The following is a 142,960-nucleotide window of genomic DNA, read 5'->3' on the forward strand; positions in this document are numbered from 1 at the left end:
AATATTATTGACATAATTAAAGCTAATATCCCACCAAATGAGGAGCTTGGAGAAGACATTTAGAGATAGAATCTTACATCGGATGGAGTATTTACTGTGGCAAGTGCATATAAATCTATAGCTAATTGCGAGGAGGACGAGGATCAAATATGGAAACTTTTGTGGGAATGGAGAGGTCCGCAACGAATCAAGTGTTTCTTTTGAATGGTTATTCACTAGAAATTAATGATGGCGTAGCGAAGAAGAAGAATCTTTGGACCAAATGATGATTGCCATATGTGTAAAGGGACACCCAAACTCTGATACATATTCTTAGACATTGTCCACTTGCTTCAAGAATTTAGGCAAGACTAATTCATCCTGCTCACCTAGATTCTTTCTTTAGAGATCCTTTTAACATCTGGATTAGATATCTAACATCTGATTTGAGAACCTAAACTTTAAATTGGACTTCCTTGTTCATAATCATATGTTGGTGGTTATGGTATTGGCGTAACAATGAGATATTTACACCCCTTTCAAGAGAACAAATTTGATGGTACTATTCATTATGGAATATGTGAGGAAAATTTACAATGATTTTCAAAAAGTGTGGAAAAAGCACCATAAGACGGAAGAAATAAATTCACATAGTTTGGCAAAAACCTCCAAAAAAATAGGTAAAACTAAATTCTGATGGGCAATTAGTGGCAATTCGGGCAATGCGGGATGCAGTGGACTACTTAGGGACGATTATGGAAGATGGATTGCAGAGTATAATACAAATGTTGGTTTTTGCAGCACGTTTACTGCATAATTATAGGGCGTTTATTATGGCTTAAAAATAACATAAGATTTAAGGTTGAGGAAGATTACTGTTGAGGTTGATTCAAAGTCAGTTTTTGAAACACTTAGTGAATCATCCAGAAACTTTGGTCAGAGAAATTGATAAACTCATAAAGAGGAGTTGGAAGATAAGATTCAAGCATATATATATATATATATATATATAGGAAAATAAATAGGAAAATAAATAGCGGAGATGATTTTTTGGTGAAACAGAGTATTAACAACCAACCTGATTTTCATTTTGCACACCAACCTAATAGTAGGCTAAGATTAATCTTAGATGATGATATTAGAGAGTACAATTATTTCGTAGGATCTCCATGATGTAAGGATTTTTGTTTTAGGCGTCAAACTCCGATGAAATACTAAAAAAAAAAGACTATTACCAAATTCCTTAAAAGATGACCTTCATGCACTCATCCTTATAAAAGAATTATGATTTCTATTTTTTTTCGATTTCTCTCTTCTTCTGATTCTTTACTTGATTGCACTATCATTAATTTTGATATTTTTTATTAAAGTTCTTTTTGTATAAATATTCTACCACAAACTTTTTCATCACTACATTGTAAATTGAGTTGAGACTCTAATTTTTAATTTTTTTTTGTTTTTGCTTTTGAGTCATTTAAATCTTGTAAGCTTTTTTTCCTTTTTTTTGTTTGGAGATTTTTTTAATTTCTTTGTTAGGCTTATCCTTTTTATTGGGTGAGTACATGCGCTCCTAATGTTTGTGTGTGCTTCTATTTTTCTTAACTTAATTTTACTTCTTTCCTTTTTTAAATTGTATTTTTTTCACTTTTATCAAATTTGGTTGTTTTTTCCTATCTTTGAAATGTAACACCCTAACCTTTAGCACGTCATGATCGTACCAAAAGTAAGGAGTTACTAACCTGTTCTCCTTATTTACTATTTAATATTGAGCCTTTAGGTCGATATCGCGTTTCAATTTATAAGAAAATACCAGAAAATTATTTGTAGTAATTCAAATCACACAATTATTAATAATAATAAATGCTATACAAATGAATTCAATATAAAACTCAAATACAATACCTATCCCTCTGGATAAAATAAAACTTAAAGCAACAAGGACGAGGGAACTCTATAAAAACAACAGGAATCACAAGTAAATCTACGAATTATCTGCAGCTTCTTACTGAATCTCCGAACCTGTGTCACTGAAAGGGTGGAAGTTTTGGGGTGAGAACAAATCACTCGTTCTCAGTAGGGAATGAGAATGCCGTAAAAGTAATGAATTTAATGCAAATAATTAACTTACTTAGTAAAACTAATTTGTTAAACCTTTGAAGATACTTTTATTTCTACTTTAGATAATTAATTACTTCCTTTTAAAATCTCTTAACTCAAAACAAAACTTAAATATAAAAATTAGTCACATTTTCTGTCTTTTAGCCACATAGTTAATCTTCCGTCAAATGTCAACTCGTAATCACTTTAATACACTCACAAACAAGTAGTGCAAGCAAAAGATTCAATTCAATGTACAAGCAAGTCACAACAAGACAAACAATACAATCACAAAGTAATAAGACAAGCAAGCGCAATCAAATACAAATGTGCAAACAACATGATGCATGTCTATCCCTAACAGGCCATGAGCTCATGTATCGGTTGCCTACCCGCTCCCGACATTACCCGGGCACAAGTCCCAGATATGGCTTTCCAGATGCATCAGTGTGCTTATAAGTCGTACGGCTAGGCCGCATCAATGTGACTTTCCAAATCAATAAGCGTACATCTGGAAAGCAGTTCTCAGTGTGTGGGCGTCTCCACTTTACATTTGGCACTAAAGCCCAAACAATATCACATTTGCTCTCCTGTGGCAGACACTTCATTAATTAATATATTCTTTAAAACCTTGTTCTCTGCTCTCATGTGGCAGACACTTCATTAATTAATATATTCTTTAAAACCTTATTCTTTGCTCTCTTGTGGCAGAGATTCCTTTTCTTAATAAACCGAGCTCAAATCTTTACCTAAAATAAAATCTCTCCTTAAAAGATTGGGTTTAACATTATATTTTCCTTAATAAATCAAACTTTAAAATAGAGTAAATCTTTTCTTAACTAAATATATTTTAAATAATTTAATTTTCCAAAACCAAATCTTTTGAAATAACTTTTCAAATAAAACCTCAGATTTTATAAAATTTCGGGGTATTTTCTCTAAAATTCGGTCTAAACCACCCTATTCCTCAACAATTCACCAGCCTTTTTCTCAACAATTCTCAAATCAGCAAAATTCTTAATAATCAGAAAACAGTCACATTCACAGCAATAATCTGTAACACCCTCACTATTAGAAGTCACGCTCCCGGCTGCGCCACTCTGATTGCAAGAAGTATTACGACTACTTTACATACTAAATATTAAAATAGGAGCCTGTGACTCGACACTGTATCGCTGATTTCTTCGAAAACCGGAAATAAATACTTTATCTTAAGAAAAATACAAGCAGGCATAGATTCATATACAAAACTCCTTACATAATAACTCATAATATAATATACATATAAAACATACAACTCCTATCCCTCTTACAAATTTGTATTAACAAAGACGAGGGAAGAAAATAATCTAATTAATACAAAAATATATAAACCAAACACAGTATAACACTCCTTAATGTCTCTTCATCTGGTTCCTAAAAAGGTAAAGCTGTAGGGGGGTGAGAACCTAACCACACGGTCTCACCACGGAGTTTCAAAGTTGTCATAAGAAGATATTTTATAAGAAAACCATTTTCAAGCTCAGTGATTATCATTGCCTTATGAATCTTTTAAAAACCAATAGGTAATTGTTCAAAACCTTTTCAAAGAAATAATGTTTAATCTTTCAGAAATCCGAAACCTTTCCTTTCATATAAGAAACTTTCACTCAGAAACCAACCACGCAATCAAACAACACAATCGTTAATATAGCACCAAAGTTCAATCTCAAATGTAGCACGCCAGGACAAACACAGGCAAGGCAGACAAGGAAAGCACAAGTAGGCAGCAGTTACAGCAAATCGTCTAAGTAGCAGTTACGAACAGTTTAGCAATTAGGCAAACCAAAACAAGTTCAAACTCAAGCAAAGCATACAAATGCATATGATGCATGCCTGTCCTATGGCTGATGAGACTCATCTGTCGGTTATCCAGCCAACCCGACAAGTCTGAATTGTACTTAGACTGTCCCCCGACGTGCATCCCCAAGAGTCTATGCATAGCTTTTTCTCAAATAATCAATATTACCCAATGGGGGTAACATTCCCGGGAATTTATATAGTGCTCGGTCACACACTTACATCGTAGGGTCAACAGAGTATCGAGTTTTCAACCTGGTACACGTGGTGGCAAGCCACGGCACTTAATCCAGGGAACCTCGTATCTCAGATATTTCAAATTCTTAAGCCATATAAATAATTCGAAGATCATATCTCAACATTCTTAACATCATAATCATTCATCAATCCAAATCTCATTTCCAACTTCATTCAAAAATCATATTTCAAGGAAAATCCTCATCAATCCTCATCATCCTTCTTTCCATCCCATTCATTAACAGTCCTAATTCAAAACATAATTCTTTCTTTGATAAATAAATCAATCTTGAAACATAGAACGTTTAAAAACAAATCTTTTTAATTAATTGCTTCAAATAAAGCTTCCAATTTTATAAAATTTCAGCAGCATTTCCTTTAAAACTCGGATACTGCCACCCTTTTCGGGTCCCATCCAAACATTTCTCAAATCCTTTCTCAACCATTTCCAAATCTCAATCACTTTCCAAAATTCACCCAATTCCAGTATCAAAGTATTTTCAAATCAGACCAATTCCAATAATAAAACTCTTTTTAAAGTCAAACCAGCCCAAGTATTAAATTATTTATAAAATTAGACCGACTCAAAATCAAACCGGTTTAACTTCAAACCAAGAAAAACCACGTTTCATAATAATCAAGTAAATAACTTTCCAAATCCATTTTTTTTATCAACAACCGTACTTCACTCAAGCAATCAAGCACCCAATAATCTAGTCCAACAATCCATTACATCCACAAGACAAATATAATCACAAAAATATATCTTTTTGCATCAATATCTATTTATCACAACTCTGTAATGTAAATTAGATTTTAAGAAAAACCCTACCTCAATCATTCGTAATTCGCATAATTAAACGCATTGAATTTCTTTTTCCCTCGGCTTATCACAGCGGCAGCATTAACCGGGGTGACAGCGATACCAATTCCAACGATACTCCAGTAGCAACAACATCAGTAATTCTCGCAGCAGTAATCAAGGTTGCGACAAAATAGAGAGTTCAAATTCAATAAAATCGAAAGTGGAAACGAGTTCAATGGAACTAGAAATAGAGATAACTTACAATAAAATAATGAAGCAGCAACAACAGGGTTTTCGAGCAGCTCCAGTGGCCACTTTCAGTGACGACGGCAGCTGAGTAACTCAAAGAAACAACTTTATTCAATATAGACACTTTAATGCCGACCCTCACAACAGCAACAGAATAACTGAAGTGAACAAAGAGAAATCAGAAATGGGGATGAAGCCCACCAGAACAGCGGTGGCGACAGCAAGAGTTCTAGCGGTGGTAGCTCTGACAACGACAACAAGGTACGGCGGTGACTGTATAACCTGACACAGACAACCTCAGCAACAACTCACGGTAGAATCAACTTAATAGAAAAGAAGATCTGAGACAAGATTAGTGATTACCAAACAGATCTAGGCTTCATTGGTGGTTTTCGGCGGCAGCAGCGGCGGCGAGGAGCTCCGACGACAAGCTCAACAATGCGGCGGTTCCCTCGCACGCGTCCTCTGTTCGCGACTCCAACGGCGGCATCTGGCAGCGGAGAGGACGAACGGCAACGGCGCAAGCAGCAGGACGCAGTGGCTCCCTCACAAGTTCTTTCTCTCTCTCACTCTCTCGTCGGCGTTGGTAGCAGCGGCTGGACGGCGGCGACGCCAAGGACCCCGCGACGATGACAGGTACGCGGCAATGGCAGCTTCTTCTCCTCTTCTCCTTCCTCGGCTCTCTCTCTCTTCCCTCCTGGTGGCTACACGACGGCACGGCGGCAGTGAGGTCCGCCGGCACCGTCCTTCTCCTCTTCCCCTCTTCTGTGAATCCCTCGAGCTCCCTTTCCTGATTCCCCCTTTCTTTCTTTCTTTTTTTTTTTTTTTTTGGTTTGAGGTTGCTGAGTAGTGGTAATTGGAAAAGGAGGGTTAATGGCGGTGGGTAGTATTAGGAAGGGTAGAAAAATTAGGGTTTTATTTTAATTTTAATCAAATTAGGATATAGAGTATTAATTTGAAACCTAATTTAATCCTTAAAATTACTTTTAAAAATATTATTTGTTATATTAATTTACTAATTGACTTTTAATCAAGTACTCTAATTTAAAATATTTGATAATATAATTAATTTTCTTCATTTATGAAACTTAAAATATTAATTACAAGAATATCTATTTAAATAAAATCATATAGAAATCTTATTATTTTACAACTACTAATTTTATAATTTAAATATAAAAAATAATTTGATAATTGCAAATTAGATAAAATTCTAATATAAATAGCCAAACATCATTATTTATGAATTTCTAAAACTTTAAATTGTAAGTAGGAAAATAACTCATGATTATGGAGTTTAGATAAAATCTTAATTTATTTCATATCTAATTAATCAGGTCTGCCTTTAATTACTTTTAACAAAATGATTTCTAAAATTAAAAATGTAAATAAATATATATTGATTTGAAATTAAATCAAAATAGGACTTTTCAAAAGTTTTAGGACTTACATAATCCATACTCAACAACATTACTATTATTAATATATATATATATATTTACAATTATTCAATTAATTTTGTAGGCATTCTAAATTAAAAACGTTTATCTTTAAAAAATAAATCTCCTACCTCCGTATAAAATTAAAATTCACAAAAGTTCTGGAGAAACTTTTGACCGAACTGGTGAAAAGGAAAGCGTCAGAAATCATCTATCTCCTAGAACTCCAGTTGGCCGAACTCAAGGGAAAGAAGAGTTACGTCACCGTCAGCCTTCATCGAACAAAAGTGACGCCAACGTGTAGAAGAAGAAGACAAAAACACTTTTACCGGATTAGATTTTTGATTGAAATTACGGATCACAAGAAATTGAACTCGAAAGATTTTTAGTACCGTGGTTTCTCGTTCTTCTCGCTCACGGCATTCTCCCTCTTTTTTTTTTCTTTAGTTCATGTTGATGAATGAAAGGAAATTAAATAAGGGTGATTAAAGGCTAAGGGTGTTGAATGAGAAATTTTGTGGTATTAAATATCATTAGGTGTCAAGCTTATATACATATTTATTCATGCACCTAAGCCACGTCTCCATTTTCTTTCTTTTATTTTCTTCATTTTCGGTGGGAAAGGAATGAATGATTAAAGGAAATTGGTAATAAGTTATAATGTGGTGTTTAATGTTATTAGGTGTCATGGCTAATAAATAAAATGAAACATGTGTCATAGTTATATATGCATATATGCTAATAAGTGATATTTCTATTTCTTTCTTTTATTCCCTTAATATGTCCGTTGGTGATGATGATTCATATGATGAAAAATGATGATTATAATTAGGTGACATAGGTTATATGTATATATATACACATAATAGGCTCATATCTAATAATAATAATAATAATAATAATAATAATAATAATAATAATAATAATAATAATAATAATAATAAAAACTTAAAATATAATAAATTTAATTTTAAAAACTCGAGTGTTATACGAAGGTTCATCAAAAGTATATACATTATTTTGTCATTTAATTACGAGTAATTATCTAAATTAGTCTCTAAAAATTTTAAAAAACGTACATTTTAGTTCTTTAGAAAAATTAATACACAGATCAATCTTTAAGGTTTTACCTCAGCATACAAATTAGTCTCCAATTTATTTTTCGGCAGAATAATTATCCAAATTAGTCTTAAAGAATTTTAAAAGCGGACATTTTATTCCCCAAAAAAATAATAAACAAATCAATCTCCAACATTTTCTCCGTCAGACATAACAGTCCTTCATAAAAAAAAATATTATTATTATTATTATTATTATTATTATTATTATTATTATTATTATTATTATTAATTACATAATAATATTGTACCTTAATTTTTTGTATTTTTTGAATACAAATAACAATAAATTTATTTATTAGATTCTTACGTATATATTTATAATATAAAAAAAGTATGTATATAGTCGCTCATAATAATAATAATAATAATAATAATAATAATAATAATAATAATAATAATAATAATAATAATTAATAAAATTATTAAAAATTATTCTATAAAAAATTTAAGATTGAAATTATTTGATATTTTTGTATTTAATATATTCAAAAGATGTCATATTTTAAAAAATATGTTTATATTAAAAGAAAATGTTTTAATTTGGATTTTAAAGCATCATTATTCATCTTACTTTTGTTTCTAACGAAAAGAGTGTATTAATATACTAGTGTCATCGGCCACATGCACAAAGCTAAGTTAATAATAATAAAGGTCGACATATAATAAAAGTAAAATGGACGGAGGACTGTTATGTATGACAGAAAAAACATTGAAGATTGATCTGTGTATTAATTTTTTTGCGGGACGAAAATGTCTGCTTTTAAAATCTTTAGAGATTGATTTGGGTAATTGCTTTGCCGAAAAATAAATTGGGAACTGATTTATCTGCCAAAATAAAATCTTGATATTTTTTTTTTTTTAAAGTAAAATGTCTGGTTTTAAAATTTTTTTTACGACTGATTTAGTTAATTATTCTTTAATTAATAAGAGCCAATTATAAATAATAAAAAATCTTTTAGTGAATTATTATTATATTATAGTTTTTACTCCATTGAAAACGATTGAAACCCTTTTCAGTCTTTTCCCAGTGAATAATTTGATGCTTCATGAATGATGTATGGGCGTGAGAACATGAATTGCCAACCCTTACCCCCCTTCAAGTTCCAAGGATGCTTTTTTAGATCTCTAACATGGAAAGAATTGATGCTTGGTGATTAAACGTTTCTGCCCTTAGATTCTTTTTTTGGAACAGCATTAAAAAATTCAATGGTGTTAGTAACTTCAGTCATTGTACTATGCTTATAATTAATTTTTTACTTATAATAATAATAATAATAATAATAATCTATCAAGATAAACAAAACACAAAAGAGATCGAGAATTGAATTTGATGCAACATATTAAAAATAAGATTATGATAATAAGATTATTTGATGGTGTATGTATGTTAATCAATAAGAATTATACTTGGTTATTTGGTATAAACGAATTTCTCCTTTTATATATATACTGTGTTGGTATATTTTCTTAGAAATTGGAGGATGAATTATTAATTTACCTTTTTCATGCATTATTAATTATTATATAATAAGTCCAATTATACACATAATTAACATATGAAAAAATTTTGTTGTGTATTTTATATATTCAAATATAAATATCATGATGTTTGAATTATTAAACTCTAAATAAATAAATTATAATATATCTTTCTTCTCATATTGAGTATAAAATTTAAGAAATATTTGTATAATTTTAGAATATATTTAATGTGAGTTTCAAAAATTTATTTTTATCTGAAATTAATCTATAATTTGAGTTGCCTAAAAGTGTGTTTATTATTTTATGTGTACTAATAAAAATACATAAAATAGTCACACAAAAAAGATACATAAAATAGGCTTATAATAATATAATAATGTAATACAAAGAACATGTTATTCTATATAATTTCAAGAGGATAGTGGAAGAGTAGTATAAATGGTCATGATATATATGAAAAAAAAAAGCTGCTAATTTAAAGTAAAAAATGAGTAGGAAAAGGATGTGCTTGTATATTCATCTCCCAAAATGGTGATATATATATATATATATATATATATATATATATATATATATATATATATATATATATATATAGAGTTAGTTTGAGTTCACTGTTCCTTTATTCCCTATTCATCTCAACTATTGATGATATGATCTCTTTAGCTGTTTCTTTCTGTCTTTCTTCACTCTCTTCATCACATACTCACACTCACAATATTAATATAATGCAACACACAACCATTAAAAGATGTAATGAACAAAACAACAAACTCTACTAAGTACTAACAATATAATGTTAAATTAAATGAATTGATGACACCTATATATACAAGCAAGAAGAGAAGCAACATTTATTAATTTGATCCTCAATAATTATTATAAAGGGTTTAATAATTTGGATGATTATTCACGCGCACGATCAATATAAAAGGTAAAATCTTTGTGGGGAAGTAATATTATATAATTAAATATATGTGTAAATTTATTTTATACTAAAAGTATATTAAAATTAAATTATTTTATTAATTTTTATAGTTTTACTAAAATTTATAATTAAATTCGATCTCTCTACACTAATTTTAAATTTATAAATAGTTTTTTTTAACAGTAAATTTTATGAAATTTTTTTTATTTATCTCACATCATTAGTAAATATATCTCAACATATTTTATTAAGTTAAATATTTTCAGAATAAAAAAAATATAATTATAAATTTAAAATTCATATAAAAATTTTTAAAATATAAAAAACTTATTAAAAAATAAAATAAAATTATAAACACTAAGAGAGTAATTATTTAATCTAAAAAATTGAATGGCATCCCACCATAGCATTACTCTAATTAAATAGGCCGTACTGATGCCTGGTCTTAGTAGTAACATTACCTTGCAACTTATTGTACTATTAGCCACACTACTGTTGTGTTCATTTGTTTGTTAATTAGGTTCAGTTAGTGTCACTGTTTTACTTTATGTACCTACCTGCCTACATGAGAAATAATGAACTCTTTTTTTTGGTCACTTTACATGCTAGTTATTATGCTCAATGATAGTGTCTTCTTTATGTATATACGTCCTTCTTAGCTTGATTATACGTGAAAAAATTCAGTTTGATACTACTATATATATATATATATATATAATAACTCCCTTTACAAGGTAAGGGAAAAACAATGCAATATAACTAAATATCAATTTGTTTGGGTTCAACTAGAGGACTATATAGTTTACTACTTCATGTGCATATATAAATATGGTAATATATATAATATAGTAGGATGTGTATGTTTTAATATGATATAGTTACTACCTAATTAACACCTGTTATCTATATCTATATTTCTGTAGTATAAATAATGAAAGATTTAATTATTCTATTAGTCTTTATAGTTTTATTAATTTTATAATTAATTTTTTATATATATTTTTTAATTGGATTAGTTTTTACGTTAGTTTTAATTTTGTAATTAAGTTATTTCTGTGTCAAAAAAAATTAAAATTAACATAATATTTTTTTTAAAAAATATATATTCAAAAATTTAATTAGGTTTTTAATTGTGAGTATATTCAATTTATAAAAAATATTTTATTAATTCTAATATTTTTTTTACGAATAATAATTTAATTACAAAATTAAAAATAATGTCGGGATTCAATTGAAAAAAAATAGTATAAGAACCTAATTATAGATTTAGTAAAATTATAAGGACTAACAAAATAATTAAACCAAAATAAAAATACTAGAAAGAGTTGATGTATAAATTTTTTAAAAAATATCTTTTATTATATATATATAATTATAAAAAAAGGTATTTTGTTAACTCTAATAATTAAACTTACGATTTTTTTCTTACCAAAGATAGGAAGATTTAAATCCGTAATTTCTTAAATGAGTATGAAAAGATTATACCATTTGAATTATATATTGGCGTGATCTTTTGATTTTAGCATAACTACGTTAGTGTTTATTAATGCAGTGGTATGTAATAAGAGTTTGAAAGATTTTAAATAAACCATATATATTTGATTCTTCTGCGGGTTTACATATGAGAAAATCCGGAAAAAGATATTCTCCAGTTTTTTTAACAATTGATAGAATCCAGTGTGATTTATCATCTTTGATTCTATGAGTGGGACCAAAAATAAATAAGAGAGAGAGTGCAATGAATGATTAGATTGAACACTGAATACCATCTAGTTTTTTTCTCACTGGAGAGGATCCACTCCCGAGAAAATCCCCAAGACGTTCAGACTTTTTGTGACTTTATGCCATTTGAGGGTTTGTTATAACTTTATTTGAAGGCCATTTAATTATGACATAAAATTTATAATTAATTTCCAAAAGATAAAAATATTGGTGACATTTGTTTTTTTCGTTGAACAAATCAATGGCTTCATAAACTGTTCAATAGCATAATGCATTTTTGTTTTTGGACATAGTAGCACAATGCATTGAGGCAAGGTAAAAAAAAATATTCTGTACACAAGGCCCAAATGATCGAAATATTACTCCTACTTATCTACCATCCTTATTGGACCAATCCCAACCCAAAGCTACTATGTTTTATTCTTTAACATAGGTTTTTGTTGCTACATAAACTAGATAAGTAGCTCTTGCCAAAAAAAAAAAGCTAATTAGCTCAAAACTAGGCATAAAATTTGAGTTAAACCCCTCCTGGCCTCGATCTATTCTCAATTTAGACAACTCTGGTACTGTAACTATTGAAACATGACAATTTACCATTTGTCCTATCTTTCATTAGACACATGAGTATTTTTTTGAGAATTTTTGAGAAACAAATCACAGAAAATACTTTCGTGTGATGTAACTTATATAACCCGATTTTTATTAATTCTACGTGAATGATAATCATTTTATTGAAAATGTTTAGTTCTGCATAATTATCAAAACGATGTTTCAATCAATTAAATAGTTATCATTTTTTTGTAATGTGGTTTTAATGACGGTATAAATTATAAATAGTCTAAATCAAATAATTATCATCCATATAGAATAGATAAATATCAGATTATGCATTTTGTGCTATTTTTTGCCGAATATTTTTGTAGAAGGATTTGAATGAATGATCATTTTTTTGAATTGTCTAAATTAAAAAAGAAATAAAAAAAGAATTTTACTCAAAAAAATTTGTTTTATTATGAATGAAGTTTTTGTGCAATTCAACGAGGTTGGCTTTGTATGTATTTTTTCTTGAGTATGAGAATAAGTAATCAGACTATCTATATTTTATATATAATTTTTAAAAGTTTTTTAATATAAAATTAGAGGATCCGATTTTTTAGTTGTAATTTTTTTTAAATTTTTGAAATTCACTGTTCACAAATTAGACTTTTTAATTTGTGTATTTTAAATATTTTTAACATTTTAAATATAAATTAAAAGATTTAGACATAAAAATTAAAGGGTTCGATTTTTGTACTAAAAAATTAAATAGTTTGATTTCTATACATTCTAAAAATCGGAGGGTTCAATTTTTACTTCTTAAATTTAATTATTTTATATTTTTTAAAAAAAAAACACCAGTATTAATCCAATACGAAAAGATCGTGTTCACTCCAACTAAATAGCGGTTAAGGACGAGCAGTTAAAAGATCGTGTTCACCGTTTTCTTCCACTCTTCCATTTCCAAAAACTTCCTCTCTTTCACAATTGCCTACTATATACTCTCTGCACTATTGCTTCTGTAATCATTAATCAACACTGAACTCTGATCAAGATACTAACCTCTTGTTCCCAAGGTTTCTGATCCTGTTCCACAAAGCAATTGATCTTCTCTTGAGAAAACCATTCCAGTAAGCAACCATAATTTCCCTTTATTCACTATGAAAATTGTATGTTATCTCTATCTGCATTGTATTCCCTTGAATTTTTAGCTATAACCTAGATGGGTATGTGAGAAACAGCAAAAAGATGAATTTTTTCACCCTTAGGGTTGCTCTTTCTGCATATAGAACCTTCAGCACAAAGGGTTTCTCAAAACAGAAAACCTACATTAATAATAAGTACAAAGCAGAGACAACAACAGTGACCAAAAGACAAATACGTAGGTCTAAGATTCAATGGACTGAGGAGCAAAAGAGTTTGTTGTCTGCTATAGAACAGGGCAAATCAGTGTTCATCACTGGTTCTGCTGGCACTGGCAAGACCATGCTTGTCATTGAGGTTATCAAGAGGCTGAAGAAGATGCACACCCCATCTAAGGTTTTTATCACAGCTTCAACTGGGGTTGCTGCAGTTGCTCTAAAGGGACAAACTTTGCATTCATTTGGTGGAATCCGCGGCCCCTTTTATCATGATCCTGAGAAGTTGTTTGAATCGATTTTGGCGGATAAAAGGGCCGTTAGGAGGTGGCAAAAGGCTAATGCTTTGGTTGTAGATGAGTGTAGCATGGTGGATGGTGAGCTATTTGATGGCCTCGAATATGTCGCGAGAATGGTGCGTGGCGTGGATGAAATGTGGGGTGGAATTCAGATGGTTGTGGTTGGGGACTTCTGCCAGTTGCCCCCTATTCCTAATGATTCTTCTAAGCCTGTTAAATATGCTTTCGAAGCGAGATGTTGGGATGAATCCTTTCATTTGCAGAAGGAGCTCACTAAGGTTTTCAGGCAGTCTGATCCGCAGTTCATCGAGTTGCTTCAGCGTATGAGGAAGGGGGAGATCATTAGCTTGGACTTGTCATTGCTGGAGAAGTGTTACTCAGAGAGAGTGTGTGATTCCTCTGTGGTGAAGCTCTTCCCATTAAAGAAAAAAGTGATGGAAGTGAATGATAATATGCTTAAAAGCTTGCAAAAGGATGTAACTGTTTACCCAGCTGTTGATAGTGGCAAGGATACTTGGAAGAAGCTTCTGAATCAGGGGATAGCACCCGATCAGCTCGAGCTTTGTGAAGGTTCCAGAGTGATGCTGATCAAGAATTTGGACGTTCGGAAAGGATTAGTGAATGGAGCAACTGGTACGGTTGTGGGATTTGATAATGGTCTCCCAATTGTTAAATTTGATTCAGGGAAGGTTTTGACAATCAAACCGGCAGAGTGGAGTATAAAGGAAGGAGACGAGGTTGTTGCTAAGAGGTGGCAGATACCACTTACACTAGCATGGTCTCAGACCATCCACAAGTGCCAAGGAATGACTCTTGAAAATGTTTCCATCAATTTTTCAGGATCATTTGGTGTTGGAATGGTTTATACCGCGCTTTCTCGTGTTAAAACCTTGGCAGGTCTTCACTTATCTGGTTTTAAATCTTCAATGATTAGAATGGACCCTAAGGTTTTAGAATTCTATAAAAAATTGTGCAACAAAAGTCTAGACACTAGTTGCATTGAAAGTAAAGATAATTCTAGAAGGCATAGCTTATCCTGTACTGCCGAAAATGCCGATGCTGCAGATAATGTTGGCACTGTAGAGAAAAAGTGCTATTTTGACCTTGATGGGTACCTATCTAGACGCCTGAAATGATGATGAAGATGGCCTCATGGTATATATGATCTTTATCAATTCAATGTCAAGCATGGCTGGTACTTCATTGAAGTTTTCATGTGGGTAATATCTCTTCAAATTCAATCCTTCATCAACTTGAATTTAGTCTCTTTGGGAAGCATGGTAATGCTGAACCTTCCTTTCTTTTTGGGTCAAATAATGTCCAGTACTCTAGTGTTTCAAGTATTTGATGCCTTCTTATGTAAATATTTGAATTGTTTTTCCTCTTGTTTAATTGATACATCATTCATGTTGTTACACTTCTCATGTTTTGTGCTTTCTAATGAGAAAAGAGGAAAGCAGAGGAATAAAAGTGAAATAGAACCGGTTATAAGTGGATCACAATTCACAACACAATTGAGAACTCAATTATCAATTTCTGATTATGAGTTTATGACTGGTTTTGCAGACATATTGGCTTGTGTTTAGTTGAAACTATAAATCTTAGACTCTTTGATTGGGTTAATAACTTATTCTACTGTAAATTTCATGCAATTTTGCTATCAACAACACAGCATTGTTACTCTATTTAAAATGGTCTTGTAAGTAATAATGGGGTCTTTCATAGATGAATTATGAGTAAGTACCAATCTACCCCTGTCCATTTTTACTCAGGACTAATTGATCTTTAACAATAAATAAATAAATAAATAAATAACAGCATTCCTAACCACTCACTTTTTGTGACATACCGGTCATTTTTTACCCAAAATGATGTCGTGTTGAGGGACCGAATAGTCTTTATCATTTATCAAATCGTTTTGGGTGAAAACTGACTTGTGTGTCTCAAAAAGTGAAGAATGGTCAAGTATCGGATTGTTAGTTATCTTTTGTTAAGAACTTTGTGGTCTTTTGTGTAGATGGACAGGAATCGAATAGAATATTTACTCATGAATTAGAATACTAATGATACACCATATATATATAATCTTTATTTCAACATTTGCATTTTAGTAACAAAGCTATAGACATGTCACTTGCTATTCACACAGGTTTATGGTGATAAAATTGAATGTGTTATTATGTTGCTGATATTTGTGAGAAAGATTTATCAGTTTACTAGAAGATATTTAAACTTGAATATCTTTTGTAATTGAACTGTATGCACCAAAATTTTGTATTGCAACAGGGATTTTGATTCTTTTTCTTGAAATGATAGGTCAATTATGAAAGCCACATTAATTATAAAATGACAGGAAACAAATGAAATGTTAGTGCTTACTTACCACCTATAATGACGATGAAAGCATTCTTTAATTCTTTTCTTCCTTATCAAGTGCCCCTTTCATGTAGCAAAACACTTCAATTTGATTATTTATGTTATAAAAGTAGCTTTGAAAAGTAAATGATAAAGGGTTTGTTAAGGATTCTTTATTGGAAAAAAAAATTACATTTAATAATGTTATTGTAAACTTAAAACTTGTTTTAGTAATAAAACTTTTTTTTATCTACTATGAGAACAACTACGATAACAATAAAATTTTATTCCATTATGTGGGATTTATCCAGATGAATCAAACTTCATTATATTCTACATGGTTTATGATTGAAGGTTAAAATTATATATATTTTTTTTATGAAAAATGCTAAAAAACCAATAATTTTACTAATATTTACTCAAATAAAAGATAAAATATGAAAATATTAATTACTTAATGTTTTCTGTTTAGCCCTTCTTAAATCTTATATATAATCATAATAATTAAAAAAAATCAATCATGTATACACAAAAATACATATTAAAAATAAAATAAATAATATATAAATGTTAATTTAGCGACTAATTTTTAGTATGGATAATTACGCATAATATTTTTTTAAAAAAATAGTTGAATTAAAAGAAGTGAAAATTGACAATTCCATTTTGATAACACCACCCTATTTGTATTTTTTACACAAACATGGTTAAAAACTTAAAATAGTTAATGATATTGACAATGTATTTTTTTGGATTTGAATCCTTTTAGCAAATTTATTTTAAAAGATAAAATGTAATTTTTTATCATTTATTTTATAAGTAAAAAATATGAGAGAAATTATTCAATAGTTAAAAATGGATCTAAATTTGTTTTTTTTTTATAAAAGTTCAGGTGCAGTCGACTTTACGTGAAGAATCGGATAAAAATTTAATCAAATCACTTAAATCATCTAACGACTCTCAACTATCAATTTCACGTGAAGTTTACGAATTTTCACCCCCTTTTTATCGAAAAAAGAGAAAAGTCAAATGAAAGAAAATGAGATCATGAAGTTTCAGAACCGGGTCGGGCCATGAAAACCGTGATGATTATTAGGGTGGACAGTGTGGAACAGAGTCTCTCTCTCTTTCTCTCTCGTTGGTCAGTGTTCTCTTTCCTCTCAGATTTCCTTTTCCGACTGCTCTGAACCCAACCCACACGCCGGTAACTATAAAACACTTTCACTGACTCTCTCTCTCTCTCTCCTTTCTTCTTCACGTGTGCTGCAATTGAAGCCATAACCAGGTCTCTTTTTCCACTACTTGATTGGAACCTTACCTTCCACACCTTCTATTAATCACTACTTTATTTATTTATTGAATTCTTACCCTTTTTTTTTTCTTGGTTTCACGTGTACCTCTTATTTCCTCAACGTGTGGATAATCTTAGTTTACATGTGATAGATAAGATAATATCATTGATAATGAACAAAAGGAAAAAAAAAAGGTGTTGGCTTTGTTTGTGTTGCAGCTATCTAAGGGTGCCTTTTAGCATTTCTTTATTCTGTTATTTATTTTCCTCCTAAGAAGTAAGAAGTAAGAACCTTATGTTAAAAAGGGATTTATTTTTATTATTATTATTTTTCTACATATAAGTTACTGTTGGAAAGTTTATTGTTTTGGTCCAGTAAACAGCAATGAAGAGGTAGCTTGAGAGGGTATTGTGTATGGGTGGGGAATGATAAAATGATATTAGTGTGAGGCTGGTGGAATTTTATCATGTTATGGAATTGAAAATTAATCATTGAGGTTGGGGGTAGTGGTGGTTGTCCCTTGTTTGGGAGATTGCTGCAAGTTTTAACTAAATTCAGAAAATGAAAGATATGCATAAATATTATTATTTGGCATACACTATTCCGCTCTTGTTTTCTCCATTATCATGCTATGAAGTGCTATAATTTTCTTGTGAACTCAAATAGCATCTGCTGGTTAGTATTGTTATATAGTTATTCATTTTCTCTGTTTTATTGAATCAGGTCAAGGGTTGCACAGAAATGAAGTGAAAATATTGATTCTTATGTTCCGAATTTGTTCGCCATATACATAAAATTTGTGCAATATGGAAACTGAAAAAACTGATATTTCAAAGGCTGAAGAATTCAAACAACTTGCCAATGAAGCATTCAACGGTAACTAATATGCAAACTATTTTTTGCGTGTGGTTTTGTTCAATTTCTCCAATCTTCATCAAGTCACTGAAGCTTATGTAAATTTCTGCTGAACCTTGAATCTGTGACTTAGGGTGCATTTGTTTCAGCTTTTGAAATATTGTTTTGCAACTAAAAAGCTTCTATATAACTGAAAAAGCTAAAATCAGATATTTATTATTATTATTTTTTAATTGGTGTTTGATTTCTTTACCACGGCTTGCTTATCCTCTGAGTTCCCTTTTCAGCACGGAAATATGCCCAAGCCATTGATTTATATACACAAGCAATTGAGCTAAATAGTCGCAATGCAGTTTACTGGGCTAATCGTGCCTTTGCTCATCTTCGGCTTGAAGAGTATGGTAGTGCTATACAAGATGCTACAATGGCTATTGAAGTTGATCCCAAATATTCGAAGGTGATTTGATATTTTGATTCCTAAAACTCTGGAGGTTTTCTGGCATTTAGTTTGTTGGAATTGTAATGTAAGCCTTGAATATGGTTTACTGTGATAGGGTTATTACAGAAGAGGTGCTGCTCATCTTGGGTTAGGGAAATTCAAGGACGCACTTAAGGATTTTCAGCAGGTAACATTAGCATCTTGCTGAAGTTGACAATTCTTTGTCCCTAAATGTTGTATTTTGTTCTTGTAACTCCAGGTTTGATGATATCTACATTTTTTTTGGCTTTTTCCTGTCTCTTGGAGTAACTTCGACTACATCTTTTTTGTTAGTCTGTAAAATGTACTGTGTGTTAATATGCAGACTACCTCCTTATTTTGGTATGAGAGATCTTTTAAGCCTTCTTTTATATGGTTGAAGAAGCCTACAGTTCTTTGGCCTTGAGCGTTATTTTTAGTTTCTATAACTCTTTTAATCGTACTCTATACTAGAGATCTTTTGAGCCATTCTATTGTTTTTGGTTTTTACTTTTCTTCAAAGTAACTTATTATCTTCTTTTTATTTGTCTTTAGCATGTACTTTGTGTCAATATCTAAATGTGTTTGATGTAATATGCTTATATTCAATAGGTCAAGAAAATGTGTCCAAATGATCCCGATGCAACAAAGAAATTGAAGGAATGTGAAAAGGCAGTTATGAAACTTAAATTTGAAGAAGCCATTGCTGCACCAGAGTCTCAAAGACGTTCAGTAGCTGAATCTATAGATTACCATTCAATAGGTACTATTTTGACTATGGTTTCTTATGACAGAATCTTTATATTATGAAATTCTATTCCCACTCCTCTTGTGCATACTTATTTTCCTGTGGACTTTTATTCTTTTGTTTTGTCATTTAATGCTGTCTTGATATTTTATGTGTTTTATTGCCTCTAGTCCACTCTATCTGACAATTTGAGTAAAAAAATTTTATCTATTCATTTCATTCTCACATATTAATTAACTATTTATTTTAATTTTCTAATTTTATCTTTCACACAGTTCTAGGACTATACTAATCAAGATATATAGTGTAAACTTAATAAGAGCATTTTGGTAAACATGCATTATAATTAGGTCTTGATTTTGTTTACATAATTCTGGTGCATGTAGCTAAAGTGATACTGTGATAGATAAAGTGGATTAGAAGTAGCATAACATTTACTTTTGTGATATGGCAGTTTTAATATGTTTGCACGTGAAATGACATCACATGCATTATGCATCAATGCCCTAAGAAGGGTTTCTGAGCTTGATTTTGATTAAGTTGATAGTTTGATTGCAGCATTCCCTGTTGTGGTCATTCTTGTTGCATGTATTTTGAGGATCTTGATATCCTTAATGAGGACTGTGGATCATTTCTGTTTTTTGAATTGCTGCCATTTCAAAATAAGTTTGTGATCCTTAGTTTCATCGAATTTAATTGTTGTTTGTTACTGGAATTTCCTAGTTAGAGAACTGGCTATTAACAGTACTATATTTCCTTTGTAGAAAATTTGAATTGCCTATGGGTAGGATTTCCTTTAGTAAGTAGTATTGTTAGCAGTATTAATAGCAATAAGAACAGCTTCATGGACCTGCTGCGAATTATAGTTGCCTAGGTTATTGAGTGCTTATGCAAGTCCACATATCTAAACTCCCCTCTTAATTGAACGGCATGTTAGAGTCGGGAATAGACTGACTCCGTATGATAAGCACATTTGCCAATTCTGCAACAGATTGGTGCTATTTTGCTGAACTGTGAAGCTTCTCTCTCAACGTAATAGTATCAAGGGTCAGTATGTAACTAAGTATGATATACTCATTTCTAACAAAAGAAAAAAAGAATGAATAATATCACTTGTTCTCTCCTAACTCTTTCTATCTTTCCCTCACTTAACTTTCCTCTCTTCTTCTTTTTCCCCCCTTAATCTGATACTAATAAAATTTGAAAATGGTAGATAGTCTAGGGGACAAGCCCTAGTTACATTGTTAAAAACAGAATATGAAAAGAAGCTGATACCAATATCCCAGGCAGTGCCAGGTGATGGAATAATCTTTTTACTGCCAACTTCCCTCTCCATATCCACATTTCCCCGCTGCAGTTGTTAACTATCTTTTTCCAGCTCATTCCTATTTCTGCTCTTTATCTTCCAGCTTGTGCTCATTATTCCTATTCCATCTCGTTGCCCTCATTCCTAAGACCCTGCTCCTTGCTTGAGGATCATCAAAAACCAATTTAACTGATAATCTACTTAGATTAACCAATGATCTATATGCATTTCAATACTCCGCTAAGTGTAAGCAGATTATGGGTTAAAGTAACTCTGGCATGTTGAAATAGACCATGTATTGCCATACGGAACAAATAGGCCAATTTACCATCCAGGTTTTAATTTGCTCCAAAATTCTGCCTTATTGTTCTTCATATATCTTATTGGTTGGTAAGTTAGACGGGGAAAAAGGGCAGAGTAAAGAAACTAGATTTATCAGAATTTGAGTCAGATGTTTGAAGTTCATGTCTTTTAAGTCGCAAAATACAAAATGTGTGAAAGATGATAAGGAGTTTAAACTTTGCACAGAGGACCATCCCTTTTTCACCCTAGTTTGATGCATGTGATTTTTTCTCTCCCCAAGTCAATTGGTAATTACTGCCATTCTTCCTCTATAATGACAATAATAATAAAAACCAGGTACTTCCGTCACATACCTTTCTCAACCTTTCTTAACTCCCAAGTCCCTTTTCATATTCTGTGGACATTTTATGCCTGTCTATATATGAATATTTTGATACACCAGTCATAATTTACTATAAATTGTCACTCTTATAGGAAAGGGCCACAATTATTCGGTGCCTACCGAAGTGGCCATAGCAGCAGTAACAGTAGCAGTTATGGCAGCGTTGGTGATGTTCAAGACATCAAAAGCCACAATAATAAGTGCAATTGTGATTGGTTTGCTGTTGCTCCTTGGGGCATATTGGTGGAGTGGCCGCAATACTGGTATATTTAGGAGTCATTTAATAGCCTAGGTCTTAGCTTAAGAATTAAGCAAGTTATAAAACTAATTAATCATTCGGTGAACTTCTGAAACCAACAATTTTGATTTGTTATTGATTATTGACAATGCATTATAAAATGTTCTATTTTGTTCTTTATAGTGCAACGTCACTTTTATTATTGGCTGTTTTCCAAACAAGTCAAAACCACCCTGCTCTTCCCTAGGAAGAAAAATCCATATTGTGTGTCAAAGAAACTGTATACAATGTGATTATTTTTTCCCTTCAGGAGCTTGCTATGACAAAAAATAAGTTTATCCCTTTCAGATCTGCTTCCATATCTTGTCCTAATTAATGTGATATTGCATGAATGAAGGGACAAAAATCATTATTCTAATCAACAAAGAAACATTGTTATGGTATTATCTATGTTTTGTACTTTCATCTGTTTGCAACCTTGTTTGAATTTTATTAATGGGTGTTGAACTGCTACATGGATTGCCATTTGCAAACTATAATTCCGTAATTGCACAAATTGTTTATGATGTTTTTATAGATGATTTTGGATTTGGCATAGATGATCTAATTTTTCTGCTTTTGTGGATTATTAATTTCAAGGACCAATGCATAAAACTAATTAAAGTGGATGACTAGAACAGAAATGATCATTTGTAACAGTCATTAATTAGTCCTTCCTGTCAACTTTGTATTGTTGTTAGTCCTTAACATACATACTCCATTCTTTTTCCCCCTTAATTTGTTTTTGTATATACTATATCATTAACTAATTTCAAGTTCTTGTACTCATGGGCGTGAAACAATTTTTGATGCTTTATTTTACTGCTAGATGTTGAGGCACAGTATTCAGGAGCAAGAATAGAGGGGGATGTAGTTACCTTGGAATTTGTAAAGAAAATGATGGACGATTTCAAGAATCAGAAGTGCTTACATAAACGGTATTGAAGGATAACATTCCATGATACATATGTTAATTTGTTAAAATGTTATTGAAAACCTCATGCTTGTCCTACTTTGATGGTTTAGGTATGCTTACCAGATTGTATTGCAAACTAGAGAGTTGTTGCAAGCCTTGCCTTCTCTTGTTGATATAACAGTTCATGATGGAAAACATTTTACTGTTTGTGGTGATGTGCATGGTCAGGTAATTGATTTATTACTTCTTTGAATTGTTGTGAATATTCTGTTAAATGTTTTAGTGACATTAATAGTAGCACTTCACTCATGTAAGCAAAAAAATTTAATTCTCACAAAAATCTCCCACCATTAGAGGGTTCCCCAGTTTCGTGTATGAGTTACTGAAGGTAGCCTTTTCCTTAATTGTCTTGTTTTTTGGCTTTTGGTTGCTGTTATTTTGTTTGTTCCCCCCCCCCCCCCCCCCCTTTTTTTTTTCATTTCCTTAACCTATTTCCCCTTTTAATGACTGCTGCAGTTCTATGATCTTTTGAATATTTTTGAGCTTAATGGACTTCCTTCAGACGATAATCCATATCTATTCAATGGTGACTTTGTGGATAGAGGATCTTTCTCTTTGGAAGTCATCCTCACTCTGTTTGCGTTTAAATGCATGTCGCCATCAGGTGGATCCCAGATCTCTTATCTTTTCCATATTTTCCCTTATAAAGTTTTCTTGTATTTTCTAGATATGCTAAGGAATTCTTTGTCCTATAGATCTTTCTGGGGGAAAATTGAGAATTTTACTGAGATGAAAATAAGAAGAGTTTTGTAGTCTCTTCATTTTTAATCACCTGATTACAATCATAGATCAGTCAAAATCCCATAGAAAATTTCTTTTGACTATTAATTTGCGTTCATCACGATTCCTTCTAAAATTTAGGCTTGAAAATGGCAGCATTTAGTTTTATTGTTTCAAATAAATTTTATTATGCTCTTTGGGAATTTGAATTTCCACTGATCTTCGCTTGCTACCTTACACTATCTTGTTAACCTGTTTCAAGGAATGTTAGAATTATTTCCCCCAAAAATATCCTGACCTGTTATATTATCATGTTTTTCAGCAATATACCTAGCTAGAGGAAATCATGAGAGCAAGAGCATGAACAAGATATATGGTTTTGAGGGTGAGGTGCGCTCAAAGTTGAGTGACACATTTGTGGAACTATTTGCAGAAGTATTTTGCTGTTTGCCTTTGGCTCATGTGATAAATTCGAAAGTTTTTGTCGTCCATGGGGGTCTTTTTAGTGTTGATGGGGTGAAACTCTCTGACATACGAGCAATTAATCGGTTTTGTGAGCCTCCAGAAGAAGGTTAGATGAATTCCTTTTCTTTAATTACTCTTAGTTTTCTCTTATTTTTCTGTATGAAGTCTGAAATCTCAATCCTTTCTGAACTTTGTATTGTAGTTTCATTTGTGTGTGTTCGTTTTTGTAGGATTGATGTGTGAATTGCTCTGGAGTGATCCACAACCTCTCCCTGGACGAGGCCCAAGTAAGCGTGGTGTAGGTCTTTCTTTTGGTGCAGATGTGACGAAAAGGTTTTTGCAAGAAAATCATTTAGGTATGTTTTCCACTGCCCTTGTGCTATACTATCTCTTCTATTGGTGACCTCATATAAATAACCAATTTACAGATTTAGTTGTGCGATCTCATGAAGTAAAGGACGAGGGTTATGAAATTGAGCATGATGGTAAACTCATAACTGTTTTTTCTGCTCCAAATTACTGTGACCAGGTAATTCAATCCATTTCTTCTGTTTAATACTTTAACGTTCCTCTTGTAATTTTATGGCAGTTATTGTTATCAGCCAAACCAGAAGGCAATAACTGGAATAGATTTATCACTCTTAATGTGTTTCTTCACACTGTTAACTAGTCATTTTTAAAGGCTATGCTTTGTGTAAGCATACATATTATTTAAATTAGTTGAATGAGGTAATTAGGCATGTTAGGCGCTTGGACGAACGGCGAGGATGCTTTTTCAGTCATATTTAGCCATTTAGGGTGAATGGAACATAATACTTAGTGTGCAAAGGGGAAGAAAGATCAATGTGATGATACTTTTTAGTTATTTTTGCTGATATTCAATTGAATGCTACAGATGGGTAACAAAGGTGCCTTTATTCGATTTGAAGCTCCTGATTTGAAACCTAACATTGTCACATTCACAGCAGTGGTTAGTATTATATAAACTTCTATACTCTGCACTTGTGCTATGCTATATTTATGTTTTTATCATTTTTAACATAAATAAATAACTAAAAATGCTATTTGCATACCAAAAATCAGCAACCAAATCAGCTACTATGTATTTGTACAAATACATGTGTAGTTTAACTCATTTTTAATGTGTATTTTGTATTTCAATATGTATTCTATATTGGTGGTTGATTTTGGTGTACACTTAGTATGGTTGATATATAAATAATGCTTTGAATTATTATCCTGCTGCATTACATCTTTCTTAAGGATATAAAAGTTTGAATTCCTAAGATCATACCTTTTCAAATGCTTAAGTAATTTGATGTTAAACATTCTTGTTATCTTTTCTGAATTTGCAGCCACATCCTGATGTCAAGCCAATGGCTTATGCAAACAACTTCCTCCGGATGTTCTCATAAGATCTGCCACATTTGACCATTGTTGTCTTGTATAATATTTTTGCCACAACATTATTAAAATTGATTTTTTTTTGGGGGGTACTCTTAATGTTGTTTTTTTTTTTCTTTAAAATGATTGGTTAACAAACTGTAAGGAAATTTACATGTTCATCACTTTGTGAAACAATAGTGGCAAAGGTTAATTTCACACTGGTTACAATTGCACGAATCAATGTGCTTAGGTAAATGCATGTCTAGTGAACATTTATATACTCAGAAGTTTGCATACTTGTCCCATTTACTTCAATGGAGGATTGATTTTTTCCATCCCCTTGTTTTAATTCATTTATTTTTCAGCCAACAGAATCAAAAGTTGTACTTTTAATTGTCAATGGCAAATTTTTTGGCCTTAAATTGAACATTTCAAAAGATCTATCTATTGTGTACACTAATGTGATATTACATAAAGTCTTTTCTATTTACCAATACATCAATTTTTCAATGACTTGTTTTTGACATGTTGGATGGATCGATTATCTTCCTGTATGTTGTATCTAATATACGTAGGAAAACTATATGTGTAATAATATGATATATATCAAGTCTCTTTTATTTTCCAATACATTAAACTACATGTGCAATAATATATACGTAAGGGAATTTGCAAGTGGGAACGGGGTTTTATTTTTCCACGTTTGGAATAAGTGAAAAGAGAGTTAAGTGGGAAATTAATTGGTAAAAAAATGAGAAGAGAACAAAGAAGAGAATAATGGTACCAAGGTGAATGCAGGAAACTAGGCTAAGCAATCTCAATCTTAGTAGGATAATAGTTATTTAATTTCTTGGAACTCAACAAATTAGTTAAAACTGACATTATAGGTATTATAGTTAGGATAATGCATAAATGTTTTGTATTATACTGTATAGTTGTAAGATGCTATTATAATTAGAATAATAATTGGTTACATTAGTAAATTCTATAAGCATAGTATTAAATTTGATACTTTTTGTATAAAGTATTGAATTTATAATTTTTTCTTAAATTGTTGTGATAAGTGTGAAGTGGATATGAGGTGGATGACCATTTCTCTGTGTTATTGATAATATCAGAAGTGATTGTATAATTAATTGAGTTTAAAAAGGTAACTCCTTATATGTATATAAATAGGGAGTTTGTACTGAAGGAAGTTACATGAATAAGCAATAAAATACCCTTCTTTTTCTGTATACATTACTAATAGTTTCTCTTTCTTTCTTTTTGCTATTGCATATAAATATATGAAAGATTTTTATTGAGTTAATTATATTAATACCAGAGTCTTTTATTTACACATCTATATTTTATATATCTTTTATTTATTTTACAACACGTTATCAACACGAGACTCTGATTAAATTTTAGGAAAACTCAAGTAACAAAATTTTTATTATATCAAAACTCTCTCATCTTGAATTTAGTATTCTTGATATATCTGGAAATAATTATTTATCATGGATACTTGATGCTAAAATCCATCTTGATTCAATGGATCTTGGAGATACCATTAAAACTGAAAATAATGTATCCCAGAAGGATAAAGTCAAGGCCATGATTTTTCTTCTTCGTCATCTTGACGTATGATTGAAAAATGAATACCTCACATTAAAAGATCTTGTAAATCTGTGGAAAGACCTTAAAAAAAGTTACAATAATTAAAAGACGGTGATACTTCCTCAAGTCCAATATGTTAGAGAAAACTTTTTTGACATTTCATGCCTTGAATGTGCTCCTGCAACAGCAGTATCAAGAAAAAAGATTTAAAAAATATTCTTAGTTAATTTCTTGCCTTCTTGTTGCTAAATGCAACAATGAATTACTTCTAAAGAATCGTGAAGCGCGCCCAGCTGGCGCTGCCCCATTTCCTGAAGTAAATGCGGCAAATTATTACCCAAGAAGAGGTAAATAGCAAGGTTTTAATAACGAAAAAATTATGGAAAGAAAATGAATTATGTTAAAAAATGATCTCATCAGAAGTGGGATAAAGAAAGAAACAATGGGCAGAATAAATCAATAGAGGATAATTGTTTCCGTTATGGTGGAAAGGGTCATTGGTCGCGTACCGATCGTACCCCAAGGCACATAGTCGATCTTTATCAAGCATCTTTGAAAAAGGACGACAAAGGAAAGGAAACGAATTTTGTTTCAAATAATGCTAAAAATTCCACCACTCATTATGATGTATCTGATTCCTTTGAGGATCCTGAAAGAAATATTGGTCATTTGATCAATGATGGAATAGTTTAATATGTGTATTTGTTAAGTATTCATGTGAATAAATAATGTAAGAAACTTCTTGTTAAGTTTTATGCATTTGAATTTCAAAATGACTGAATGTGCTAATAATAATAGAATTTTTAGTGTATGATATTATGTACAGTACTTCTTAGAAAAACGATTTCAATTAAGAATATAATTTTACTATGTAAATATTTTTACTCATTTTATTATTATTATTTTTCTTTGAAGAGAATGGCAAGGACATATAATGAAGATGTATGCCTTGCGGATAGTGCAAGTTCGCACACCATTCTCAAAAGTGATATATATTTTACCCATCTTGTGCCAAAAGAATAATATGTTAATACTATTATTGGCTCAGGCAATGTGATAGAAGGCTCCAGAAGAGATATAATTTTATTTTTCGGAGGAACAAAATTCGTAATAAATAATGCACTATTATCTACCAAGCCTTTGAGGAACTTGTTGAGTTTCAAAGATATTTGCCGAAATGGATATCATATTGAACCAATGAATGACAGAAATCATGAGTACTTATGTATCACAACTCATGATTTAAATAAGGTTATACTAAAAAAGTTACCCTCACTTTCATCTGGGTTATATTATACCAAGATTAGTACAATTAAATCACATACCATTGTAAACTAGAAGTTTACTAGTCCAAATGCATTTATAATTTGGCACGACCAATTGGGTCATCCAGGAACAACCATGATGCGGTGAATTATTGAAAACTCCCATGGACATTCACTAAAGAATCAGAAGATTCTTAAAACTAGTGAATTTTGTTGTGCTGCATGTTTTCAAGGAAAGTTAATTTTAAGGCCATCACCAGTGAAGATTGGATTTGAGTCCCCTGAATTCCTAGAAATGATTCAAGGCGATATATGTGGACCTATTCATCCACCATGTGGATCTTTTAGATATTTTATGGTCCTAATAGACGCATCTTCGAGATGGTCACATGTGTGCTTATTATCTTCTCGCAACATGGCGTTTGCGAGATTACTTGCTCAAATTATTCGATTAAGAGCACAGTTTCCAGAAAATCCATTCAAAACAATTCGTCTTGATAATGCTGGTGAATTTACTTCCTAAGCCTTTGATGCTTATTGTATGGCTAATGGAATACGTGTTGAACATCCAGTAGCTCATCTTCACACACAAAATGGGTTAGCAGAATCACTTATTAAACGCCTCCAATTGATTGCTAGACCCTTACTTATGAGAACAAATCTCCCAACCTCAGCTTGGGCATGCTATTTTACATGCCGCTGCACTTATTTGTTTGAGACCAACGAGTTACCATCAGTTCTTTCCTATGCAATTAGCTTTTGGCTAGCAGCCAAATGTTTCCCATTTAAGAATATTTGAGTGTGTGATATATGTTTTCATTGTACCACCTTCTTGCACCAAAATGGGACCCCAAAAAAAATTGGAGATATATGTTGGATATGATTCTCCCTCTATAGTGAGGTATCTCAAGATACAAATTGGAGATGTATTTAAAGCCCGGTTTGCGGATTGTCATTTTGATGAATCAAAATTTCCAACATTAGGGGGAGAGAATAAGCTTCCTGAAAAGGAATTTAATTGGAATGCATTATCGTTAATGCATTTAGATCCTCGATCAAGGTAATGTGAACTAGAAGTTCAAAAGATTATACATTTGCAGAGAATAGCAAATGAATTGCCTGATGCATTTTTTGATATAAAGAGGATAACCAAATCTTATATACCAGTAGAAAATATCCCAATTCGAATTGATGTCCCAGTAGGACAAGTAGCCACTGAAGCAAATTCACGCCAGAAGCGTGGCAGGCCTGTCGGTTCCAAAGATAAAAATCCTCGAAAAAGAAAAGAGGTAAATACGATTTCTGCTGAAAAAGACATAGTAGAGACACTTGCAGTTGTCCAAAATTCTGATATAGTTTTAACGCCAGAAGACGTTCAGGTACCTGAAAATTGTGAAAATGACGAGATCTCGATAAATTATGTCTTTACAGGAGAGAAATAGGACTAGAATAAGACAATTATCAATGAAATATTTGTATATAATGTGGCATTAAATATCATGCATGAAAGTAAGAATCTTGAGCCAAGATCAGTCGAAGAATGTCGACAAAGGAATGATGGGCCAAAATGGGAAGAAGGCATGAAGGCTGAGTTAGACTCACTTGCAAAACGTGAAGTTTTTGGACTTGTAGTCCATACACCAGAAGATATAAAATCTGTTGGATACCGATGGGTATTTGTGAGAAAACGAAATGAGAAAAATGAAGCTGTGCGCTACAAAGCTCGACTTCTGGCACAAGATTTTTCACAAATGGCCGGTATAGATTATGAAGAAACGTATTCCTCTATGGTGGATGCGATAACATTGGCGTTATTTGGTCAGTTTATCCACATATCATAAACTACATATGCATTTAATGGATGTGGTAACAACCTACTTATACGACTCATTAGATCGTGATATCTGTATGAAAGTCCCTGAAGGACTGAAGATATCTAAACCATCCGATGAATATTCACATGGGTTATACTCAGTCAAATTGTAAAGATCTTTATATAGTCTAAAGCAATATGGATGAATGTGGTATAATCATCTTACTGAGTATTTGGCTAAAAATGGATTCAAGAATGATGATATCTGTCCATGTGTTTTCATAAAGAAATCTGCATCTGGATTCATTATAATTGCTGTGTACGTTAATGATTTAAATATCATTGGAACTCTTGAAGAGATTCCAACAACTATAAAAGCTCTAAAAGAAGAGTTTGAGATGAAAGATCTTAAAAATACTAAATTCTGTCTCGGCCTGCAGATCGAGCACACAACAAATGTGATCTTCATTCATAAAAAAAATACACAGAAAAGATCTTGAAGAGATTTTATATGGATAAGTCACACCCGTTAAGTACCCCAATGATCGTAAGATCTTTGGATGTGAAAAAGGATCAATTCCGTCCTAAAGAAGAGAATGAAGATATACTTGGTCCTGAAGTACCATATCTTAGTGCCATTGAAGCGCTAATATATCTTGCTAATAATACACGATCATTTGTTGTGAATTTACTAGCAAGATATAGTTCCTCTCCAACTAGAAGACATTGGAATGGAATCAAACAAATTTTTCGATATCTTCATAGAACGATTGATATAGGATTGTTTTACTGATATGGATCCAAGTCACAATTAGTTGGTTATGCAGATGCTGGATACTTATCTGATCCACATAAAGGGAGATCTCAAATAGGATATCTGTTCACATATGGTGGTATAGCTATATCATGGAGGTCCACGAAACAGACGATAGCAGCAACCTCCTCTAATCATGCTGAAATACTCGCAATACATGAAGCTAGTCGCGAGTGTTTTTGGCTTCGGAGTTTGATCTAATATATTATGTCATCATGTGGATTGACTGATAAGAAGATAGCTCCAACTGTCTTGTTTGAAGATAATACAGCATGCATTGCTCAACTTAAGGGCGGATATATCAAAGGCGATAGAACAAAGCATATTTCTCCCAAATTATTCTTCACTCATGATATTCAAAATCAAGGAACAATTGATGTCCAACAGATCCGCTCAAGTGATAATTTGACAGATTTATTTACAAAGTCACTTCCAAAATCCTCATTTGAAAGATTGGTACATGAGATTGGGATGTGCTGATCTCAAGACATTAAATGATGTTGACAAGAGGGGGAGACTGTACTCTTTTTTCCTTGGTCAGGTTTTTTTCCATTGGGTTTTTTTTGACAAGGTTTTTAACGAGCCAGTTCCCATCACAAAGGATAATATACTCTTTTTCCTTCACTAAAGTTTTTTTTCATTGGGTTTTTCTTTAGTAAGGTTTTAACGAGGCATAATCCTAAATGGTCATCTAAAGGGGAGTGTTGTGATAAGTGTGAAGTGCATATGAGGTGGATGACCATTTCTCTATGTTATTGAGAATATCAAGAGAGATTGTATAATTAATTGAGTTTGAAAAGGTAATCCCTTATATGTATATAAATAGGGATTTGCTATGAAGGAAGATACACACAGAAGCAATAAAACACCCTTCTCTCTCTATATATATATTACTAATAGTTTCTCTCTCTTTCTTTTTACTATTGCATCTAAATATATGAATGATTTTTATTGAACTAATTATATTAATACTAGAGTCTTCTATTTACACATTTATATTTTATATATCTTTTATTTATTTTACAACATAAATATCTATCATGATCGATACATTGCTGACTTGAATATACAAAATTTTAACATTTATTTCGATGTGTTATTGGTATAAAATATTTTGATATTCATATATTAAATTGTGTTTTTATACAAAATTAATTTTACGAAATTTTATTGAATATTTTGGTTTCTCACATAGTTTGCTACTTGCCAATGTATTGGCGCATGCACTAGACAGGATACAAACCCTCGATATTTGGTTAAACAGACTAGTGAGCTAATCATTAGACCAACGTAAGTTGATTTAATTTTATGAAATTTTATTGAATATACTTTTTTTTCACGGTATCTTCTAATCCAACATAACGAGGATTAATCCGTCATGGACCAGAGCTCCATTTAAAAATTGTTGCTAGCCAATGAATTATTGTATGCACAAGATAAGATTCGAATCACAGCACTTACTTAAAGTGATTAATGACTTAAGTTTTTTTTTTTTTTTGATCAGAGTGAGAGATTAGGGATTTTGTAACATCATAGATAGATAGCACTTTCAGTATCAGAGTGTGGCTCAAGAACCCTAACCCTATTAATGACTTAAGTTACTTAACCACTCTATTAATCCATGTTGGTTAATTTTATTGAATACTAAATTACTAACGCAAACTTTATCATCGTTATTAATGGCCAATAAAAGCCCAATAAGTCTAGATCACCAAAAATGTGAAATAAAACATTTTGGGCCGAAGCCCCAAAGAGAACCCAATGGAAGGCCGTTGGGTATGAGTACTCGTTAGTTTTTGCGTTTTGCCCTGAAGAAAACAAAGGAAGCTGCTTTCTTTCTTTTTCTTTTCTTTATTAGTGGTAAGGCAAGCGACGACGCCGGTGGAAGTCGTATCGTGTTGTTTCTCCTCACAATCAATCCCTTCACTCTGTTATGTGTAAGCCCTCTCTCTCTCTCTCTCTCTCTCTCTCTCTCTAAATTCTTTTTCCTTTTTATTTTTCATTACAAAATGCAATGCAATTCCAAAGCTAAAATACCCCACGCGGATCCCTTTTCTCTTCTCCGCCATTTTCTTATGCTCTCTCTCTGTTGGGAGCGGGGTCCCAAAACTTTTGTGGGACCCGAGTTCTCAATTTTTTTTGGATGGTGCCAAGTGAGATACCCTTTTGCTTAATTTGCTCCAAGTTTTGATCTTTTTTTGATGGGGTGGTAACCTAAATGTTATGTGCTTATGTGTGGATGCAATGATTTCTTTTAGGGGAATGATGGTGCCCATAACGGAAATTTATTTGTTTATTTTGCATTAAAGTGGGTGACTTGAATGGACTCCAACGAAACGGGAAGGGTTGTTGTTATGTATTTATGCTGAATTGTTATTTGTACACTCTTTGTTGTTGTTGCATGAAATAGGTTGTACCCGGAATCCTAGTTGGTTTTTGTAGAAGTTCAAGGTTCAAGAGATTAATATGTTACTGAAAGATGAAAGTTAGAGCATGTTAGTTTGATGCTTTAGTTGTTACAGCATACAAGTAGAAGCAAAAGTAGCAAAAATGTTCTTACTTATATCAACATATTTTTTGTATAAAAGAGATTCATGTGAAGTTCAAGAAGTACTCCTCATATAATACTTTAGGGGTATTTTATTAGTTAAGGAGCAACCAAATGAACTTTCTATCTCAATAGACTAATTGAGTAGAAATCCCAAGAAAGTTTGAAGTCGAAAAGATTATTTACTTAAAAAACGATTCCTTTGGGGTTTTGAATGAAACTAAAATGAGTGAAACTTGTGTTAATCCTTGTATAGTAAGTTTTAAGTGTTTATTATCATGGAATTAGTTTTGTTAGTGAAAGTTGTGGAAGGTGTACCTCAAGTCAGAAGGTTCATATTTTGTTTGTAGTCATTGGATTATCCTTTTAACTGATGAAAGGAGACAGAGAAGGGTTCTGGTCAAAGAAAGTGCCGAGTGTAGGGGAGGAAGAAGAGAGGATGGGAAGATCAAGGGCATGCTATTTTGTTAATTCCTTAGGTATAGCTTATATTTCTTCATTCAAATCCTTGATTGCCTTCCGTCATTGTTTATTTTCTTCCACTCACTGTTAATGGTTCAATCTAAACTTCAGTATGCCACCTGTTTTCGGTTTGTAGTCACAAGGATTGTGGGGTGTAATTATACGTGCATCATCATGTTGACAATTTACTGTTGCTTCATGTTATTACTTACCCCTTGAGATGCTCAAATCTTATGGCTGTTTGATGCAAATAGCAACCTACATCAGATACCTTAACACAATTCTTTAAATTTGTATCATTATCTTCTCTTTTTCTACTTATGTAGCATGCCATTACATATGTATGACGTTTTCTATTTTAGAAACTAGAGACATTCAAATCATCCTGAAGGACCTACTGTAATCCATATGCCATGGCCATTATGTCAAATTCCTAGTGTGCATTTTGGCACTGGTTAAAATTGAGGGTTGGAGCATGCACTTAGTATTCAGGGATGATTCTAATTGAAAAAGGGTCTGAAATGTGCTGCATGATTACACAGTAATCACATTACAAGACCTTTGAACCTTTGAACATAGGAATAATAAATTAAGATCAACTTACTTCATGCTGTTTGTGGTCTTGCATATGTTTTGTATATATCAACAGACCTTTGTAATATCGTGTTTCCTTATATTTTCAGCCGTGGCAATTTCCACTCAGAATGTTGCTTACAAGGAAACTGAATTTGGTAACCCATAAAGCATGATTAGATGGAAGTGAAAGTTGAGGCTTGTGCTTTGTTTATCAGTCAATTGCTTTAAATTGCAGGAATGATCTGGTGCTGAATTCTGCAGTAGAAGCCCTTCTTTTATACTGGTAAAGAAAGAAAAAGCTTTCTTATCTTTTACTTATGTTAGCTTCATAGTTTTTTTTATTATGGATGGCTGTAAGCAAAAAATCTGCCATAAAATTATGGCGGATGGCGCTGCGGAAATGGCGGACTACCTAAAAAATACATGTATGTACAAAAAAGTATGCAGAAAAATTCCAGTAATAAATTATAAAATCTAATCAATTTAATCAACTTTCTACCCAATTAATTCAGCAAATGCAGTAACAAATTCAACAAATAAACATAACATCAAGTCATAACACACCATAAAATATAAGAGGCAGGGGTAGGGGCATTAGAGGTAGGGGCTTGTCTTGAATCGAATTAATTGAACCTATATAAGTTGAAAAAAAATTGGAAATAGAGAGGTTTATAATATAATTTATTGCACTGAACCTAGGTAAATAAAAGGGGATACAGGAAAGAAAAAAGGGTAGGAACACCAGAAGTCTGGAACAAAAACTAAGTTGCGAACTAGAGAGAGAGGGAACCTGTGGCTTGCAGCAGCGGCTTCGCCAGAATGCAGAGAGAACGACGGAGAGGGAAGACGGAGAAGGAGGAACTGGTGCCGGACGGTGCTGCCTGGCATGCTACTGGTGGTTCTTCTGGCAGCAGCGCAGCAGAGACGGAGAGATAGAAGAGTTTTTGGACCGTCAGAGAGGAAGAGGCAGTTTTATGAAGAAAGGAGGCTGAGAAAGGTGAGTTGTAGCATTTTAGGGTTTCCTAAATTACTAAAATAACCCTAAAATCTTTTCAAAATTCAAAAAGAAAAAAAAAAAACCCGCCAATTTCCACCATTTCTATTGCAGTCCACCATGGCTCCGCCGCCATTTCGCCGTCCGCGAAAAACTCATCGTGGCAACCACTGTATGGCGGCAAGGAAGAAATCCACCACGCCATAACCGCTTTTTAAAACACTGATTAGCTTTCTGCTTTTAATATATGTGTGTAGCGGAAAATAAGAAAAATATATCTGGATATCATTCCTAAATTGGTTGGAAGACGCAAGATCATTCCATTTCAACTTTAATTGTTTTACTGCATAAGCATAATTTTGTTTCATTTTTTTGTATATGTATTCAAACTTGTAATTAATAATTTGGGACCGTGGTTACTATTCCTTGGGATTTGCGGGCTTTTTGATTTCATGTATTGACAAGTTTCTTTCTTTCTTTAGTTTTCCTCTTCCCTCTTCCTTTTGAGTTTGCATTATCCGCAACCACCATTCCTCTTGCTTGTTGAGAATGCTTACAAAATAAAATAAATAAAATTTGAGGCATCTTTTTCTTATTTTGCTTTCCTTTTGGATGTTCGTCATAGTCATGCTAATGGAAGTAGGAGCAGGCGACCCTTATGCAACTAATCCAGGTCCAATTGATGGTTCGGTTCTTTATGATCAAGACAAGCATGTTTCCACAGCAGTATGGGATGGACAGGTGCAGTTCGCTAGCCGAGAAGCCCTGTTGCTTCATATTTTTGGCTGAAGGATCTTATAAATTGCTTGATTATTTATCGAAGTCTTTTCTCATTAATGCTTTAACAGGAGCGTGGGGCTCTCAGATGTCATGAACACACTTCAAAACTTGATCAGTGGACACTTACCCCAAAACAGATCGAGTTGGTAGAGAGGGCTGGATTTGGATACTTGAGGTCAATCCCAGCTATTAGCCTGGACAATCCACTTATCTCTGCTCTAGTCGAAAGGTGGAGAAGAGAAACAAATACTTTTCACTTGAATGTTGGAGAAATGACGGTAACCCTTAAAGATGTTGCACTCTTGCTTGGTCTAGCAATTGATGGAGATGCTGTAATAGGTCTTACATATACCGCGTGCAATTCGGTTTGTGAGAAGTATCTTGGCAAGGTGCCAGAATCTGGCTACACAAGTGGTGGAATGGTGAAGCTGAGTTGGTTGAAAGAGTTCTTCTCTCGCTGCCCTGAAGATGCTCCCATCGAAGTAATAGAGCAACATACTCGTGCTTATCTTCTATATCTTGTAGGTAGCACTATATTCTCCACCACTACGGGGAATAAAGTCCCCGTGATGTACTTGCCATTGTTTGAGAATTTTGATAGATGTGGACAGTATGCCTGGGGTGCTGCAGCGTTAGGATTCTTGTATAGAGCACTGGGTAATGCATCGCTGAAAACTCAAAGCACCATTAGTGGCTGTTTAACACTACTGCAGGTAGTTTAGATTTGTTCTACTTCTCTTAACCCTCTATCTTTGTCCTTTCCTCCCAAACATCAATTTTCCTTTCTATCAAAATGATATGTTAATCAGTTATTGTCTATTTGCAGTGTTGGAGTTACTTTCATCTAAATATCGGGCGCCCAAAGCTTAATCTTGATATGATGCATGATCGATTTCCATTTGTGCTTAGATGGAAAGGCAAACAAAGTGGTCCGACTGCAAATCGTGATGTTGTTTTTTATCGCAAAGCTTTGGATTCGCTAAAATCATGTGATGTAAGTCTTGTTTTGATTTTTATGTTTAATTATGATCTGGGAATACTCGGATTTTTTTAAACGGATCAAGTTTCACTGTTATCAATGTCCAGGTAGAGTGGCTACCCTACAGAAACATGGACAGCATGGTAATTCCTGAACATATCAAAAGAACTTTGTTTCTTGGGAGATCGAAGACAATGTTGATATGCTTTGACAAGGCAGAAAGACATCTTCCAAATCGGTGCTTACGGCAGTATGGCATGCTTCAATCAATCCCAGAGGATGTAGAGCGATGGGAGAGGAAGAGTAGAGGAGTGGATGGCGGGGTTGATTTATCCGGTAAAATGGAATCAGAGCTTAATGAATGGATGGAACGCCGTGTGCATATTGTTGACAGCGATGAAGGTATTGATGAAAGTGAGTACATGGAATGGTATTTGAGAATCACTCGAAAGTTCATCGGGAGGCCTATTTCTCTCTCGTCCGAGTTCCAGAGAACGGTAAGGATATGTGCAATGAATTCGGTTATATAACTTATTGCCTATTATAGATTAAGTTTGAAATGCTTTTTAAAGAAAATAAACAAATCTATGCAGAATGCTGGTCTGAGGGACATTGCGCACATTGCGGATACCTTCTCGACGAAAGGGTTGGATCCACAACAAATAGAATCGATATCACGGATTAGATATATCGCCCATGAATGTTTGAGAGACCAAATTGGCGGTCCGGTCATGGTCTCAACCTCCCCCCAAGTTGAACTTGGAAAAAGGGTAAGAGGAAAGGAGAGGGTTAGAAGAAAAGGCGCGGGTAAACGATTACGGAAGGATGGTGCAGTTCAATATACTAGTGCAGTTAGTGAAGATGAACAACCTCAGTTTTATGGTACTGCTATTCCGGTTGATCAATTACATCTTACAAGGATTGATAGAGAGTTGGATCATGCACAATTATGTTCTGTAGAGAATGCAGTTAGTGCTGTCCAGTTGATTCACGCCGAAGGTGACAGTGAGAATCTGCAGCTCTGTGATGCACACATTGGTGTCAACCAATCAGAGTTGCACTATGCAGCCGTTGCTGATAATCACAACAAGCCGGACGATCTTGCTGCCGACGCTAACCATCAAGATCTAAAGGATGGAGTTGGTGAGGAAATAAAGGAAGAGTTTAACCATATGACTGGTGAAGAGAATATCGAAGAACTAACTGTGGCCAACACGGTTCATGATGTACAACAACCCTATCCTATGGTGAATGATAGTTCACAGGTTTGCGACGATGCCATGCACGCGATTAACAACAACCTTGCAGAGACAGCTGCAGATGTCAGTCAGTCGCGTCTCGGCAACTCGGCTGGGGAGGTCAACCCGCATCAGAGCAACGCAGACGACGATTTTGTTAATTCGCAACTTTCCCATATTAGCAATGAGAGTGAACAACAGCCATCTGCTAAAGCAGGAATAGAAGTGTCTCAACAACATTCTTCCATTGAAACCCATGAGGATATTTCACAGAAAGGTGATTGTAGTGTTGCTGTATAGGGTGAAAGAGCCTACACTAATGTAGTTTTTTTGTAGAGAAGCAAAATTTTAGGCAGAAGAAAACCTAATTTAAAAGATGTGGTGGTGCCATGTATAATTATTCATATTAATTTATCTTCTTATTTTTTTTTCATTCTTGCCATGCATTTTCTTCTATGCTTGTGACTCTAGGTGCAGGCAATTTAATTGCCAAGCTAGTCTCAGATCATATCATAATAATAAAGCTTCCATGCAAGAATTGAGACTATACATTTGAAAAAAAAGTTTTACCATAGCTGGGAATTTTAAGATTAAAAAAAAAATAAAGAAAGAAAAGATATGGTGGCCCTTTTATATATTTATCAAAGGTAGGTTTTGCTAAATAGTAAAAAAGTGTTATCTTAATTTTAACCGTAATTTTTAAGTGTTGTTAAAATTTTATATTCACCATGATAATAGTCACGGTAGAATTCATGATATAACAATGCAGTAATAATATGCATACTTTGTAATATTATGATATACTACTTTACTATAACTTGTGAAAAAATATTGAATAAATACCAAGTCAACAGCTTATAGTTCATTTGTTTTAACTTTTAACTTATTTTGGCAAAAAAGTTCTTTTAAAAATGAAAAAAGGACATAGTTTTCCCCGTGTTGTAATAACTTCCCAAAAAATCAGTTTGCAGTATGTTTTTCAATAATGTAGAGGATCTTATTTAAAAGCAAAGACATACTTCATCTGATTACAAAAAGAATATTAAATTTTTTATCTATGCTAGAAATTACAAAACCTATTATATCATACCGTATGCTATGATGTATGAAATTTAATTAACTTGCAAGTACCACCAGAGCACACATCCCGAAATTATTTAATTAACTAACTAGTTGAATAATGGATCAACTACACAAGGATCAATAGCGACAAGCAGTTACCACTTACCAGCAGGAATAGATAGATACACAAAATCATAGGATAAGATATAACCAAGTTTGCTAGCTATTTAATTCTGTATTTCAGTGCAAATTAAAAGAGAGCAAACAAACACACTAGAGTAGAGTAGATAGTGTCTATGTATGCACAGTAATTAAGGTATTACGATCTTCCAGAAAGTATGCCGAACAGAGAAAAAAAAAACTATACAGAAGTATTAAAGGCCAACAGAATTTATTATTTTTTATTATTATTTAATTATTAATTTAAATTTTTATTTTAATAATTTAATAACATTCTTTAAAACTAAATGGGTATGTGTGGCCGCCTCTTCCGCGGAGAGGATATGTCCCCCGATTTCTGTGTCCTGGTCAGTAAATTTTTACGGATATCTCTTTGGTCGGAGGAAATTGACATCCCTACTTCAGCATTCTCATCCATTCTAGTGTCCTTCAAAACCGACATTGAATTCACAAACCATGGTGTACCCTGCTGTGCATAGAACAATATGTATGCTTCCTCTCCAACAACTTCACTTTCAGAGGCTTCAGTAGCCTGAAACGATTATCAACCATTAATTAATTCTTGTTTAAATTAAGCAAGTACCATATGCATTTCAGAAATAGATGCCCTCAATTTTTTTCGCAAGAGACAATAGAGTATTTATACAACGTATGTAATGAAAATTTAGGAATGTTCGATTCAGTAAGATATCAGATGTGTATTATTCCTGGTATTCGAATGGTTATTCTAGATAATATGGGTATATTGTGTTTGAAAAATTAGTAGTATTTTATTCTAGAAGTTCATTTTTTAACTTATATTAGACTAAATAAATAACTCATTGTATACATTGTACAAATACTTTCTTGACTCCTAATCGAGATTTTTTTCCCAATTAATTTTGTAAAGTGTGATTTAATATTATATAAGACTTTTTTTTCAGGTTTTTTCTTTTTTTTTTTTTTGGTTTAGCTACAAGATCAATTGAGAAAACTCATTTTCCATGATATACCTTCGAGTCATCATACTTGCACCAATTGTTTTCAGAGGTGCGGACAAAGCAATAGTAATGCCCTGAATTTAGGTTTTCTCCAGAGTGCACAACAACTGCATATAGATAATATGTCAATATTACCTGTCACCCAAAAAAAAAAAGGTTTATCATTAATGTTGAAACAAATAATAACTAATAAAAATTCACTAATGAGTGATGACTAAACTCTTTTTTGAAATAACATTTTTTTTGAGCTATAATACTCATGACATATTGTGAGAATCTTAAAATTAATATACTAATGCAGTGGGTATAAGAGTATATAATATATAGTGTCACAATTAACTTACATTTTCATTGGGATCCTTATTGGTATAATAAGGCTTCAGATCCAAATCCATTGGGAAATCAACATATTCATCTTTCTTAATCCTATTCAATTTTAATGCTGCAATCTTAGGTGTTTTGTTCAGAAAAATTTGCTGCCTCCTGGACACTTGTATCCCACATGTATCACATGTAATTTGCTCAGTTTTATCCACCTTGAAGAATGATTCAAGTGCCTTCTCAACACTTTTAACACCGTCCATGTCTAACATTAGGTTCAGTGGCTCCGGTGTAGTATAAGAAGGAGGTTGGTCGTGGTCACAGCCAGAATACGAGAACTGAAAAAGAAGCAGCGCATAAGATTCATATACATAACATAATTTTTGTTTGGCACGGTATTCCCAAACTTGATAAGTTAAAAATTAATTTATCGTAGGTCAAAATTTTATTTAACAATTTATTAACTAACAATTATTGCATATATAAAATAAAATTTTAATATTAATATTTATTTAAATAGACAAATAAATTAAGTTGACTATAATAACATATATTTATTTTGCATAATAATTAGGTTTCTGTCTCTCTGTCCAAAAAATTAAATAAAGACCCATAACGAAAATAGAATAAAAACGGAGAATATTTTACTAGATGAGATTGTCATACCTACTAGCTACTACAAACTAGAAAAGTTTCAAAGCCAATAATTTAAAAGTATTATATGATTATAGATTATAAAGAGAGAAATGTAATTTTACTCATGAATTTGTCCGATGTTTGATATAAATTAAAGTCTGTACATTTTTCTTTTTCTTATTGTGAACCATACCTTGCTAACAATTTCACCACTAAAGATTTTGTCAACAGGATTATCTTCCCCATCTGGGAAACATTCCTTCAGCTTATCTAAGGCACATTGCATGAATTCATGAGCATCACACTGCCGGCCCTTTACAAAATCTGCCGAAAAATCTGCAATAGGAAATCATGGACTCACAAACATCCCAAAAGTAATTAATTAAATAAAGAATAATTAAACTACTAAAATAGTATCTAAACATTCACATAACTGGTAAAAAAAAAAAACCATAAATAAGTTCTGAAAAAATTTAAAAACATGACAAACATGATTACATATTAAATATATATTTTTAAAATGAGATTTTAGAAATCAAATTTTGATACGACCTTTTATCAATATTAGTAAAAAAATAAGAGTTTTTTATCCATAAAATTTGGTAATTTTATGTTTAGTGTTTTTTTAAAAAAAATATTGTGAATAATTATATTTTTTGAAAAATAAAAAAATCTAGAAATTGAGTTTTGTTTCAATTTTTTATGTGTATTTTTTAAATAGTGATGTAAATATTATCACAAAAATTCATATTAAATCTATAAGTCATTTGCTAAATATAAAAGTTTTTATTGTCATATATAAAAAAATATTATATTTATTAATTAATTTTATAGAATGAATTCAAAGATTTATTTATTTGTCTTTCGTATATTTAAGAGTTATTTTTGCGGAAATTATTATTTTTATGGAAAAGGTGTTGGTGTATTGGGAGAATATTGGGTGATGGGGGGATTTACCGGATGGTGGAAGTAGTGGTCAACACGCAGGGGCGTGGTGACCAAGCCAGGATTCAACGTGGCTCACCACGCAGGGGCGAGATGACGGGGCCGGAAGCCGTCGTGGCACACCACGCGGGGGCGAGCTGACGTGGCCGACATGCAGTGACTGGCACCACGCAGGGGCGTGGTGGAGCTGGCGTGGCAGAGTCCCGATGCACCACGGGGGGGCGTGCTGAAGCTGTTGGCATGCAGGGGACATGTATCACCCCGGTAAACAGCATGCAGGAGAGCTTGGAGAGCTTGAAGCTCTATATAAACGAAGAAGCTAGCCTTTAAATGTTTATAGAGAGTGTTAGTTAAGTGAGAGTGGGTAGGAGAACTTATTGTTTCTCCATATAAGCAGGTGAGAAGTGTTCTTCCAAGGAGGGCTGTGTTGTTGTTGGTCACCGTTCCCAGCTGGAAAAAAAAGGAAGAAAAAAAAATATTATTTTATTTTTATTTTAAAGAATGGTTCGTGATTATAAAGCTCCAGAGGAACATATTATAAATTATTTGGATCATCCAATCTATGTAAGTTGCTAAATTATAAGCTTGGAAGGGTTGTGTATTTTTATTTCTGTTTTTTATGTTATTTATTTAGTTTGTTTTTGTTAATTTTAAATTATTCTGCTGTTATAAAAATAAAAAAAAATTTAATTTGCTGTTATTTAATTTAATTTTAAATATAATCTTTTTTTGTGTATAATTAATTAATTGTTATAGAATATTTTTTTATAATACGACAAAGTTAAAATTTAAAAAAAAAAAATTTTTACGGCAAAAATATAAAAATAATACCATATATATAGTAAAATAAATAAATAATATAAATGTTGACCAAATTCAAAAATTTAATACATTGTTAAAGTAATAAATAAATAAATATCAGAAAAAAAATATATATAGCTTGTTTGTTATTATTGAAGTAAATAAATATGTAAATATTATTATTAATATTTGTTTATTAATAATACATGCATATTTATAGGTAATATAACAAATATAATTTTATTGATGCAGCCGAACAGAAATTTGTTGGTGCGTAAATTGGATCCGCCACAGAGTTGGAACCCGAGGGTTGAAAACTACTTACGTGTCACCGGATTCTACCACGTATCTAGGATTGGGATGATAAGAGGATCTCACCCGTTGTTAGCTGCTCTGGTTGAAAGGTGGAAGCCGGAGACTCACACTTTTGTGTTGCCGGTGGGTGAGGTTACGGTGACATTGGAGGATGTCGCACATATATTTGGCTTACCAATTGATGGAGAGCCTGTGAGTGGATGGACTGACAGTAGTAGTGATTTCGTTCAGAGTCACAGCATGGAAATATTCGGTCGTCAACCGGTTCTCAGTCGTAATTCAAAATCCTATATAAAGCTCGGTTGGGTTCGAAGTGTCAGAGATGCGGAGCCGTTGGACACTGACGAGTCCATAAGGAGATACGTGAGATGTCAGATTTTCTGTCTGTTAAGGTCGACTCTATTCACAGATAAGTCGACCGCATATGCCCATGCGAAGTATCTACCATTGCTTCGCGATTTTGAGCGGATCCATACTTATAGTTGGGGTTCAGCATGTCTGGCTCATCTTTACCGAGCACTATGCCGTGCATCACGATATGATACGAAGGAGATGGATGGTCCTCTTAACCTGTTGTTTGTTTGGGCATGGGAGCGAATGCCGTGTATTTCGCCCGTACCGAGGCATATCCTTCCACCTGCTGAGATACCAGTTGCCATGAGGTAAATATTTATGGTTCTTGTCGGAGAATATATTCATTATGCATGTTTCAGTTACGGTTACTGACATAGATTTTTTCATTGTATCATGTTTCAGGTGGAGTCATGCGGAGCGGAGTACAGCGTGGTTGGAGAAGACTGTTGTGACATTTAGGCATGATATAGACTATATGCAGGAGGTAACTATTTATGGTTTTAATGAATGCTAGATCCAAAGATTAATGTTATGGTTCTGACATTCGAATTATCTGTGGCAGTTTGAGTGGCGGCCGTACCAGGGAATGAACATTCCCGTCGAGTTACACAGACATCTTGATGTGTGTGATATCGTTGCTCCGTTGTTGTCGTTTGAGTGTATCGAGTGGCACCCTGCGGATCGAGTGATGCGTCAGTTTGGGTTCGCACAGCCCCCACCGCGAGCACCTAGGGAGATTCCACTAGAGCAGCATTGCATGGCTCTTCGCGGAGTGCAGCTTTATGACTGGACAGTTTTGCTTGGGGATTGGATAGTGGAGTGGGGCAACAGGCGAAACACTCGTATGCGGGATCTACACCCCCTTCCGACATGGGACTTCATACCGACCCCGGAGTATCGGGATTGGTACGTGCGCTCATTCGGACATATGCTGAGATTGTCGGCATATGTTCCTCATGCACCTGCACCTCAGCCACCGGAGCCACCTGCACCTCAGCCACCTGAGCCACCTCAGCCACCTCAGCCACCTCAGCCACCTCAGCATGCAGTGTTTGAGCCGGTTCCTTATTATGTACCACAGCCACCTCAGCCACAGGACCAGAGTGCGTCCAGCCACCACTCTGATGATTGGTTCGACTTTTCCATCGGCGGTCACGGAGATCAACAACTACAGAATTGGGCCAATGCTAGTTTGGGTGGTTGGTCAGATTTTAGTGCTCTGCATTCACCGTCGGGTACAGCTGATCCACATGGGGCATCAGTTGGTATGAGCCATGGTTTGGAGCATCCTGTTTCCGACCACACGTCGGAAGGTGCATCGTGTGATAGTGGATTCCTTCGGCGGACATACACACTTGTTGACGAGTACAACCCCGGTGCATCTGCTCCAGCAGAGGCAGGTGGATCGGCACATCCAGGAGAGGCGGGTGGGTCAGCAGATCCAGCAGGGGCGGGTGGGTCGGCACCTCGGGTAGAGACAGGTATGGGTGACCCAGTTGCAGGTCACCCATATGACCTTCGGACGGAGCGACATCCACCTGATAGGTATACTCCGTCAAAGCCAGGTCTGAGCATGATGGATAAGGCATTGCACTGGATGGGTCGTAAGAAGTGAGCATCGGGTTGGGTTTTTAAGATTTGATAGTATGTTTCACTGTATTTTAATGTTCTGTATGTTGGTCGATGTTATTTGTAGTTAGAATATGTATGTTTGCTTCAGTAAGGCAGTAAATGTTAACATTATCATGTTCTGAACCATTTCATACTATGTTCAATGTATTTTAATGTTCTGTATGTTGGTCGATGTTATCTGTAGTTAAAATATGTATGTTTCTTTCAGTAAGGCAGTAAATGTTAACATTATGATGTTCTGAACCATTTCATACTATGTTTCAATGTATTTTAATGTTCTGTGTTTATCATGTTCTTAACCATCAACGGATAATCTCAAATTTAAAAATTCAAACACGACTTAGACAAGAAAGAAAATTTATTATAAAAATGCAAATTCAAAAATACAAATACAATGAAAATAAAAGTCATTCCCCCCCACCACTCGATCCGGCACGCTGAGGACATCGACTCCGACTATGTCCCTGGGCACCACAGAGACGGCATATCCGAGGACCACGCATGTCGCGTGAGTCCATTTCGTTCAAGTATCTGGTCAATTTTGGTCGACCTTTTGACGTTCGCCTCAAGGCGGGATTAGCGACCAATGTGGGTCCCTCATACGGAGGCCATGTCTCGGCATCACCTAACGGTGAGAACTCAAATTTATATACCTTACGAACCTCTGTCATCTTGTACACGTCATGCACATACACGTGCCAATCGATTCGCTGGTTAGCACAGCAAGCAATAACATGACGACATGGTATTCGTTCTACCTGAAAGTGCCCACAGTCACACGTACGTCGTGTAAGATCAACGACTAACACCTTTCCACTAGTCATTTCGCGCACCTCAAATACTTCATTCCGTCTGTCAAAACGGTGCACGACTATATTCCCAGCCTGTTGCATACTTGCCTCTATCCGCTGCTGTGCGAATACAGAATAAGTATGTCCCGCACGTTTGCGTTCGTAAGACTCAGCACTCTTCCGCACAAAAAGTTCATTTAACCGATAATATGTTGCTCGAACTAGTGCCAACACAGGTAGATTACGGGCACCCTTCAACACTGAGTTAATGCACTCGACAAGGTTCGTCGTCATATGGCCCCAACGATGTCCCTCGTCGAATGCCAATACCCAATGTCTAAGCCCAATGGCATCGCACCACCTGGCATATGCCTCACCTCGCTCTTCCAACCTCTTATAGTTGATGTTATACTCCTCCACCGTTCTTGAATACCCAATATTGACCACAAGCTTCTGCAAGTGAGGGACTTTGAATGCGCGTAGGAAGTTGCTGCCGATGTGCCTTATACAAAACATCCACCATGCTCTTGGAGGTTGCCAGTCACTTCCGGAACGATTTACCGCTGCCCGAATTGACTCATGCCGGTCCGAGATCATACCCACACCATCTTTTCTGACAACATGCATTCGCAGATTCCTTAGAAAGAAGTGCCACGCATCAGCTGTCTCCCCTTCCACTAAAGCAAAAGCAATAGGCACAATGTTCTGGTTCCCATCCTGTGCAACAGCTACCAGAAGTGTACCTTTGTACTTTCCATATAGGTGTGTTCCGTCAACCTGTACTAGGGGTTTGCAATGCCTGAATGCCCTAACGCATGGATTGAAACTCCAAAATACGCGATGAAGTATTTTTACCCCTTGAGCCTCTTCATTCCCATTGTAGAGTGGGCGTGTTTCTATCTGCACAACTGACCCAGGAATCTTCTGAACCATAACCGAGAGCCACCACGGCAAGGCTTGGTAACTCTCCTCCCAATCACCGAAAACTTTCGCTATGGACTTCTGTTTTGCCAACCAAGCCTTTCGGTAACTGATGGTATAGTTGAACCTTGACTGGACTTCGGCTATTATAGTTTTCACCTTTATGGACGGGTCAGTCTCGACCAATGGCCTTATAGCCTCAGCAACTGTGTCCGAGTCCAACTTGGAATGATCCTGTGAAATCACTCCAGTTGTGCACGTGTGCCTACCGTTGTATCTGCGTATCTCCCAACAACCTTTTTTCCGTATCAAGCTGGCTCGGATAAGCCAGTCGCACCCACGCCCGTACATCTTGCACTTTGCATAGAACGTTTGTGGCTCAGACTCATACACTTCGTAGTCAACTCCTCTAGCGATAGTGTAACTTCTAATTGCTGCCACGACCGACTTTCTAGAACTGTATTCCACTCCAATCCGGAACTCTCCGTCCTCGGGATCAGGAACGCCTACAGAAAGTGCCCATCATCGTTTACTAATCAATCCAAAGTATATATTAAAGATAACATATTATTTGGTCATCACGTACCTATGTTTGAATATTCCGGAAACTCCGGTGCATGCATGGCGTCGAGATCCAACTCACGCATAAAAGGTGGCACGTTCATCGGTTGACTGATCGATGGGTGAACCACTACATTATCAGCTGCTTTCTCAACTCCCACATCACCATCCTCGTCTTCGTCGCCGGCTTCATAAGTAGCTTCGAAGTCCTCTTCGCTGTCACTATTCATTCCCTCGTACACTGCTGCTCTATCATCCTCCACCTCTAATTCATTTTGAATCCCTTCCGCCTCTACGGTTTCAAACTCAACATACAGCTCAATATGTGGCTGTCGCATCTGCGTCTGCCGGTGAATTTGAAACATATTATGCATAGTCACTTCGTCAGTAATTGGCATGGTATCAAACTGTATTAGACCACCAAAAACTACAACCGGATTCCGGTACAGAATTCTGCTCACTCTCATTAACGTTCCGTTCTCCATGCTTTGACAGAGACCATTCTGAAGTTCCATAAACGTCATGGTGCATGGAACCACAAACGAAAACGGATTCTGGCTCACAAACCTCACTCCCTCATGAGTATTACGTATTATCTCCCCGTCGCGATACACTACCAAGTTTGTAGTACCCTCCATTACACCAAAAACACACTCAAAAAACACTCACACACTTCCTCAGAATGAAAATGAAGCCGTGCACTGCCTTATATAGAGGGTAGCATTCACTACGCCCCCACGTTTTGATTGCCTCAGGCGAATCACGTACTGCCACGTGTCATCACGCCCCCACGTGCCACGTCATCACGCCCCCCACGTGATGCTCCCCAACACGCCCCCACGTGCTTGCGTGGCCAAATCCTGGTCCGCCACATCATCATCACGCCCCCACGTGATGCCAGCGTGGCTAGTTCTTGCTCCGCCACATCATCATCACGCCCCCACGTGATGAGTTAGCACGTCTCCGCGTTTTGCCACCGTATCTCACTCATCCTGCGCCACGTCATCTCACCTGACACTCCACGCAGCCACCACGCCCCTGCGTGTTAAACATAGGTCCACCATCGGGTAAATCACACTATTCCTCCATTACTAAGCAAAACACTAATCTAATTCCCATATAAAAATTATTGAGCCTTATTTTTGTCATCAGGATAAATTCTTAGTACTATATATTTTGATAATTTAATCTTAAATAAATTAATCAACATAAAGAATAAAATGGAATAAAAAGGATACAACTCAAATTGTTAGCAAGCTTCTCAGGATGAACAGGTGCTCCCGAACTATTTAATAATAAAGCATCAATGATCTCGCATAGTGCCCAAAAAACACACAAACCCTTGTCGTTATTACTACCTGAAATCACCCATTAACGACGAAGATTTTACTAACAAAATGTCTAGGTCTCATTTAGATAAATTCTTATAAAGAGATCTTTTTGAACAAGAAATTAAACTATTCTAAGAAAAACGTTAGGTTCTTGCATTTGCAAGACTAACCAGCTCTTCATTTTTTCCTATTAAAAATATTAGTTTTCTAGCATTTTTTATTAAAGTTAATTTTTTTCTAAATATGTGTTATATTAATTTTAAAAGATAAAAATAATGACTTCTGCATAAAGATATTTGATTACTTTCACTAATATTTTTTTTATAAAAATAATGTTAAAAACCTTTAAAGATTTCCTATAATAATGAAACTCAACCATATTCCAACTTCCAAGTGATCATATTAAGCATTTTATAAATACATGAATCTAATTGAAAATAAAAATATTATTTATACATTAAAATTAGTCATTAAAATTAATCACTAATATATTTGTATATAAATATATGTAATTTAATTTATTTTTAATATATATTTATATTTTAACATATATTTTATATTAATAATTGATTTTAGTGATCGATTTTGATATACATATAATATAATTAAGTTAGAAATAATATTAGGTAATAATTTTTTTTAGTCAATATCAATTAATCTTTTATGTATCTTAAATTTTAAATTTTAAATACTAAAATTAGCTAATTAAAAGTTGATTTCCTGTACTCTCTAATGAGAATAAATTTTTTGGTAGGACTAGTCAACAAAACAGTTGAAAAAGAAGTTACAAAGGCAAGAGATAATTACAAGGGGTGTGCTGGTAGAAAGAACGAAGTTCTTGAATAAATGGCACAGTGTGAGTGAAACACTGCAAGATCACATTCATGAAGCATGTGTTTCCAAGATTCTCAAGGCCAACACCCTGCAATAGAACCAAAAATATATGGTAAAAAAAATAAACTAACTAAAATTGTCAAAATTTAACTTAATTAATAAATATTAAATAAAATAAATTTTAATTATTTTTTATTTTTAAGTATTATTGACAAAAAAATTAAATAAATAATATTACATATTTAAATTTTTGTATTAATTAAATTTAATTAAATTTGTTTAATATAATAAAAATTAATTATGATTAACATGATTTTAAATTTTATTATTTAATAAAAAAATTTAAATATGTAACATTACTTAAAACAAAATTATAAAAAAAATATTGATATGCATGAAAGAAGGAGTGAATATCCATTATCTCGAAAGAACAACTAAGTTAAAAAAAACACCCAAACCAATTCTTAATTTTTTTTTTGAGAATTAATTAGTTTTTGTAAAAAAAAAAATAATATTGACTTTTTTGACAGAAAAATTAAAAATAAAATTCAGAAATTAAATTGGGTATTTTTTTTTTGTGTTTCGGACTGTTTTGGGTTTTTATCTAAAAAGGAAACATAAATGCGAGAACTTACAACATATGGTGAAGAGCTACTAGTCTCACGACTTTGGCTTGCTGTATTAGGAGCCACGCCATGAGCAGGACGAGGATCTTGAGACCTTTCTTGGATTACAGGATCATTCTTTCCATATTTAAGGGTAAGGTAAGTAATAATAAGTACGGAACAAACAAATCCTATAAACGAGAAGCCTAGTAATAATAACTGGTTCCTTATTGGTAGTCCCGCGAATGAAATTGGTAGAACCAGCTCGACATAGATCATTCCTAACTCTAAAAATATAAAGATGCGCCTCCCAATTGCCACGTTCGTTAAAGTAACAAAAAAAATATACAAACCGTATATAACCCAAAAGTCTGAAATTCCCTCCCAATAAATGTGATACATGATCACGAGTGACATGATAAATCTCATATAGTCTTCCAAGAAAACAGGTAGCCTTGAAAATTTCCATATACCTAACATCCTCGTTAAGAAATATGGAACAGAAAGAAGGTAGCAGTACCCAAGGGGAACCATGATCTTGAAGACTTTCAGGATGTAGTTCCTGAATTCGTCGTCGTCCCTGAATATAGCATCGTCGTGGAAAGATTGTACAAGGACGTAACACCATGATTCAACCGGAAGGAAAGCAAGCACCAACCTCACCACCTTTTCTCTGTTACCCTCTCTATGTACGAGATATTTTTGTGGTGGACCTTCGATCAGGACGGAACTGATACCCATCGCAATCGCACCTAACACCCAATGTATCTTCATCAGTTGTAGAAACGTAATTTGCAAGAAAAAGCACATGACCACCTCTAATCCACAGCAAAGCCACGTTATAACAAAGGCAATATAGGAAGCTAAGGCAAAACCACCACCTTCTTCTTCGTTGGGTCTGTGGACGAAGAAGGAGTAGAGGGAGCCAAGGACTAAAACAAAAAATTTCACGAGACCTGCATAGTCGCCAAAACGTGGCACGTCTGGCACAGTAGTCAACATGGAAAGCACCACCACCGCGACTAAAGTGATCAAACTGAAAATGGTATAGACAATGATCTTCCACCAGGAATTCAACTCTCCAAAGAGGTGCTGGAAGGTGGAGCTACAAGCGTAAGAGAGCAATGCAAACACAGCCGAGCCAACACCCACTGAAAACGTGACCATCTTTTCCCTAGTTTTTGGGACTTGCAAGTTATCCTGCATCATATTTTTAATGTTTTGGAGGAGAATTGAGGGCTTTATTGCTGCTAGTTCTATTCATCAATTAAGGAGACAACCCAAGAGCTGATATATGAGATAAAATATATTACTATCATGACATAGCCGCAAATAAGACCTATACCGTTAAATATATATTATTATCACTATCATGACCTACCGGCAAATAATTAAAAGAGGAATACTAGGCTCAGCAATTTTGGTATTTTGTAATCATCAATTGGTCATCAATAGTGTTTTTAATGGTGTGAGATTATATCTAATAGTATCTAATGGTGGGAGATCTATCACTTTGTTTTGATAATTAAGTGTTGACCAAAAAATACAAAAATTACTGATCCCTAGACTTTTCCTAATTAAAAAAGACATATGTACCGTTATATATATTACTATTACTATCACAATTGACAACATAGAAAGAGAGAAATATAAAAGGTTTATTATTTTTAGTTATTATTTAATTATTGTTAATTTAGTGATCTAATAATGAAGAGTTTTTGATAGTATAAATATCGGTGGTTAAATATGACTATAATTTGATTAATTAATAATATTAATTATTACATATGGTGTATGAAGTCATCACTAAAAATATTAATCATTTAGTTAAATGAATGTGTATTTAAGGTTACTACAATTACAGTAAAAGAATTTTACCTAACAAAAAATAGTGTTTGTAACATGGGCCAGAAAAAAACTAATTAAAATAACTGTCCTCATATTAATTTATTAATTTGATCTAATAGTGTTTAATGGATTTTTGATCGGTCTTATTGTTTGGGTATTTGTTTTTTGCTATTGTCTTCTTTTTTATTAGGGTTAGGCCTTTTCTGTTTTTTAAATTTATCCGAATTTTTCTATTTCGATTTAGCTTATTATTTTTTCTCGAAATTCAGTCAATGTCTTTAATTTTGTTACAATTATGATTTTCTAGAACCTTTTAGGATGGAGTCCACTTTTTAGTGCATGTAGGTTAACTTTTAGATTGAGATTAGGTATCTCCATGGTCGATTTTACGAACCTCGTCATGTAGTCTTTAAAGCTTTCATGTTGTCCCTGCTTAATGGTACCGAAGTAATCTAAGTCGTACACATAGATCTTTGACGCGACAAAGTTGTTGATAAAGAGATTGGTCAACTCATCAAAACTTGATATAGATCCTGCAGACAAGTTAGAAAACAATATCAAGACAACACCATCTAAAAAGGTAGAAAACGTATAACAAGGTATTGGATCGGATGCACCGTGCATAAACATCGTTGTATAGAACTTGGGGACACGTATATTAGAATCGCCAATTATATTATAAGGTTTCAGCGTTATTGGCAGGATGAAGTTTTTAGACATCTGAAAGCTCATAATGCCTTTTAAAAATGGATTAGTCTTCTTCACCGCTTGCTTTGGGGTGGTTGTCACCACGAGTTTAGCCTTCGACGAGTGCTCGTCTTCGTCGTCTTTGTTTCAGGATTCTTGTGCTCTTCTCCCTTGTTTTGGTTGTTTTGTCTCTGATTCAACAAGTTAGCCATCCATCGATTTTTTGCTCGCAGAGACACGTTGATGGCCATTAGCTCATAAAAATTGGGTTGGGGGAGGAAAAGGGTTGCTCGGTTCTTCCGCTATGAGCGGTGACCTACAAAAAAGGAGTGAAAATATAGGATGGAAGATATGAAAATCAGGTTAGTTTAAAACTTCGTCCCCACGGTGGACGCCAAATATTTTTGTATGGTAAACTGGGTTTGAGGTATAACTCGTTCTATTTAGGGGTTGGACTTGAGATATACGTTGATTTCAAGAAAAATAGTGACGGCATGTACCTGCAAAGTCACTCTGATGCCCAAATTAGTAAGAGTAGAAGAAGAGTATAATGTAATTCAAAATGAATATAGTAACCTTTTACGATATTAAGAATTTTGTATTTATAAAATTGTTGCGCTATAAACAGTTATTAGTATTCGCAGGATATCAGCCTGATTTTATGGTACCACCCAGTGGCGGAGCTTAACTGAGACGGCCTCTCCAAACTTTTGTTAAAAAAATTAGTAGTACTTCTTCAAAAAATAAAAAATAGTTCAGTTGGTTCAAATACTTTACTATGACTTAAAATACCAAAGTTTAATCTTCATCTCTATTCAATAAGCAACACTCTTCTACCTTTGAGTTCAAATATAAAAAATTATGTATTTTTTATTTATGTAATTTAATATTATCTTATATTTTATTGTTTATTTAATTTAATTTTTTATATGATAAAAAATATTAGAATATTCAATAAGTATTGATATTATTGTATTTGTATAAATTGATAAAAAAAAATTCAATAAATATTATAAATTTTAATATTTATTTTTAACTTTTTTTTACATATTTTACAAGATATATATTTAAATTTTTATATAAAATAATTCTGAAAAATCAAAGAATTGATACATTTTTTAAGAGGAATGCTAATATTCAAAAATGAGAATATATAATTTTTACAATATCAACACCTATAGATAATTCTTCTATTTTAATGAATCATAAAGAAAATAAGATACAACCTTCAAAAGTTTAAAGAGTTACATCTAATAAGTTTGACTTTAATTCTTTAGAATAAGACATTGAAAAATAGTTTTAAATTTGGCAATATCATCCAAATCAGAAAAAGAAGGTTAGACGAACTTATCTTCAACGGGATTTATATCAAAAACATCTTGATAATTATCTTCTATTTGACCCTCCAAAATTTTATTTCAAGATCTATCACTAATACCACCCTTAAGCGATATTTGAGTTACACGGATAAGTCCAATAAAAAAAGAAAGCACGGTCCTTTAATTTGGCACATGTTTATTTAATTTTATTTAGATTTTAGTTTATATGTATAATTGGGCTGAGTTATAATCAATAAATTAAGTATAAATTACTATTCACTTATTCAGTACTTATACAAACTGTTGATATATAGGGTTGGCGGTAGTATACTCGTATACGGTATATGTACACGGTACAAATTTTCAAACATAAAGCAGAGGACGATTTTATTGTTGGATTTTTGGGCTCTCTTTTATGTGGAGAAAACGCCTAATTGCTATTATCTAAATTCATGAATAGTTAAAGTGGTTGAGATAAGTTAGGATTGAGAGAGAGAGATTATTTTTAAAGAAAAACACCAAACACTAAAGAGAAGAAAAGAGAAAAAGTTATTTTTGCACATACACAAAGCTGTCTCTGTAAATTGGTCGATGCAGATTCGTTAACCGTTGGATCGAGCTCAAATTTAGACAGTGTGTTCTATACATCTGGTTTTTATTTTCACCTTTCGGATCTTCAATTTGACATCTGTAGCTGGAGATATTGTCCACGCACAGTAGCTCTGTTTTTTGTGATATTTTTATCTTCTTGTTCTTGTTTTGTAAGCTTTGAAACTTGGGTTGTTTGGCTTGTTCTATACACGTTTTGTGCAGTAATTTGTGACTCTCTTGTACCCTATTTTTCATCATAATGAAGCTATATCCTGGTCTTAGTGACTCGTGATTTTTACTTCTCTCATTGAGGAGGTTTTTCACGTTAAAAATCTTGGTGTGTTAGCTTGTTTTCTATTTTCTGGTTTATGTGATTTTTTTCGTTGCTATTGGGTATTATTGTGCTGGTATTAATACTTGTTGTGAGTGGATATTGTTGCTCCTCTAATTCTTGCAAGTAGGGAATTGTGTTTTATTCCTATCAATTGGCATCAGAGCTCAGTATTGGGTATTTGGTTATAACTTGCTTGAAAGATGAAGACAAATAATTCTACTAAGATGATAAGTTTGAATGGCACTAATTACCATCTATGAAAGGACAAAATAAAAGATTTATTGTTTGTCAAAAATCTACATTTACTCGTATTTTCTACACAAAAACCAGAATCTAAAACAAATGAAGAATGGGAGTTCGAACACCAACAAGTTTGTGGTTTTATTAGGCAATGGGTGGATGATAATGTTTACAATCACATTGCTAATGGGACTTATGCTAGGGCTTTGTGGAATCAAATTGAATCCTTGTATGCTTCCAAGTCTGGCAATAATAAATTGTACTTGTTGAATATGTTGATGAATTTGAGATATAAGGAGGGGTCACAAGTATTAGATCACTTGAATGAATTTCAAGGGGTTCTGGATCAGTTGTCAAGCATGGAAATCAAGTTTGAAGATGAGGTTCAAAGATTTTGGTTACTAAATATTCTACCAGATTCTTGGGAGACATTTCGTATCTCTCTTACTAATTTTGCTCCGAATGGTAAAGTGAGTATGCAACTAGTTAAACGTTGCATTTTAAATGAAGAGATGAGAAGAAAGACGCAAAATTTTTCGTCACACTCTGAAATATTAGTCACTGAAACCAGGGGGAGAAATCATAATAGAGGTCAGAAGGGTAGAGGTAAAAGCAGGAGCAAATCCAAGTCAAGATACAAGAATATTGAGTGCCACTACTGTCACAAAATAGGTCACGTTCAAAAATATTGCTATCTTTGGAAAAAGAAAAACAAAGGTAAGCAAGAAAAGAAGGATGATAGTGGTAACGATCGTGTATCTTCTATTTCAAATGATCTTCTTACTGTTGATATTGTTGATTATGAGTACAAGGTCAATCTTGTTTCTGATGATGAGTTTAATTAGCTGGGTAATTGATAGTGGCACCTTAATACATGTTACACCGAAGAAGGAGTTCTTCACTTCTTATACTCCAGGTAATTTTGGAGTGCTTAAGATGGGTAATGATAGCTTGGCCAAGGTTATTGGTGTAAGAGATGTTTGTATTGAGACTAATATGGGAATGAAGCTGCTACTCAAAGATGTTAGACACGCTCCAGATGTTCGCTTGAATTTGGTTTCAGTTAAAAGGCTTGATAATGAAGGCTTTGTAAACACTTTCGGCTTTGGACAATGGAAGCTTACTAAAGGCAACTTAGTGGTGGCTCGAGAAAAAGGTACTTCAAGTTTGTATGTGATGTATGCCATGATTGCAAAAGGTAGTGTGAATGCGATTGAAAGTAAAGAAGTTTGTAACTTGTGGCACAAAAGACTTGGTCATATTAGTGAAAAAGGACTTAGCTATTTGGCTCGAAAGGATGCTCTTTCCGATTTGAAGAATGCAGAGTTGGAAAAATGTTCTCATTGCATGGCTGAAAAACAAAGAAGATTATCTTTCAAGAAGCATCAACCTTCAAGAAAATCAGACTTCTTGAAACTTGTGCACTCCGATATTTGTGGTCCTTTGAAGGTACGGTCTTTTAGTGGAGCTATTTAATTTATTACTTTTATTGATGATCATTCAAGAAAGCTTTGGACTTATGCTTTGAAAACAAAGAACCAAGCTTTGGAAAAGTTCAAACAATTCCAAGCTTTGGTTGAGAGGCAAACAGGTAACAAGCTTAAATGTATTCGCACTGATAATGGTGGTGAGTATTGTAGACCATTTGATGTGTATTGCAAGCAGCAAGGCATTAGGCATAAAAAGATACCTCCTAAAATACCTCAGTTGAATGGTTTGGCAGAAAGGATGCATAGAACACTGATTGAAAGAGTTAGGTGTATGTTTACTGAAGTTAAGCTACCTAAAGTCTTTTGGGCTGAAGCACTACTTACAGCGGCTCATGTGATTAATCTGAGTCCTACAATTGCTTTGGACAATGATGTTCCGGATCATGTTTGGTCAGGCAAAGATATCTCGTATGGTCACTTGAGAGTCTTTGGATGCAAAATATGTGTTCATGTTCCAAAGGATGAAAAGTCCAAGTTGGATGTGAAGACAAGACAATGCATTTTTATTGGATATGGTTAAGATGAGTTTGGTTACAGGCTTTATGATCCAGTTGAAAAGAAGCTTGTAAGAAGCCGTGATGTAGAGTTTATTGAAGACCAGACCATTGAAGATACTGATAAAGCAGAGAAGAGTCAATCACAAGAGAGCAGTGACTTGACTGATGTAGATCTAGTTCAGCCTCTTCCTTCATCAAAACTAGCAGAGAATCAAGATCAGGAGCATATGTAGCAAAATGAGCCTTTGGTTCCTGATGACCAGGAGATGGAAGATCCGATTGATGCTCCAGTTGATGATGATGCTGATAATCAACCTGAGCTACCTGAAGATCCACCAGGTTTCCATCCTAGGAGGCCTACTAGAGAGCGACGACCTTCAATGAGGTATCTTTCTAGTGAGTATGTGACATTTACTGATGGATATGCGACCTTGACTGATGGGGGAGAACCTGAATGTTATGAGGAAGCTATGGAAGGTGACGACAATAAGAAATGGTTTGATGCAATGCAAGATGAAATAAAATTCTTGCATGATAATCAAATATTTGAGCTTGTGAAGTTGCCAAAAAGAAAGAACGCTTTGCAGAACAGGTGGGTTTATAGGTTGAAGCATGAAGAAAATTCTCAGTGTCCAAGGTACAAGGCTAGATTGGTGGTCAAGGGCTACAGACAGAAAAAGGGAGTTGACTATAATGAAATTTTTTCACCGGTTGTGAGAAGATCTTCTATTAGGACTGTTTTGAGTTTGGCTGCAAGTCTTGATTTAGAGATAGAGCAGATGGATGTGAAAACTTCTTTCCTTCATGGTGATCTTAAGGATGAAATTTACATGGAACAACTTGAAGGTTTCATGGTAAAAGGCAAAGAGGATCATGTCTGCAAACTGAAAAAGAGCTTGTATGGCTTGAAGTAAGCTCTAAGACAATGGTACAAGAAGTTCGAGTCTGTTATGGTAGAACAAGGCTACAAGAAGACTACTTCTGATCATTGTGCATTTGTTAAACAGTTTGCTAGTAATGATTTTATTATCCTTTTGATATATGTTGATGACATACTTATTGTTGGTCAGAATGCTTCTATGATTGATATGTTGAAGAAGCAACTTGCAATGTCATTTGCAATGAAGGACCTTGAGCCGACAAAAGAGATTCTTGGTATAAGAATCGAGCGTGAGAGAAAGGAGAAGAAACTTTGGTTGTCACAGGAGAAATACATAGAGACAATGTTACACAGATTTCAAATGGAGAATGCAAAGTCCGTTACTACTCCTCTTGTTACACACTTCAAATTGAGTTACAAGCAAAGTCCATCAAATGTTGAAGAGAAGAAAGACATGAAAAAAGTCCCATATGCATCAGCCGTGGATAGTTTAATGTATGCTATGGTGTGCACAAGACCGGATATAGCTCATGTTGTTGGTTGTGTTAGCCGTTTCGTTACAAACCTAGGAAGAGAGCATTGGAATGCAGTAAAATGGATAATGAGATATCTTCGTGGTACTTCTAACATGAAGTTGTGTTATGGAAGTGATAAGCCTATTCTAGTTGGTTACACTGACTCAGACATGGCAGGAGATATTGACTCTAGAAGGTCTATTTCAGGCTTCTTGATCAACTTTGTGGTTGGAGCTGTGTCTTGGCAATCTAGATTGCAAAAATGTGTTGCTTTGTCTACTAGCGAGGCCGAGTTTATTGCTGTCACCGAAGCGTGCAAGGAAATGCTTTGGATGAAGAAATTCTTGAAGGAACTCGGGTTTACTCAAGAGAGGTATGCATTATTTTGTGATAGTCAAAGTGCTATAATCTTGGTAAAAACTCTACTTTTCATTCTCGATCCAAACATATTGATGTGAGGTATCATTGGATACGTGATGTTTTGGATGCTAAGTTGTTGAAACTTGAAAAGGTTCATACTGATGAGAATGGTTCTGATATGATGACCAAGGCATTACCAAGATGGAAGTTTGAAGTTTGTTGCTTAATCGCCGGATTGGCAGTTATCTCCACATAGTCGTGAGGGAGAGATTTGTTGGGTTTTTGGGCTCCCTTCCTATGTAGAGAAAAAATCCAAATACTAGTATCCAAGCCCATGAATAGTTGAAGTGGTTGAGATGAGTTAGGCTTGAGAGAGAAAGAGGTCATTTTTGAAGGAGAACACCAAACACTAGAGAGAAGAGAAGAGAGAAAGTTATTTTCTCACATACACAAAAATGTCTCTGTAAATTGGTTGCTGCAGATTCGTTAACCGTTAGATCGAGCTTAAATTTGGACAGTGTGTTCTACACATTTGGTTTTTTATTTTCACCGTTTGGATCTTAAATTCAATATCTGTATCTGGAGATATTGGCCACATACAGTAGCTCTATTTTTTGTGGTATTTTCATCTTCTTGTTCTTGTTTTGTAAGCTTTGAAACTTAGGTTGTTTGGCTTATTCTATGCACGTTTTGTGCAATAATTTGTGACTCTCTTGTACCCTCTTTTTCATTATAGTGAAGCTATATCCTGGTTTTGGTGACTCGTGGTTTTTACTTCTCTCATTGAAAAGGTTTTCCACGTTAAAAATCTTTTTAACTTATTTTCTATTTTCTTGTTTATGTGATTTTTTCCACTACTATTAGGTATTATTGTGTTGGTGTTAATACTTGTTGTGAATAGATATTGTTGCTCCTCTAATTCTTGCAAGTAGAAAATTGTATTTTATTCATATCATTTGTTAATCATGTTAGCAATGAGAGTGAACACAGCCATATGCTCAAGTAGGAAGAGAAGTGTGTCAACAACATTTTTCAATTAATTAAACTCATGAGGATATTTCACAGAAAGGAGATTATAGTGTTATAATGTTGTTGTATAGGGTGAAAGAGCTTACACAATTACACTATTATAAGTTTAATTAAATTTTCTGAGCTGGATTTAAACTTGATTTACTAAACTTATTTCTACGTCTAGTTTCAATTAATTAAAAAATATCTATATCTATATAAATATTAGAATTTAGATTTTCTAAATTTTGAATTTTATTTTAAAGAGTAAAGTGTGATCTCTCACCATTTATTTCATAAGTAATAAGACAAAAAATAAATATGAGAAAAAAATCATTTAATGGTAGAAAATTACACTTTATCCTCCAAATTAAAAATTCACAATTTAGAGGATCTAAATTGTAAATGTTATAACATAAAAATATTAAAAGATTAGCCGAATTTATAATTTTTAATTTGCAGTTAATAAACAAAATTTTAAAATATATTATTAAATTAATAAACTAAAAAAATTGAACTAATAACTAAAATATTAATCAAAAAAATAAATTTTATTGATCTTTTAACTTTTTTTTGTATTATTACAATAACAAATAAATTAATAATCAAAATTTAGTTAATTTTTTTATATAAAAAAATATTAATATTTATGTTAAAAATAAAATTATTTAATATAATTACAAATAAATAAATTCTATAAATAGAGAATCAACATACAAAATATAGAATACATATTAAATACTTGTTATCATTCTTGCAATATGCAGAATTCTAACAACACATAAAATGCGTCCATATTAGACATATGTCAATATTTTGGCTAATATACACTATATATATATTTTTTTTTGCACATTCACAATCCTATAATATTCTTCAAATATCAATATTAAAACATCATCTTCATCTCCGGATTAAAAATACCAATTTTAAGCTGAAAAATGAGACTATCTGAAAAATAAGAGTTGCTCCGTGCTCAGTGGTAGTGCTCACACTTGCTCCATCCCCTTTGTTATCTTCTTCAGTCTTCAGTCTTCACAAGAAAGGAAGAAACATGATATTGTCACTCCAAACCCCACGTCCACTCTCTCGCCTCCCTCGCTTCCTTCCATTCTCCACCAACGCCTCTATCACCCTAAACCAATCACAACCCGCCACGTGTACCTCACCCCCTCCACCCCACTCCCAAATCCTCTCCACTCGCCACTCCCTTCTCTCCCGCCAATTCTCCGCCGCCGACCTCCTCCGCTCCCACCTCCACCGTCTCAACCTCACCGAGCCCCACCTCCGCTCCTTCCTCCACCTCCCTGACCCCTCCGACCTCCTCGCTCAAGCCGACTCACTCGACCGCCGCATCGCCGCCGGTGAGGATGTTGGTCCCCTCGCCGGAGTGCTGGTGGCCGTCAAGGACAACATATGTACTGCTGATATGCCGTCCACCGGCGGGTCACGCATTCTCGAAGGGTACCGGCCGCCGTTCGACGCAACCGCCGTAAAGAGGGCGAAGGAGCTTGGCGCCATTGTTGTTGGAAAGACCAATCTAGATGAGTTCGGTATGGGTAGCACCACTGAAGGTTCTGCATTTCAGGTTCTTCAATTTTCTTTAATGTTTAATTTCAAGTATTTGCGATTCTGTTATTTCTAGAACTAGCTTATAGTTAATTTCATGCTGAGCATACTTAATTATATTGTGTTGTATTGCATTGCATTATGTTTTAATTGTTCTGATCGAAGTCTATGTCTGTTCTTTCTATTTCCAATTTGGGTGAAATGAATTGTGTAACTTTTCCTCAACCATTTTCTTTTGTTTCGTTTTGAGATAGTGAGTATAACTTCATCACAGATAGAAATTAAGCTCAATTTTATTTTTGAGGTTTTCGAATTGAGAGATCTTTAGATACTATGCACCTGCTACATGGTTCTAAGACCATGGTTGCATTGCTGGTACTCATGGATGTGGTGTAATTTGGCTAAGCTTTATGTTGTCTGGATTCTAGTGTTCTTGCTATGGCCCATTTATAACTGGGATTGGTTTACTCAGGTGATGCGTATGTTCATTCAATAGGTCACAGCCAATCCATGGGATCTTTCTAGGGTGCCAGGAGGATCATCTGGAGGATCGGCAGCTGCAGTTTCTGCCAGGCAGTGTGTGGTATCACTGGGAAGTGATACTGGTGGAAGCGTGAGACAGCCAGCATCTTTTTGCGGTGTTATAGGTTTGAAGCCAACTTATGGGCGTGTCTCAAGATTTGGACTTATGGCGTATGCGTCTTCACTTGATACTATTGGTTGCTTTGGTTCATCAGTCGCTGATGCCGGGATTCTCCTTCATGCAATTGCTGGTCATGATAGATTTGATGCCACCTCAAGTAATCAAGTAAGAGTTCTTTTGTATTTGGTATAATTGTTATAGCCCATCTAATCTCCTGTTGTTAGCTGAAGTTGTCAAAGGTATTGGCATAATTTGTCTATAAGATGGGCAGTTGCCGAAATCATTGCAAGTGTTTATTTATGTATTTCTTGTTATTAAGCAGATTCCTAAATTTATTTCTCAGGATGTGCCCAACTTTCTGTCTCATTTTGTCTCTGCTAGTTCCTTTGAAAGTAAGCCCTTGAAGGGTCTGAGAGTTGGTCTGATCCGTGAAACCATTGGTGACGGTGTTGATGCTGGAGTAATTTCTGCAATTCATTCTGCTGCTTCCCATTTTGAGGAATTAGGATGCTCTGTAAATGAGGTCCTTCTCATCATTTTACTTAGTTCGTACCTATAGCTTCTTTATAAGTTTATGTTAGCACAATTATATTTTTAGTATGTTTCATTCATTTGCTCTTAAATGTACAGGTCTCACTTCCATCCTTTTCCCTTGGGTTGCCAGCCTACTATATCCTTGCTTCATCTGAATCATCTTCCAACTTATCTCGCTACGATGGTATCAGGTGATAGCTAAATGCTCCATGGCCTCCCTCCGAGATAAAAACACACGCATTCCACAATGTTTTCTTCTATGCTCTTTATTCTTGTTTTGTCGGGTTTGACACCTGCTCCTCCCTCTTTCCTTTTTCTAATCTATTATCTAGATATGGAAATCAAGTTTATGCTGATGAGCTTGACTCTCTTTATGGAAGTTCCCGAGCTAATGGATTTGGTTCTGAGGTACATCCTTTTACTCCCTAGATTTCAAATTTGGTGATATACGGGTTTTTGGCAGCTTTGTATGTGTCTATAAAAGGGATGGTCTAAAATGTTCATTGTTGCTCTTAAAAGCTGGCTATGAATTTTAAATGCATATTTCAGGTCAAAATGAGAATTTTGATGGGGACATATGCCCTTTCGGCTGGTTACTATGATGCATACTACAAACGTGCACAGCAGGTACTGCTAAAGCATTATTCATTTTGCTATAACTATTATATTTGGTCCATTTCCCATTGTGTATTATAAAGTCTAAAGCAATGAAATAGGGATACGTGGTATGATAGATATGCTCATGGATTTTCTTATTTATTTATTTATTTTCTCTGTTGCATTCATGTCTAAATTTCATCTACATAGGCAGGTTAATCTTTGAAAAAATATTTATGACTATATTTTCACAGGTGAGAACCATAATTAGGAATAGCTTTACAGAAGCACTCAATCAAAATGACATCCTGATTTCACCAGCAGCTCCTTCACCTGCTTATAAAATTGGTAAGCATCTACATTTGCATCTTATTGCTTCGTTACGATTGCATTTCATTGCCTGCATTATTAATTGTCTATTTGCTTGTGACCTTTTAAGGTGAAAAGAAAAATGATCCCTTGGCCATGTATGCAGGAGACATCATGACTGTAAGCATTTCAATGTTATTGTTTGATTTCCATCTCGTACTTTTATTACATTAGCATTTACCCGGCAAATATTCTTAGTATGAGAAAAGGAATCGCCTAGTGGAATAAAGTCACCAATTAAGAGTTCATCCTCTTTGATATTGTCTGAATTTCTATTTCTAGGTACTTAATATTCATTTACCTGTCACTAACCATAATCTTTGCCCCCCCCCCCCCCCTCCTCTCTCTCTCTCTCTCTCTCTCAACAGGTAAATGTTAACCTAGCTGGACTACCTGCCTTGGTTTTACCATGTGGATTTGTTGAGGGTGGGACTGCCGGGCTTCCTATTGGTCTCCAAATGATTGGTGCAGCATTTGGTGAGGTATGACTTTTTCTATCTATTGCACTCAACTCCTTGTTGATGGATATCAGGGATATTGTCTTTAGTTTTATTCCCGTTATCAGTCATCATTTCATATAGACATGAATCATGATTTGATGCATTTTCATTGTTTCCTTACATGTAGCTTAATGGAAAACAGAATTGTTTTCTTGTTGCTATGCAATTATCAAGGGACACAAGTATTTATCCCATTTTAAAATTTGTGTTTTTTTTCTCTTTCAAATATGATTTTTGTTGAGATAAAATCCAATGTGTTTCCAGAAAGCTAATTACAAATAAGAAATTTGTGTGTTTGACTTGGGTCTTGTCCGAAAATAAGAAAAAAACTGCAGTGTCTTTGCTTTATCAGTTCTAAAGAGACAAGTCGAATTTTATTCTTGTGAATGAATAATAGGATCCCCATCCTTTATATGGTCTTGCAGGAAGAGCTTCTGAGAGTGGGACATATCTTTGAGCAGACGCTTGAAAATTGCAGATTTGTTCCACCAATTATAGCTGAAGACATTGCAAGCTAGTATAAATGATCCTTCTACCTTTCGGTGATCCATAAAAAGTTACATTAATTCATGACAATATGGTGGTTGAAGTATTTTTTTTTCCGAGGCAATTCAGTACTATATGCTGGTGGCATTCAATGATTCAAATTAGTAACTTAAGGAATATGATTTTGACAGTAGCAATGTGAGATTCGTTTAGTTAGCTTTTGATATGGTGAATGGGGTGTCACCAGCATTTTCGATGAAAGACCCCTAACAGCTATAATTTGGTCAATGTAAAACTGTGTTAGGTTGATTTATGTGTAAAGAAGCAAATGGTTGTTTAGCACTTTCCAAAAATTTTGGTTAATGTAACTTTTTCGCATTAAGAAGTATTAAGAAATTTTTAAAGTAGAAATTCAGGTGCAAGTTAACTTCATGTGAAGTTGATAATTAAGAACTGTTAGATAATAATTTAATCCTATCAAATTATTTAACGACTCTTAACTATTAAGTTTACATGAAGTTAACTTCATCTAAGTTTCTACTTATTTTTAAATTTGCTTGGATACTATGTCTTGAATGAGAAAAATTTGTAACCAGAAACTTATTTTAAATTTGCTTGGATACTATGCCTTGAATGAGAAAAATTTGTAACCACCATTGGTGAAGTTGGTAGATACTTAATTCTTTTTAGGGTAACATAATGTCATAATGTTTTAAATTAAAAATCTATCTTATCATAAAAGATTTATTTAACATGTGCTTTTTAATAATAATATTAAGATTATTATTAGTTAAAAAAATAATTATTTTATTTTAATAAATACATAAATCTATTAAAAATTTAAATATTATATTTTTTTATAAAAACCTTTCAAATCGATAATTTTATACACATATTAGCTAATTTTATCACAAATTATATAATTAAAGGGAAAAAAGACCTACATTCAATATACTTCAATGAAAATCTAAAAATTAATGCAACAATTGAATGAAATCTTATTCATATCACGAGCATCCAACAAACCAAACCCAACCCAACCTTATCCCAATAAAGTTCATCTAAAAGACTATAATATAAACTATGCCTTTTGTGCGTTTGAGTTAGGAGTTAAGACTCACCAACGGCGCACGTTAGCATCCTCAGCTCACCCAAAACACCGCGTGAAGTTCACGCTCCCTGGAATCCTCCTCTCTGCGCGTTCCGATTCCTCTCTTTCTCTCCCTCCTCGTTGGTCCTTCGATTTGGCGACGAGGTTCCCGTACCTTATTCGTTGATCCACCTTCGTTCGGATCGCGTCTAGATTCGATCGATTATGTAAGCATTTAGCCAAATCTCGTTGTATCTTTCATGAATTGGAATCCTGTTTTTGATGATCTACTTTATCTGTGATCCATCCTTGTTAATTAATGTTCTTTCGAAATTTGTATTCGAAAAAAAATCGAGAAGGAAATAACAATTCTCTCTCTTTTTATTTTTCCCCGCTGATTTATTAGCCAAAATTGTGGAACTATGAATAATTCCACTGATCATCTGTTTATTAAGGGCAATGATATGAATTAATAGAAATGTGAATTTCTTAATGGAACCGGATTCAGTTCTCATCTTTTTTTCAATTATGTATGCATGTATGCTATGGCTGTCTTGAAAATTTATCTTTGACGTCATCAAGTGAGTTTTTCAATTGAGAGAATCCAATTCTATGCATGTATATATGAATCTACAATATTTTTCTAATAGAAGTAAATTTTCATTAACAAGAAGAGAAGGATGTTATATGAGGAAGAGAACATGAGAGGTTAGTTTCTATTGGTTTTCATGATTAGTTTGAATGCTTATAGTCTTACTGTTTTCTTGGTTATCAGTGTCATTATGATGAGAAGAGGCGAAGTTCAATTACCGGCGCGGAAACTTCCATCCCTGGTTGATCTATGTGTTCAGAAAATAATAGATAATATAAGATACCTTGGAAACGTTGGTTGTGTCGATCTACACCTGCTCGAGCGAATTTTGCCACACTGCACGGTTGATCAGTTGATTCATGTGGAGAAGGCAAGCGAAGTAAGTTAAGGTTCTCGTTTTTGTCAACTATGTATGGAGCTATCACCAGGTGAAATGGTTTGTCTAATTTGCCCAATATGCTATGCAGGGAGCTGATTTGAGTCCGGTGACTGATAAGTTATGGAAAGGGATGAGAGGAAATTCAAGGAAGTAATTTGTCATTTAAATGGAAGCAGTTGTACGAGGTGAATTTTTTACTTGGTCATTCTTTGATTCCTTTATCATAATTCTTTTTGGTTCGACTCGGTTATATTTTAGATGAATAGGGTGTATTCGATAAAAATTGTTAGCTGCGCTCACTACGTTAACTCTCTGCAGGCAAAACAGAAAGAAATAGCCGAGGCTGAGAAGGAAGTATCTAATCGAATCAGGAATCTGTACAAGAAAGAAGATGCAAGTATGTTCCTAGTGTGTGCATTATTGGCTACTTGTTTTAGTTTTCCTTGCCTTTCCTGCTTTGCTGAACGTGAATATCCTTTTGTCTACCTGATTTGAATCTTTCTCAACCTTTTAACATACATGTTTGTTTTATCCAAACAAAATGCTAATATGACTTGATAAACATACATGTTAACTGTTAGCTTGATGAACAATGTATTGGAATTCTGTAGAAAAACAGAGTAGGCAAGTACAGCTGTGCACTAAAACTCCACCTTCGAGTAAAAAAAGATTCTGGGGAGGTAACTAGTTCACTCTACTATTGTGCTTTATATTTTATTTATGTTTCATCAGGTTGCACTTTTAAATGTTGTTTAATCTTTGAGGATCTGTTGTAGATGGACCTGGTTACAATGTGTCAAACTTGAAGAGCAACATAATGAAGAAGTCAAAAATAGAATTTCTAAAGAGGTAACTTATAATGGTGGATGGAAGCAGGGGCCTTAAGGTTTATAATAATTTCTTTTGGTCATATCAATGATCATTAGTTGGGCAAAATAAATTAGTAATATAATTATGGTTGTTTTGTTGTATAATTTTATCTTATAAATATAGACCCCTTTGTCTTTTCTTCTTTTACAGTCATGAGATGAAAAATCTTGCAGTGATGAAGAAGAATACTTTCCAGAGGACTAGTAGGTATATATGACAGCAACTTTTTGGTTAGAAACTTTTTCTAAGAATTTTTCTTTGTTTTTTGGCTATACATCTACCTAATTTGTAGTGTTTGTAATACTTTTACAGGAGCTAACAGTTTAGTTATTGCTTCCAAAATAATTATCTTAATCCTCACTCCCTTTTTTGTTCTCCTTTTATTTTTCTAAACAATCTTCCATTGCTTATTGTTCTGCAGTTCAACAAGCATTACAAGGACTGGAAGTACTTCTGGAATTGGTTCAACATCAAAAGATCCCAAATCCATCAGAAGGATGTTTTAGGAGCAAATTATGTGAGAGATAGCAATGCTATGGATCATTATTTGCTTTTAAACTGTAATGTTAGTTTCAGCTATCTTAACGCTAAGAAAAATGGCTTACTTTTCTTTGTTGTATTTATTGCATAAGTTGCATCGAGGCATGCATGGTAGTTGATGTAATCTGTTTCTTACATAAATGAAATTAGCATCTTCATACCGAATGAGTTTATGATCTAGCTGCAAAACAAATGGAAAAAAATATTTACTTATGAAGGGAGATGCATAAGAATATCATGGGCAGAAAGTTTGTGTAACCAATTTGTATCCTATACATTTATTCAATGATGTACACTTTTTGTATCCAGATACATTATTGTACCAAAAAGTGAAAGTGACTGATAAAAAGAAACGGAAGGAAGGACACAATGGATGTTACATGAACTCATCATATATGCGATCCTTCCCTTTCATGCTGAAGGCATGGCATGCAGTGACTCTGCCTTAGGCAGGTGAGTTCCTTGATGTGTATGAGAGAAAAGTTATGTGCCTAAGCACATTGAATGAAAGTGAAAATGTTTAAGAAAGTTATTTGAAATGTTACCAATATTGTCCTGTCAGGAATATCTGGTATAAGGGTTTAGTATTGACTTTTTGAATAACTAGGTTATACCAGTTCATTTCATTTCATCAAGTATCCAACAACCATGTTATTGCTGTTGCACTCTTGTAAGTGTTGAAGACTTGGACACCCTCAAGAAAATATAAATGTTTTTGTGACTTACCTGATGCTTAAACATATCTTAATCAGCATGTAATCCCTAAACTCGACTTTTTTTTTTTTAATGTCAACATGTTTCTGTTGCCTGAAGTCATTGAATCGGCCTCATCAGTCATCACATTTGTCATATGACACGCATAAATATCTCTCTATATATATACATCTATAGAATAGATATAGGGAACTACTTGAGGTACTTGTCTTGTGTCCAAATTATTTTGTTTCCTAAAATATATCGAAGTGGAGTTGAAATTAAATGATAAAATGAAAACAAAATACTAACAAGCGTCTTGAGCAGTTGTGAAATGCATTCAAAAAATTAAAGGATTTATCTTTTTACTATTATTTATTTATTACTTAAGTGTCTTAGACAAATTCTATAACGGCACTAATTAGGAAAAAATGGCAAATCTAGTAGGATATAATAAATGAAAAAGTAAATAAAATAAAATCCAATGGAACTTCTTTATATCACCAATAATGTAAAATAAAATGATCACAAAACCAAGAATATTAACTAGTTTGATTTCATTCCATCCACAGATGTTACTTGGCATATATTGATTGATCCCTCTGGAACTGCAAATCCTGCTATCATTATTCTGCTACTAGAATAGAATACAAAACTGGCCGCATTATTTATGAAGATACATCCTCCTGAGGTCTCTTGCCTCATTCTGCTTTAGCCATAGTAAAACTTAGGCAATATAAGCCATAAAAGACTTTGGAACCTTTAAGAATTACTCCCTCTGTTTTAAATATAACTGTACAGAAAACAATAAAACATACTTTCTTAGAACTTAACAGACATATATTGGAACAAAGGGAGTGAAAATCATATATTGGCAATGTCATTAGCAAAACTATATATATTACCTATATCCCAGTTCCAGCGAGCCGCCGCTTTGAGGCATTCGATACGGTCAACTGGCCAAGCTTGTCAGTGTTACTTGATTCTGTTCTTTCTTTGATTGGTGCATAATGCCTCAGCCATTCCCCAACATAAACCTGGACATGAAATAGATTAAGGTGACATTAGGGGAACACTAGGGGAAATCCAAAATCATCCACAACAGATATCACTGTTAGTATTGGTAATCAGAGATGATAGAAAACGTAGAAGAAACTAATTCATATACTAATGGAGTAATGGGATACTAACAACTAGGCCAATTTGATTCTTACCCTCAACCGTGGTTGTGCTATATTTTAAATATCTCAATGTCTAAGAAAACCATAACTGGAGAAATGAGTTGAAGAAAGTAAACAACCTGTTGAGGCCTCATAATCTTCGTATCAGGATCATCCAAAGACTCTCGCCAATGCGCCAAGTAACCAGCCATTCGAGGGATAGCAAATAAAATAGTGAAGTACTCAGGTGGAAACCCCATGGCCCTGATCACATAAAGGCATTAGCTAAAGCCTAGTAACATATATTAGGAGGGATAACCTTATCTTATGCTCCCTAGAAAGAAAAACCTGGTGTAATATAGCTTTACCTATAAATTAGTCCAGAGTAGAAGTCAACGTTTGGATATAGCTTTCTTCTGATGAAAAATTCATCAGATAGTGCAACCTTCTCCAAGGCAACTGCAACCTGCACAATCAAAAAATTGTATATTGTATTAATAAGTTTTGATTTTAGATTGAAACCTTTTGAAGTGCTTTAAATTTGAATAACATTCAGATACAGATACAAACAGCTAGAATAGTTTGCAGCAAAATCTTCGAAATGTAGAATTTGATATTGTATTAATATCCCCTGATCAAACCATCTCCTGCTCAAAGAATAATAAAATAGACGGCAAATAGATGGAGTAAGAGATTGAAAGATGAACACCTCAATAAGAGGATCCCGGCCAACAATGGAAAACACTTCCTCTGCTAGTCTCTTTAGGACCTTTGCTCTGGGATCATAGTTTTTGTAAACACGATGTCCAAAACCACTAAGCTTTCGCTTCCTGGAGGAATAGCATCCAAAACACAAAGTAGAAGGCACAAAAGTTATACAAGAAAAAGAAGATCTTTAAAATAATACTAATAATAATACACACTTTGCTTTAACACCCTCAATGAACTCTGGAATTTTGTCAACAGTTCCAATTTCACTCAGCATTTTAAGAACAGCCTGCATCAAATGTCAATTCATATATGATAACCTCATTTTTTTCCCAAATAAGAAACATGCTAAATAAAAATGATCATGAAATCTCATCAATCAGTTATATTACCTCATTAGCTCCACCATGAAGAGGTCCATATAGAGCTCCAACAGCACCAGCAACAGCAGTGTATACATCAACACCACTGCAAATAAGGTAATCATTAAGCAATATAGAACAGCATGATTTCTTTTGCGGAAAGATCACTATTCAGAAAAGTTCTATCCAGTGTGAAAGCTCATTCGATATGGTGTAATAGCAGGAGTATCAGCTGAAGTAGGAATATGTCTACCTTGATGCAAGATGCCGAACAGCGGATGTGGAACAATTCATTTCATGTTCAGCATGCAGGATGAAAATAATATCCAGTGCACGACTTAGCCGGGGATTCGGTTTATATGAGCGGTTGCCTCTGAAGTTAAACACATTGAACATTTTGTTTTAGTCATACCCGATGCTGATATAGCTTCAGCATAACAAAAATCAGCTAGTATGTTACTACCATTCTATCATCAAGAATAAATGACAATCCTGTTTAAATAATGAGATCACAAAGGAAAATAAACCGAAAATAACGCAGTTCCAAATCATCTGACAGAAACAACAGTTAGACATACAGAGAATCAAGCATGTATAGGAAGTTCTCTGTGTAAGAAAGTTGATTGGATGGAAGCACAGGTGGCCGTCCCGCCATTCTGAGATAAATTGCTGCAGCAATTGTTGTTATCTGCATTGAGAAAGGGAAAATGATATTGCCAAAGAGGTAATAAGATAAATTCCAAATAATAAGTATAGAATTACATGAATGCTACACAAGAACTTCAGAGGAAACAAACTTAGCAAGGGCAGGTAGCATTCAGAATAAATCAATGACTAATTCAGCACACATAAGTAAAAGCTACAAACTGCAGATACTGAAAAAAAAATAGAGAGAATGGAGAAACCAAACCTTTCCGATAATCCGAGCTATTTGTTTATCTCTGACTTGCTTTGAGTTGTAAACATCAAGACCCTGCATTGAAGTATGATAAAGGGTTTTAAAAGAAATGATCAGAGCTAGATGAAAAAATGTTGAAAAGCTGAAAAGTTGGGAAACTGTTTTTGTTTTGTGTTACTTACTCTGAGTGCAGGATTAGCATCAGGATGATGAACAGATAGAGCACTCATGGCATTAACAAGCACACCCATAGGATGAGCATCATGTGGCATTGAATGTATGATATCCTACAAAAACAAAAGCGGAATCAGTTGTTTACAAATCTAAAATCTAGAATCTTGCATTAATAGAAAAACCAGAAGGCTCACCAAAACTCCCTGCGGTACAGCTGAATGCTGAGATACAGCGAACTCCCAATCCAATAACTGATTTTCAGAAGGTAAATTTCCATACACTAGAGACACATGAATCAACCTTATGAGAGAAATAAATTTGACGAAAAAAGTTTTCATGAATAGTATCGTATACGTCAAGAGTATACATAATACAGTGAATAATACTATACGGATACTATTGCAACTTAGGAAAACTCCATAACCGGATAAAAATCAGTTACACATCTCAAATTACTCTACACAGTTGGCTGGATCTCAAACTTACTTATGAGGTAGGCTACTTCCATGTATGTGCTTTTCTGTGCCAATTCCTCAATAGGATAGCCTCTATATCTAAGGATTCCTTCATCACCATCAATATAAGAAATAGTTGATCTAACAGGTGCAGTGTTCAAATAGCCAGGGTCATAAAGTTTCAATCCCTTGTCATTCTTTCCAATCGATATCTGCAATTAAATAAATAAATAATTTAATTAATATTACAAAAACAACTTCCACTTCCTCCTTCGTTCTCAGTTTTGGCGGGAGAATTAGCCATAGTTACTAACACTTGTTCAAAATCGGAGTTTTGATTGCAGGGATAATGGTACCTTCTTGAAGTCGGTGGCTTTGACGGCGCCTTCGGGAGACACCGGAATATAGTACTTCTTACCAGTCCTCTCGTCCACCACCGTCAGTGTCCCCTTCAGGCTCGTCGCCGTCGCCGGAGCAGACAGCTGGAGTGGCTGGAGGTGGTCCTCGGAGGCGGTAGAGTCAGAGGAAGGAAGGAGGTGAGCGGTGAGAGTGGCCAAACGGTCACGTGCCACGTGGACATGCGATGATTCGGAGGTGAAGGTGGTGGCAGACATTATGATCGAATTTTGTGAAGTGCAAGCAAAAAAATGATGAGAGAGAGGGAGAGAGTGGATTGGGTGAGAAGAGAAGAGTGTGGAAGGAAGAATAAAAATATGAAGAAGATGATGATTGGATTGAGAGTTACGTAGAAGAGTGTGCCATGGCATATGGATCATTTTTGTCATGCCGCATGTTACTATATCTGTTCCAATTTTTGGGGTTATAATAATAATGGAGGAAATTTTAAGAATCTAGTTATTATTAATACTTATTAAACTCCACTTCGCAGTTTATCACTTGCTGTTAAAAGTTTTGAATTCTGGTATTAGCTGATGGTAGTGCATGATTCTCATTTCTCACCAAAATGACATGGTTTTGACTTTTGAAACCCCATGGTTTCATTTGATTCTCTGGGACCCTTCAAGTGTTGTGAAAAAATTACAACTATAATACGAATATATAAATAAGAATTCCTATACATCCAAATATTTTTGACAATCTAAGTCTAATTAAATTTGTCTAAATCTAACAAAAAATTTTATTATAAGCAATGTGTATACATGTCTTGTTGCGTTTTATTTTTATTTTTTCTCCTCTTCTTTTTCATGTTATTACAGTTATTTATTTATTCTTTTTTTGTTTGATATTTTTTATTTTATTCTTTTCAAGAGAGTAAATCAAGAAAAATTAAAAAAAATAAAATAAGGAGAAGATGAAGAAAAAAAAAATGACAAAAAAAAGACTAATCAAAAGATGAGAAAAAGAAAGAAAATTTTTGAATTGTATAGGACAATGAGACCAAATACACTAGATTTACATAATGATTGCGATACAATTAACTCAAAAATGCACCGAAATTACAGGAATTTCTGAGTTTATAGAATGCATAATTTTCGGTTCATTTGTTATTATACAATGGTGTTATTATAATGATATTTTGATTCATTTGTCGTCCAAGTGTGTTGTCAATAAACAATTTGTCTTAAAGATTGGGATGACTTTTAAGACAAATTGAATGGAATGAAATGAAATATAATGCAATGGAATAAAGTGATAATGAATAATTTCATTCTTCTTTGCTAAAAATTTGGTCAATATTTATCAGCATAAAGTGAACCTCAATAGAATTAAAAAAAATAAAGTGAATCTCAATTAGTTCAAATTTGAACAAGTTGCCAAAAAGATCGAATTCATTTTTAGATCCAAATAAACCTCAATTAAGTTAAAAAATGAACCGAAATTACTTAAAGAATAAAAAATTTGATCAATACTTATCAGCAGCATCTAGTGAACCTCAATTAACACACAAATGAATCAAAATTAGTTCAGGATTTAAACAAGCAGTTAAAAAATAAAATCATCAATAAAAACACATCGAATTCATCTATGGATTCAAATGAACTTCAATTAAACTAAAAAATGAACTGAAATTACCTAAAGCAATAAAAATTTTGATCAATATTTATCAGCAGCATCAAGTGAACCTCAATTAATTCACAAATGAATCAAAATTTGTTTGGATTTGAACAAGCAATAAAAAAGACTCAATCGCCAACAAAATCGAATTCATTTTTAGATCCAAATGAACCTCAAATAAACTGAAAAATAAACCAAAATTATTTAATGATGACACCAGAGGAAATTAGAATTAATAAAGATGTTAGTAAAATATTGGTATTGTTAGTGATGATGAAAAAACAAAGAAGAAGCGAAGACAGTGAAATGTACACACGTGAATTTAAAATATTTGGTTGGATTTAGTTAGAATTATGACTTGAATGTAGAAGCAACGATAATAAAATATGCGCGCGTAAATTTAAAATATTTAATCTAACTTTGTTAGAGTTATGACTTGAATGTAAACTTTTATTCTATAAATAATTAAGAGTTTATCATACCCTTAAAGCACATATGAAGGTTATAAAATAAGAAAATTGTTATTAAAAATATAAAAAATTTAAATTTTTAATATATTATTTTATATTTATTAAATAAAAATACTTAAAACTTTTCACTAATATTAAATATATCATGTACTTAAAAATACATGTTTACAATAATTAATTATTAAATTAATTATTTGTATAAAATATATATTAGAAATAAATTATATAATATAGATATTTATCCAAAATGTACAAGAATTAATTTAATAGTTGATTGTTGGAGTACATATAAAAACTACAGAGGTAAGGGATTTCTAAAAAATATAGATATATCATATATGGTATTATCTAACCTCATGGTGGATTCACAATTCCATGCTTTGATCCACTTGATGACTACATTTGCCCTATCGAAGATTGTTATATGTTGTTGATGCTGCCCTGCTGCAATTAATAATAATAATAATAATAATAATAATAATAATAATTAATAAAAGGAAGAGGTGAGACAATTCAGCTAAATCCAAGTGCACTTGTGCATGATGGAGTCATAAAACTAAAAGCTCGCCAAGAAGGAACAGTTGGACATATATAAATAGTCAAGAGACGGAGTTAGACAAAATATTAGAGAAAGACAAAAAATATTTATACAATAAACTAAGACTAAAATAAAATTTTAAGAAGGGACTAAACTAAAATTTACATATAATTTACATATAAAAAATTAAAATTAAGGGGGTCATGCCCCCTTTCCTACCACCTGACTCCGCCCCTGTAAGCACTGCCGGTGTCTTTTCAAAGAAGACAGAGAATTTCTGATGAAGAATCTTAATTGCTATTTCACCATTATACTGAGCATCAAATTGCTATAATGTTGTTGTTGTTGCTGCCATCAGTGTCACCAAATTATAGCTTTCCATCAAAAAAGGCATCCAAAAAAAATTCAGTTGTTCTATCTAACTCCTTACCATATGCAACCCCTAAATCTTTAACAATGATCATAACATGGCTATATAAATGATTTAATTATAGTAGCTTAAAACTCTTAGACAATCAATATATAATAATTAAAGCCATAAATTATATATAATTGAGTGATTGATTATAATTTAAAAAAAATGAAGATTCACGTACAATTATTTTTATATAAAGTTAATAATTAAAAATATTTAGATGATAATTTAGTTAAATTTATAAATTCAACTAATAATTTTTAAATATCAATTTCAAATATGAGTTTTCACCTTTCAAATTGTATATATTATTACATGAGTTTTGTTTTGATGATATATAATAGTTATCTAAATGAAATTCATGTCTTTAGATAAATTTTTAAATAATAAATTTGAATATTTGTTACTTTTAAAAATCATAATATTGCAATACATGATTAAATTTTTATATTAAATTATTTTATATTGTAACTAAATTCTGATTATAACATTACTGTTAAAATAACATCTCATGATCAATTACCAACTTTATCTAAATTTCTTTTGAAATAATAAAAAACTTATAGTGGTATTTTTCTTCTAAAATCAAGAATCTAATTTTAATGTATTGTTAAAATAATTTTCCACATACATCTAATTACATAATATAAAAATAATTATTTTTTTACATTAATAGTATGAATGATTATGTCAAAAAAACAAATGTAATTGTACTAAAATATTTTACACACGTGCATCGAAAAAAGGAGACGAAATAATGAAACTAGGAAGAAACTGCCAATTCAAAGTGTGAGAGAGGTATAGTAACTGCCAGTAACCGCCAGGGACGAGTGGGTTTGTATTCAACACATGCCTTTTGCATTGTCGATACTTGAAAATTCAAAGGTGGTGCTTTCCTGCTACTGCATATATATATACATACCCACAATAACAAATGCAATATAACTGCAACAACTGCTATTTGCGAATCCCAGGCAATGAACGACATTAACAACTACTCCTCCTTCGCAGCCGATTCAGGTTCTCTGGACTCAAATCATTCATGCTTGATGGTTGCGGTTGGAAGTGTCGGTGTTGAGTTTGCACCTTCGTCGTCTTCTTCATCATCATCATCTCTTACTCGGTGCCGTAAACCTAGAAAGAAGAGCGCTAAACTGATAAGCATAATGGAAGAAGAAGGAGTGAAAAGTAACAAGAAGCGAGACTCGGAGGAGGCGCCGAAGATCACGCGTCCATGCACTCAGTGCGGCAAGAAATTCTGGTCATGGAAGGCTCTCTATGGCCACATGCGGTGCCACCCTGAGCGGCCGTGGCGAGGCATAAATCCTCCTCGGAACCTCATCCCACAACCACTAGTACAAGAAGACACGAGCGGCGACACCCTGGAGGATCACGAGGTTGCCACGTGTCTCCTGCTGCTAGCGAACAGTGGGAGGGAGACGGTTAAAAATGATGAGGCTAATGAAGTGAAGATAGTGGAATGTGGAGATTCTTATCATTACAAAGAATTTGAGTGCTCCAGTTGCAAGAGAGTGTTTGGATCTCATCAAGCACTGGGAGGGCACAGAGCAAGTCACAAGAACGTCAAGGGCTGCTTTGCCATTACTCGGACCACCACCGAGGATCATCTACTAAACATTAACCTCCTCGCGCATGCTGACCACGGCGACGGCGATGGCATCGCCAGCCACCAGTGTAGCATATGCCTCAGGGTGTTCCCCAGTGGCCAGGCTCTTGGTGGACACAAGAGGTGTCATTGGGAGAAAGCTGAGATTGATGAGACTGATGGGTCAACGTCAACACTACTCCCTGTTGACCTCAATTTGCCTGCTCCTATTGATCAACACTACTACCATTGCTCTTCTTCAACACTCACTCTGGATTTGAGGTTGGGTCTTTAATTTTAGCCTACCCTGCCTCATTTCCTATTCTTAATTATTTTAATTTCCTATTTTTCAGCTGTGTGTATCTTAGGTTATATATCTTCTATACTTAGCTAATTGACTTTGGAAAAAGAAAAAATACTTAGCTAATTGACCTTATTAATTCATAGTCACATACACAATTGATGTAGTGCTAACCGGTGCGCTGCTTAATGTTCCTCACTATATATATATCCATTCCTTAATTCTCTTTTATTATTACAATACTGATCAAGTTTCAATATTGATTTCTTCTCCTTATTTTACCTTTTATCTGCATTATTCTTACACTTTGTAAAACACATATGTATTAACATTCGAACTGAACTACAATTATCACTAATTGATAATAATTCAGGATGTTATGTCTATAAATTCACATAATTATTTTCTACATTTAGATCACAAATAAACCCATGTTGTAGCTGGAATTTGAAAATTACTCTTACCTTATGCGCGAGTACACGAGTCCGAAGTTATCATAATAGAAAATAAATGATAACTATTTTTTTTATGTCAGTGATAACTTTATTTTAAGAGAAATAAATAGACGATGAACATTTATAAAAGAAATAGCAGTTTTCTAATTTTCACTTTAAATGTAATAATGTATATTGTAAGAAAAATATATTAATTCCGATATGGTATTTTAGTGAACGACAAAACTGAAAAATATATATGGTAAGTCACTTAACTTATTATGAGTTATCAAGGAGTATCTCCACATTCATCATTAACAAAGTTGAGTATCACACACACAAAATTTATACCAATAGAAGTCTTTTATCTTGTCATCATATTTATAGAAATGTTTAAGCTTTTCTTAATCACTTTTATATACATTTTTCGTAATCTTCTTTTCATGATATAATTTTAAAATTTTATTCATTTCTTATCAATAATTTTTAATACAAAAAAATACACAAAATAATACACATAACATTCTTCCTTTTCCCAACCCTTCATCTTTCTTGTTATCTAAGGTCTTGGCAGAGTTCACTCACAAAGATCTACATGCGTATATTAGCTATGATAATGCTAGATATTCTTTTATTGAAATAAAATTACAAAAAAAAAAAAAACTTTAATCTACATTGTATGTATATAATAATGCTGCACGCGACAATTACCTAGTATATTTTGGCACCAAATCTGGACAAGTTACTAATTATACTAAAAGTTCCAAAAGATCTTGCTCAGTTTCCAAATCCCACATGACTATTTTTCCATCCAATCCTGCAGTTTTGAGGAACAAGCTTTAGGGCTTTAGCTAATGTAGCTGAATCAAAACTGGCAAATGGAATTATAAAAGGAGTGAAGAAAAGAAATTCAGAAGACCATCCACATTGCACAAACCTGATGTGCTGAATCGCCTTATCTGTGTCCCTTGCCTGCTAAGAGGGATGATAGAACTACAAGCCCAGAAAGCCGACAGTTAATCAACGAACTTAATACAGTTTATAAATACATAAGATGCGTGAATCTAACTGTTAGTTAAATTGTATTATGGTTAACGAGTAGCAGCAAGTCCACAACATAAAATTTTAATAAGAGTCTCGTGAAGAAAATAATATTGTATAACCAACCAAACAAAAGTAAGAGAAGGTCGCGAAGGAGATGTATACTTTATACAGTTTTCGTGTACAACTCCACGTGTTCTTGAAGTTTCGACGGCATCATTGCTCACTCCAAGCTTGGCTTGGCCATAAAACTTCCCAAATGCTTCAGAAAACTGATTAAGCAGACAGAATTAGATAAAAGGGAGAGACAAACCTCGTGTTAACAACATAAAAAGGACAATGACATGCATACAGAAAAATAAAATAGCAACAAAGAAATGCCATACACCAATCTATCTAAAACTTGATTTAGCATTCATATATGGCTCCAAAAAGGCGGTATGATACCCAAGGGATTCAGTCAATAATAAAAAAAAATATGTCAGTTTCTCACGACTATATTGGACAATCCTTTTTAAGAAACTTAGTTACCTGTGAGCCATATCTTGATCCAGATGATACTGCTTTCCGTTCTCCAAGATACCTGATAAAACTCCTATAGAAAAGTGATAATAAGTTAATAACCAAAATATAAGTTAAAAAAATAGAAAATAAAAAAAGACGAATCAACACACAGCAACATCTCCCACTCACAGCATGATTGATATACGAAAAACCCCACTAATGTCTAATTCTAGTAAGATTTCACACAAGTTGACATAGCCTCAATGACTTGGCCTAATCAAATTGGACACTAATCTTATAAACCCGTATTTGAGCATTCACATACCAAATTCCTCTTTCATCTGCAGCAAAGACCATTGGGATGCAATCATATCCTACGCCTATCACCATTTTCTCAGAAACAAATAACACCTGAAAACATATCATACAAGGATCCACCAATTCAAGAAAATATCAGCAAATTATTGGCGAAAATCTTGAAAATTTGAGAATGCTTTAGAAAGAATGGATGCTGACCCACATCACGGAGAGGCAAATCACGGAACATAACATTTTGAGCCAAAGGAGAAGGACCGACATCATCAACAAAATATATCACAGAATTATGGCCTGCAAAATAGCAACAAATACAGTAAGGTCACAAAAGATTATAACAGAGATATATGAATAAAATTGCATGGCTTTGATAGAAGTTTGGCCCCAATAATTATTTTTGAGAAAATTCAGATAAGGCAAGATAAACTAATCAAATTTGTGCACCATGAAAACTTGACAACACAAGTATATGCTTCTCAATCTTCTTTGTTAAAGCATGAAGAAAATGACTAAACCTGAGCGAAACTCACAATGAACAACCTTAACTTTGGAAAAACAAAAACCAAAACTAAAAGATAAAAAACTGGCAACAACAGTTCTGGTTAGCCAGCATATCAAGCCAGAGAGTAGAATCTTCTCACCTACGTAAGCTAAAGTATTTCCACTTGGTGACCACTTGACTCCAAACGTCCAAGATGATGACAAATCAAGCTGAACAATTAACTGTTACACAAGATATATAGTATAAGCGGAGGCCACACTAATGCAACATATCTGTCCATTTCCTTCATCTATTTTCTTGTTCTTTTTATGACTTATACAATGGAAGAAAAATTGTATTAACAAGAAAAATATGTAGGAAACCAAAACTCAATTGATCTTATAACTTCAGAAGAATTCAATCATTTGATCAAATCAAAATGCTCAGAAGTACTCAATAGGATATCCACAGGATATGAACTATCATGAACTTCACAAGAAATTCATGTACTGCAGCATGCATACGAAATTAAAATAATTTAATGTCACATCTATTCACTAAGTTCACAAGTGCTATATTCAGCTTCCTATTTGTGCGAATAAGGATCATCAACTATCTACATCATAATAATACCTAAGCAATGAACCTAATATGTCAATACCATAGTTGGCACTAAATCTGAGAACCTCATCAACAATAAAAGAAAGGACAGATATCTTGACTTTGGGGAGGAAGCTTATCAACAATTCACATGAGGAATAAGAGTTAAGTATTGAATACCTCTCCAAACCTTGACTCTTTTTTTGGATCCCTGTGCCAATTCATCATGTAAACATGAGTAGTATAACATAAGCATGAAAAAAAATATAGGAATGTTAACCATAATCAGAGTTTCTGTTATCATACCTTGCATCTACACCTTTTATAAAGGTGGAAAATATTCGGCATTTTCCATCTGTGGATGTTGATGCAACCAGAATCTGCAGCAAAATATAAAATAAAATAAAATAAGATGCGGCTTAAACAGGTTTCTAAACGAGACAGTAAACAATGATCTAACATTCGATTGTTAAACTAACGTGCTAACAGTGTTGCATATAACATAACTAGGCTAATGATAGTCTAATAATTTTACCCTTGAGTTTTCAAGTTACTCTTTTGTCACATATAAAGTTCAAAGTACTTCATTTTGACCAACCTGACTGAATAATATGGTTTATATCATCCTCTATTTGGATGAAACAATAAATTAAATAAAATTTTAAAAACTAAATACATAATAAATTAAGTTTATATGTTTGAAATATTGAGGATTAATAATAATAATCTGTGAGTAACAAGTAGTTTTCTTGTCTATTAGCCATTAACATAATTTATTAATCACTAGAAAGAATTTCCAGAATGGCAAGGAAGTGCATCCACAAGCTTATCAAGCCTACAAGGAAGCGTTCTAGCTTCTATTTATTGTAAAATTACAAGAAAGTCTCAACACATATGAATAAGAAAGTTAGAATGCTAACATTATCAGGATGCCAAGAGACACTTGTCACTGAAGAATCATGTCTTTTCCTGATTAGTTTGCTGACCCACCTGCAGAAAAAAGAGAGGAAACAAATCAACAAAATAAAGAATAAGAACAGAAAACAGCATGCAGCATCTAATAATTAAATAAGGTAGACTTGTATACATTTTGATATTCTTTTAACCTCGTAAAACATACAAGTTTAGAATTTGCAGAAAAGCTATTTTCAATGTCAGATTCTACTTCTAGCAACTGTTGCACTTATATAAGATAGGAAAAGTCATAAGTATGCCCAAAAGAAAAAATGGAAAAACATAATCATTACATTGCCAGGATGAAATAAGCATGGAAAAATAAAACATATGAAAGAAGCAAGGACAAACCAGTTGTTTTCCTGCTCATAGTAGCATATACAAACAGTTTTGGCTCCACTTCCCACTGCAAACTTGTTTTCTGCTAGCACAGAACTTAGACATACATTAAAAACAAATGAACCAGAAAAACAAAAACTATGGAATAATTCTGGAAAACAAGAAGAAATGTTATATAGGAGGAGTGATCACTTGTTAAAGAAGGGGAAAATGACCTCGTAGAGGACCAAACCTCTGACATTAACATCACGCCATAGTCTTAGCTCTTAAAATAAAATAGGACCAGAAAAAACATGACCAGGATTTAACTATCGTTAGTTTATGGCAACAAATTAGTCATTGTAAAATCTTGCAACAAATCTAATAAGTGCAAACAACTAGTCAACCTGTTCAGAATGTAGGCAATGAAATAGAGAGATCTGAGTCCTACACAAAATGCAAAAAGCAACAACACCTATATTTGATTTAGATTTCAGATGACTTAGCCACCACAAACATGATTAATTCTAGACATAAATTAAAACTTTCTGAATAATTCTTTCCTCTCAGTAAAGTTCATGACTTGAGAGAGTTACTAGGACATGGCAGCATCCTTCATACCTTTCGGACTCCACTGAACACAGAGAGCAGCCCGGTTTAGCCTAAGGATAACAAGTGTGGGCACCCATTCTGATCTCTCAAGGTTCCAGACATATCTACAGAGAACAAAGGGTTTGCATTTAATTCGTTGCAATGCAAGTGAAAACAGGAAATTGACATCTATTATGTCCGAAAGCCCGAGAGAGAGAGAGAGAGAGAGAGAGAGAGAGAGAGAGAGAGAGAGAGAGAGAGAGAGATCTATTGTTCTAGATCACACAGACACTCACGAATTCCGATCATGGGAGGCAGTAACTATTTTATTTGATCTCGCGCCCCAGTCTATCCCAGATATTATCTGGTCATGCTGTAAAAAAAAGCAACAAATTCCTCAGAAACTATTTATAAAGTCCCTAGCCAACTAGGTCTCACCTAACTATGCTGACATACAGAAGGAGAGTATAAAATCAGTACCAAAATCATTTCAATTAAGCAGAGAAAGAATATTAGCAGGGTACCTTTTGGAGAACATGCACCTTTTCCCATTTGTCTTCAACCAATCTATAGATGTGAACTTCACTGTTGTTTGGACATAATGCAACCACTACAAAAGTATATTAATATATTATTATATATTAAGAATTCATGAAGCAGCAAATTATGACCAAGATATGTATGACTGGAAGCAATGGCAGGGAAGGGTAAGGGATGGCTATCATAAAGGCCTTTCTGTATTAGCCTTGTGTTGCCACAAAACTGGTGTTTGATAACAGAAAATACTGTTGATTTTAGTGGAGGGGCAAGGTAAAGTGCATTTGCCATGGTTATGTTGGGAAAAATATTTTTCCAAAACATAATCTATCCATGAGTGTCTAAAATAATGACAGTAAAAAAAACTTAAGGGCTATCATGTTGTTATCCAAAACTCCAAGTAACACAGATTAGGATGATCTCAAACATCTAAACAACATGAAGGAAACTTGAACTTTCTTATTTTTCCTCCTCCTCCAAATATCTTCATATATCAAAGCAACATATTTCACTCCGCACACTACATGTATCCATTATTTACCCACGTATTGCCCTAGGTCTAGAGCTTCCAGTTTTGGTACCATTTTTTTAAACCTATGGGGCTCAATTCTATACATCCTAGATTCCTTCTACAATAGTTCAACTCACTTCCATTATATATATAAAACACTATTCTCTAAAATTAGAAAGCACACTAAGTTGTTCAAAATTCAAATAAGCCGGCAAACATAATCTTGTTCAAACAGAAATGTGATGTCAACATGAAAAAAAAAAAAAAAGCTACTTATCAATCATTCTCCACAATTAATCACTCTTTAAACATTTTTTCCCAAGCTTTAAGGATCTAATCGCTACAAAAGCAAAACGATTTGATAGCTGAAACATGAGATATTTTCATCTCCGCCACCAAACACGTTGATACTTCATTGGATTACAACGGAAACGAAGAACAAAATCAAATATCAGATCGAGTCAGAATCCATTTACAAAACTATAAAACTCCGCCAATCCAAGACCTAGAAACAAATTAACAAACTACCTTATATTTTCCGTGGAATAAATTTTCGTTGAACACGAAAAGAACACACACAGAAGCTCTAAATCGCGTTAATTCCGATCGTGAACCAAAAAAAAAAAAAGAGAAAAGAGAAACAGAGCATAGAGATAGACAGAGAGAGTTACTGGATCGATCGGCGCTCCAAGCGTGGCAAGTGATGCATTGTGCTAGTTGGTGAACCGCGGTAACCGCCATTTTCTGTGCTGAGCTGAAGAGAGGGAGAGAGAATTGAGATCTGAAATTGAGAAGAAAGGAGAGATTGGTTGAGATGCTATGCTACAGAGAAAACACTGAAGTGCTTCTTGGCGTGAGAACGAAGATGAAAGTGACACACCGAAAGGGTTTGTTTGGCACTGTTTTTGTCGTCAATTCATCATCATTATCATTTTCAATATTTTTGTCTATTCCACTGAAAATAGGGACTGTGTCTCTTGTTTCTTATAAAATTTCCACAGTTAATAATTTTTATTTATATTTACAGTACTTCTTTTCCCGCAAGAAAAATTTAGTTTGGGGATCGTTGCGGCTAATTTTTGGTAATGGATTTCTATTAAGTGTTATGCATTGTTATGAATTATTAGTGTGTTTTTTATGAATATAGAGATAATTTTTTTTAATTACAATTCATAAATGGGAGATTCAAAATTGTGAGAGAGAAAATTTAGGATTCGATGTGGAACTTAGTGAATTCAAAATTAGATGATAAATATATTGAATTTTCAGTATTGTAAATTAAATTTGAGGTTTGGTTTTGTAAAGTTATGCGTTCGTCCGATCTTGATAAATTTAAATTTAGTCATGGATTAATTTAAATTTGATCCTCTAATTTAAGTCAATACTAGTCCTCTAATTTGTGACAAACTAAATCACGTTATAATAAGTATGAATGTCTATTTTTTCAATCAAGTTAATTTTGGGTGGTGCAATATTAATTATGAGTAGTACTTTATTTTTTTATAATAGACTTTATATTAATGTAATTTGAAAAGGAGAATTTGAACAAATATAAATACGGCAAGAATTTGTGATAATAGGAACACAAGAAAAATCAATAACAATTCTTTCTCTCTTTTATATTGCCACACATTCTTCTCTTTCTATTTTATATAATTTACTATATATATTATTTCTATTATATTGAGACAATTAATTGTGCTGAATATTAATATTAGAATTTTTTATTTACCCTTTTTATTATATCTTCCTTAGTTATTTATTTCACAACACGTTATCAGCACGAGACTCTAATCAAATTTTTAGGAAGACTCAGGTAACAAATTTTTATTATGTCGAAACTCTCTAATCTTAAATTCAATGCTCTTGATATATCTGGAAACAACTATTTATTATGGATACTAGATGCTGAAATCCATCTTGATTCAATGGATCTTGGAAATACCATTAAGGTTGAAAATAATGCATCACAGAAGGATAAAGCCAAAGCCGTGATTTTTCTTCGTCGTCATCTTGACGAAGGATTGAAAAATGAATATCTCACATTAAAAGATCCTGCAGATCTTTGAAAAGATCTTTAGAAAATGTACAATCATTAAAAGACGGTGATACTTTCTCAAACCCAATATGAATGAACACACTTGCATGCCTCGAATGTGTTCCTGCAGTAGCAGTATCGAGAAAAAGGATTTAAAAAAATATTATGAGCTAATTTCTTGCCTTCTTGTTACTCTTAAGAAATCATGAAACGCGGCCAACTGGCGCCGCCCCATTTTCTGAAGCAAATGTAGCAAGTCATTATCCCAGAAGAGGTAAATGACAAAGTTTTGGTATCAAGAAAAATTATGGAAGGAAAAGGAATTATGTTCACAAGAAATGATATCACCAGAAGTGAGATAAAGAAAGAAATATTAGACAAAATAAATCAACAGAGGATAAGTGTTTCCGTTGTGGTGGAAAGGGCCGTTGGTCGCGTACCTGTCGTACTCCAAGGCATCTAGTCGATTTTTATCAAGCATCTTTGAAAAAAGACGACAAAGGAAAGGAGACGAATTTCGTTCTAAATGATGTTGTTAAAAATTCCACCACTCATTATGATGTATCTGATTTCTTTGAGGACCCTGAAGGAAATATTGGTCATTTGATCAATGATGAAATAGTTTAATATGTGAAATTGTTAAGTACCCATGTAAATAAATAATGAAAAAAACTTATTGTTAAGTTTTATTTTCTATATATTTAAGTTTCAAATATGATGTATATAAATAATGAAATATTAATGTGTCAATTTAACTGTGCATGTACTACTACTCATCTTATTATTATTATTATTTGTCTTTGAAGAAAATGGCAATGATATATAATGAAAATGTATGCCTTGCGGATAGTGCAAGTTCGCATACCATTCTCAAAAGTTATATATATTTTACCCATCTTGTGCCAAAAGAAGAATATGTTAATATTATTATTGGCTCAGGCAATGTGATAGAAGGTTCCGGAAGAATTATAATTTTGTTTCCTGAAAGAAAAAAATTCATAATAAATAATGCACTATTGTCTACTAAGTTTCTAAGGAACTTATTGAGTTTCAAAGATATTCGCCGAAATGGATATCATATTAGACTATGAATGAGGGAGGTGATGAGTACTTATGTATCACAACTCATGATTCAAATAAAAATGTTATATTAGAAAAATTAGCTTTATTTTCATTTGGATTATATTATACCAAGATTAGTTGATTGAATCACATGTCATTGTATACCAGAAGTTTACTGGCCCAAATGAATTCATAACTTGGCACGATCGATTGGGTCATCCGAGAACAACCATGATACGGAGAATTATTGAAAACTCCCATGGACATTCACTAAAGAACTAGAAGTTTCTTAAATCCAGTGAATTTTGTTATGTTGCATGTTTTCAAGGAAAGTTAATTTTAAGGCCATCACCAGTAAAGATTGGATTTGAATCTCCTGAATTCCTAGAAAGGATTCAAGGCGATATATGTGAACCTATTCATCCACCATGTGGATCTTTTAGATATTTTATGGTCCTAATAGACACATCTTCGAGATGGTCACATGTGTGCTTATTATCTTCTCGCAACCTGAAATTTGCGAGATTACTGGCTCAAATTATTCGATTAAAAGCACAATTTCTAGAAAATCCAATCAAAGCAATTCGTCTTGATAATGCTGGTGAATTTACTTCCCAAACTTTTGATGCCTATTATATGTCTAATGGAATAAGTGTTGAACATCCCGTAGCTCATGTTCACACACAAAATGGGTTAGCAGAATCACTTATTAAACTCCAATTAATTGCTAGACCCTTACTTATGAGAACAAATCTCCCAACTTCGGTTTAGGGGCATGCTATTTTACATGTCGCAGCACTTATTCGATTGAGGCCAACGAGTTACCATCAGTTCTCTCCTATGCAATTAGCTTTTGGCCAGCAGCCAAATGTTTTCCATTTAAGAATATTCGGGTGTGCGATATATGTTCCCATTGCACAATCTAATCGCACCAAAATAGGATCCAAAGACAATTGGGGGTATATATTGGATATGATTCTCCCTCTATAATAAAGTATATTGAGATACAAACGGGGGATGTATTTAAAGCCCGATTTGCGGATTGTCATTTTGACGAATCAAAATTTCTAATATTAGGGGGAGAGAATAAGCTTCCTGAAAAGGAACTTAATTAGAATGCATCATCGTTGATACATTTAGATCCTCGATCAGGGCAATGTGAACTAGAAGTTCAAAAGATTATACATTTACAAAGAATAGCAAATGAATTGCCTGATACATTTTCTGATACAAAGAGAATAACCAAATCTTATATACCAGCGAAAAATGTCCCAATTCGAATTGATGTCCCAGTCGGACAAATAGCCACGAAAGCAAATTCACGCTAGAAGCGTAGCAGGTTTATCGGTTCCAAAGACAAAAATCCTCGAAAAAGAAAAAAGGTAAATTCTAATCCTGTTAAAAAAGACATAGTAAAGACATCTGCAGTTGTCCAAAATTCTGATATAATTTTAACGCAGAAGACGTTCAGATACTTGAAAATTGTGAAAATGACGAGATCTCAATAAATTATGTCTTTACAGGAGAGAAATGGGACCAAAATAAGTCAATTGTCAATGAAATATTTGCATATAATGTGACATTAAATATCATGCATGAAAGTAAGGATCTTGAGCCAAGATCAGTCGAAGAATGTCGACAAAGAAGTGATTGGCCAAAATGGGAAGAAGCCATGAAGGCTGAGGTAGACTCACTTGCAAAACGTGAAGTCTTTGGACATGTAGTTCGTATACCAGAAGATGTAAAACCTGTTGGATATCGATGGGTATTTGTGAGAAAACGAAATGAGAAAAATCAAGTTGTACGCTATAAAGCTTGACTTGTGGCACAAGGATTTTCGCAAAGGCCCGGTATAAATTATGAAGAAACATATTTCCCTGTAGTGGATGCAATAACATTGCGTTATTTGGTCAGTTTATCCGCATATCATAAATTACATATGCATTTAATGGATGTGGTAACAGCCTACTTATACGGCTCGTTAGATCGTGATATCTATATGAAAGTCCCTGAAGGACTAAAGATATCTAAACCATCCAATGAATATTCACATGGCTTATATTCAGTTAAATTGCAAAGAGCTTTATATGGTCTGAAGCAATCTAGATGAATGTGGTATAATCGTCTTACTGAGTATCTGGCCAAAAACGGATTCAAGAATGATGATATTTGCCCATGCGTTTTCATAAAGAAATCTGCATCTGGATTTATTATAATTACTATGTACGTTAATGATTTAAATATCATTGGGACTCTTGAAGAGATTCCAACAATTATAAAAACTCTAAAAGAAAAGTTTGAGATGAAAGATCTTGGAAAGACTAAATTTTATCTCGGCCTGCAGATCGAGCATACAAAAAATAGGATCTTTATTTATCAAACAACATACGCAGAAAAGATCTTGAAGAGATTTTATATGGATAAGTCGCTTCCATTAAGTACTCCAATGATTATAAGATCTTTGAATGTGAAAAAGGATCAATTCTGTCCTAAGAAAGAGAATGAAGATATCCTTGGTCCTGAAGTACTATATCTCAGTGTCATTGGAGCGTTAATGCATATTGCTAATAATACACGACCTAACATATCATTCGTGGTGAATTTACTAGTAAGGTATAGTTCCTCTCCAACCAGAAGACATTGGAGTGGAATCAAGCAAATCTTTCAATATCTTCATGAAACGGTTGATATGGGATTGTTTTATCCATATGGATCCAAGTCACAACTGTAACACCTTAACTATCAAAATGTCATGCTTCCGGCTGCGCCACTTTGATAGTTAGGGTGTTACATTATGGTATCAGAGCGGTCTTTTCTGTAGATCCTGAGGAATGGACCGACTATGCTTTAATTACATACTCTGAGTGTCTGTCATGTAGTAGGTCTTGTTCGGATAACGAGAATTAGAGCTCTATGCACATGACGGTCTATTGATTAATGCCATTAGTTTTGCATTGTATAATTCCTAGTATTGAGTTTCGCCAACTTAATAACTAGTGAATTATGTATTTGGAAGTACTGATAGCTTATCATAGACGATATACGAGTTGTAGGTAACAGGAATCATGGGTTTTGGGAACGTTAGGAGTTAATTCTCGAGGTTACTTAATTACTTATCTTGTTCTTTCATGGTTTGCTTTGAAATTTCTGTTTAAGATTTCTTTCTTGAAAGGTAAAATGATTATTTTCCAAGCTTGTTCTTTTGTTCATATACATTCTCGGTTGATTTTAACTGCATGTGTCTGTTTAAATTCTTTGGACCTTTGCCCTGTATTATTTAAAGTTCCCCTTCTTGACTTGTGTATTTTTTATATCACCTTGAACTCGTTTGACGCATCAAAGCAATTGTAATCTTTGGGAATTCGCCGTTGTTTGAATTCCTTCCTTGTGAGTTTCATATTCTTTTGGATCATCTGTAAACTTGTGTTGATGTGACCTGATTTGTAAGTCTCGACTGAATTTCCTTGATTTGAATTTCTTTTCCGAAATGTGAATTGATTTTTTTCCTAGTACATCTCAATATTCCTGAACATCCTCGTGAGGTTGTGACTCCAAAATATCCTCTTGGAGCATCGTTTTAAACCTTTTAATGAAATTTCAGATTATTCTCGTGCAAGGTTATCCTTAACTTTGCATTCCCTTGCTTGAACTCGTTTTGGCGCGATACATGATCCTTTGTGGTCTGTTTCTGAATGTTATTGTTTCAAATTCTTCTCAAAGAAAATTTTGATTCAATTTTTCACTTACTTGACTGTATCCACAACTATTCCTTCAAATTTTAATAAAATTGTTTCTAATTCAGCACACGCTTTGAAAGCTCCCTTATGTAGTTCAAAACCTGCCTGGTTGTAATGCATCCCCTATTCCTCTTTCGGCCAAAACTTTATCTCAGGTTTTCTTCTCAAAATGAAACTTAATTTTCTCCCAAAGTTTTTATGCATGTTTTTGTTTGGTTATGCACCTAAATACGGTTTAAGTTTTAAACAGGCTCATATTTTAGTATTAAATATTTTAAGAGTCGTCGTAATACCCGACCTATCAAAGTGGCACAACCGGAAGCGTGACATTTTGATAGTTAGGATGTTACAACAACTAGTTGGCTATGCAGATGCAGGATATTTGTCTGATCCACATAAAGGGAGATCTTGAATAGGATACCCGTTCACATATGGTGGAACAACTATATCATGGAGGTCCATGAAACAGACAATTGTAGCAACATCCTCTAATCATGCTGAAATACTAGCGATTCGTGAAGCAAGTTGTGAGTGTTTTTGGCTCAGGAGTTTAATTCAATATATTCTGTCATCATGTAGACTAATTGATCATAAGATAGTTCCAAGTGTCCTGTTTGAAGATAATACAACATGTATTGCTCAACTTAAAGGCGGATACATCAAAGGTGATAAAACAAAACATATTTCTCCCAAATTCTTTTTCACTCATGATCTTCAAAATCAAGGGACATATGATGTCCAACAGATCCACTCAAGTGACAATCTGGCAGGTTTATTTACAAAGTCACTCCCAAAATATTCCTTTTAAAGATTGATACATGAGATTAGGATGCGCCGATTTCAAGACATTAAATGATGTCGACAAAAGGGGGAGACTGTACTCTTTTTTCCTTGGTCAGGTTTTTTTTTCCATTAGGTTTTTTCTTAACAAGGTTTTTAATGAGGCAGTCCCCGTCACAAAGGATATTGTACTCTTTTTCCTTAATTAAAGTTTTTTTTTCATTAGATTTTTCTTTAGTAAGATTTTAATGAGGCATAATTCTAAATTGACATTCAAGGGGGAGTGTTATGATAAGTATAAATGTCCATTTCTCCAATCAAATTAATTTTGGACAGTGCAATATTAATTATGAACGGTACTTTGTTCCCAGGATAGACTTTATATTAATGTAGTTTGAAAAAAAGAATCTTGGACAAGTATAAATAGAGCAGAAATTTATGATAATATGAACACAAAAAAAAAATCAATAACAATTTTTCCTCTCTTTTATATTGCCACACATTCTTCTCTTTCTATTTTATATAATTTACTACACATATAATAATATATATATATATATATATATATATATATATATATAAATTATTTCTATTATATTAAGACAATTAATTATAATAAATATTAATATTAAAAATTTTTATTTATACTTTTTATTATATTTTTTTAGTTATTTATTTCACAACAAATCGAATTTTTTAATTTGTTCACAATTATCTTCCAATCTCTAAATAATATACAAAACCTTTTACACTTTTAGATAACATACAAAACTCCAATAACAGTGAATAACATTACTGTTTCTTCCATATAAAAATTAAAAAGCGGCTCATTCCTCATTGCATTACATACTAATATTTGCAAGAAATTTATTTTTGTTATTTATATTTGCAAGAGTTTGTTTCAGATTAACAGTTAATTGAGCCAAATATTTATACGATATTGCTCCTCGATGAGGGAGCTATTAGGCAAACTTTGCTGGTGGTAATAATATATAAATCAACTTGCATAATGACTCTCTGGCCAAAAAAGAAAAAAAATTGCATAATGACTGTTATGTACTTATGTTAGAAGAACCAAAAAGCATTTTAATTGTTAAATTTAAAAGTTAAAATACAACTTAAATAATAATGATCAAATAATAATTTATATGATTATAAAATTTTAGAGGATTGAAAAATGCTTAAAATTATTTATAACATGTTAGAAATGTTTAGAATGTAATAGTCAAATAAGAATTGTAAAATTTAACTACATCAGAAAGATAGGTTAAAGATAGTCAAGATAATGACTAGATATATATTATATTCATGAGTCATCATATTTATCAAAACAACTAATGTAGCAAGTTGAACTTTTTACAAGTTCTATTACTTCTATTACAACTCATATTTAATTGTTCATAGTCAATAATAACCTTTCTTACCAATTAAGTATACTTTTTTATTTTGTCTATATAAAGATTTGAAATTCGTGTGCTTTAATTATCTTTCCATATGTATTAAGTTTTAAGAAATTCTCTCTTTTTTTTCTTTTTTTTTTTTGTGAATGTGTTGGAAATTTGAGAAATAAAAAATATAATAGTGTTATTCATACCAGTGAATGATCTTGAGACTAATTAATCATGGGAGTTCTTCTTACATTTCTTGTCTTGGGTATCGCATTTTTAAATTAAACTAGTTTGAATAATGATTTGAATAATGATTAGAAATCTTGATTTATCATCTTAGTTGTTAAATAGATAAAATATATATATATATATATATATATATATATATATTGAAAATATTGACAAGATTAAAAAATTGAAACTTTATTTAGAATTAAAAAGATGGTTTGAAATTTCTAATCTTTTTCAAAAAAAAAAACTTTTTAATATTTTTAGTGTATCTTTTTGGTTAAAATATTTTTAGTATATTTAATACATTGAAAGTTAATTAAACATATAAAAAAGTTTAGGATTTTAATTAAAAATTTCCTGTTAGTTCTTTTACCAAACCCTAAAAAGAATTGTACACTAACATTCAATTATCAATGTAAAATTTTTAAATAGTAAATGATATAGTAAATATAATTAGATATTCATTATCCTATTTCTACATTTTTTTAGTTCTTCAGAATTTATTTCTAATAAATGGCAACATTGCAACTCGTGAATACCAACTTGATTTTTAAGGGGTTTAACAAACATGGCTTGAGCTTAGGATTCATTACTCCCACCCATGTTGAATCCACTATCCACCCTCTCTGAATATGAACATCTTTTTGTTTGTGTAGTATGATCTGGTTGAGGCAATTGACTGGGGAAAAAAAAAGATCTTATCTAGTCACAAGTTTACCTATATTTGGACACATTTAATAAAAGTTGGAAGAACTCATGAATAGGTAAATGTATCTCCAACTCAGCAAGTTAGACCCAGTTTATTATGAAATTATCTAAAATATAAATATCTCTTTACAAGGACAATCAGAAAAATGGATCAGATGGTTGATATAATTACTATTACTCATCAGTTATGAGTCATAGCTGATAAAGCCATACCCCAGTGTACCTAAGAACAACAGCAGGTTATAACAGTAATAGAATGGAAAGATTATGCATGATATTCCTTGGAACTTATTAGTGAATAGTGATGCCTTCTTCTTAGCTTGGCTTTCTAACACATAACAAGCATACAGAAACACTATAAACATGAAATATTACAAATAAGGGGTGGCTACACTTGTTTCAATTCCCTTGACAGAAAATTTAAATGTTAAGAAAAATCACAATTTTCTGCAACAACGCAACAAATCAAAATAATTGAATTATGGCCCTGTGATCATTACTGGTTCAGCAGACAACTTTGTAGATGAAGTGATGAAATGCGGGTAGCATGCGTCCTTCATTTGAAAGTTGAGAGTCTGGGAAGCTTGTCTCTGAGATAGTACAATCTTGCTCTCCTAACTTTACGGTGGTTTATTACTTTGATTTCTTTGATGTTTGGTGAGTAACTGCGACAGTAAACATGTGAATAATATAGGACAAGAAAAACACGGTAGGGCTTCTTTATAAGATAAAGATAGGAAAATTACATTGGCCTTAAGCATATATTGATAATTTGAGGAAATGAACCATTTCACTAAAGCTTCAATAGTCAAAATCACAATTTGTGCAGCAAAGCATTGCATATATTTATCAGTACACATGAGTATCACATGCTCCTTTCTTTTAGAGGAAAGTTAATATGACAACCCCACATTTCCCCATTTCAAATATTACGATCACATTCTTAGTTTCTTATACACAGGAAGACAATAACTAAAACATGAAGACATGCTTATATGAGTGACTCCAATTGTAGCAAAAAATTTGAGATTGCATGAAGCCTAACATGCTTGTATGGACCCCAGAATGAAGATATCTTCAATTATGATGGTCTATGATCCTCTGCTTATTTCCTAACAGTTTACTTTCAAAAGGTGCATGGTAACAATTTCAAACTGTCTGACAGTACTAACACACCACCAATGTCACAATGTTAAGCATCAATTACATGGGAGTAACTGCTTCATTTTTACCCTCTATTCTTTTTTTCAGGGATGCAGGGAAATGATAGCATAACTATTTCCTAGTGATATGTGGTGAACTTGGAATGCATCCAAGAGAAAATTAACTATTGCATATAGCATAAATGATCTCGGAGCAAGCGGGAAACTTACACTGGGAAGACTATCTCAACTCCCACACCAGCAATGATTCTTCGGATTCGAATGGTAGTGTGAATACCGGCATTCTGTTTTGATATGACAATACCTTTATAGGTGGACAACCTACGCTTATTCTCAGGAACCTCCTGTAGTTGGTCGAAAATAGATCATCGTCAGATTCAACTCCGCAGAAGTGGCTTGCTAAATTTTACTTTAAAATAATCTTAGAAAAAAAAAGAAACCAACAGGATACCAATTTGATTTGCACAATGTCTCCAGTCCTAAGGTCTGGAGTTGGTCTCTCCTTATCTGAAGCCTCAATTGCTCTTTGATTCAATATCTGCATGAACGACAGCATGCACTCTCAGATACATACTCGTTTCCATGTTGAAGGTGATATTACAAGTTACACAGACCTAGCTAGTGACAATACACCTATGCTTTTGAAACTTCAAAATAGAAACTATAAAAATGAATTCATTCCAACTTCCAACTTCATAGACCAGTTATGAGTAAAACAGATCATTTATCACATTGAACTAAAGCAACACTTATTTATGAGTACTCATTGTGTCTGAAATGTTACATACAATGTCAATGTGTCAAGGTGTACAGACAGTTTGAAATCAAACAATCACGCAAACAAGTGAATGCTCTTAAAACTGCAGAAAAGCAAAAGTCTTATGTGCTCCCAAATTACGAGAAAAAGTATATGTTCCATTAATCACTTGATCAGTTTCTGTCCTACCATTTTATTAAAAGACGACGAAAAAGAAGTCATGAAAATAAACTCGTGCCAACATCTCCACAAAATTACTTTTCCTCGTCTCCAAAAACATAAACACTATATTTACTCATATAAACACATTTTCACAATCCTAGATAACCTCTTGCAATAAAGGGATGAAGAACAGGATCCAAAATTATCATAATCATGACTTCTTAATACTATGTATTTTTCTTTGATGATTTTCTTAATCTTATGCATAATTAAACTGTGCTATGGATAGTTCCTAACATGCTGCAACATTGATGAATTTGTAAACAATGTGCACAATTAAAACTAGACAGTTACTTGAATCATTGTATACTAACAGTAGGAAACACAAACACATTACACAATGAGGTAATTAAATGACGAAATTACCCCCATAATGTCACCAAGCTTGACTCGAGGTTTTCTTGGAGGCTTGGGTTCCTCCTCCACCTGTTCTTCCACTCCTGCTTCAGCTTCGGCTTCCGCTTCGGAAGAAGCCGAAGCTGCTTCTTCTCCTCCACCTTCGACATTATCATCCGAAGCAGCAGCATCAGCACCTTCAGCATTGGAATCAGCTCTGGCTACAAAAGTAGCAGGCTTTGCAATGAGAGGAGCGCAACGCCATGAAACCGAGCTCGAAATCAATGGTGCGTTGCGACGAAAAGAAGACACCATAGCAGAGAAACCTAACGGCTTGGATGGAAAACATTGATTGAGGTTGGTTTGCAGTATTGAAGAAGAACCAAGCATCATGGCCTGCTGCATATGGATTTTTTTTTTAAAAATTCACATTAAAAATTAATTCATGGATTGGTTAATTATATGATAAATAATTCGAAGGAAAAGAAAAAGAAAAAAGGAGATGGAAGGAACCTGAAGAACAACTTGGGAAGCCATGGTGTTCGATGAGGAAGAGATGGAACGGTAGCACTCTTATCTGCTTCTATCCATTTTTTTTTTTTCGTACGTGAAACTTTTTTAATCTTAATCTGGGCTTTATATTGGGCTTGCTCAAAATTTCTTTAGAAGGCTTTCGGCCCAAATGTACAACACTATCGACCTAAAACAAAGGAAAAAAAATCCAGTACCAAAAATATGACCAAAAAGTTCGGTACCAAGAAGATAAAAGTACAATATACACACAGAAAGAACTCATCATCTCTTAAATAAATAATGAAGATTTAAACCTCATTTTAAACAAAAAGTTTTCAAATTTCGGCTAATTGTTCTACTTATTGATGTGTTTATAAGCTAATAAATAATTAATCATTTTACTTAACAAAAAATACTCCTACAATAGAAAAAATAATTTACAAAACAAGATACAAGGAAAAAAATGAGACAAACATAAAAACAAAAATGAAAGCAATTGGTTGTTGAATGGTCCTATTAAAGTGTGTTACTTAGGACTTAGGTTGGAATTGTAATTATGTTACTTAGTCATATTATTGAGTATTGATGACATTTTCAATTTCACTAAAAAAAATTAATGACATTGCTAATACTCGCACAAATCTACTATAGCTGACTAATTATAGTTTATGAGTAAAGTATCATTTTTGTCCCCAACGTTTCGGGTAAATTCTATTTGTGTCCCTAACGTTTAAATCGTTCTATTTGTATCCCTAATGTTTGTAAAAGTGATTCAATGTTATCCTGCTGTCAATTACACATCATAAACGCTTTAGTTTGAGTTTTAAAAATCTCTTCTTAAAGTTAGAATACAAATGTCTGAGATAGAATCGATGATCTATTCTGAAAAATAGCTCATCAAAAGTTGAAACTAATTCCTATAACATTTACATAATTCACTTTTCTAGGGACATAATTGAATCTAAACACAAATAGTGGGTATAATATTAAAATCGAACACATCCAAGTGAGATCTAATTGAGAATGAATACATCCAAGTGAGAATAATTGAAAAATATAATATGATTTGTTAGTATAATTAATAGTAGGATAACATTGAATCACTTTTATAAACATTAGGAATACAAATAGAATGATTTAAACGTTAGGAACACAAATAGAACTTACTCCAAACGTTGAGGACAAAAACGATACTTTACTCATAGTTTATTATCTAAAATTTTGAATGATAATAATATCACCTTAATTATATGTATATATAGAGGAGGGAGTTATTTAAAAACAAAAACAATAAATAAGTTATTGATTGTGAAAGTATCAAACTCTTAAAGATAAAGAATAACAATGAAAGAATAGAGAGAAAAAGAGCAAGAGAGAGAAAGAGAGAGAAAAGGAGAGAAATTTTTTAAAATATGAGTTGTATTAGATGAATTGACTAATTTATTTTAGTGTATTGATATTTATAATAAGTAAGTTTTAACTATTTTTTATTAGATGTAACATTTTTTTTAACTAATTTCTCTAACAAACTCTAATATATTACACGTGTCTTATCATATGATATCTCAATATTCTTAATATCAATATTGTGATATATATATATAAATAAATATATTTTAACTTTTTAATTTGTTCATTAATTAAAAATATAAAAATATTTTCACTTTTTATAACACAAATATTTAAGTTTATTTAAATAATTTATTTATTTTTATATATTTTCGATAAAAGTTAGAAAGACTCACATTTAAAAAATAAAAAATATTTTTATATTTTTAATTAATGAACAAATTAAAAAGTCAGGTATATTTATCTTTTTCTATATATATATATAGCGGTATAATCAAGTCAAATAGTTTGGTAGTACAACTTAATTGCAAGTAGCTTTGCTTGTTTCTTGAGCAACACATTGGTCAATTTATCATTTCATTTACCGGTGTCTTTGAAACGCTTTTTAAATCCTCTTAACATTTTGATCCATTTCCGTACCCAAGTTTCAGATCCGAAGCACTCATAGTTCAGATCAGATCTTTCCCCAGGTTAGTTCCGTTCTCCATGAATACTTCAATGTAGCACTTCGGCGTCAACGAAAATATCTCTTTGATCTCAAACTTTCGATTTTTTTACGAAGCTTCTTCGTTCGTAGATAACACGAGCTAAACTTTAGTCTAAAACGGTCTTCTGTTTTACTTCTCTCTCTTTTTTGTTGTTATTTTTTTAAATTATTTTGTTTTTCTTTTTTTTGATAAAATTACTGGCCTTTTTTTTTTTCGAGCTTCATGTTTGGTTAGCGCGAGCTGATTTTAGTTCTAGCGGATTTCTGAATAATTGTTGAATACCTGAAAAGAAAAGAAAAATCGTTACTTGCCTTTTTTTTTGGTCGATTTTGTTGAATATTTATTCGATGCTTTAGCTACTTTTAGGATTATAGCATGGCACGTTGGTTCTTAGTCTTGGAACTGTTGGTAGCTGTGGTTTGGCAATGCATCTAGATGTTAAAAAAGCTAAATGAGTAGTTGAGTGGTTAAATATAACAAGAACAAGAACAAGAATATAGTTGAAATCATTAAGAAGAACTTGCATTCAAATGACTTATCCGCTGGCACATGTGTGATCTGTGATTTATAACCATGGGGAAGTGATTTGCTTCTATCTTAATCAAATTCCAAACTTTTAAAGAATTGTTTTTTTTTCCATGTTTTCTTTATTGGAAACTTGTATTCAGATTTAATTTGAATATAATTTGGCAGATGTAGGTGCCACCTCTGAAAATTTTGACTTGCACCTGAATCTGAAAAGTTGCCGTCATCGGTTTATAACTATAGAGCAGATATCTAAGAGCTCTGCAGCTGTTGCTTCTGCTGGATTGGATTCGGAATATATCTCGGTATATACCAAGGGCGCATCTGCGCAAAGGCAATCTTGATTTCACGAGTTAGATTATTGAGGCAGGGTTTATGCCTGAACAGAAGTTAATGCACTAGTTGTCTTTGCTCCCAAATGATCTTATGTTGGATTTGGTTGTAAGTGAAGATATTAAACAGATTTGTGTGGCATATCTACATTGTCATGGATATAACTAAATATACAGGAGATGGTACAGAGTGAATTTTCTTCAGAGGGGGTTGACTTCACCGAGGTCAATGACGTCAACAGTGGAAGCATAGGGTCTGGCTTTCGTCGAGAACCTTCATTTTCAGGATGGTGTGATGATAATGGAACAGTCCATTTGGAGCAGCAACTCAGGGATGAAGATGTTAGTTTAGAGGAAGACTCAGATTTTGAGTTGCCTTTTCCTCAAAAGAACGAGCAGCAAAGCATATCTTTTGACAGAGACAGACGCTTTCACCTGAAGTATCAGCAAAGGAGGAGTATGCAAAAGAATTTTACAGGTACCACCATGGATGTAGATTCAAGTTATCAGAGCGGTAATGGATCTGGAAAGTATGTGCCTTTTGATGTTGAAGACAACTCGGAAAGGGGGATGACTGGTGTTGACTCCTCCGTTCGTGCGGTTGATACTGGATCTTTTGTAAAAGGCTCCAAAGATCCTATTTCTGCAGCGAATATCTTAAAGACATTGTTTTTTATACTTGTGTGGTACACTTTCAGTCTATTTTTGACCTTGTAAGTTCCTTGTTTATGCTTTGGTCTTCAGAAGCATTGCTACCTGCTTAGCGTATTTATATTCTTTTAACTTTATCTCTCATTCTAATATTTTGAATAGGTACAATAAAACTCTTTTAGGAGATCATATGGGAAAGTTCCCAGCTCCCTTTTTGATGAATACCATCCACTTTGCAATGCAAGCTATTTTAGCTAAATCTATCACCTGGTTTTGGTCTGAGAGATTTGAAAGCAGTGTTGTTATGTCTTGGAATGACTACTTCTGGAGAGGTATGATTCCAATTTCTTCCGCCATATTCTTTAATACATTTTGCTGACAATTTGTTGATTTATTATTTTTACAGCTGCCAAATGTTCTATGTCACTTAACTTTTCTTCATATTGCTTTAGATTTGCAATGCTTAGTGGTTGTAGCTCTTCTGGACATCAATGTTAGATATTTAGGGTATGTTTGGCTGGAGGATAAAAAGGGGTAGAAATTATCACAAATGTGCTTTACCGTCCACCCAAACAGACCATAGTTTATTCTATTTGAATAGGCTTTTAGTTTCGTGGAACTTTGCTAGACTTTTATCATATGGACGCTCAACTATGTTCACATGTTGAATAGATAACCTAATAATCAGTTATTTTTATTTGTTGATTTAAGTGAAACTTTTACACTCAAATGCACAAAATTTCTAGCAATATGAATTGATCTTAGCAAAGGACGGTTGGAAGTGAGTCAAGTGACACTTCTGTTAATTTTACTTCCTCTCATCATCCACCTGAAAGCGCACTTTTTTTGGCAAATTTCTGCCATTATAATATTAACCTTTCTATCAACTAATGCCACAGATGGAATTTGCCTTTCACAGTTGTACCAACTGCTATTGGAACAGCGATGGATGTTAACCTGAGCAATGCATCTCTAGTTTTCATCTCTGTCACATTTGCTACAATGGTAAGTAGCATTTCTTTTCTTTTCATGTTAATTGAGATAAATGTCATTTTGAGTTTATTTTCCTGTTTTAATGGAAGTAATCATCCTTCCGGACCTTAATCGCATTCCTTTGCTCTTTTCAGTGTAAATCTGCTGCTCCAATTTTTCTACTTCTGTTTGCGTTTGCTTTCAGGTGAATTTCTTGTAATTACCTCTGTAAATTATGTGGTTATTTGAGGGAAAAGAAAATAAATCTTAAGGAGCTTCTCCAAGAAAATTTGTGGGAGTATTATGGAAAGTAAATATTATTCTTGAGAGATCTCAAGTGACGTACTTCAGATAAAAACGCTCTCAGCTATATATATAATTTCATGTATATAACATTATAATCTTACCTAACATTTAAATGTAAATATATGTTGGAAGGTTGGAGACACCAAGCTTTAAACTATCAGGCATCATCATGGTCATCTCCATTGGGATACTATTAACAGGTACAAATGAGGCCCTTCATTTTTCATGAATCATGATGATAATTTAATATTTTAATATGTATCTCAAACCTTGCATTTGGATTTTTTTTTTCTTTGGTATGATGCAGTCGCAAAAGAAACAGAGTTTGAATTATTTGGATTCATACTTGTCATGCTTGCTGCTGTTATGTCTGGCTTCCGCTGGTGCATGACTCAGATTCTTTTGCAGGTATTATGTTTGGATTTCATTTTTTCTATATTATACTTTTTCTACAGATGCATTATACCTGCATTACCAACACACAATTGCACTTGCACACGCGTGTTCCTTTTTTTTATTTTTACCATTCTTTATAACCTAAACAATGCTGCTTCATGTTTTCCGGGTTTGGACCTGATTTTTCATTCTCATCCTGCGTGTTGAACTGCAAAACCAATTGACAGAAAGAATCCTATGGTAAGTTCTGTGAATTTTGCATGCAATAATTTGTGGGAAATATTTACTCTTCTAAGGTTTACTGTTTACATGATAGTGGCTCACTAGTCTGGATTAAAATGATTGATATTTACATACTCATTTTTGCTTTTGGTCAATCAATCCATAAATCCCAGTATGTGAATGATCCTGATAGATTCAGCAGCTAGCAGAATTGATAAGCTTTGTTGAAGAACTAGGGAATAATAGGGATTGCAAATCACAGTCCCTATAGGAATACACGGTTGGAACTACCAACTATGGAGGGAGCTCAGCCTCTCCAATTCTAATAGATTTAACAGAAAAATTCACAAAACTGAAAACTAACTAGTTAACTAGTATTTTTAGGCAGCAGCTAGGACTAAGACTACTACCCTCATGCCTGTTAGGTTAGCTCAAAAGGAACAAACAGCCAAATAATGCCAGCAAGTAGAACTACTTGCCTCTCTTCTTGTAAACTAAACCAAACTTGTTTGGGGTCACCCTATCAGATCCTAGGAGTATAATAAACATAAATTAAATGTTAGTTGTGGATGTGAATACTTGTCAAGGAAACAATATATTTCTTTTGAAGAGTTTGGGTTAAAAATATTTTTTATTCCTGTATACAACAGTATATTTACTTTTGTACACATCATCAACAACAACAAAAAAAACAATAATAATGGAGATGCAGGGGATCAAACCCTGTACCTCTTGAATGCAAAGCGAGCGCTCTACCATTTGAGCTACATCCCAAATACATGATGCGCATGCTTAAAAAAATTTAATTTAGTTCTTATTACCAAATACCAACTACCAAGCCTTGTTCAACTAGGTGGCCTTAGCTAATTTAATTGGTATAACACCCGAACCTCAACATGGTTTGTTAAAGTTATAAAAAGGTGAAGTTTAAGGACCAAATTGAAAATTAATCTGATGTGTCACCAAAGATAATTATTTGTTCCTTGTGAAATTCAGTATTAGTTTGCTATTGATACATGACACATATTATCGTTTTGATTCCTATACCTCTTGTGAATTTATGCCATGCCTGCTGTATTATAACAGCAACAAACAACAGGGATAAAATGGGAACCTTAAAACTTTTTTAATGTGTGTAGGGATTAAATTAAAAATGAGGATCACGTATAGAGACTATTTTTAACAAAGTTGGAAAGGGAAAACAATATAAAATTGGAGCATCAGGAATCCTCTTTAACTTCAAAATAAATAAATAAATGTTCCTGTGGAGACTAGAGAGCACAGGGCACTTTAAATCCAAGCACTTCATGTGGACTTTGGAGGTCTTAAATATAGATGGATATTGTTTATTTGAAGACTGAGTGAGCTAACTCTGAATTCCATGTTCTAGTGCACGCTTGTTAATGTTTCACTTGATCCTCCCTTGAATTTCCTCCACCTAAATATTTATCAATGCTGTCATATTTTAGCAAAAAATTTATTTACCTTTCCAGATGATACTGATTTCAGGTCTAAAAAATCCGCTTACCCTGATGAGCTACGTAGCTCCAGTCATGGCAATGCTTACTGCAATTCTTTCGCTTGCATTAGATCCATGGGATAAATTCCGAGAAAACCAGTACTTTGATAATTCATGGCACATAACACGAACTTGCTTGCTGTTGCTTTTTGGTGGTGCACTTGCCTTTTTTATGGTAGGCTTATATATTCCCTTTAAGATGCATACATGTTTTGTTCCTCTTTCCCTTTTCCCTGACACCAAAAAAGCGAGTTTTACATATTTATTACGTAAATTACACTGTCCTGACCTCCCCTGCCATTTGGTGAAATTCAACCCGGCTCCCCTCTGTTTCTAGATCATACATTGACTTCCCTTGAAATTTTGGTAATAATATGTACCAAACGCCCCTAATGGGAGGTCAACGTCACCTGGACAAAAAGAGGAGATCAGGTTGAATTGTACCGAACTCAAGGGAGGTAAGTGTAACTTTCGAGTTTTATTGATGTTAGTTAATGCTTGACTTGTTTCTGGTTTGACATGTCTTAGAACAGATTTTATTTATTTACAGACATTAGTTAATGTTAGCCACTGATCTTTCCTACATTTGGATATTTTATTTCTTGTTGCGTAGGTGCTAACAGAATATGTTTTGGTCTCGGTAACTAGTGCTGTCACAGTCACAATAGCGGGGGTTGTAAAGGAGGCTGTCACCATATTGGTATCAATCCTTTCGATGACTTTGTTCACTGATATAATTATCCAGTTGCATCCCCTCTTCTTTTTGGCTCAGATTTCTAGACTACATGTTTACTATGTGATATTCTACTTGTATAGCTGAACTATATAGCTTAAATGCATATTTGTATCTATAAACTTTTCACATCAAGGTTGCTGATTATACGTGATACATCTACTTGAACTTAAATCTTATGTGTTCTTGCTGTTCATATGTAGGTTGCAGTATTGTACTTTCATGATGAATTTACTTGGTTGAAAGGATTTGGTCTATTCATTATCATCGTTGGCGTCAGTTTATTCAATTGGTACAAGTAAGTCATGAACCGATGTATATTTCAAGTGACAGTTCCTAACATGCAGTTGTTTTATGTTGTTTAACTAAGCCAGCTGATTTAACAAAGGGATAAAAATGTTTTTCTTATTTTTTTCCCCTTTTATTTTTCGTTTAAGATACCAGAAGCTTCAGAAGGGGCATACAAGTGAGAATGGTGTGTCAGAGCATCTTGCAACAGATTCTGCTGCCAAATATGTTATTCTTGAGGAGATGGATGAACATGGTGATGCCATTTAAGACCTTGATGCAACAAATGACCCAGAACCAAGTAAGTCTTTCATTGGGTGCAAGATAAAATATGCAATGTTTAATCCCTTCATTTATATATTTACAAGTGCACTAATGAGTTTAATTTTGATGCACATTATAAAGAGGTTTAAATTGTCATCTAATCAAATTCATGCATTTAGATTACTTTTTAAGTTAGTAGGTCTAAACTCTTTTATACTAACCATGCATGAAAATTAAATTCTTTTCTAAATGTCACATGTGTACTTAGTCACATTACTATTTACTGAAGTTGGTGTTTCTAAATTTTGTGCATATCGAAGCCTCAAATTCTGAAGAATAAAGGGAGCAAAATTATCTTTCTGCGTCTTGCATGTTGGCTAGCAAGGTCTCATATTTTCGGATTTCAGATAGCCATGATGATGTCCCTTGTTGGAATTTTGATGTTAATTTTCTTTTGAGCTTTTATGAAATTGAGAAAAAAATTTCAAGCTATAGTTGCCAAGATGGTACCAATACCAAATCCAATCTTTGTTGTCTTCTGGTTGAATATGTGAATAATCAGATTTTGGCATTCTTTGGAGTGTATAAGATATAAATGAGATCACAACAGATTGGAATAGATGATTTTTTTTTCAGGATTGTATAGAAATCATTTCTCATGATGATGATGGTTATTTTGCATGTATAATAACGATATATAATATATGCAGTTAATAATTTCTTATCAACGTGGAAGGTAGTGCCCATGAGGCCATGACTACAACTTCTCAAATAAGTGTTACTTGTAAATATATTTGGACCCAAATAGATAATATTAATTATCTCCTTTTCATAATTAATTGATACCTAAACTATTCAAAGGGAGTTAGAATAAATAAAAAAAGGGGTACAACAAAAAGAAAAAGTTAATATTTGTATATTATATATATATTATAGAAGTTTGAGTAATGTCAACAAGATTGTAAAAAAAAACGTGGTATATTTTCACCACGTGAAATTAATAATTAAGAGTGATTGAATGATAATTTAGTCAAATTTATTAAATTATTTAACGATATTTAACTATCAACTTTATACGAAATTATCAATGAGTTATGGTTGATGTACATAGTCACTTTATTTTATTTTATTCATTTATTTTTTGAGTGAGCAAATAGGGTTAAGGGAAAAGGCGTTAACAAGGCTTACTTCATGCTAATGGTTAGTTTATTCCTTCTTTTTGGAAGGGATGCTGTGTAGTGTGTAGCTTCTCTCAGCAATTTTTATTTACTTTTTCGGTAACATGAAACTTGCTAGTAGATAAATATCTCATTTCAAGGTCAAATTAATAATACGATCTCCAATCAGCTTAGTGTCAATAAATATGCATAAAACTTAGGTTAATAGTTAATACCATATTATTGTAGGCAATTGAAGTAAGTGGCATTGGTTACACTTTTGATATGATTTCTGAAACCGAGAAATTTTTTTTTTTTGTTTTTAGGATTTAAGCTCTCATTTGCAAATAAATTTCACTCAAAAGTCAAAATTATTTAACAGATCTTTGTTACAATGACTTAACTTCAATCGGGTATTGTAGCCCTTTTATCCGTACTTTATTAAACTATGAAAAAAATTTTAAGTATTATACACTGATATTTTAGTGAATTTTAATCGTTAATTTTAATTATAAAAAAAAATATATAATATATATAATTAAAATTAATAGTTAAAATTTATTTGAAATACTGATATATCAGTATATTTAAAAGTTTTCCTAAACTATATACACCTTAAAATATGTAACAACTCCTTAAACTATATGCTATTATTGTGTTGATTACAGAAATGGGGGAGAAGAACATCATTTTTTTTAATTAAACTCCCGTTTCTCATATCGAGAATGGATATTCCTTTTCTGGTTGAGGGAGAACAAGGATATTCCTTCGGACAAATGTGTTTTTTTACTCACGTATAATTTAACATTTAATGATAATGACAAAAAATATCGTCAAAATTTATATTATTTAATATTTGTTAATTGTTATAATAAATTAATAAATATTAAATAAGATAAGTTTTAGTTAATTTTGACTAATTTTTTTATTAAATATTTTTTATAATTTAATTAAGAAAATGTTAAACTAACAATTCTACTAAAAAATTTGGATTAAAATACCATAATCTTACCAACCGAATTAAGTGCACCACCTTATGAATTGCCCAAATTTCATTGGTACATAGAAATAGAAATCGTATATCGTATATTAAAATTAAAATTGAGTTATATTACATTTATATTAATTAATAAAATATTTCAGCCATTAACCTCTACTTTTTATTTACCAAAAATTAATGAGTCAAATATTAAGGATCATTTTGATACATGTATTTATTTTGTGGCTTTTATGTTTTCAATATTTTGTCAAAAAAAATGAATTAAAAAATAAAACCCAAACAAAGTTTTAAGAAAGAGCACGTGAGATTTGTTATTGGTGTTTGTGTGTTAGGGACTTTGATTTCATTTTGGACTGAGATTTCGAAGACATTGGCTTTGTTAATTTCAAACCAAACACAACATCACGCCTCAGCTACCAACCTCCCTAACACCAATTTGTTGTTCATTGACCATATTAACCTTCAAATAATACTTTTTTCTTTTATCAAAATAAAAATGCCTTCAAAACAAAAAAAATGTGAAAAATTATATAATGGAGTGATTTTTCTGAACTAAGAGAGAAAATAAATTGCAATTAATAATTTATAAGTATATTATTATTGTTAAGTATTTTTCGGATTTAAATCATTAATTTTACGAGAGAAGATAGAAATTAGTTACTATTAAGGATTAAGGATTTTTTAGAAAAAAAAACAAAAATATAATTTGTAAGTATAATCATATATAGTATATTTTAGGGGTATATGGGATCGGATATAGCCGAAAATTCGATTCGATCCGCACAATTTCTATCGGATCGGATCGGATATAATATCCGCACTTTTTAGTGCCGGATCCGATCCGATCCGCATATCAGATCGGATATCGGATATATCCGCATAATTAAATTTTCTCTTTTTAATCATATTTCAATGTAAAAAAATTCAATAAAAATATTTCTTTCATACTTTTAAACTTATTTATTCTTAAATTATTTTTAATTAAACTCTTTCTAAATAACAAAAAATAAAATAATACAATATATGAATAATAATTACTAACTAAAACATATAAACAAGTAAATATAATGCCAAACATATATATTTATTTTATAATTATTATTGTGTGGATCTGCGGATCCACGGATCGAATACGCAGATGTAGAGCAGATATCCGCGATCCGATCCGCAAAAGATGCGAATCGGATCGTATCCGCAATTTTCGGATCGGATGTGGATATTTACCGCGGATTTGCGGATATGATCCGATCCATAAACACCCCTAGTATATTTTATTTTAATTTGAGTTTTTTACTAGTGTATTCCTATGCTTAAAAGTCATGTAAACAAAAAAATAAAATATTAATTTAATTAATAAATATTACTTAATTATTATTATTTTTATTATTAAAAAAGGTATTATTCATTAGTTCCCTAAATTACTGTTTTTCTTTCCAAATTAAAAACCTATTAATTTTTCAACAATGCTAATTGTGTAGCTGCTCTTGTTTTCTCGTCTTTCCAGTGATTTGGTTTCACATTAAGCCCTTCAAGATCTCAGAGGTCAAAGGGCCATAACAATCGAAGCTCCTAAAAGAGACATTCTCAATTCTCATTTATATATAAACCCTGACACTCATAATAGGGTGTCTCCAATTCTTTTTTTGTTTCCTTCTTTTTTTTCCTTAAATTCTCAGCACCCCATTAAGATTCCCGTCAGAAAGTTTTGATTTTTAATCTTAATTTTTAATTAACGAGAATGATTTGCTCTTTGAGACAACCTAGTATAGGGATCACTGGTTCTGATGTTGTGTTGAGGCAAAAACACGCAACCCCATTTCAAGCATGTTCATTTTTACCTCCTTTGCCGTTGAAGAAAAAACCCCAGAAACATGTTGTTTCGGTGAACAAACCACTGCACGTTGCTTCTGTTAGTGTTGGGAATTTTGGGTCAGTGAAGGATTTTGAGGGTTTTGAAAAGAGAGAGAGTGATGATTTGGTGAAGTGTGGTGCATATGAGGCAGATAGATCAGAGATTGAAGCAGCAGGTCCATCAGAGGCTGCAAAGAAGGTGAAGATTGGGATATACTTTGCAACATGGTGGGCTTTGAATGTTGTGTTCAATATATATAACAAGAAGGTGTTGAATGCATACCCTTACCCTTGGCTCACATCAACACTTTCACTTGCTTGTGGCTCTCTCATGATGTTGATCTCTTGGGCCACAGGGATTGCTGAAGCCCCTAAGACTGATCTTGAGTTTTGGAAGACTTTGTTACCTGTAAGATGTTTTTGATTTCATTTTCTTTGTTTGTTTGTTTGTTTGTTTTGTTTGTTTAGAAAAATGAATTGATAGCTTTGTTTTTGTTTGCTCTATGTGCTTTTTGATTGATGTGAGGGAAAATAAGTAATAAAATAGAGGAAATTATGTTCATTCACAACATGCAGCTGAAATTAAGTTGAGTTTAATATGATAGCTTTGTTTTTGTTTGCTTTCATGTCCTTTTTTATTGATGTGAGGGAAAGTAGATAGTAAAGTAGAGAAAATTTATGTTCATTCACAACATGCAGCTGAATTAAGTTGAGTTTAATGTGATATTTTGGTTTATTGATTAGCAAATTTAAAAGGTCTTGGCTTTTGTCCTTTTTACATATTTTGTGTATCATTTTGAATGGATGGAAGTAGATGGTTAACTGATCTTTGATGGTTTTCGTTCAGGTTGCTGTTGCACACACAATAGGACATGTCGCGGCTACTGTTAGTATGTCGAAAGTTGCAGTGTCTTTTACACATATCATCAAGAGTGGTGAACCTGCTTTTAGTGTCTTGGTTTCCAGATTTCTCCTTGGTGAGACCTTTCCCGTGCCGGTCTATCTATCTTTGATTCCAATTATTGGTGGATGTGCACTTGCGGCTGTTACTGAGCTCAATTTCAATATGACTGGTAATGAGAGATTTTCTTTGGAACAACATTTTGCTAGCTACATTCTATTTCTTTGTCTAGTTGTTGAGAACAACAATAAGACTAATAAAGGACAAAGAAATGGACTTTAACTTCGAATTTGACCCGATAAGAAGCAAATGTATTTAACTAAATTTGGTTACGGTGATATTCACTTGTTTTCAGTTCTTGCTTTGGTTCATTATGCATTTAGAAGAGGTTGTTTGTGCAATACTCTGCTGACTTTGATTTTGCTGAATCTTTTCTTTCAGGTTTTATGGGGGCTATGATATCAAATTTGGCATTTGTGTTCCGTAATATCTTTTCCAAGAAGGGCATGAAAGGAAAGTCTGTCAGTGGAATGAATTACTACGCATGCTTATCTATTTTATCCCTTGCCCTTCTCACACCATTCGCAATAGCCGTTGAAGGGCCGCAGATGTGGGCAGCTGGATGGCAAATAGCACTCTCTCAAATTGGACCCCAATTCATATGGTAATTACAGGATTTTCCTTACTCTAGCTTAGTTTTCTTTAGATATATTAGTTTGCACAATAATGCATTTAGCTTATCTTTGATCTTGCGTATTATTTATAACTAAGACAAACGATAAATTTTTAATGCAAATAAGTATGATGGTAGTGTATCTCATTAATGCATGTAAGGTTTTCAAACTTCTAGTGATTTCTTGAGTATTCGTTTTTCATTGAGTTGTTTTCTATTCTAAAATCTTCTTCACTTCTCTTCTTGTGGCTAAAATGTGTGGCTGATAATTGTACACAATAGGTGGGTAGTAGCTCAAAGTGTGTTCTACCATCTGTACAACCAAGTGTCATACATGTCTTTGGATGAGATTTCGCCCTTGACATTTAGCATTGGAAACACCATGAAACGTATTTCAGTCATAGTTTCTTCCATCATTATCTTCCATACACCAGTTCAACCTGTCAATGCTCTTGGAGCTGCGATAGCTGTCCTCGGAACCTTCTTATATTCACAGGTATTTTTATCTGTTATTCTTTTGTTGTAAAATTATGGGTAATGCACCTTGAATTTCTTGCCTTGTACTATTTTTGAAGCTTTGTGATTGTTTTATTAGTAGTTGGACTTTGAATTTCTACCTAACTCCTATTTGTGTAACTTTCAGTCTTTCAATCCAACCTACTTTCATTTACATCAAGTCAATTTTAACCTAAATTAGTTTACCTTTAGAGCTTTTCCACCAAATATAAGAGAATATGCTTTCGCCTTTGGAGCATCTATGATATATTTAAAAGTAGTTGACATGTGGGGCCTTGGAAAATAATGAAAAAGAAAAAGAGAGAAAAAGAATGGTGGTGACCATAAATAAATAGAATATTGACTAAGATTACGTGTTTGGGTTAGATTATACGTAACATTCTTTTGGAAAATAATAATTTTGTTTGGTGGGTATTCTCATTCCTCTCATTCTATTTTTTTTCAGGCAAAACAATAGACTTTTGGGACAAAAAATTTCTGAGGATTTATTTGTTATTGTTGATCATGCTCAATTTCTCAGCTGGAGACAGAAGTTTGATTTCGGAATATGAATTTTTGCAAGACTAGGATGATCTAGTTGTGAGGCATCTTTGTAGATAATAAAAATAAGAATATTTGCTGAGGAAATACGGATGAGTAGTTCTTCTCTTTGTAATTTTTTGTTTCCTAATTCTAAAAGTGCCAAGGAGTGGAAGAAATAAAATGTTCATATTCTTGAGGATGGTTTCTCAAAACAATGTTTTATGAGAAGAAGCATCAATAATTATGATGAGTATGATCAATTTGATGGTGTTTTTTTATGATTTATGAGTTTTCATTAAAGTTAGGTTATGCTTAGAATTTAAAAATGTATTTTGAGTTTTTCATTTTGTATGTCTCATGACCTTTGCTTGTGACTTGAGCTTTCAGCTTTGTGCAGTGAGAAAGTGATTCTCTACCTTTCAAAGGTACATATCCACCTTATGTTAGTGTATACTAAAATTAATTACTAGTATAGAATGCAGGATGAAATATAAAATATACATTTAAATTGAGTTAAATAAGATATATATTTGTGTAATAGTGGATGATTTTAATGCACAAATAGTATTTTTGATTATTTTATTAGCAGATTATTAATTATAAAAAGTTGATCCCTTAACAAATTTGACTACACAAATAACAAAAACAAATTTGTGGCTTGATCAAAAGTTAAAAAAAAAAAAGTTTTCTTTAGGATTAGAAAGTGATATGAACATATAAATAAAGACAACTAATAAGTTATGTAAGAAGAAATATTATCAACATTTTTTTTTTCAGTTTTGAAAAAAAAATTGCTTGCTCAGTTTCGAATTGGATGATAGTTAGGTAAAATCTTCACAAGTATTGAATTCAAATAAATAAATACTTTTCCTTCATCATTAAAGAAAAGTTTATAATTCTTAAATCGACTATGTTACTTGTACACGAAAATCAATCATCAAAATCAGTCACCATTATAAAATATATATTGGAATATAAATACACATTAAAAATAAATTAAACCACATATGTATTTATACACAAATATATTGGTATCTGATTTTAGTGGCTGATTTTAGTGTACGACTAACATTTTTGTTCTTCAATATATTCAACCAACCATCTAAGCTACACCTAACAAAATAAAAATACGTTAGGCGGATTGGGATTTAAGCATCCATTATCACAACAAAATTGACCACTTTGCTTAACTAGAATGAAAGCATAAAATTGTGCACATACATATACTTTGATTAGAATTTTCCTCAAAAGAATAAGGAGAGAAAAAAACTTGTTCAAGAGTGTGAAAGGAGAGGGGTGAACCAGTTCAGCAGAGATTAAGATGTTGCATCCACAAAGGAATTTCCATGAGATTTTGTAGGCAGTTGGACAAACAGCAACAGATATGCATGGAGCTAGTAACCAAAACTTGAGTCAAATAGTCATCTATAAAACATGATTCTTTCATATTCATGAAAGAGTGATGCTATTTGAAAATCACAAACTTAGCATAAGGCCAATTTCTGTTTTCATTTTCTATTTTTATTTTTAGTATTCTGTGATGGAAAAATTGAAAATAGTGATTTTCAAAATAAGAGTTTCTTTTTGCAAAATCTTGGCTATTGGTTTTGTGAAAAGAAGTGGAGAAAATAAGAGAAGATGTAAGGGTATGTATATATGCATGGTTGCTCACTTCACATGAGCATGAAACATAGTTTTCACAAGCTATTCTTTTAAGAGATTGCAAACTGTTTTCCACAAAAACTCAACCGTGCCAAGCATGGATAGGAATGAATCATTTGTAAGAGGAAGTAGAAATGTGAGAACTCATTTCAGCTAAAATTATTGAGTGACTATGGTTTATATGGGAATTTATTGTGGATGATAATTTAGAGGTTGAGTTGAACCTGCCAAGGAAAATTTTTTGTTGTAGATAAGGTTTCAATCAGTACTAGCCAGAAAATAACATATTTATCTGCAAAAAAATTCCTAATTAATTTGGAACACATAAATTTTCTCAGTTCATGGAATGGTCCTGCAGTTTGGTGACTATTATTTTATTTTTTGGGGAATATATGGCCCTTGTTGAGAAAATTGGGAAAATAATTAGTATTAAGCATTTCTATCACATGGGGAAAAAGGGATATTTATAATTAATTTTGAAAATTAAAAAGATATAAAAACAAACCATTGTTTTTCTCACATTATGTTCAAGCATATCTCAATATAATTTCACCAAACATGTTAAAATGGGTTCACTGAGTTTGCACCCCATCAAACCTAACATAGACAAGGTTGTTTAACCCTTTAGCTCCCAAAAAATTGAGTTTAATTATGTGCTATGAAGATCTATTTTACACCATTTTCCAACCTTATATGCTGATATCAAATTCATCAAACGATTCAATGGTATAAGAACATTCAGAAGAGTCCATGACAGACTTTGATTGCCTCTAACATTGAAAGTAGTTCATTACACACATTATAGCCATAGTCCTCTGATGAAAATATATAGATATATATGAACGTTTTTAACTATAACTTGGATTTAACGAGAAAATTGAACCAATTCAATAACTATAAGTATGAAAAATGAAGCCCATTTCAGAAGCTAAACCATTGGTCTACAGAACATCGCGGCTTTCAAACCTTCAAGTACTTGATGGCGGTATGAACATCCTTGTCACCTCTGCCACTGAAGTTGACCACAACTTTGGCGCCATTAGGAAGAGTTGGACACACTTTCTCCAGATAGGCCAAAGCATGAGATGTCTCTAGAGCCGGAATTATGCCTTCGAGACGCGAAACTCTCTTGAAAGCTACAAACAAAAAGCATCCAAAGGTAAGATACTAAAACAAGATTTAACAACAATAACATCTAACCATACAATCATTTTTCTATGTTAGAAAGAATGAGAGAGAACTGGAGAGGGAGTAGAAATCAAGAATATTGTTTGTATAAGAAATCGAGGTTGTAAGATCACTATGAAGTCGTCAAGCTCGAGAATAATTTCAAGTAAATATAGATAAAAACAATAAGAATATAAACTATTTATCAAAATCATGTTGATATTGATATAAACTGCTTAGGACACATCATTATAGGCAAGTCAAGATTACTGAAATAATAATAATATATGTTCGGAACAAGTGACCAAAAAATGAATTAGCATTCTCATGAAATAATTTCAACTAATGAACTAACAATCATAGTGTAAGCCAAAGCAAACGGGGAAAGAGAGAAATAATTTTCATACATAGTTGTGTAACAATTTGTTAGGTGAAGCAAGAAGCTCATGCTATCATACCTTCTAGTGCTTCTTCATCAGTGATGCTATAATATTCAGCGCGCCCGATATCTTTCAAAAAGCTATGTTCCGGTCCTACACCAGGGTAGTCCAAGCTGCACAGAATATTTTCGAGACATGATTACACAAATCTGAGTCGACATAAGGAAACTTATAGCATGATATGGGTCAAATGAATTACCCTGCACTAATTGAGTGAGGCTCGATAATTTGTCCATCATCATCCTGCAGCAGATAACTCATAGCTCCATGCAGAACCCCAACTTCTCCCTTTGTTAATGTCGCAGCATGCTTGCCACTGTCCAAGCCAAATCCAGCAGCTTCCACACCAATTAGTCTAACGTCTTTGTCATCAACAAATTCATGGAAAAGTCCCATGGCATTTGAACCTCCTCCGACACATGCAATCAGAACATCCGGTTTCCCTCCCCATTTTTCCAACGCTTGTTTTCTGGTTTCCTTGCCAATCACGGCATGAAACTCTCTTACCATCATTGGATAAGGATGCGGCCCAGCAACCGAACCCAAAATATAATGAGTTGTCTCCACATTTGTCACCCAATCCCTTATAGCCTCTGATGTAGCATCCTTAAGTGTGGCAGTTCCAGAATGAACCGGTCTCACCTGTATTACATGATATACTATTAAAATAAAACCAACGAATCAATTGCGTTTTCGAATGTACATCGACCTTACATTCAATACATAGCAACAAAGTATGGACACATTATGCTCACATCACAACACCTTACCCAATGAAAACAGTGCAATGTATCAATCATAACTTTTTCTTTCTTCGTAAATGATTTGACCCAGCATCTAAATCTATTATCATTCAAATCTAGTTAATTATAATAATATGGGGTTGAAGCTTTTTCTTTGCTTACAGAATTCTCATTTCACTTTCTTGCCATGCCACATCATGCATCCATTAATGTCAATACAAAAAATCATCTCCAGAACATGGCATATATCAGGAGTAAAATTTTATCAAGAACAAAGTCATGCACATTGACAAGCTAGTTTAATTTTTGTTCAAATTCAGCAGCAACTTCAGCCAATTTGCAAAAAGTTCATCGGCACATTAGGAACAACTGTCTTTTCATGCATAAATAATTGTAAATGCTATATCAGAAAATCTTTACATCAAGTTCTAAAATTTGATATGCAAAAAAGATACCTGATTTTCACATGATAAAATTAGTTCAGCTTATGATTGCAATTATGTAGCTAAATAGAAGAGTATTTTATCCAGAGTCAAGTTCTTAAGATGAAAAAAGTCAACCCTGAAATGATATTATCACAAGAATCAAGATATATTTAAACAGATTGGAAGCCATTCATCAGAAATGCAAAAATACAAACCCAGAATTCATATATGATATAGGGAACAATGAACACAAGCACATTTTTGTCTTCAGCAGACAATCATTCTATCCATACAAAGTCATGGAGAACAATAAACTCAAGAACATCATACTCTAACAAGAAGAAATCTTTTTGTATCCTTTGCATTTTCATCAAACGAGGAAATCTCTAAGAACAGGGTATCTTTGCCAGAGAATAAAACATAGGATATATCGAATTGAATTAATGTAACAACAGTAATAACTAATATACCTCAGCACCGAGAAGACGCATTCTGAAGACATTCAGAGCCTGCCTTTCCATGTCCTGTGCCCCCATATAAACAATGCACTCCAAACCAAATCGAGCGCATACAGTAGCAGTTGCGACACCATGCTGGCCAGCTCCAGTTTCAGCAATAATTCGTTTTTTCCCCAAACACTTGGCAAGCAAAGCTTGAGCAACAGCATTATTGATCTTATGAGCACCAGTGTGATTAAGATCTTCCCTCTTTAGGTAAATCTGAGGCCCTTCACCATTCGCCCTCTTATAATGCTCTGTCAACCTTTCTGCAAAATAAAGAGGACTCTCTCGACCAACATAATCTCTAAGAATACCAGCCAGCTCTTTCTGCAATTTAAAATATCAACCTCATAAGATTTCCATTATATCTCTTATAGGAAATTAAACTGTCGTTGTTGAAGAGACAAAGAAAGATTTTTTTCTCTCTCTCTCTCAGTGGAGTTCCAAGTGCATAGTTCTATTTGGAACCGAAGAAACCAAAACCTAGATGTATTAAGGAATAATTGATATTCATACACTTTCAAATTGGCAGAAAAATAGTCAAATGCCAAAAATTTGAAGAAACATCAGAAAGGAAAAGGAAAAGAAACAATTAAGATAGCACTTTAAAACATTAAAACATAGCTCTACCATCAGTGCTACATTCCAACAAGCACCTTGTGTGCAAACTTTAAAAATAATAATAAAAAAGATAAAAACGCTATAACACTCCATCAGTTTCAAAATATCTGCCACTTTGGAATTTTGGTACATTCAAAACTCCATGTATCTTAACATAATTCATATCCAGAATTTCAGATACATTAAGTTATCAATGTACCAAAAACAAGTTATCAGCATAATCCCACCTTGAAAAATAAGAAGCATCTGTAACTAAATCCAATGAAACAACATCACAGCACATAAAAAATCAAACAAACCAATAAATGGTATTTCATATACAAACCAAATAACAAAAAAATCATCAACAGAAAAAACAACCTGAAAATCTTCATCAGCAGAAAGGGAATGAAATGCAGCCTCAAGCTCGGTGAGGGCATTGATTAGAGTCTCAGGGACATATTTCCCACCAAACTTTCCAAACCTCCCAAGGGAATCTGGTCTCTGAAAGAGAACTGACCCATTAGAGAGCTTTGACTGCTCCTCCAATGGCAGAACAGAAGGGTCCCTAGTGAGAGAGCAAGAGATATAAGAGGAGGTTTTGGAACCTGAAGCTGAAGAAGAAGAAGAAAAAGATGCAAACTTTGAAAAGTTTAAGGTGGAATGGGAAGTGGGTTGTGATTCTCTGGTAATGGGAAACAACCTTGAAGAAGAGCTTGTGATGGAGGAAGCCATGGTTTTGAAGGTTTTCTGAGAACTGAGAATGGTTTTTTGGGTATTTGGAATTTATATATGGTTTGTGTGAGATTTGATGATTTTGTATGTAATGGAGAGCCATGGTCGGAGGCATATATAATAACAAAATTAATTAACTTTCTAATTTCTACATCACAATTTATTTACCTTTTTTTTCTTGGATAGATCACAAAAATTATTTATAAACAAAAAAGTTGTTTATTATATTTAAATATTTTATTTATTTAACAAATTTACTTTAAAAATGAAGAGGATTTTTATTAGTCTAACATAATCTTTTGTATTCTTATTATTAGTATAAAAATTAGAGTAAATGACACAAGTAAATTAAATAGAATCAATATTATACAAATGTCTTAAAATAAAATGGTTTATATATATGTTCGATTTTACTTCTATAAAATCAGCTAAATTCGATTTATGTTTTTACTATATATATTATATCAATAATAAATCAAATCAATTAGATTCGATTTACTTCTGCAGTATATATATATATATATATATATATATATATATATATATATATATTAAATCAATAGTACTGAAATAAATTATTGATATATTATTTATTTATTTTATATTAACTTTAAAAATATAAATGTTTAATAAAAAATATCTTTTATTTGAATTTAAATAAAATATAAAAAAATAAAAACAAACAAGAATAAAAATTTAACTTTTGTATTTTAAATTTTTAGTTTAAATTTCAAAAAATTTATATTTTTATAAATTTATAAATGTAAAATGAAACATTAAATAATTTTTAAAAATTTATTAAAAGTTATTATTTGACTCTTTAGCATGTAAAAAATTATTACCAAAATTTTTTATGCTAAAAAAAATATAAATTATAACTCTCAAAATGGCATAAAAATTAAAATTTAAATATTTTTAAAAATAAAATAATTATATAATATATAATGACCAATTATATTTATATAATATATAATTTAAAAATAATTAAAATATTATATCAATTATATTATTGTCTAATTTATAAAATTAAATATAAAACTTATTATTTTGATGACGTTATTTTTAACTTAAACTTAAAATTTTTTAGAATATAAAATTATCAAAGCATAAAAAACTTAAACTCACCAATTAGATTCGATTTAATTGATATGACATATATAGTAAATCAAATCTAATTAATTTAATTTATATTAAAAAATAATTTATATAAATTTATTTTAGGACATACATGTAAATTAATTTATTTTAGTATATTAATGTAATTTTAATCTTCAAATAATTTGATAGTATGTATTATCCAAAAAAAATATTCTCAACCTTTTTTTCTTAAATAATTTTGATAATTAATTCATTTGTACATCTAAAAAAACTGTAATTATTTAAAAATTTAATTTTAATATATTGTTTATATAAAATAATTATTAATTATATATGTAAATTCAATTATATTTCGTTAGGTAAATAAAAATAATTATTTTTATATTAATTATATAAATAATATAAATAATTATTTAAAAAACAAAGATAATTCATCAGCGGTATAAATTCGTTTTACAATGTTCAATATATGAAAATTCAACGTTTTATTTAAACATTAATTTAAGTTCTATATATCTTTCAACACATATGGAAGTACAACTATATTAGGGTCAGCAGGGTCACAAATCACAACCAATGATTATTAAAATAAAAAAAAAACAAAAAAAAATAAAAAAAAAAACAAAAGAAGAAGAAGAAAAAATGGAAGAAAATAAAAACATTAAATATGATAAATTCTGCTGATCTGTTCGCTTTAATAATAAGCGTAAAAGGATTTTTTTATTTAAATACGTATAAAAAAATGATTTATTTTTTAAATGTGCATAGTTTAAAATTGTATTTAAAATATGCAGATCTATTTCATTTTGCCGACCACGAAATAGATTCTAACTCCATTTCACATGAAGTGTTTACAAAATGAGTTTGCTGTGTGTCAGAGAGCAACTTAAGCCGTCTACCACAAAATGAAGCATATCACAAGGGACATCTACAAAATGACCAAGCTGTCTCTGGCACCAATTAATTGGTGGACATCAGATGAGCCAGCAACGAAATGCTCTTATATACTATGGTTCTATAATAAGCGAATTTTTTTTTTGTGACTGAAATAAACTAAACAAAAAAAAACAAAGGAACTGCTTAAATAGAGGAACACTCTCGTTTAAGACTACTCTTAAACTCCTCCCAAGGTAAAGGAAGCTCCACATGAGAAAGTTATAACTTCATTGTCATCTTTACCATAATATCTGCCACCGTGTTTGCATATTTCATAATCAAACGAAAATCAACACGCTAATTTTAATGCATGATATCTCTTATTTTGAGTATCAATGGATCAATAAACCCAAAACCATCTTGAGTAACAAGATTAAATGCTTTCACACAATTTGTTTCACAAATAACATCTCGTTGACCCACATCCCAGGCTAAGAGATATCTTCTTCAAATAGCAAACAATTCTCCTTGAAGGATACTATTACTCTTAATCATTCCCAAACACCCCCTTTGCCAACTCTCATTACAATCTTTAATCACACAAGCAAAACCAACACTATCACCCGAACCAAAATAACTAGCATCACAATTAATCTTAAAAGTATCAATGGATGAGGGGATTTCAAAAACCATTTAGAGTAGAGAGAAGAGACATACGTTGTGATTCAAAAATATTCATAAACTCCTTTTCTGAAGTTAATGTCAGACAAATCACTTTTTCCTAAGGCCAAGTTTCATGAGGATTAAAGATGTCATCGCCATATCCACCAAAGTCCCGAAAAGAACTTGAACGAATGCTCTCTGCTATGATACAAGAACCAGTTCTTCAAATCCAAAGGATGACAAGAAATATCCAACCTATGCCAGACAAGTTGAGCTTTTGGACAATCTCGAATACAATGTAAAACCGATTCTTGACTAGAAAGACATCTTAGACACCTATCCGATGACGACATCCCTCTTCTAAAGCAAAAACTTGCCGTAGGAAGAGCCTCCTTAAGACACAACCAAGCCAAAAACTTGTGCTTTTTCCGGAACAAGCTGACGCCAAAGCCAAAGTTAATTCTCCCGTTCTTTCCAGCCAAACAGCTGCTTACACAACCACAAGTAACCATTGCGTGAGTCATAGGCTTTGGCAGCAGACGCACACCAATGCTAACTCACTTTCGGAACTGCTTGTTCATCTGGATTGTAAGAGGGGATATTACCTTTCAGATTTTGAGATAAAGTAAAATAAAGAGTATCCAAATGCCACTTACCAACCAACCAAATATTCTATATCCAAAAATTCGAATAAAAAATGTGAACATAATCAATCTTATTAGATAATCGTTTTCTGTAATAAGCGAGTTTAATTATTTTTAGAAAGCACTTCAATGTACAAAAGAAAAAAAAAAAAGTTATTTGTTAGTATTTTAGCCATTCATCGTTTAAAGCAGTAATAACTAGTAAAGACAAATTTGATGCGACTGATGGTGTTGACCATAACTAGACAAATTTGATATCTTCTATTTTAGTGTTTGTTACTATAAAATAATATTTATATGCTTTATAATAAAATACATCAATAAATTTACAAAAAAAAGTTAAATTTAAATTGTAGTTAATTGTTTATTATATAAAATTTTTTATTCAAAATTATAATTAAAATTATTAAAAAAATAAAATTATTTAATATATTAGACCAGTTCAATGTTAATTAAATTTTTTATTTTTATTATAAAATATAAAAAAATTAATTCAAAAAAATCACGTTATTTGTTAGAATTTAATTTTTTTATTATGTTTTCATAAAGTTTGTACAAAATTTACCTATTACATTGACTAAATTTATTTATTTATGTAAAATTTATTTATGGACTTAACAAATTTATTTATATTTTAAGATGATTTAAATTGTATTAATATATTTTTATATTTTAATCAATTTAATTTTATTTAAATAATTAAAATTTTAAATTATAAAATTTATATTAGTTTATAATTTTAAATTTAAATAGATATAATTTAAATTACTGATTTATAAAATTATATATATTCGTATTATTGTATTTATATCATTAATTATATTTATTCGATTTAAAAAAATAACCATTGCCTATAATTGCTTTGCCTTCTATATTTAAATCCTTACCAAGATACATCAGACATGAACAGGTTCTGATATGTTCAAGCCTTTTATGTTTTATATATGTAAGAAACTATAATTTCATTCAATCTTTTGTTAATATATGTAGCATTTTTTATTATTACTTTGTGTTTTTTTTTCTTCTTTACAACAACAACAACAACAAAAAATTTTCCCCAGAAAAAATTAGTTCATTTCCACTTTCCAATATTCAAATATGAAATTACTGGTCAAAGGATCAAAATAAGTATCATATTAATTGTTAGGATTTGGTTGAATTAGTCCCACATTGCTTAGGATAGCAAATGGAGTGGGTGGCCTAGGCTATAAATATGAGGCTAAGTTCTCCATTTGTTTTTGTACCAGTCGGAAACACTTTAAGCTTGTATCTGATTTTTCTTTTCCTCTGTACTCTTTGATTAGAGAGTCTTGTGAGGTGTAGTTAGATATTTGCTTTGAGAGAGTGTGGGTGTACTGGGGTGCCGGTGAGAGAAAGAAGTCTATGTGTTGTAACAATTTTCACATAGTGATATTCTCTGGTTGTCATTTGACAACGGCCGTGATTTTTTCTCCGGTAATTGGAGTTTCCATGTTAAATTATTGTGTTGTGATTGTGTCTATTTTATTTCTCTGTTAAAGGTGTTTTCTCAAGGGGGAATGGTGTCTTATTCCCAACAAGTGGTATCAGAGCTTCGGTTCGGTGGGATTTATTCTTAGTATGCTCTGTGGTTGCAGCTTAGTCTGACCTTCCACATCAGAAAAGAATTTTGTCCTGTAGCTTGAGGTTGATCTTTGGTTGCTGTTGTTGTTGCTAGAAGGCAGTGTGACACTGTGAGAGTGCAGTTTGGAAAGGTTCTGGCTAAGGAAAGACCTGGTATTTAAGTGTGTCCATTGTGACCCACCTCTCTTTCCTGGGGACCTTCCTAGTGCACGGTCTACAGTTGAGTTATACTATTCCAGTATACGGTTACAACAATGTCAGGGTATTCAAGTGCTGTGAAGCTTGAAATAGAGAAATTTGATGGAAGAATCAATTTTGGCTTGTGGCAAATACAAGTCAAGGATGTGTTGATACAATCAAGTTTGCACAAGGCGTTGAAGGAGAAGATCTCTGGTTGCTCTCTCTATGAGAGAAGATGATGTTCTCTAGAAGACAAGAAGTATCCTCATGGTATTACCGCACTGCCATGGATAAGGATGAGTTGTGGCAATCGGGTCCACAATTGCACACGGGCATTGGTTGGCGTTGAGATGCAAGGTGTGTGGCGGAGTTAGGTCGATAGCTGAAGAACTTCCAGGAAAAGCCAATTTGGAAGTTGCACCATGAATTTTCAGCAAGGTTTCGATCTGTACCAAGGCGAAATGCTTGGAGTGGTCTAATTCCAAGTGAGTATACTTTCATGGTGGAGTATGAGAGTTCTCTGAACTATGATTGTCGGTATAGACAATGGCAGCAAAGAATTGTCGGTGTTGACAATGGAAGCTGAAGATGTGTGACTATTTCAATCAAGGTGGAGATTGTTAGGATTTGGTTGAATTAGTCCCACATTGCTTAGGATAGCAAATGGAGTGGGTGGCCTAAGCTATAAATATGAGGCTAAGTTCTCCATTTGTTTTTGCACCAGTCGGAAACACTTTAAGCTTGTATCTGATTTTTCTTTTCCTCTGTACTCTTTGATTAGAGAGTCTTGTGAGGTGTAGTTAGATATTTGCTTTGAGAAAGTGTGGGTGTACTGGGGTGCCGGTGAGAGAAAGAAGTCTATGTGTTGTAACAATTTTCACATAGTGATATTCTCTGGTTGTCATTTGACAACGGCCGTGGTTTTTTCTCCGGTAATTGGAGTTTCCACGTTAAATTCTTGTGTTGTGATTGTGTCTATTTTATTTCTCTATCAAAAGTATTTTCTCAAGAAGGAATGGTATCTTATTCCCAACATTAATCAACATCACGTTAGTCGTAAATTAATTCATTTTAACATAATCAGTACTAACTACTAAACGGGAATATTATTATGCTGTTATAAAAAAAATGTAATTATTCAAGGTAACAGGTTTCATTATTTTTATTGTCAAATATGAGATTATTTTGTTAAAAAATACATAAAATATGTATGAATATATAATTATATAATTATTAATTTAATAACTATTTTTTAAAATTTAATAAAGGTTTTTTTAATAAAAAAAGTAAAATAAGTAATGCATCAACTATCAATTATATAAACGCAAAATGAATAGACCAGATTCATAAAACAAGAATTTCACTTATTTAATCTGCCATATTTAAAATTTAAAATCGCTAGAGTCTATAGAGATAGGGTGCTTCTGTTTTTCACTCTGTCCAACTTTAATTGTCTTTGTGGCGGCTTACTTCAACACGAGTTACACGACTTACGGGCGTTCAAATCCAAATCGATTTAAATTAAATCGTTTATTCAATTCAATTTAAGTTAAAAATCGATTAAAACTGCACTAATTCGAATTTGATTGGATTATATTTTTTGCAAATTGTTGGATTGGATCAGATTTAAGATCTATTTTTTATAATCGATCCAATCCAATTCAAACTGCACAATATGTTATAATAGGCTATTTTTTTTTATATTAGTTAAATACATGTGTAATACATTGATATTAGAAGATTATGTGTTTTTTTTATATGGTGTTTTATTCTAATCGGACGATCCGATTTGTTTGAAAAAAAAAATAAACTACAAATCGGAGGGTCCGATTTGTTTGAAGAAGAAAATAAACATCAAATCGGAAGGTCCGATTTGTATTTTTTATTTTTTTTAATTTGTTAAAATGAAACTCGGACGGTCTGATTTCAACATTAAAATTTTTTTATTTTCGAAATTACAAATCGGACCGTTCGATTAGATTTTTTAACTTTTTTTATTTTTTTCCAAACTCAAAACGGAGGGTCCGTTTTCTGCTAACACCACATATATGAAAAATATCTCTCTTCTCCACAGTGTTGTATTACTACATTCTCTTCTCCATATAAAAAATAAAAAGCGGCTATAATATTATTATTTTATTATTATATTTACAATTATACTTATAACATGTTCAATTTGTTATACATTTTTCTATTATTCATGTATTATTATTATTTAATAAATATTTTATGTTCAAAATATTATTTATTTATTTATTTTAACTAACCTATAATTTTATTTCTATTGTTATGTTATCGTTGACTTTTTAAAATATTGTTAAGACTTGTTATGTCATTATTGGTTATTTAAAATGTGATGTTGAGACTTGTTATATGTATTTAATTTTTTTATTTAAAAAACTGCAAATCCAAACCGCTTGTAATCAGATCGGATCGGATCGGATTTCCAAAAAAAATTAATCCAATCCAAACCGCATCGCATATAAATTAAGCGTTCGGATCGGATGACTTTTTCCCTTAAAATCGAACTAAACTGCACCGCAAACACCCTTAGCAGGACGTAAGTTTCAAGTCTGTCAGCTTTCTTACTCTTCTTCTTCTTCTTCTTTTTATATATATTGGATTAACAATCATATTTTTTTAAATTATAAATTATTGAGGTATTAATTTTGAATACAAAATGTTTAAATTTAATTTAAGTGTAGAAATTGAATCTTTCAATTTGTAAGAAGTACAAAAATTAGCAGTCTAATTTTTAAAATATCAAAATGAAATTCTTTAAATTCTGAAATTCAACTCTCTGATTTCTATTAAAAAAAATTAAGTTATACAAATCGAATCCTACTTATTTTTGTATCTTTTATAATTTTAAAAAATAACAAAAATTATAATATTAAAATATATTATTTATATAACTTTTATAAAAAAATCATCATAAATTCATAACTTAATAAAGAAGAGGAGAATTGTAGTGTTGAATTTGACATGTTGACGTTTTACTTTGATTTTAGAACACACAAAGTTAAATACAAAAATAATAATATTAAAGAGTAAATGTTTTTTTAATTTTTAACTATTTAGTCGAATGATAAAATAATTTTTTTATAATTCAAAAATTCATATCCAATTTTCAACAAGTCATCCTTTAGAGAGATCACCTAAACTAATTATTTAAATAATTAAAGGACGATTAAATCAATTACTTAAATGATGAAAGACTAATAACAAAATTTTAAACTATCGAAGGTTGCTGTATCTTTTTCACAAATGATCAAAGACCGAAAAAATTATTTATAATAATATTAATGACTTACTTTTATATTTTTAATAATACATTAAAAAATAATTTAAATAATATATGTGCATATTAAAAATATTAATAGTAAAATATTTTAAATTTTTTAATAAATAAATCATAAATATTAAAAGTAGAATTTTATACCCTTTTATATAATCTTTCCCAACAATATAAACACGTATTTTTAGAGTATATATGAGTTAAAATTTTTAAAAAATTCAAATTTATTATATTCTCTAGACTAAAATTTTTTAGGATATCTTTTACCTGAATCTATAAATAAAAATAATGTAAAAGTGAGATTAAATATATCTACTACTAACAATAGCAACAAAGTTTATATCCTATCATTACATTCTAACATGATGTATCATGTCTAAAATTGTTTATACATAAATTTTTTTTATCATGTTTTTCTGTAACTCTCGTTAGATGCAGATGGTTTGTCCCAATTCGAAGATCTGGCTTAATTTTGAACGTTTTAATTTGGTATAATTTTATCGAGTATAAAATTAGATAAAAATCTTAAAAATAGATCTAATCATTATTTTGAGCCAGATTCAGATTAATGTGAATTTACTTTCACCGATCCATATGTATCTTAAAAAAACTAAAAAAAAATATATGTCTTAAATTAATTTAAATATTATATTATATTAATTATAATTTTATTATTTTATTTTTAGTCATATTTATTAAATTAGAAAATAGATAAAAAATATCAAATTAAAATTTATAGACAAATTCAAATTCAAATATGTTCGGTGGTCGGTTACCGGACAACTCGGGTGGTTATTCGAGGGGGTGAGGACGCTTCAGTTGCAGTCGTGCTGGGTTCGGATCTGCTGGGTAGCCGAGCTCTCGTTGTGGAAGGAAAGAGGGGGTGCCACCTGCAAAGACACTCCGACGCCCTAGTCAGTTAGTGTGCAGGCGGGGAATAGATTAGGTGGGAAATGTGACGTACCTTAGGGGAAGGGCAGGTCCTTCCCCATTTATACCGTGTCAGAAGTGGGCCCTGCAAGGACAGGCCCACCTTCCTCGAAGCTTCCTCACAGCTGCAGTGGAGAGCTGTCAGGGACGCGTATTCGGGTCGCGTAGTGAGTTGTATGTGCCCGACCGTTCGGGTCGGGTCATCAATGGGTCGGGTTGACCCGCAAGTGGCCTGGGTCAAGCCGTAACAGTGCCCCCACGCGCCAGTGGTAGTCGTGGGAGCTATCAATGGCGTGTTATTTCACGTTTCGTTCATCCTCGTCAGGTCGGCCGCTCGTGGGAGGGACATGCCCCCTATGCGCGTGTCTCTTGGTTGCCCAAACAACCATTTCGTCGCCTCGTTCCTCGCGCTGAGCATTGAATGCTCATAATGGGGTGAGAAACCCTGTTTGCAAAGACTATTCTGCCCCCAGGTTTTTCGCGCTTCCTGGAAGGCAGTTTTAAACAGTCAGTTTCGTTTCTTCCTCTTTTACACTTCTGCATACTCCTGTTTCTTCTATCTTCCTGCTACCCTCTCCCCAAAGTTTCAGAGTGTTGTTGCAGTGCCCTCGTGCATCCTCCCTTCATCCTTCCTAGCTCTCACAACCAATTCAGGTAGTTCTTGAATCCTTCTCTTTTCTGCTTCGTTCTTGCATGCTTGTTGCTTGTATTTGCTTGGTTTTTGTTGTTATGTGGCCTTTTGATGCTGGTTAGATGTGTTAGGGGAGGGGTACCATTCCAGGGTAGGTTTTGTTTGGACCTTTTATGTTTTAATTGTATTTAGTCTTAGTTGGGGAGTAGTGGGGGTAGCGTCTGTATTCGGCCCGAGCACCCGACCTCTTAGACTGACTGGATGGTCCCCCCATGTAGGTATGGCTCGCACGACCTCCCGGGCTTCTCCTTCTCCCGCGGCGTACGACCCCTACGCCTGGGTCGTTTCCGGTGTAAAGGACTCTCCCAACCAAATGGGCGAAGAGGAGCTCACCGAGTTCCGTCAAGCCGAGTACTTATGCGGAGGGACCGACGAGGAGGCCAATTATGATGTCTTCGTCCCGGCTCCTTATGAGCGCTTGTACGAGTTCAACTTCAATGCTCCCCGAGTTTCCGATTGGATATGGTTCTATAAATCTATGTTTACCCAAGTTGGGGTCCGTATTCCGTTTTTCGCCTTCCAAATGGCGCTTCTAAGTCGGGTTTCCGTGGCGCCGTCACAGTTGCATCCGAACAGCTGGGCTTCAATCCGCTGTTTCGAGATGGTTTGTGAATATCTCGAGCTGCCGGTGTTTGTAGATGTCTTTCTTTTCTTTTTCAATCTTACAAACCCTTCGAAGGAGGGGAAACATAAGAAGGGGTTCATGTCCTTCCGGTCTGCCCAAGGTCGGAGGATTTTTAGTTTGTTTGAGGACTCCTATCACGGATTTAAGGATAAATATTTCAAGGTCCGCCCTGTCAAAGGTCGTCATCCCTTTTGGTTGTCGTTGGAGGGGGCACGCCTTATCCCGACCTATTGGAGCTTCGGGGCAGGGTCCAATGCCTTTGTTAAAGTATCCTATAAGGGCATGTCTGCAGTGGATAGAAAGATTGCCGATGTGTTGATGGCAGTCTTTGGGAGGAATCAAGTGAATCCTCACCTCCTCATGGGTGATCGGGAGGCCGGTCGTAACTATATTTGTGAGAAACCTTTGCTTGTTTTGTCTCTTAGCTTCTTGCTTTTCCTAATAACTCATTGTGACTAACCGACTTCTTTTTCTTTTTACAGTGGGGATGTCTGCCGAGATAACGGGTCTCCCTAACTTGTTCCAAACCTTCCTTTGTGCGAGTGACGACGAGGGAGGTAATGAGAAATCTGCTGCCCCCCCGGAGGACAAGGCCGCTTCCGAGCACGGGACTGTGGTCGGTGAGACCGGCACCCCGGCTCAGGGTGCCTCGATTGAGGGTGACAAGGCGGTTCATGTTTCCCCCTTCCGCGAGGTGGTCGGCACTGGGGGTTCGACGTCCAACCCTGCTGCCGATGACGAGGTGGAGGAGGTTCCAAGCTTGAAAAGGAAGATGAAGATGTCCAGCAGTCCTGAGGGGGTTCTTACCGTAATAGAGAAGAATTTCGACGTCGGGAACTTTATTGATTCTCAGCTGCTTCCCGGTACTGAAGAGCATTTTCATGAGTCATCCCTTGCCGGGAAAGCGAGGTCGATGTACCGTACTCTCTTGCGCGGCGCAGTGATAGCTCAGAAAGCCGAGTTCGAACTGTCCGGGATGGAATCTCTTCGCAGGAGGTTGGAATTAGCTGGGAAGGCTAATAATGAGCTTAAAAGTGAAGTTGAGACTCTCCGGGAGCAGCTGACCCAATCAAATGAGAAGCTCGACGCTGCCGAGAAGAAAGCTACTGCTGCCGAGAAGAAGGCCACTACCACCGAGAAGAAGTTGGAAGAGTCGGACGCCACGGTTTCACGTCTTGTCGAGCGCAAAATGGCTTTAGAGAGTCAGGTCGGCGCGGCGCAAAAACGGGTGGCCGAGATAGAGCAGGAGAAGCAAGCTGTGGAGGCTGAACTGGCAACATTAAAATCAAAGTATAAAGACGTCGTCAAGCAGGGGAAGGGTGCGATCCTGGCGACCGAGGAGGCCCTTAAAGCTCAGGTCAAAATTGTTGCTCCTGATTTCGACACGTCGGCGATTGGCGTCTTCAAGGTGATCAAAGACGGCAAAATTATTGACGTTCCTAAGAAATGAATCTTCTTTTCCTGTGTAAAACTTTTTGGTTTAGCCGTTTCATTTTGGCTTTTGTGAACAATTGACTTTTTTGGTCGTTTGCCCGCTTTACCGTAGTTAATACTTTCTTATTCGCCTGGTTGTGTTATCGTTTCTATTAACCGTTATTGGTTTATAGCTGTCGTTTATATTAACGGGTCGTGGCTTTTTAGTGTAGCCATTTGCTATCGCGGCAGTTGATGGGCTCCCGGGGTGATCAGTCCCGGGGCCGCGCATCGTTGTCGAGTTGTAATGAATTCGCTTGTGGAGCGGGTTGTCTAGAAAAGGTGAACAAAACAAAAGAGGGAGAATTTGCACAAGTATATCTTATTCGGTAATTGCATAAAAGGCCCATAGGGCATAACGAAAAGTACAAATCCGCGAATTAACTACTTAGCTCGATTGGTCGGCATGTCGCCTCATGCGCTAGGAGTAGAATCTTCTCAAGTTGTTCGCGTTCCATGTTCTTGGGACTTCCTTGCCATCGAGCCTTTCTAACTTGAAAGCGCCTTTACCCATCACTTTTTTTATTCTATAGGGCCTTCCCAGTTTGCCGCCAGCTTGCCTGCTCCAGGGGTCGGCGAGCCGATGTCGTTACGCCTTAGGACGAGATCGTTTGGTTCAAACTCCCTTTTGAGCACTTTGGTGTTGTAGCGCAGGGCCATTCTTTGTTTTAGCGCTGTCTCCGTCAAATGGGCCATTTCTCTGGCTTCATCTATTAGGTCCTTCTCCACGGCTTCCTCCACTCTTTTCAAAAGTAGCCGGGGGCTCGGTTCCCCGATTTCCACGGGTATTACCGCATCTAACCCGTATGTCAGTCGGAAAGGAGTCTCCTTGGTGGAAGACTGTTCAGTTGTTCGGTAAGACCAGAGGACCGAGGCTAGCTCGTCGGTCCAAGCACCTTTTTTATTATCCAATCGCTTCTTGAGCCCTAATAGGATAATCTTGTTCGCGGACTCCACCTGTCCGTTTGTTTGGGGGTGCTCTACCGAGGAGAACTTCTGTCTTATACCCAAGCCGGTGAGGAACTCCGTGAACTTCTTGTCGGTAAACTGTGTGCCATTGTCCGAGATAACGACTTCTGGAATCCCGAATCGCGTTATCACCTGCCTCCACATGAATTTCCTGCAATTGGATGAGGATATGCTGGCTAGCGGCTCGGCCTCTATCCATTTGGTGTAGTAGTCAATGGCGACTATGAAATACTTGACTTGCCCGGGACCGACTGGGAAGGGCCCCAAGAGATCGACTCCCCATTGCGAGAATGGTCGGGAGGACGTTAACAAGCTTAACTCGGAGGCCGGTGCCTTGTGGAAATTGGCGTTCTCTTGACACTTGACACATTTTCTGACGAATTCTTTAAAGTCTGCCATCATCGACGGCCAATAGTATCCAGCTCGGATTAACTTTCTTGCTAAGGCTTTGCCCCCTATGTGGTGTCCGCAGCAGCATTCATGGACTTCCCTGAGGACGTAGTCCGTCTGGTCGGGATGTAAGCATTTCAGTAGGGGCTGGTTGAGCCCTTTCTTGAATAGCTGTCCCTGAATGACCGCGTATTTGGCTGCTTCCCTTCTCAATTTCGCGGCACCCTTTTCGTCGTCGGGGAGTTTGCCATTTTCTAAGAAGCTGGTGATGGGGTCTAGCCATGAAGAACCCAGCCTTGATAGATGCAGGGTGACCGCCGGCTCCCTCGTCATACCTTGGATGAGAGACCGGTTGCCTTCTCCCGCTTTAGTGCTGGCCAACTTTGATAGGAGATCTGCCCGTGTGTTCCTTTCTCTGGGCACGTGGTGGATCGTGACCTCCTCAAACTTTTGGCATAAATCCTTGACTTTTTCCAAGTACTTTTGTAATAATGAGTCTTTGGCTTGATAGCTCCCGTTTACCTGGGAGGTGACGACCTGCAAATCGCTGCATATTTCCAGCCTTGTTGCTCTGACTTCCGCTGCTAGGGTTAAGCCCCCTATGAGGGCTTCGTATTCTGCCTGGTTGTTCGAAACGGGGAATTCGAACCTGATCGACTGCTCATATACGACTCCAACCGGGCTTTCCAGGATGATCCCGGCGCCCCCGGACGTCTGGTTGGAGGCTCCGTCCACGTGGAGCTTCCACCGTGTGCTCGTTTCTTCGGTTAGGTCTCCCGTTACTTCTACTAGAAAATCTGCCATTGCCTGCGCCTTAATGGCTTGCCGGGGTTCGTATCGTATGTCGTATTGGGAAAGTTCAATGGACCAAGCCATCATCCTTCCCGCCAAATCGGGTTTCTGAAGTACTTGTCGATTTCCTGGTCCGTTCTTACGACAACCTGGTGACCTTGGAAGTATTGCCTTAACCTCCGTGAGGAGGTCAAGAGTGCCAGAGCTAGCTTTTCCAGTTTGCTGTACCTTAATTCTGCCCCTTGCAGGGCTCTGCTCAAGAAATAGACTGGTTGTTGAGCCCTCCCTTCTTCTCGCACTAGAACTGCGGCCAGGGCTTCTCCTGTTATGGCGAGGTATAGATATAATGGTTCCCCGTCCTTTGGCTTCCCGAGCACAGGGGGTGCCGCTAGGATTTCCTTGAAGTGCCGAAAGGCTTCCTCGCATGCGGGCGTCCATTCGAACGCTATCCCTTTCTTCATGAGGTTAAAGAAGGGTAGGGTCTTTGTTGCCGACGCTCCGAGAAATCGGGATAACGAGGTCAGCCACCCTGCCAACCTCTGGACGTCCTTGATACAGCCTGGGCTCTTCATCTGGAGTATCGCTTGGCATTTCTCCGGGTTGGCTTCCACCCCTCTCTGAGTTATCATGAATCCTAGGAACTTTCCAGCTTCCATGGCGAAGGCACATTTGAGGGGATTGAGCCTCATGCCGTGTTGTCGGAGAGACGCGAACACTTTCGCCAGGTCATTCAAGAGGTCGTCGAGTCGCGTTGTTTTCGCGAGGATGTCGTCTACATAGACTTCCACTGTCTTTCCTACGAGGTCGCGGAATATCTTGTTCATCAGCCTTTGGTATGTTGCCCCTGCGTTTTTTAGGCCGAATGGCATCACCTTATAATAGAAGGTTCCCCCCGGCGTTATAAACGCCGTCTTGTCTTCGTCTGGTCGGTGCATCGGTATCTGGTTGTAGCCGGAGTGGGCGTCCATGAAGCTCAGATAACGGTAGCCCGCTGCAGCATCGACGAGCGCGTCTATGTTAGGGAGGGGGAAACATTCCTTAGGGCATGCCTTGTTAAGGTCAGAGTAGTCTACGCACATTCTCCATTTGCCGCTGTGCTTTTTTACTAGAACTACATTCGAGAGCCATGTCGAGTAGTCTACTTCTCGTATAAAACCTGCTTCTAGGAGGCTGGCCGTCTGCCTGGCCACCTCCTCTGCCCTCTCCCGCGACATCTTTCTCCTCCGTTGGGCTACCGGGCGTGCTTCCGACTTGACGGCCAGGTGGTGTGACATAATTTTGGAGTCTATGCCCGACATGTCGGCCGGTGTCCAGGCAAACAAATCCCTATTGGCAAGTTTTTAGTAACAAGTTTTTTTTATAAATATCAACTTTTTAGTAACAAATTTTTTTTTATAAATAAATGCATTATAAATAAGTTTTTTTATAAATTATTGTTAAAGGTTTAAAGATTCGGTTTTCACTCAGTTTAAACTCGACATATTTGTAGTCCTAAAATATTTAAGTTTCATTATATTTAAAATCAGATTAAGATCTAAAAGATAAATTCAATATATATCTAAAATCGAACCTAAATCAAGACAAATTCAATTTCACCTAATTTATAAACACCCTAACTATCGTTACTTTTCTATTTTTTTAATTTATGTTTTTAGTTAAATATTCTGTCGTCTTTTTAATAGCAGGTATTATTTTAACTATTTTTTTTTATATCATTATCCAAAACATCATTATAGCATCTTCATCTCGATCAGTATAAACTTATGCCAATACTTATCGCAAAGCATAACTTTTTTAATCGCAGTGTGATTAAATTTATTATTTTAAAAGTATTTTTGGTCATTTGTAAATCATACCAATTTTGCCAATTTGCCAAATCCGCTTGAATCATGATTTACATTTTTCGTCCCATAAAAAAGAATGATTTACATTTTTCAGTGACTTTTTTCATTTTCCTAAACACTCAAAATACTTGCACCGTTTTATTTGCGATAGCGTATTTTTCAAATTTACACTTTTCTATTAATATTTTGAATTAATCTCTACTTACAAATCTTTTTATTATATAAGTTATACAAATTTTGAAAATCTCTAATCTCTAAAATACGCCTCTTATAACATGTATATTTTATGGGCCTCCTTAATAAATTTTCCAATCAATCAACGCACGAATATATAATTTTCTTTTTTGAAAGAATTTCGTTTCATTTTTTAAATTTCTTCTGCGTTTTCTTACCTTCTCTCTTTGATCTCTTTCGTGCATTTATCTCTCCCCTCTCCTTCGCTGTTTACGTAAGTTTCTTCCTATGTTCTCTTTCTTCGTTTTTCTCGTTTTTCATTGTTTCTGAAATCAAGCTCTATAATCATTTTGAAGATGATGGATGACTCAACTTCAGATTATCAGCTGAACTAGAGCAAAGTGATTTTGAATTTGAATTCAATAAAGTTCCTGGGGTGTGGTTTAATTTCAGTTAATAATTGAATCTGAATTTGAATCTATTTAATAGTTTATGATTGTGTAGCTGAATAATGCGTGAACCTTATTTGTGAAATTTGCTATTTATTGTTCCTTGTTTGAATTAAATTTAATGTACTAGTTCTCATGAATTTTCTGCATTTTATATCAGGGGTGTAAATCAAGAATATTTGGGTGTATTTTAGGAAAGTTTGGGTGTATTTACAGTTTATGACTTTTCATCTTATTGAGAGTGAATTGTCTTATTGTTTTAGTTGAATTATTTAAGTTTCTGTTTATTGATGATTCATGAATCTTATTTTTGTTATTTTTTATGATAATTTTATAGTTGTATTTGCATTCTATAGTTTATACTTGTTTTAATATGGTGTATTTTGGTTATATTCTGCAGCAAATCTGTGGTGCTGATGAGCAGTTTGTATCCAAGGTTGGGATGATCTTTAACACCCTAGAAGATGTTGCAAAATTCTACAAGGATTATGCGAAGACTGCAGGTTTTTCTACAAGAGTTCGGAGCACAAATAAAAAGGGAAACGAAATTAAGAATCAATTGATTACATGTAGCATAGAGGAAAAATGGAAATTGAAAATATCTTCGGCCGAGAAGACAAATACCTCAACTGGATTTGAAGTAGGAAAATCAAAATTTTTTTATTGTTTTGAATTCAATCAAGTGGTTGAGGTGTGGTTCAATTCAGAAGGAAAAAATGTAGCATTAGAGGAAACATTTTTCTGTATTTGCAGCAAATTTGGGTGTAACACGAAGATATTTGGGTGTAAGACAAAGATATTTGGGTGTATTTTTATTTTGATAAGTTTTGCATAACTTAAAACTCTTCCTCTTCCACCTCCTTATCTTCTGCTTCTTTTTTTTTCATCATCGTTACTGTCTTTTTCTTCTTTTTTCTTTTATTCATCTTTTTCTTTTTGTTTTACATTCTCAAGTTTCTTCTTGTTTTACTCTCTTAACAAAAATAAAAACTAAAAAATCAAACAAAGAAGAAGAAGAAACACATAATGCTGTCAAATTACTTGGAAGATGATGAACTTACATTCATTTAACTAAAAGAAAGAAATAAATAAAGAAAAGAAGGAGAAAAAATGCAGCATTAGGGAAAATATATTTTTTTTACAAAAATGCTATTTGTACACTAAAACCAGCCACAAATGTATTTGTGTATAAATACATGTGTCTTTTAATTTATTTTTAATGTATATTTATATTCCAATATGTATTTTATACTAGTAGCTGACTTTGGTGGCTAATTTTAGTGTACACGTAGCATAATTTATTTCTGTATTTGTAGTAAATTTGGGTGTAAAACGAAAATATTTTGGTGTAATACGAAAATATTTGAGTGTAAAACGAATATATTTGGTTCTTTATGTACTCTTTATGTAAAACAAATTTATTATCTTTGCGTACTCTTTATGTACTCTTTATGGTTCTCAGATTACTGTTTCTTATAAAGACATTGTTCAATTCTCACCATCCTTGGTTCTTCATGGTATTCTTTATTTACCTCATTTCAACTTTAATATTATCTCCGTCCCAAAAATTACTTTAACACTTGTATGTGAACTCACTTTTTTATCTTCTTCTTGCACTCTACAGAGCAACAATTTGGGGACGATTGATTTCGGCAGAATGAGAGAGGGATTACATGTCTTTGAATCCAATTTCGATAAAAATTCATCCACTACACACTCCATAAATTTCATCTAATCTCCACCCATTACACCTTCAAATATATGACATTTTCGTTTAGGACACATTTCTGAACAAAGACTTAATCATTTACATAAATATTTTCCTTTTATCTCTATGCATCATGATGAGGCTTGTGACATTTGTCATCTTTCTAAACGAAAGAAACTTTCATTTTCTCAAAGTATTAACAAAGCCAATATAAGTTTTGATTTATTACATTTTAATATTTGGGGTCCGTATCGACAAAATTCTATTCATAATCATAAATATTTTTTTATTATTGTTGATAATTTTAGCCGCTTTACATGGATTATTTTATTAAAATTAAAAGGAGAAGTGCAAAATCATATAAAAATTTTTATTACTTTAGTTGAAACACAATTCAACTATAAAATCAAAACTATTCGTTTCGATAATGGACCAGAATTTATTTTACATGATCTTTATGCTTCAAGGGGCATTATTCATCAACGTAGTTGTGTTGAAACTCCTCAATAAAATGAAAGGGTAGAACGCAAGCATCAACATATTTTGAATATAGTTCGTGCTCTTATGTTTCAATCTAATTTCCATCATCTTTTTGGTCTTATGCTGTTAAACATGTTGTTTATTTACTTAACAGAATTTCATCATCCGCAATTAATTTTAAAACACCATTTGAAATTTTATTCAATCATCCGCCAAATTATCATGACCTTAAAGTTTTTGGATGCTTATGTTTTTTTTCTACCCTAATGGCAAACAGATCAAAATTTGATCCAAGAGCCAAAAAGGCTATGTTTATTGGCTTTCAACATGGTTTTAAAGGATATATTGTTTATGTTTTAGAAGATAAAAGAATTGAGATATCTAGAAATGTGATTTTTTATGAAATGATCTTGCCTTTAGTCACAAAAAATGTCCAATTCTATACACTTAGCCCAATATTGCCAAACACGCCTTCTCAAAAATAAGATTCAATTAGTCTTCCAATTGAACTGTCACCTATACCCATTGACCCAACTCCATCTAATTCTTTATTTTCTCCAACAACCTCTCATTCTTCCTCACTGTCGTTTTCTAACCAAGTTGAACCAATGACCACCGAATCTCTTTCAACACACACACTCTTCTCTCCTTTCGCACTAGACACCAGTCCACCATCACCTCCTCACCCCCCGTCACCTTCTTCACCACCTGAGTAACCCCATCCTCGTCATTCCGACCGGCCTCATCGACCTCCAACATATCTCTCTGATTACTTGTGCAATTTTCTCTCACCTTTACATATCAATCTCCCTTAAAGTGCAAGTATCCTTTATCTTCAGTCATATCTTTTTCTTCTCTTTCATCTTCACATAAAAAAATTTTTTTATCTCTACATTCTGACATTGAGCCAAAGTCTTTTAAGGACGTCAATCAACACTCTAATTGGCGTAGTGCTATGAAAGATGAGTTGGATGCTCTTGAGCTGAATAAAACTTTGCATCTTGTTGATTGCTTTGCAGGCGTTAAGCCAGTTGGCTGTAAATGGGTCTATCGTATCAAACGCAAGCCTGATGATTCAGTTGATCGATATAAAGCACGCCTTGTGGCTAAAGGATTCACTCAGACTGAAGGTGTTGATTTCTTGAAAACTTTCTCCCCTGTTGTCAAGCCTGCCACCATCAGATTAGTTTTGGCATTGGCTTCTATGAAGCATTGGCCCATACATCAGTTGGATGTCAATAATGCTTTCTTACATGGGAATATTTCTGAAAATGTTTATATGACTCTGCCACCCGAATTTACATCTCCTCGACCGAATTAATGCTGCAAGCTACTAAAGTCACTGTATGGTTTACGACAATCTAGTCGTATGTGGTATGATAAACTTTCTCATTTTTTGCTATCTCATGGATATCATCAGACTTTATCTGATTATACTCTATTTGTTAAATTCACTGGTGCTCAAATTTCTATCCTTCTAGTCTATGTTAACGACATTGTTCTCACTGGTAATTCCATTTTTGAACTTGCTGCCATTAAGTCTATTTTGTACCAACACTTACGAATTAAAAAACTTGGGCCCATTAAAATATTTTTTGGGTATTAGGTTGCTCAATCAGTGAAGAAAATTTGCTTATCTCAGAGAAAATATTGTCTTGATCTTTTGAAAAGATTCTGGTCTATTATGTGCTAAACCTGCCTCTATTCCAATGGATAGTACCACAAGACTATATCAAGACAAAAGTCCCTGTTATCTGACCCTTTTGTATATCGCCGTTTGGTTGGGCGTGTTATCTATCTAACCACTACTCGACCAGACATCATGTATGACACTCAACAATTAAGTCAATTTATGGCATCGCCTACTGAATCTCATCTTCAAGCTGCCAAGCATGTGTTACGATATCTGAAAACTAGCCCCGACAAAGGACTTTTTTTTTCCTAAGAGAATCAGAAATTCAACTTCTCAACTTCAGTGACTCTGATTGGCCGGATGTCCTGACACTCGACGATCTTTAACAGATTATTGTTTCTTATTAGGCAGTTCTTTAGTCTCTTGGAAGACCAAGAAACAAACCACCGTTGCCCGCTCATCCACTGAAGCAGAATATCGTGCACTTGCTAACACAACTTGTGAACTTCAATGGATACTAAATGTGTTACAATTTTTATGCATCTCTCCTATCCGCCCACTAGTTTTATATTGTGATAATCGGAGTGCTCTTAATATTGCTGCTAACCCGGTTTTTAGAGGTTGATTGTCACTTTGTTCGATAAAAAGTTCAAGTTGGAGTGATGAAACTTCTCCTCATTCCCTCTCTTGTGTGCAGCTAGCTGACATCTTCACCAAATCTTTGTGTTCCCAACCTTTCCATTTTAATCCGAATAAGCTTGGTGTTCTTGACATCTTTCATCCTCTAGCTTGTGGGGCCGTATTAAACCACTCTTCTACCTTATCCCATGATAAGAATAAAAAAGTCTCATGGCCCACAAACTCAACCCAACAAAATATACAAATTCAATTATAATTTTAGTCTTTATTATTACCTCATCGTTATCTTATCTTTATTTATCTTTATCTTATCTTTATTTGCTTTTATCTTTCATAGGCCAATGTTTTATATATATTTAGTTTTATTTTCATAGTTTATAATTTCAATCCATTAACAATCAATAAAGTTTCTTCATTCTTTTTTTTTTTTCTTTTCTTATTCTTTCCCAATTTTATTATTTTTGCATACTCTTTATATACTCTTTTCATTTTATTACATAGATACTATAATTTGTAAAAAAATATTTTTTAAAAATGAATTTGTATAGACTGTTTTTAAATGATAAAAATTTTACCGAACTAAATTTCTATCAATGCAATAAAAATATATTCATAATTAAATTAAAACCTACTTTATTTCTCAAATAATAATTGCTATATTGACAAACGCAAAAAAAGATTAACGTATATAAAAGAAAGGTTATATTTAGATATATGAATTTTATAGAATTTTATTAATGTAAAAGCTATCTGCTTACGGATTTAATCTTTGTATATAATAATAATAATAATAATAATATATTTAGTTGTCTATTATATTGAATAAACTAGCTTAATAATCTGCTATTTAAAAATCCTATAAATGAAAATTGTTGAATAATAGTCCGAAACTCTTGTATCTTTATAATAATACACAAAATTAATATCATTGTTAAATTTTGATGGTATATTAGTTATTTCGTTGCCTATAATTGCTTTGCCTTCTTTATTTAAATTGTTACCAAGATACATCGGACGCGAACAGGTTCTGATATGTTCAAGCTTTTTATGTTTTATCTATGTAAGAAGATATAATTTCATTCAATCTTTTGTTAATATATGTAGCATGTTTTATTATTACTTTGTGTTTTCTTTTTTTTCTTCTTTACAACAACAACAATAATAAAAAAAAAAAACAAGTTGAAAACCGCAAATGAATAACATAGAACTAGAGAAGAAGGGAGGGAATTAAAATAAAATTACGTGAATATGTTAAGCGTTTAGTTAAGACATTTCCCCAAAAAATAAAAAAAAGTTGGTTTCCACTTTTCAATATTCAAATATGAAATTATTGGTCAAAGGATCAAAATAAGTGTCGTTGTAAAATAAATAAATAAAAAATAAATAAATATAAAATAAAAAATATAAATAAATAATTTTAGTATTAATATTTACTAATATAATAAAAATAATTTATATATATATATTTACTAATATATATAGTACTTTATTTGTAAAAAAGAAAAAAAAGAGTAAAATATATGAAAAAAAGTAATTTTATTGCTACTATTATATATTATTAACGAAGATTTAACTTTTTATTTATACACATGCAAAATATTATATTTTTAATATTATTAAATTTATTTTCTCTTAAATATAGACATCCATATAATCAACCTTATCACAACAAGTATCACGTTAATCAACAATTTAATATCACGTTAGTCGTAAATTAATTCATTCTAACTTAATCAGTACTAACCACTAAACGGGAATATTATTATGCTGTTATAAAAAAAAATGTAATTGTTCAAGGTAACAGGTTTGATTATTTTTATTGTCAAATATGCGATTATTTTGTTAAAAAATACATAAAATAATTATTAATTTAATAACTGATTTTTAAAATTTAATAGTTTTTTAATAAAAAATAAAATAAGTAGTGCATCAATTATCAGTTATACAAACGCAAAATCAATAAATCAGATTCATAGAACAAGAATTTCAATTTTTTAATCTGCCATATTTAAAATTTTAAATCGCTACAGTCTATAGATAGGGTGCTTCTGTTCTTCGCTCTGTCCAACTTTAATTCAGTCTTTGTGGCGGCTCACTTCAACATGAGTTGCACGACGTACTACATGGGTTTCAACTCTTTCAACTTTCTTATTTTTTATTTTTGATATTAGGTTAACAATTATAATTTTTTAAACATTAATGCTGGAAAGAAAAAAAAATCAGAACTTGTTTTATTTAGTATTTATTAATTATCGTAACAATTAATAAATATTAAATAAGATAAATTATGGTTATTTTTGGTTAATTTTTTTTATTATCAAATATTTTTGTCTTTTAAATTATAAATTGTTGGGATATTAATTTTAGAGAAAAGTTCTACATCCATATAAAAAATACATGGATGTTATCCAAGTCTTTTTGGCTATACGCGCCTCCTCCAATTTACAAATTATTTGTGATTCACGCGCTACATATAACGTAAATTTTCTATGACCTTTGCTTGCGTTATAGGCTTCGCCGTTCTCATCTACTCGCGTTTTTTTTCCTGTTCTTCTTCTTCTCTACTCGCATTCTTCGTTATAAATCTGGATTAACTTCAACCTAATTAGCTTCGTCGTTCTTCTTTTTCGTTTTCTTCTTCGATCTGGACTTCTGAATTGAAATAATGAATGAATCAACTTCAAATCAGTTGAATGAGGTTATTACGTTGAGACAGCTTGGAAATGATTGCTGCATGCT

At 33.4% G+C, this 142,960-nt stretch overlaps 14 protein-coding genes across 26 annotated transcripts; 8 read left to right on the top strand and 6 right to left on the bottom strand.

Annotated features, from left to right (window-relative positions):
* Nucleotides 1–13,683: 13,683 nt before the first annotated feature.
* LOC130975007 (uncharacterized) lies at nt 13,684–15,228 on the top strand. Its single transcript, XM_057899844.1, has one exon. The coding sequence runs from the start codon at nt 13,684–13,686 to the stop codon at nt 15,226–15,228; it is 1,545 nt and encodes a 514-aa protein (XP_057755827.1).
* A 2,267-nt stretch (nt 15,229–17,495) lies between these two features.
* Nucleotides 17,496–25,949, top strand: LOC130965809 (serine/threonine-protein phosphatase 5). Of its 3 annotated transcripts, none has more exons than XM_057890572.1 (14): nt 17,496–17,651; nt 18,463–18,615; nt 18,882–19,051; nt 19,149–19,220; nt 19,664–19,814; nt 21,883–22,053; nt 22,897–23,005; nt 23,094–23,211; nt 23,500–23,647; nt 24,086–24,334; nt 24,459–24,584; nt 24,657–24,757; nt 25,124–25,198; nt 25,584–25,949. In XM_057890572.1, the coding sequence occupies exons 2-14, from the start codon at nt 18,546–18,548 to the stop codon at nt 25,641–25,643; spliced, it is 1,620 nt and encodes a 539-aa protein (XP_057746555.1). In that variant the 5' UTR covers nt 17,496–17,651; nt 18,463–18,545; the 3' UTR covers nt 25,644–25,949. The 3 variants fall into 3 exon arrangements, with proteins under 3 accessions (XP_057746555.1, XP_057746549.1, XP_057746559.1); XM_057890566.1 differs by having other exon boundaries at nt 17,528–17,732; XM_057890576.1 differs by lacking the exon at nt 21,883–22,053 and having other exon boundaries at nt 17,528–17,732.
* A 6,982-nt stretch (nt 25,950–32,931) lies between these two features.
* Nucleotides 32,932–39,115, top strand: LOC130938576 (protein MAIN-LIKE 2). 7 transcript variants are annotated; one of them, XM_057867169.1, is made up of 9 exons: nt 32,955–33,042; nt 34,799–34,846; nt 34,927–34,974; nt 35,391–35,688; nt 36,311–36,426; nt 36,534–37,178; nt 37,292–37,459; nt 37,552–37,941; nt 38,017–39,115. In XM_057867169.1, the coding sequence occupies exons 5-9, from the start codon at nt 36,313–36,315 to the stop codon at nt 38,980–38,982; spliced, it is 2,283 nt and encodes a 760-aa protein (XP_057723152.1). In that variant the 5' UTR covers nt 32,955–33,042; nt 34,799–34,846; nt 34,927–34,974; nt 35,391–35,688; nt 36,311–36,312; the 3' UTR covers nt 38,983–39,115. The 7 variants fall into 7 exon arrangements, with proteins under 7 accessions (XP_057723146.1, XP_057723151.1, XP_057723152.1 ...); XM_057867167.1 differs by lacking the exon at nt 35,391–35,688 and adding an exon at nt 34,004–34,132 and having other exon boundaries at nt 32,972–33,042; XM_057867168.1 differs by lacking the exon at nt 35,391–35,688 and having other exon boundaries at nt 32,948–33,042.
* Nucleotides 39,116–39,993: 878 nt separating this feature from the next.
* On the bottom strand, nt 39,994–52,185 carry LOC130940194 (uncharacterized). Of its 2 annotated transcripts, XM_057868271.1 has the most exons (8): nt 51,908–52,185; nt 50,982–51,703; nt 50,320–50,434; nt 49,420–49,539; nt 42,055–42,197; nt 41,249–41,563; nt 40,917–41,039; nt 39,994–40,456 (listed from the first exon to the last, which is right to left on the bottom strand). In XM_057868271.1, exons 1-8 carry the CDS (start codon nt 52,158–52,160, stop codon nt 40,208–40,210), a joined length of 2,040 nt encoding a protein of 679 aa, XP_057724254.1. In that variant the 5' UTR covers nt 52,161–52,185; the 3' UTR covers nt 39,994–40,207. The 2 variants fall into 2 exon arrangements, with proteins under 2 accessions (XP_057724254.1, XP_057724248.1); XM_057868265.1 differs by having other exon boundaries at nt 50,982–52,185.
* Nucleotides 52,186–61,639: 9,454 nt separating this feature from the next.
* Nucleotides 61,640–65,877, top strand: LOC130960346 (glutamyl-tRNA(Gln) amidotransferase subunit A, chloroplastic/mitochondrial). Its single transcript, XM_057885732.1, has 10 exons — nt 61,640–62,308; nt 62,786–63,097; nt 63,276–63,455; nt 63,563–63,657; nt 63,799–63,874; nt 64,016–64,093; nt 64,318–64,411; nt 64,503–64,552; nt 64,801–64,914; nt 65,358–65,877. The coding sequence occupies exons 1-10, from the start codon at nt 61,775–61,777 to the stop codon at nt 65,448–65,450; spliced, it is 1,626 nt and encodes a 541-aa protein (XP_057741715.1). The 5' UTR covers nt 61,640–61,774; the 3' UTR covers nt 65,451–65,877.
* A 603-nt stretch (nt 65,878–66,480) lies between these two features.
* On the top strand, nt 66,481–69,197 carry LOC130966283 (uncharacterized). Its single transcript, XM_057891071.1, is given in 10 exon segments — nt 66,481–66,735; nt 67,284–67,479; nt 67,568–67,611; nt 67,613–67,664; nt 67,798–67,876; nt 68,091–68,159; nt 68,256–68,328; nt 68,500–68,556; nt 68,771–68,828; nt 68,830–69,197. Coding segments are annotated over 9 exon segments (669 nt in total). The 5' UTR covers nt 66,481–66,735; nt 67,284–67,290; the 3' UTR covers nt 68,878–69,197.
* An 801-nt stretch (nt 69,198–69,998) lies between these two features.
* On the bottom strand, nt 69,999–74,064 carry LOC130966275 (citrate synthase 3, peroxisomal). The gene is made up of 14 exons (XM_057891066.1): nt 73,696–74,064; nt 73,371–73,551; nt 73,079–73,164; nt 72,893–72,997; nt 72,723–72,785; nt 72,391–72,500; nt 72,066–72,185; nt 71,843–71,918; nt 71,666–71,739; nt 71,452–71,572; nt 71,111–71,208; nt 70,883–71,006; nt 70,488–70,619; nt 69,999–70,375 (listed from the first exon to the last, which is right to left on the bottom strand). The coding sequence occupies exons 1-13, from the start codon at nt 73,951–73,953 to the stop codon at nt 70,488–70,490; spliced, it is 1,548 nt and encodes a 515-aa protein (XP_057747049.1). The 5' UTR covers nt 73,954–74,064; the 3' UTR covers nt 69,999–70,375.
* A 3,691-nt stretch (nt 74,065–77,755) lies between these two features.
* Nucleotides 77,756–78,679, top strand: LOC130975023 (zinc finger protein ZAT3-like). Its single transcript, XM_057899860.1, has one exon. The coding sequence runs from the start codon at nt 77,756–77,758 to the stop codon at nt 78,677–78,679; it is 924 nt and encodes a 307-aa protein (XP_057755843.1).
* Nucleotides 78,680–79,591: 912 nt separating this feature from the next.
* On the bottom strand, nt 79,592–85,911 carry LOC130946527 (actin-related protein 2/3 complex subunit 1A-like). The gene is made up of 16 exons (XM_057875332.1): nt 85,852–85,911; nt 85,643–85,752; nt 84,448–84,533; nt 84,220–84,296; nt 83,954–84,048; nt 83,366–83,435; nt 82,981–83,050; nt 82,367–82,440; nt 82,241–82,271; nt 81,621–81,702; nt 81,185–81,273; nt 80,990–81,075; nt 80,692–80,755; nt 80,326–80,432; nt 80,057–80,112; nt 79,592–79,936 (listed from the first exon to the last, which is right to left on the bottom strand). Exons 2-16 carry the CDS (start codon nt 85,710–85,712, stop codon nt 79,869–79,871), a joined length of 1,125 nt encoding a protein of 374 aa, XP_057731315.1. The 5' UTR covers nt 85,713–85,752; nt 85,852–85,911; the 3' UTR covers nt 79,592–79,868.
* A 9,292-nt stretch (nt 85,912–95,203) lies between these two features.
* LOC130950020 (50S ribosomal protein L19-1, chloroplastic-like) lies at nt 95,204–97,994 on the bottom strand. 2 transcript variants are annotated; one of them, XM_057879495.1, is made up of 5 exons: nt 97,907–97,994; nt 97,424–97,789; nt 96,530–96,616; nt 96,289–96,422; nt 95,204–95,580 (listed from the first exon to the last, which is right to left on the bottom strand). In XM_057879495.1, the coding sequence occupies exons 1-5, from the start codon at nt 97,928–97,930 to the stop codon at nt 95,472–95,474; spliced, it is 720 nt and encodes a 239-aa protein (XP_057735478.1). In that variant the 5' UTR covers nt 97,931–97,994; the 3' UTR covers nt 95,204–95,471. The 2 variants fall into 2 exon arrangements, with proteins under 2 accessions (XP_057735478.1, XP_057734806.1); XM_057878823.1 differs by having other exon boundaries at nt 97,424–97,792; nt 97,907–97,986.
* A 1,781-nt stretch (nt 97,995–99,775) lies between these two features.
* LOC130968163 (probable sugar phosphate/phosphate translocator At1g06470) lies at nt 99,776–106,899 on the top strand. 3 transcript variants are annotated; one of them, XM_057893284.1, is made up of 13 exons: nt 99,776–99,945; nt 100,657–101,533; nt 101,634–101,803; nt 102,391–102,476; nt 102,599–102,648; nt 102,882–102,949; nt 103,057–103,157; nt 103,373–103,385; nt 104,877–105,061; nt 105,500–105,586; nt 105,823–105,917; nt 106,057–106,208; nt 106,492–106,899. In XM_057893284.1, exons 2-12 carry the CDS (start codon nt 101,001–101,003, stop codon nt 106,175–106,177), a joined length of 1,509 nt encoding a protein of 502 aa, XP_057749267.1. In that variant the 5' UTR covers nt 99,776–99,945; nt 100,657–101,000; the 3' UTR covers nt 106,178–106,208; nt 106,492–106,899. The 3 variants fall into 3 exon arrangements, 2 of the variants coding, with proteins under 2 accessions (XP_057749267.1, XP_057749259.1); XM_057893276.1 differs by having other exon boundaries at nt 106,064–106,208; XR_009081542.1 differs by lacking the exons at nt 106,057–106,208; nt 106,492–106,899 and adding an exon at nt 105,224–105,344.
* Nucleotides 106,900–109,806: 2,907 nt separating this feature from the next.
* Nucleotides 109,807–113,051, top strand: LOC130982681 (glucose-6-phosphate/phosphate translocator 1, chloroplastic-like). The gene is made up of 5 exons (XM_057906734.1): nt 109,807–110,588; nt 111,027–111,252; nt 111,522–111,744; nt 112,036–112,249; nt 112,715–113,051. The coding sequence occupies exons 1-5, from the start codon at nt 110,067–110,069 to the stop codon at nt 112,724–112,726; spliced, it is 1,197 nt and encodes a 398-aa protein (XP_057762717.1). The 5' UTR covers nt 109,807–110,066; the 3' UTR covers nt 112,727–113,051.
* Nucleotides 113,052–115,190: 2,139 nt separating this feature from the next.
* On the bottom strand, nt 115,191–119,142 carry LOC130944266 (tryptophan synthase beta chain 1-like). The gene is made up of 5 exons (XM_057872521.1): nt 118,710–119,142; nt 117,699–118,055; nt 116,260–116,702; nt 116,079–116,173; nt 115,191–115,589 (listed from the first exon to the last, which is right to left on the bottom strand). Exons 1-5 carry the CDS (start codon nt 119,061–119,063, stop codon nt 115,414–115,416), a joined length of 1,425 nt encoding a protein of 474 aa, XP_057728504.1. The 5' UTR covers nt 119,064–119,142; the 3' UTR covers nt 115,191–115,413.
* Nucleotides 119,143–131,665: 12,523 nt separating this feature from the next.
* On the bottom strand, nt 131,666–134,508 carry LOC130975030 (uncharacterized). The gene is made up of 2 exons (XM_057899866.1): nt 133,937–134,508; nt 131,666–133,745 (listed from the first exon to the last, which is right to left on the bottom strand). The coding sequence occupies exons 1-2, from the start codon at nt 134,506–134,508 to the stop codon at nt 131,666–131,668; spliced, it is 2,652 nt and encodes an 883-aa protein (XP_057755849.1).
* Nucleotides 134,509–142,960: the final 8,452 nt, after the last annotated feature.

This window comes from Arachis stenosperma, chromosome 1 (assembly GCF_014773155.1).
Source record: "Arachis stenosperma cultivar V10309 chromosome 1, arast.V10309.gnm1.PFL2, whole genome shotgun sequence".
NCBI classification, from domain to species: domain Eukaryota; kingdom Viridiplantae; phylum Streptophyta; class Magnoliopsida; order Fabales; family Fabaceae; genus Arachis; species Arachis stenosperma.

Excerpts from the sequence above, each read along its gene's own strand:
- LOC130982681 (XM_057906734.1), top strand. The coding sequence starts at position 110,067 with ATGATTTGCTCTTTGAGACAACCTAGTATAGGGATCACTGGTTCTGAT. Across the intron at positions 110,589-111,026 it reads TTTGGAAGACTTTGTTACCT|GTTGCTGTTGCACACACAAT; the intron begins GTAAGATGTTTT and ends GTTTTCGTTCAG. Across the intron at positions 111,253-111,521 it reads GCTCAATTTCAATATGACTG|GTTTTATGGGGGCTATGATA; the intron begins GTAATGAGAGAT and ends CTTTTCTTTCAG.
- LOC130975023 (XM_057899860.1), top strand. The coding sequence starts at position 77,756 with ATGAACGACATTAACAACTACTCCTCCTTCGCAGCCGATTCAGGTTCT.
- LOC130975007 (XM_057899844.1), top strand. The coding sequence starts at position 13,684 with ATGAATTTTTTCACCCTTAGGGTTGCTCTTTCTGCATATAGAACCTTC.
- LOC130944266 (XM_057872521.1), bottom strand. The coding sequence starts at position 119,063 with ATGGCTTCCTCCATCACAAGCTCTTCTTCAAGGTTGTTTCCCATTACC. Across the intron at positions 116,703-117,698 it reads TGCGTCTTCTCGGTGCTGAG|GTGAGACCGGTTCATTCTGG; the intron begins GTATATTAGTTA and ends CATGTAATACAG. Across the intron at positions 115,590-116,078 it reads TGATGAAGAAGCACTAGAAG|CTTTCAAGAGAGTTTCGCGT; the intron begins GTATGATAGCAT and ends TTTTGTTTGTAG.
- LOC130946527 (XM_057875332.1), bottom strand. The coding sequence starts at position 85,712 with ATGGCGGTTACCGCGGTTCACCAACTAGCACAATGCATCACTTGCCAC. Across the intron at positions 81,274-81,620 it reads AAATACTTTAGCTTACGTAG|GCCATAATTCTGTGATATAT; the intron begins GTGAGAAGATTC and ends GCTATTTTGCAG. Across the intron at positions 80,113-80,325 it reads GTACACGAAAACTGTATAAA|TTCTATCATCCCTCTTAGCA; the intron begins GTATACATCTCC and ends CTGGGCTTGTAG.
- LOC130940194 (XM_057868265.1), bottom strand. The coding sequence starts at position 52,160 with ATGATGCAGGATAACTTGCAAGTCCCAAAAACTAGGGAAAAGATGGTC. Across the intron at positions 50,435-50,981 it reads GTAGCTCTTCACCATATGTT|GGTGTTGGCCTTGAGAATCT; the intron begins GTAAGTTCTCGC and ends GTTCTATTGCAG. Across the intron at positions 42,198-49,419 it reads GCTTGCTAACAATTTGAGTT|ATTTTTCGGCAGATTTTGTA; the intron begins GTATCCTTTTTA and ends TTCCTATTGCAG.
- LOC130950020 (XM_057878823.1), bottom strand. The coding sequence starts at position 97,930 with ATGGCTTCCCAAGTTGTTCTTCAG. Across the intron at positions 97,793-97,906 it reads CTTCCCAAGTTGTTCTTCAG|CAGGCCATGATGCTTGGTTC; the intron begins GTTCCTTCCATC and ends ATCCATATGCAG. Across the intron at positions 95,581-96,288 it reads GTTGAGATAGTCTTCCCAGT|TTACTCACCAAACATCAAAG; the intron begins GTAAGTTTCCCG and ends TTACTGTCGCAG.
- LOC130975030 (XM_057899866.1), bottom strand. The coding sequence starts at position 134,508 with ATGTCGCGGGAGAGGGCAGAGGAGGTGGCCAGGCAGACGGCCAGCCTC. Across the intron at positions 133,746-133,936 it reads TTCGCCATGGAAGCTGGAAA|GGATAGCGTTCGAATGGACG; the intron begins GTTCCTAGGATT and ends TCATGAAGAAAG.
- LOC130960346 (XM_057885732.1), top strand. The coding sequence starts at position 61,775 with ATGATATTGTCACTCCAAACCCCACGTCCACTCTCTCGCCTCCCTCGC. Across the intron at positions 63,098-63,275 it reads ATGCCACCTCAAGTAATCAA|GATGTGCCCAACTTTCTGTC; the intron begins GTAAGAGTTCTT and ends TTTATTTCTCAG. Across the intron at positions 63,658-63,798 it reads TCTCGCTACGATGGTATCAG|ATATGGAAATCAAGTTTATG; the intron begins GTGATAGCTAAA and ends TCTATTATCTAG.
- LOC130968163 (XM_057893276.1), top strand. The coding sequence starts at position 101,001 with ATGGTACAGAGTGAATTTTCTTCAGAGGGGGTTGACTTCACCGAGGTC. Across the intron at positions 102,477-102,598 it reads CTGTCACATTTGCTACAATG|TGTAAATCTGCTGCTCCAAT; the intron begins GTAAGTAGCATT and ends TGCTCTTTTCAG. Across the intron at positions 102,950-103,056 it reads CATTGGGATACTATTAACAG|TCGCAAAAGAAACAGAGTTT; the intron begins GTACAAATGAGG and ends GGTATGATGCAG.
- LOC130966275 (XM_057891066.1), bottom strand. The coding sequence starts at position 73,953 with ATGTCTGCCACCACCTTCACCTCCGAATCATCGCATGTCCACGTGGCA. Across the intron at positions 73,165-73,370 it reads GGAAGTAGCCTACCTCATAA|TGTATGGAAATTTACCTTCT; the intron begins GTAAGTTTGAGA and ends ATGTGTCTCTAG. Across the intron at positions 72,501-72,722 it reads TAGCTCGGATTATCGGAAAG|ATAACAACAATTGCTGCAGC; the intron begins GTTTGGTTTCTC and ends TTCTCAATGCAG.
- LOC130965809 (XM_057890572.1), top strand. The coding sequence starts at position 18,546 with ATGGAAACTGAAAAAACTGATATTTCAAAGGCTGAAGAATTCAAACAA. Across the intron at positions 19,052-19,148 it reads TTGATCCCAAATATTCGAAG|GGTTATTACAGAAGAGGTGC; the intron begins GTGATTTGATAT and ends TTACTGTGATAG. Across the intron at positions 23,006-23,093 it reads CAGAAGTGCTTACATAAACG|GTATGCTTACCAGATTGTAT; the intron begins GTATTGAAGGAT and ends TTGATGGTTTAG.
- LOC130938576 (XM_057867163.1), top strand. The coding sequence starts at position 36,313 with ATGCTAATGGAAGTAGGAGCAGGCGACCCTTATGCAACTAATCCAGGT. Across the intron at positions 37,179-37,291 it reads GCTGTTTAACACTACTGCAG|TGTTGGAGTTACTTTCATCT; the intron begins GTAGTTTAGATT and ends GTCTATTTGCAG. Across the intron at positions 37,460-37,551 it reads ATTCGCTAAAATCATGTGAT|GTAGAGTGGCTACCCTACAG; the intron begins GTAAGTCTTGTT and ends ATCAATGTCCAG.